This window comes from Camelina sativa, chromosome 20, assembly GCF_030686135.1.
Source record: "Camelina sativa cultivar CO46 ecotype springtype chromosome 20, ASM3068613v1".
Lineage (NCBI taxonomy): Eukaryota > Viridiplantae > Streptophyta > Magnoliopsida > Brassicales > Brassicaceae > Camelina > Camelina sativa.
In genome coordinates this window covers 15,014,700-15,151,203 of record NC_141899.1, presented here as the reverse complement: position 1 = coordinate 15,151,203, position 136,504 = coordinate 15,014,700, and the positions used below count along the sequence as shown (strand labels likewise).

Below are 136,504 nucleotides of genomic sequence, written 5' to 3'. Positions count from 1 at the left end.
TCAATATGTAGAAAATACTCGAGCCGTATCTAGGAATCTCGGCTGCAAGAAGACAAATGATGAAGTTAGAAGTGACAATCGGGTTGATGTCTTAATTCCAGATATAATTCAGGTTCTCATCTGTCCTAATCTAGAGCATAGATACATACAAAATTTCATGTCCAGTTTTTAAGTCTAGGATGGAACCATCAATGCCCTTAGTGAAAATCACAAAAGACATCCAAATACTAAAAGAATATGTATATCGATGATAATTCTGTATCATGGTATTTCTGATGCTGCATGTTGTCTATATTTGGTATTGCTTAGAAACTGCTCTAGGATAAGTAGTGGACCAATGTAACTAATGTGTAACACAGATTGTCCCTGGTATTCAGCGTAGACTTAAACTGAGCATTGAAAGCCGTTCATTCCTTTTCCGAATTCCTGCTACTTATGCCTTACACCTCCTCTGTTGCTCTAAATGACAGTCTTCTGAGAGTGTACTCATTCTTGAGTACATGGATGGAATTCGTTTGAACGATGTGGAAGCTCTGGATGCTTTTGGTGTTGATAAACAAAAGATCGTTGAAGAGATCACTCGTGCATATGCCCATCAGATATATGTTGATGGGTTTTTCAATGGCGACCCACATCCAGGTATGGTCCTCATGATTTTTTGGAGTTCGCCCATTGTTTTCTGTCTTGTAACCACCGAGTTTGCTTAGAGATAAGGTCTTCATCTGATAGAAGTATGTCTATACTCTGTTTCGCAGGAAATTTTCTTGTTAGTAAAGAACCACCACACCGTCCTATATTACTTGATTTTGGGCTTACAAAGAAAATCTCACACTCCTTGAAACAAGCCTTAGCCAAAATGTTTCTAGCATCAGCAGAGGTTTGTGAAAGATTATGCAATACATCTTTCTTTTCTACCTGTCTGTCTTACCCAACCCATTAGTTGATCATTTTGTAGGATGTTAGAGTGATGAGTTTGTTCGTTAACAGAACTTAAATGTTCGACAATTTAAACAATTGAACAAACATTAAAAAAAAAAGTAAAAGAAAAAAAAAAACTGAGCCAACTGCACTCTGGTCATGTGAATATTTTTTGTCACAGGGAGATCAAGTGGCGCTTTTGTCTGCCTTTTCAGAAATGGGACTGAAGCTGCGGTTAGACCTGCCAGATCAGGCAATGAGCGTGGCAGGTCTCTTCTTCCGATCTTCAACTCCTTCAAACGAAGCTCTGGTGAGTAAATTTACTTCTTTCTTCCATAACCTTGCTTTCTCTACTGGGGTAACTTTAGCGAATCCGCTCTTACAGATTCCTCTCTTAATAGAAAACGCTAAAAACCCTGAACGATCAAAGAACGCAAAATATGAAAGTCATACAGGAGAAGATGCAGCTTAGCCAGAAAGAAGTTAAACGCTTCAATCCGGTAAGCATTAATTTTTGTCAAGTGTATGCCTTAATGACCATCGATATCTAAATGAAAACATTTGATACAGATAGATGCATTTCCGGGTGATATTGTTATTTTTGCAAGGGTCATTAATTTACTCAGAGGTATGATGTGTGAATCATACTACTTTACCTCATTACATCAAAGGGTGGATTAGTTATATTACTTTGCTATGTATTTACTTATTACTTTTGTCGGCTGTTTAGGACTTTCATCCACTATGAATGTTCGAATCGTTTATCTGGACATCATGAGACCATTTGCCGAATCTGTTCTGTTGGGGTAAGCCCCCTTGGAATATTGCAGTTCATTTCATCATTTCTTTGGAAGATATCTCGTACGATGATAATGTGACTTTGCAGAAGTATCAGTCGAGGACCAACTGTAGATGCTCACTGGATACATGACTCGCCAATCCATTCTGATGTAGAGGTCAAACTGAGGAGGTTGCTCACTGAACTTGGGAGTATCCAGAAAATTCTTGGAATTCAGGTGAACTACGCTCTTTTACTGTCGGTTTGTAAGAGGCTTCCTTTTCATTATACTTTTGGTTTAACTCAGCCATGATTGTTTAGGTATGTGCATATAAAGATGGGAAAGTCATTATTGACACTGCTGCTGGAGTGCTTGGAAGATATGACCCACGCCCAGTTCAACCCGATAGTTTATTTCCTGTTTTCTCTGTGACAAAGGGTGTCACTGCCGGAATGATACATTGGCTTGTCGACAAAAGGTGAGTTACACATTATAAGGTTGCAAACTTTTTCATGTATTCATTTCACACACCCTGACATTCTGAATCGACTTCAAGCATTACATATTGGTCTCATTGTTAATTCCATGATCTCGTTTGCAGAACTCATGCTTAGTCATACTTTAGTAATGTTAAGTATTTAATGATACAGAAAACTCCAGCTCGACCAGACTGTGGCAAATATATGGCCAGGATTCGGATCAAATGGAAAAGATACCATTAAGGTATAATGAGCTACACTGTCACATAACCATTTTGCAGTCTGTTGTCAGATATTGCTTTTCATTTTAATACCTCGGTTTTATGTTTCAGGTCCATCATGTGCTTAACCATACATCTGGGATGCACAGTGCCTTTGACCCTGTAGGAGAAAATCCTTTGCTTATTTGTGACTGGGATGAATGTTTGAAACGTATTGCTAATTCATCACCTGAAACAGAGCCTGGCACTCAGCAGTTTTATCACTATCTCACGTTTGGATGGCTATGTGGTGGAATCCTCGAGGTAAACTAATCAGATCATTCATTGTTTAATCATAAAACTTATGCAACTCTCAGTTTGTATCTCTTACCTCTACTATGCTGATTTCAATCTTGCTTTCACCAATCTTGAACAGTATGCTTCTGGAAAGAAATTCCAGGAGATCCTGGAAGAGGCCATTATTAAACCTCTAAAGATTGATGGAGAACTGTACATTGGAATCCCCCCAGGTAAATAGTAACAGAGATTGAATTAGGCTACGAGCTTTACTAAGAATCATCTAACATCTTGATCTTATCATAGGTGTTGAATCAAGGCTTGCCACTTTGACGTTGGACACCGAGGAACTGAGCAAGCTTTCGTCCCTTGCCAGTCAGCCTGAGCTTCCTTCCACATTTCAGCCTGACAAGATCTTACAACTGGCAACCAGCTTGCCAGTCTTATTTAACACATTGAATGTGCGCAGAGCCATAATTCCTGCGGCTAATGGACATTTATCTGCTCGAGCACTTGCACGGTACTATGCAACCCTAGCAGATGGTGGCCTAGTGCCACCTCCACATTCCTCTTTATCCCAGCCACCACTAGGTAGCCACACCAATGTTCCGAAATTCACATCGTTGAAAGACACAATAAAAAAGAGAAAGGGTAAGGAGATGGCAGCTACAGAAAAGCTTAAACCAAAAGATCATCAAGAGAGGAGGCTGTATGATGAGAAGCAGTTTATGAGTGCTAGTAGCAGCAGAGAGTCAAATACAGAAAGTTTAGCCAGGCTAGTTGATACTAATAGTTCTGCTGGCGAAACTGAGATCAGTAAAGATGATCATCAAGATGATATTCACAATATGTTTAGCAACCCGAGGATCCATGATGCTTTCATGGGTAGTGGTGATTACAGTAACTTAGTGGTACCGGATGGGAAGTTTGGGCTTGGTTTTAAGCGCGTCATTTCACAAGATGGGTCTCTGGCTGGCTTTGGACATTCGGGGATGGGAGGATCAACAGGCTTCTGTGACATTAAAAACAGATTTTCCATTGCAGTTACACTAAACAAGATGTCTATGGGAGGTGTCACGGCTAATATTATGCAGCTGGTTTGTTCAGAGTTAAATATTCCCTTGCCTAAGGACTTCTCCCTTTCAAGTGCTATCGGTCCAGATTCAGAGATGGCTACGCCTCTAATCAACTAAGGTTGGATTTTTACATAAGTTTTGCCTGCTTACGTTTCAACATACATAGCGGTCTCCTTAAATAGCTAAATAGACATTGCTGGAAAGTAAAGTGTAATGATCAGTTTTTTTTTTGTTTCTTTGTCTGTATACTCAAGGAACTAATTCGAGCAATTCCCTTGTGAGAATGTAATGTATCGCCTATACCATTTGCAGTATTTCGAGCAATAAAGTATATGTTAGACACAAACTTGAAATAGTTTTTGTTTTTATTTTCCATTCTTCGAAGTTAAGGTTCCTGGAACTGTGAGTTTAGTTAACGAAACTAGAGATCATTTAACGAACACGTCGGCTTTCATTATGTTTCTCGTTCTATAGTGAAACACATACAGGACATTAGCTGAGTGATCATTACATGTTGTGAAGAAAGAGAGTCATGGCCAGATGTCTGAGACACAGCTAACAGCTTCACTGGATACATTACCAAGTCCAGGGCTTGAGGTCTGTCCAGAAAGTGTCATTCCAGGGAACAAAGATTGGTCACTGTGGACTGTCATGGCAGGTGAGGTATGTCCTGTGTAGTGCAGGCTGTTAATGGAGTGTGGTGGTGGACTTAGATGAGTTTGTAAAAGTTGATTCAAGCTGCTAGTGAGGGAACCTCTAGCTACCAAATCTTCTGCTAGTTTCACCTGTAAGTTACTTAAATTAGCACAATCCAATTTTTACTTTTCACAAATTGAGAGAGCAAGTGATCGATGACACCTTGACTCTCAGAGTTTCAACATCTGATTTAAGAACTCTGTTATTTGTTCCAGCGCTACGAAACTGTTGCGTTGCGTCTATGAGCTGCTTGTACAGTGTCGAGTTCTCTCCTTTCAAAGAATCAACCTTGACAAAAACACAACGTCACCATCAAAACATTACTCCTGAATCAAATCATCAAACCAGCTATTTGTGTTAACCTTACCTGAGATTCAAGATCTACCAAGTACTCTTGCTTCCTTCTCCTTGACCGCCTTGCTGATTCCCTGTTTGAATACATCCTGAGTTTACATCACAAAAAAAAAAAAAAAGTGTGATCACCTTCTATGTGTCTTTCTCTCTCTCTCTCTCTCTCTCTCTCTGTTTTTTACATCTAACTTATTAACAGTATCCAACACACCTTCTGATACGTTTTAGATCATTAGGATCATTAGTCATTTCAGATTGACCAGCTTCTGTCTCTGCATCTTCTTCATCAGAGTGATCATGAGAAGATGCACTCGTGGTTCTCCGAGCTCCTCCTCTTGCCTCAGGTTTATTGGCTGACACTGGACTATCAGCTGACAGATTCTCTTTCCAGATAAGAGCAATACATGTGAACATTAATACCAACTAAAACAACACCTTATTACATGGAGTGAAATCAAAGAGACCTGCACATACCGCAGATTGAGGATTGTGCATCGCGAAAACGTCCAGTTGGAATCAAGCCCTCAGACCACAAAAGACTATCTCTTAACTCACTGGTGTAATCCTGCAACCAAAGAACCAAGAATCTTACTACAATCTCTGGATCTTGATCTAGACACAAGCAACAACCATACGAACAGGAGAGGCAACAGAAGGAAGAAACCAAAGACTAACCCGGCTGATGAGATCGAAAGAAGGGTCTAGAGGGCTTGTGTCAAGAATAGATTCTTGTCTGGATAAAGCAGAAGAAGACAAGACCTTAGTGAGATACTCTTGTAGAGCCAACTCAGAAGCACTTCTCTCCATACCCATGTCTTTGGCTGTGTGACCATTCATTTTTTTTTTTTTGGTATGCGAACACACAAGAAGAGAATTGGTGGGAAAAGAGGGGAGGGGGGGGGGGGGGGGGGGGGAGAGTAAGTTATGACAGACATCTTCTTTATATAACCGTCTCTTCTTTACTAAAGTTGTAAAAAGCTTCTTAATGGCTAAGCAAAATTGAATTTGCTTTGTCAATGCAACGTCTTCATTTCCAACTTTTTTTTCTTTAATGACAACAAATAACAAAGAGAACTGAAAAGCAAAGCCAGAGAGAGAGAGAGAGAGAGATCTTAGGCTCTGTATTTTTCTCCCTTAGCCTCTTTATATATGTCAAATAGTTTTATAGAAGAGTATATGCCACCAATTAGATGATAATGATAACCTTTAACCAGCTAGAGGAGACTATCTAAGGTTAGTCAGAGACTCTTACAATATATCGAACCTTGTGTTTTTATAATTTTATAGGCATATAAAGAGATTATATTCATAAAAAGGATCCTAAAATATTTAGGAAAAAATGGTTAATAATATGAAGAAATCGAAATTTTAAAAGTTAAGTAAATAATTTAGCAAAAAATAAACTTAATAATTTTTCTGGTCACACTAAGAACACAATATGCTTCTCCCTTCTTTGTTTTCTCTTACTTTTATCGTCGTCATATGCTTTTGGAAAGCAGATCTAAAGACGTTTCTTTTCTCCAGCACCAGAAATGCTTTTTTTTCTTCTTCTTTTTTTTTTCTCTAATGTTATTCTAGCTTTTGTGCGTAAAACCAACTTTTCTTTCTTTTGATCTGCACTACTTCCTTTAAAAAGTTATAATATTTCACAACAAAAGAAACAAACTAGGAAATGATGTGTCTTTATAAAATCAAAAGTTATTTAGATCCGAATTTAGAATCCAAAAGCATTTTAGAAAAGCTTTTTCTATATATATATATTTTCATCAACTAGAACATTCGAACTTAGTGGACTACAAAGTTTACGATCTACCGACTACACTACAGGTTAACCCTTTGCATGAGGAATAATAATAACTAAATAAGCAGTGATGTTTTTAAACAACCACTGGAGATTGGGGACCTTAAGTTCTCATTTGATTCGAATCCATTATACAATTCACAATTGATTATGCTTTGACTCATTCAAATCCAAAAAAAAAAAAAAAAAAAAAAGGGCCACAAAAGTATAGGCTAAACGCCTAAACCCATGAGAGAACAACATCACTACTTATTTATGATCACTATATTTAGTAGATATATTGTTATTCTAGTGAAAGGTTTAGGTAATATGAATATTTTTCACTTCAGTTCTATCAAGTAGCTCTTCAAGATTTTTTTAAGAAAAATATTGTATCAGTTCCTAGATATTATGGCATTTGTACTACTCAAATTCTTGGGACATCAGTAAGAAAATAAATAAATTTATGAACATACTTAACTTTAAGACGTTGTTCTCTCACGGGTAAATGATCTGCAAGCTTATTCTACATACCACAATTTATGAACTTTGGAAGAAAGGAAGTTTATGCTCCATATGGAACACCCTCTCGACCGTATAGTGAAAAGGATACTTCAACTAATTCACAGAAGGCTTGCAAGCCTTACATGTCCTTCTCCATCAAGAGCAGCAACAGCTTCATCTTCTCACTTCGGTGTCACCTTCCTTCCGATATGGTTTGGCTTTATTCATTTCTCTACTTCTCCTTCAAATCAATAATTATATGTTGGTGTTCTTCCAATGTATGATTTATAATTTCTCTCATTCGAGTATGTATATAAAGCTCTTATTACCTCTCGTTATAATTTCTCTCTTTCTAAAACCTTTCAGTACTTTAATCTCCATACGATGTTTCGTTGTTCTGTAAATTAAAGCCAATTAAAGAAAAGAAAAGGAAATAGTATATAAAAAGAAGAAAAAAAGAAGACGTTGTTCTATGTTTAGCCACTAGAGTATATAGTATTAGTACGTAGGAGTGATTTAAGTTTTCCGAAAATTTACTTATTCCAAATCATAGAGCCTGTGTTTCACATATTTGTCTCTTTTGTGGTCATAGGTGCATAAATATAACTATAGGAAAAAACGATCATTTGAAATTCAAGACAATAACAAGATTTCTCGTGACCTATGAAACTGACGAAATAACAAATAAACAACACAAGTATCTTTAGTTCTAGTTTTAAGGGACCAAATGAATGTTCTTTGAAGGAAAAAAAATCAATTATTTTCAATATTATAATATTTTGTGTAATAATTTGTGTTTAGAATTTTCTTTCTGTTTACAAAACGGATATATAATATTTTTACAACCAAAAGAACTCATGACGTCTATTTGGTAACGCGACTAATGAGAGACTGAAACTAGAGGTTATAGAGAAACTCTCCAAGTGCATTTATCTAACAATCCGGAGGATATAACGTACCGTCTTTTACTACTTCATGCATCATCCTTAAAATCATCTAGCATCAAGGCATCATCATCAGTTATCACCATCATTCAGAAGATCAGAGCCGCGGCGGCAATCAACTACACGTTGTTTCTCTTTCTTGTCGTTGGGTGACACGAAATCGAGGTTATAAAGAACAAGAACCATCCCCAAAACGCTCAAGAACACGAGGATGGGACCAAAGACCCACAGCATCAGTGAAAACCCGGCGTAGAACAACCTGTTCCCTACCGTGTTGAGAAAGATACCCTTCTCGAACATCTCGCTGACGTGCTCAGACGTGAGGAATAAGCAACCGGAAAGATTAGGGTCTAAATTAGGGATGTTAACGAGAATGGCGACTTGGTTTAAGAAACGGATGGAGAGGGAGTGGAAGAAGAAGGAGAAGATGAAAATGGTGAGAATAGTTAGGTATTTAATAGATATGACAAAATCTCCATGAGCTCCAAGAAAAACGGCGTCGTTTAGTGGCTTCTTGATGCTGTAGGTGCTGCTTAACACCGCGGCTAGACCGGCGCAGAGGAGCACGCATGTCGTGGCCATCAGTGTAGCTCCCATTATTATGTTACGCAGTGTTTGTACGGCCAATATGTTCATCTTTTGATTCTCCTGAAACGTTAGAAAATAAACAATAATAAAATCCTTATATATTTCTCCAATTATAAATATTTTTCTAACTTCATTTGTAGATATATCTATGAGAGGATTTCAGACCAGAACCAAGACTAATTTACATACCATCTAAATTAATTAATCCTCATACCAAAGCTCTTATCAATACGATGACAATGACTAAATTATACCATAATTTTATATTTTGGGTATGATGAAAATGGAGATGTATATATAAACCTTGATCATAGAACAAATCCAGATCCGGCGGCCGCGAGAGTTAATGCCGAGGAGGGTGGAGAAGGGATGGGTTCGAACCATGAAGCACAAGTAGATGTGGTAACAAAGCATAATCACAAGAGCTAAGGGCACAAGAATAGCATCCAAGTACCATTTCTTCCACTCCATTTGCGCCTCTATCTCTCTTCCTAGCTCTTTTTTCTTTTCTTTTTCTTTCCAACCTCTTCGATATTAACGATTTCTTTTGTCTTCATTTATATATATGAAAAAGTTAGATGAAAAAAATAATATTGATTTTCAGTATAAATTCTAAATATAATCAATTAAATTGTCCCATATCAATTAATATATACATATTTCCCATTAAATTTAAATAGAAGCTTAATTTTATAATTAATATTATTTCATATACATATGTAATCAAAATGTATTAATTTAAATGTTGTGTACATAGATGTAGATTTGTTGACAAAAAAAAATGATAGAGTAAAAAAAAAAGACATGTAGATTTGTTGTGAGATATATTCCTTGTTTACATCTATACTATTAAAGGAGAAATACTCATACGTTTTTATATTTGTTTATGTAATTAGTATTTACATCAAAATGCCTCTCAAAATCTTTTAAAAAAAATTCTCATTAAGAGTAAAAATATTATGATTTCGTTTAAAAGAATATATACTTTTAAAAGAATAGTAATCTAAAGAAAGTAAATGACTAAAATTCTTTAAAAGAATATATACTTTTAAAGTCACAAATTTATATTTGTCTTGTAGACAAAATATAAATATTATGATTTTGTTATTTGTGTCTGTGTAAATTATGAGATGTTGATGTGAATCACATCCTATTGACTTGGTTTACTCTTTGAAGAGAATATAACTTTATGTTATAAAATAAAAAAGCCACACCATTGATGAGAAAGTTGCTATATAAAAGTGACCATAAATATGGATAAGATATATAAAGTTATCAACTAGTTTCTCCACTAGAAGTAAATATTAAGTACTAGATGTACTTATCTCATATATCTATATATATAAAGTTACATTTTTCTCTCTTCTGGTGCAGCCACGTCAGCACTCCTTATTTAATATTTTGGGTTTTTTGGATTAAACTTAGCCCAAAGTTTTTGCAGAGAAAATTCAGGCCCACATGTTTTTCTATCCTATGGATTTAACCTATTTTTGCCTCTTTTCCGCGCCGTCGACGATGCTCCATCTCCACTGGTTGCTCTTCTTCTTAACTCACGATCCATGGCGTTTCACCATTTGATGCGAATTCAAGGCTTCCAGTCCTCTACACTATCACTTATTCTTCCATGTCTTTCATCACAATTGCTACGGTTTCGTTCCTAACTGTTAATTATGATCTTCCATCTTCTCTGAGTTAATGGACAGTCCACTACTTCTTCCTTAAATTGTCGTAAGTCCTTCTCTTATATAAAACAATTTCCCTGCCTCCTATATATCTTCGCTGTGTTTTCTTCATTTTTATGAGTGAAATTCAGGCGTAGCAGATTTCATATTAAGCTGCTACATCTCCGGGATTAAGTAACCATCTGTTCTCAGTTGATTACAAGAGGCAACAATCTTAATATTTGACAGCGACGTGGGTTTTCGTCTCTTGGTCGGCCACATAACACAAGGTTCGCTCTGTTCTACTCCTTTTAGCGATTTATTTGTTGTTATAAGTTAATTTCGATACTATTAAACAGAGGAGAATGCAAGAGATTATGGCTCGACAAGGCATGTTAAAATTTCTTAATATACCTTTACTGATATCTGATTTCTTCTCAGATAACTTGTTTCCCTTGTGAGATCTTCACTAAACTGCATTATTTTGCAGGGTAAACAGGGTGGTAATCAACAAAATCCAGAGCAAGAGAAACAACAGGATGATGCTAGAAGGTGTGTATCCTTGTGTTTTAGTTGGCATTCATATATGATTTTTGTTCGGTTTGGAATTCTGTTTTTGAAGTAATGTATTGTCTGATTGGAACATTTTCGTGTAGTGAAGCTGATGAACGTAGACAAATGATGCTTAGTCAAATATTGTCTTCCCAAGCCAGAGAGAAGTAAGTCCCATCTAATATGTCTTGGGAGTTCAATTAGTTACTCTCCCTTCTTCCTTCATTAAGTCGCCAATATGATGATCTTCCAAAGCTCGAGGGAGACACAATATTGTGTTTATATATCTTTGATGCTTCTCTTTCTTCTTCTTTGTGCTCTATAGTTGCTCAAATTGCCCTGGTAAACCTGAGAAAGCTAGAGGTGTAGAGGATGTTATTTTGAGGGCTGCTCAAATGGGACAGATAGTTGAAAAGGTAATGATCCAGACGCTTTTCCATTTCGTAATTCTTACGTATCATATTATCCATCTAATAGTTATTGAAATACTCTGTTTGCTTTACAGGTTTCTGAGGAGCGGCTTATTACACTGTTGGAACAAATAAACAGCCAAACTGCAAAACAAACAAAAGTCACGGTACAGTTTACACAATCCTCTGAAAAAACAAGTTATTAAAACATGTCTTGCCTTAACCATCAATATCATTGAGTTTAAGTTTATCTCTCGGATGTGTTTACAGATCCATAGGCGCTGCGGGGTGGATGACGATTAGGAAGAAGGATATTATGCTGTACTTTGAACATCTATGGGGCATCTCACTACTGAATATTATTGTGAAACTAAAGGTATCACACGACATACATAGATGATTGAATGTGAAAATGTATTTAATTTATGGTAAAGGAATTGATCATTCAACCTATCAGAACCTTGGGGATATCTTTAATAGATTAATTAGTTATTTATGTAACTAAAATACATATGTTTGTCTAGAACTATAGTATGATTTTATATAAAGAAAATTCGATTAAGTCCTTTATGATAACAGTATAGATTTTAAATTTAAGAGAAATTTAAAGGGTGATCTAAGCAATAATTTGTAGGTGAAATTTTTTAAGAGAAAGCGACAACCGTGCACCCTTTTTACTTGTATAAGTGTCTCAGTTAACCTATCAATTAATCTTATACTATTTTAATTTTTTATATGATAATAATCTAAGATGAGTTTTTACAATCCAAAGCTTTCTAGAAATAATTTTTGTTTATTTTATAGTAATAACTAAAAAGCTCAAACGTCTAATTGACTAATCAGACACCTAGACCTTAGGTGTATCACTATAAAAAATTTCTTGGTTTCGTGATAATCAAGTATAATCGACAAAAAAAATAGTGCTACAGAAAACTTTGATTAGTGCTTCAGCATGTTCTAACTCCAATAACAAAAACGAAAAGCGAGTGAATGAAGCTTTTTGGCTCCTTAACATCCAAGAAGTTGAACCTGTTCCCACCTTAACACGTTTGGTAAAGTTGTACTGCAAAATATAATACACACGAATATGAATAGTAGGTGCGAACGGTGATTATAGAATTTCAAACGGTGATTATAGAATTTTAAAGTAACTAATATCACTTTAATTAAACGAACACAAATTCGTGACAGAAATAGTATCAAATCAACTGATCAAACATGGACCAAATATATAAAATAACATATAGGGTTTCGCTCATCATTATCAAAAAAGAGGAAGGAAGAACACATGACATGCACGGACGACTTTGTTGACCCTAATGGTCAAAGACTGCCATTTGCCTCCACGTCTCTTCTTTAATTTTTATGTTTCTAAGGTTAAAAATGTATAATCATATAGTATCTTTATGGTCTCAGAATTCCAAAATACTATTTTTTAAGATCCAATCATTTGAGTATATAAGAATATTAGTTGCTAAAATTATTATCTAATATATTTCGTTTCTCTATGTTTTTCTTTCAATATGCTATACATCAATTATGATCAGTTTCTTTTCTACTACATCAGGATAAGACTAATGTTTTAAGATTTATTTGTTCTTATAAGTTAATTTTGATACTAGAATAAAGAGTCTTTTGATATCTTCGATTATTATTTGGGTTTGGATTGGTAGCTAATTCTCCATTAGAAATTCTTTATTATTTTACAAATATATTCTTAACCTAAAACTACATTCGTAGATAGATATGTCAGTCTTCGCCTATATAGTGTTTTTACGCACATGGTTTGAGGAAATGGTTCTGCGACTCCACAAAGATCAAAGACGATAAAATAAAAGCGGTTGCCAAGTTATATTCACTCGAGACAAAGTCAATAGTAAGCATAGTAGGTCGATCCATGCCCACCGGTTCAACTCTGATGAAGAAGAGATCTCTCTCAAGTATTCTAGATCAGCTGTTTCGGTTAGTCTTTCATATATCCTTCCTCTGAAATTTTATAGAACCAAGTATAGGTGTACGAAGACATAGTTTCATATATTTTTGGAACCTGCGTTCCACCTTGCAAACAACCATGTAGGGTGTTTATATTAAACTCCTTGCGTTTTCTATATTCCTAAATGTTTTCTATATATTTCTTGCTATAGTCATTTCTTCAACTTACACTTGGCCTTACGCTTCTCTTCTAACAAATATGAAGTTCGTACCAACAAATCCTAGGAAGGATTCTCCGTTTCTGGCCTGCTCGAAAAGTTAAAAAATGTGGGACAACTCATGGGTGTTGATTTCCTTCTCATTGACGAAAAGGTTCCTCAATCTCCATTCTCCTCTTGATTCATTCTTAATTATGTACTTACCCTTTTGTTAATATTTCCCTCTTTTCCAATCTACTTTGATGCAAGGCTCCATTTACGTCACCCACCTTCCTAAATTCGAACATGCTCTGCGTGATCGAGCTATGTATATAATATCCGCCTTTGACGTCACTAGAAGCAACACCCATGTCAAATTGTCGGATTTCCACTTTTATATACGGTTCACACCAGCCACTTTTTTTGAAGAGGTAGAAGAGTCTTTCTGTGTTATTCCAAAAGAGTTTTTCCGCTTAAGGACTCATGAAGAGTTAGTGTCACTGGCGAACACCAATACGGAGCTCCCAGGTTTGTCTAAGTTTTGTAGTTCCAAATATGTAGATAATCATTGAAAAGTTTCTCAACTTCGTTGCATCTATAGTATATTTTCCTGGAAATTAAATGTTAAACTATATGGTTTTGCTCTTATTAGATGTCATGGGCGAAGTAGTTTCCACCAAAACTAATGGGATGTCACAAACTTTGGAGAGGATGTTAGTCCATCTGCGTCTTGAAAGGTTTTCCCTCATTGTCTTTCATCAAATTCTCATCAAATTCTCACGATATAGAACTTCTCCTCTCCATTTATGCATTTTACTACCTTCACCACATGTTGCCTTTTGTTATAGTGGTCAGAATGTCCGTCTAAGTGCATTTGACGACCAAGCAACCTCATTGGAGAAGGTCTTTAGCAAGAATGATGAGGGGACTTATATACTCTTAGCGACCAATATAAACCCAAAGATTATTGCAGGTGAAGCAGTTCATGTTCATAATTATTTGACGTCAATAAAATGTGCACTTTGTTTTCAAATATTATGTCATTTCTAACCCAATCATACTCTCCAGATGAACTTTTTCTTAATGCTACGTCTGGGACCAAGTTTTATTCTGATGGAGACTTGACAACGACACAAGAGTTCGCTGAAAGGTATTGGAAGAGTTGTTTGAAATCCTGTGTATTTGACTCACACATTCAATCTTAATATTCGACCTACACCAACGCCTAGCAACACCACCAAACAGGTTGAAGGGGAGAGCCATTTACACAACCATCACCAAACACAAACAAGGTAAAAGATGCAGACACTGTTAGAACACGAAACAAATACTCAACTAAGAGTTCCACATTTAGTTCCCCACATAACATCAATGTTTGTAAATAAAATCGCCCCCAACAAAAGCTCCCCAAAACTATTAAAAAAGAGCAAAAACAGAACTATTTCAAAATTAATACAAACGCAAACAAAAACTAACAAAAAAAGAAAAGAAAACAAAAATCACAATTAATGAAGACAAAAACAGAAACGGCCCTAATGAATCAAAAAGACAAAACAAAACCGACCTCCAAAAAATAACAATTAATTAATTAGAAAATCAAAGGTAAGAAGACACTTAAATAATTTAAAAACACAACTCGAATTAACAGTTCCGTTCAACGAAGAAACCAGGGAAGAACCAATTACCCACAAGCGATGGGAAGCCAAGGCAAAATCAACCAAACAAACGAGAAAATAATACTGTTCAGCATCGATACAATGGATGGTTTAAAATTTGAGCTCCAATCCTTCTACTGTCCTCTAGATCAGAAAATGAATTAACTCCTTCGCGTTCAAATGGAGATAATATTATTAGGCCTAAAGAGATAATTAACTCCTTCCCGTTCAAATAGAGATAATATAACATCCTCAAATAAATAATTGAAACAATGATTTTGGAGAATTCTATAGGATTTAGTAAATTTGGAATTTTGATAGATTTTAGGGAAGTTAATATGATTTATTGTAAAAATATTTCAAATCCCACCTAAAACCATGAGATTTGGATTTCAGTATTTTTAACTAAAAAAATTCTCTCAAATACTCTAGAATCCCTAAAACTTATTAAAATTCAAATCCACAAACTGTTTTGAATAACAGTAGATTTTTAAATCATCAGTTTAAAAACAGTGGATTTCAGGAGACTTTTTAAAATCCATGATTGAATAACATAGGATTTAGGATTTGTAACTTTTATACAAATCACCTAAAATGTAAGTTGAATACACCCTCTGAGTTAAATACAATAAACAATCAATCTAACCAAACACACAAAAAAAAAGGAAAAAAAAAACCAAAAAAACAATTACAACCACAAATCAACATATACAATAAAACCATATACTTAGGAAATTTAAAAACATGAAATACAAAACCAAATTTCAAAATAAACACAACTACTTACTAACAAATTTGTAAAACTTCTCACTATAATCTACTTAATGCAAAAAAAACACCAAATAAAAAACAAAACCACAATATAAAAAACAACAGAAACAAAGAAAAGAAAGTGAGTACCTGATACAAACGAAAATTTAAAATACTAAAAAATTGTTTAAAAAAGAAACCAAACAAACCATAATCTAACTACGAGAGAAAAAATTAGACTAAATTAGCTGAAAAATCATAGAGGGACAAATAAACCAACAAAAGAGTAAAACAAATTAACAAAAGACCAAAAGAAAACATACTAACAACATAACCTGACGAAAAGAGGAAAATACATAACTAAAAAAACAAATTAACAAACAACCGAAAAAACACTCTCTTCTAACTCCCGCGCGTAGCGCGGATCAATTGCTAGTATATATATATGATGAAAGAAACTAGTGTGAGATAATTTCCACTATTCTACTAATATTAAGAAGTAGTAGAAAAAGTATTGAAAGCTCTTGAAGAGTATATATACTATTGTCTATGGGAACATAATTTGATATTAAATGTGTTACAGTCTCCCAATTAGTCTCAAAGTTAAAAAGGTGTAAGATATAATAGACGACCCAATTTGAGAATGCTATTAATTACATAGTGGGATTCAAATCGAGATTGATAGACATGAAGTGTCATCATCTCGAGGGGGAGAATTGATGAATCCCACATACAGAGGTGATGGAACATATAGAAGAGTTCACACCCAAAATGAGTTTAATCACTCATATGATAGAACAAATCTTGAGGATTTGAAAAATAATCATGTTGAGACAATAAGCGAAGAAAATACTTTGAAATCATAAGTATTATTACCCAAGGCAAGAAAAGTACTTTAGAGATTACGTGCATTATCTAGAAGATAAAATGCTTATAATAATTCAGAAGGTTTAATAAAAAATCTCACTGTTTGGCATGACCGGTTAAGGCATTCCGGTTCAGTTGTGATGTGAAAGAATAATCAAAAATTTCTGAAAAGATTTATTAGAGAACCTAAAGAGTTTTCCTGGTGTTATGTGTGCTGCTTTACAAAGCAAGCCGAGATTATATGGCTTTCACCGACCCCATGAATTTGGATAATGTCAATTTTCTTGTATGTATTTAAAAGAGATATTGTGGACTGATCATCCGCTATATATTCTTGTTATCAACTTGCAACCTTGAGTTTGTGAGAATATTTGGTTAATTGAAAATGGTGGTGATACCATGCTAAATAACTGACATAAATGACTCTATATGTCAATAAGTTCGCATCGTGCCAATGAATTATTATGAGTACTCCCCAGTACAATTGGTTTGGGTCAGAAACCAGAGATATTCCATCTAAATGTGTTATACATGTTGAGTCGCTCCACCAAGGTGATTAAGATGGAATTTGAAAAATGTTGGAAATATGTTGGATATGAATCTCTTTTAAAGATTGAATATCTCGAGAATTTGAGGCTCAGGCTTCAGAGACTGTTGTTTCGGTGAGTTAGTCTTTCCAACATGAGAGGGAGAAAATAAACAGCTGGTAAATAATTATATTGAGAGAAATTATCTTGATCCTCGTACTTTTGAAATGTGCGCTAGAAATTGAAAAAGATAATTTATTTGCAAAGTTTAGCAAATATGCTAGAAGGCATTTTCTGACCTTTAGTGATAAAGTCACATATACCAGTTGTGCTCCAATTGAAATTAATGTCCTAGAAGGATAAGATCAACTGCTAGTAAGTCTAACGATCGCATGAAGTGTGATAGACTTATGGTTCCAAATATAAGCATCCTCGGAAACGAAAAAGGAGCATAAATTAATATGGCACCGAGAAAGCAAAGAGTTATGAAAAATCTCTAAAAGAGATGTAGACATGAGTAAGAAAGAGATTCAGGTACCTGAGAATCATAATGAAAGGAAATCTCAACAAGTTGAGTCATGTCTATAATGAAAAAGGAACCAATAAGCAAATCGACGTTGTAATATGTTTGCATGCAGTATTGCAGTTGATGATGTTATTGATGAAAATCGAGGATCATAAACCGCGGTTAATATAAAAGTTTTATTGAAAAGTGTAAACAAAGAATGATTAGTTAATCATTGAAAGAAGTAACTATGAAATAGTTCAAGTCTCTTAAAGAGATAAAATTTGGACTTGTAGTCCTTACACTTGAAAGTGTTAAATGAGTGGAACATAAGTGGATATGTATGAGAAAAAGTACATGTAGTAGTACAATGATTCTCATAAAATACTTATGAGAGATCTGGTGGAAGCAACTAATTTAGATCCCTTATGATTTTGACAGTAAAAGCAAGATTTGATTCAGTCTATCTCTTAAAATGATTATATTGCTAGAAGCAATAATTTATAGTTCTCGAGAACATTGTAAAAGGGAGAAAAAGTTTTGATGCCTTTTGACACCTTTTTAGGAGAAAATGGTGAGAGTTTATTTCTATGAGAGAATCCTGAGTGTAGATTATTGTTGTTGATCTTAGGGATCTCATAGTGGGTTGAAAATAAATCGGGAACAAGCTAAGTGAATATCTTAGGGTTGTGTAAATCCGAGATCAAACACTAATTGTAATTGTGTTCAATAAGTATTTTCAAGAAAGTTTGAGAACATAGGCCTTTGCTGAACCTCGTTAAAAGAAAATATTATATGTGTCTCTTATCTCTTCAGCACTTACAAGTGATTCTTATTAAAAGAAAGCTATAAGAACAAGTGCAAAATATGTTGATGATGAAAATATCATCTTATCTCTGGTAGAGATTTTACATACCAAGAAATATATGGAGAAATAATCAATGATGAAATATTACTCCTGAGAGATGGAGAAATCGGATTGTATAAGATCAGTTATTTCATGACATTTTTTGAGGTTACAGATTTGACATCTGATGAAAGAGATTTATCTCAAAATGCTTACATCATCTTACATAGAAAAATGGTCTTGTAGTACCATACCAAGAAGAAGAGTTAAAAGAGAAAGTTTTACAAGGAGATTATGAATAACTCCTATGTATAAGATGATTGTTTGGAAGATTGTATGTTTGGAATATTTGGGCTTAAAGTTCAAATAGATCTTCTATATGAAAGGGGTTCATATGACTTGAAGTTCAATGACCCAGTAGAATATATGATGATCATATGAGTTTGTACCTGAAAGTGTTGTTTATAACAGTTTAAGAAAAGATGATATATATGATCATAATACATAACCAAAAGATGATGCTTTCAGGGGGAGAAATATGATCATAAGTGTGGTTGTACTCTTTTTCTCTTATCATGGTTTTTATCCCATTGGGTTTTTCCATGAAAGGTTTTTAACGAGACATCAAAAGAAAACGCAAAAGATAAATGTCGTGAGAGGAATATTATGATTCCAATGGTGAAAGACTATCATCTTCAAAGTTTTTGACATACATTGATGAGATCATAAGAGACCAATAGCCTGCAGAAGAATGGTGATGTACGGTGATATACATGTCCTATAAATTTGTTCAAGTGAAGATTTGGCGAACCATTTACCAAGGCGTTTCCAACCACTACTTTCAAGAAGTTACTTCATCATATTGGATCGGTCATCTCGAAGATTTCAAGTGATGTACTCAAGAGGGGGAGTAAAAGCGCGCTGCACTCTTTTTCCCTTAACTATGGTTTTTCCCATTGGGTTTTCCTAGTAAGGTTTTTAACGAGGCAACATCTCACATGCGCATTTGGGACTACATTTTTATAATGGTCATCCAAGGGGGAGTGTTATGAATGTATATTGTATTATGTGGATGCCCATTACCGACCCATTAGTAAACTTGATATACAACCTAAAACTCTAATGTTGTATCACTATATATATGTTATATCCTATAGTAGAGATTAATAATAAAGAGAATAATTTCTTAAACCTCTTGTTATAACAAAATTAAGATTTTGAATTAATACATTTTTCTGAAAAAAAACTAACTCTCCTTCTCTCTCATTAATTATAGACCAAAAATAGTAATTAATTTTTAAAAATTGTTAACTTATCATTATACCAATTATATCTTATTATCTATTTTTAGTTATTGTATTTGGAATTTTTTGTTAAGATTTGTAGAATGAGATCGTTATATGATTATTCAGGTATAGTTCGACAGAAATATGAACTAATAGGTGCATAAGTATAGACATACAATTGTTTCCCTATATCCAAAATTAAACTCTATTAATATGGTTTAAAAATCAAATTTACACTAATAAGTAATAACCGTTTAATGTGATAAGATATACTATATCTTCTATCCATTCTTGGCATTTCTATACTACTTAGGGGGTGGTATTGGTTTGAGATTTATGAAGATTTTTGAAGAGTTCAACAAAATTATTAAAAATGAATAAGTGAAAGATTGTTAAAGATTGCTAAAGAGTTTTGTTGATTAGTTTTCTAAAATCTTGTAAAGTCCTCCAAACAATCCCTGTATTTTTATGATACTTTCCATGACTTTATTTTGTAAAGAAAGTGTCTAAAATCATGAACCAATAACATAATAATTGAACTCATTAACAATCCTAGATTCTTTTGTTTTAATTGAATAACACACAATTTTTAATAATTTTATAAAAGTCTGAATCCAATAACTCAGATTTGTTAAGATTTTAAATGACTTTTTACAAATCATAAACTAATAACACTAAATTTTAACAGAGTTTAACAAAATCTTGATCTAATAACAACAGATTCTACATAACATTTAAAGTCTTTAAAACTTTTTTCAAATCTTAAACCAATAACCCCCACTTAATGCGTATTTCTTGTTTTATACATTTGTTCTTAGGAGTTTATTTATGCAAAAGCAAATACATACTTAAATGTGGATCAGACATCCAAGCATGTCAAATTCAAAAGATGTACAGTAAAAATTCTATAAATTAATACTAAACTAATATTCGATATATTAATAATCGGTATAAATTAATAAATTTTGTCTGGTTCCAAGTTCGGACGGTGTAAAAATGACATAATTCGATACAATAATAAGATACTAATTTTTTGGAAAATTTTATGGATACATATGGTCCTATGAATATCATAAATTAATAACTGTATAATATAAATATAAATATGTGTATATATCTAAGAAAATTTAGTTAAATATAATTTTAGTGGTGTTGTTTGTTTACTCTTTATTCTTGATGAAACTTATCTCAACATATGTAAAGAACTATAAACAAAATTCTGTAAAAGCATGAAACTATAAATAATTAAAGAAAATTCTAAAAATATATATGAATAAGAACAAAAACTTATATTTAAAATATATATTTTTTGAAAATATGAATAGACAAAAGAAATTATTATTTAATATTTTGTTAATTTTATCGATAAATTAAAAGCTCTTTAAAATTAATAAAATTTAGAAGTCCCAAAATTATTAATTTATAGAGGTTTACTGTATATAGATTTACCAAATAACAGCAATATTGAATTTAAACACGGTCTGAAACAAAATAAATATTAAAATATATACAACTATAATATATATATTTTTTTTTTGCATTTTATCTAAAGATAATCCTAAGATTGGTTGCCCCAACCGGAAGGTAAGAGTTTACAAAAAAATTTCAGAAACTCTCAAAGAACGAACAAGACAATCTGTTGCTCTCACATTTAACGCAGGCAAAATCCTGGTAAAAGTGAAGTAGTGGAAAGATGAATTGAGCAAACTATAATTTCATTATTATATTATAATTTTCTGATGGAATACTCCCTAGTTTATTTCCAATATCATATAAAAATTTTAAATTTATGTGTACGTTTTCGTATCTTAAGCAATACAATAAACCTTTCAACATTTCAACCTTTTACATGGTCATATGGTATCATATCCATCATATATTCTTCATCGTCCATTGATTCGACCACCGTTTGTCATGCAACACCTCAAAGTCAAGCAACCCTCTTGCCATGAGCAATAAGGTTAATGTGACAAATGTATCATCTATGAACGACGTTACATTAAGTATACATATTAAATCTCTTCGAAAGGGTCATATGCAATCAAATACATCGAAGAATCTGCGTCTCCATTCTCCACCTCTGCCAACAAGCACAGTCGATACTAGCTAGGGAACAATAATAAACGTTGACTAATAGATTTTTTAGATCAAGAAAACGGAGTTTAATGCTTAGGCGGTTAGCCCGTACGTAACCTCTTAGTAAAAAATAAAATCACTAGAGGTAATCTATAAAATTAGTACAATAGATAACAACCATTAAATTATTCCTATCGAGTACATATAGGAACCTAACAAAAGTAATTAGTAAGGTATTAATAGGGAGGGCGCACTAATAAGTAAGCTAAACCTCTTTTTCTTCGTTTAGCAAGCTATAATTAGTTACAGAAAAAAATAATGAAGAAAAAGAGGTTTATTCTTCGTTTAGCAAGCTATAAATCGTGTGTGATGAAGCAATGTGTGTTATTATGGAAATCAACATTAACTTTGGAAGGCGACATGCAATATGCATGCATTTTTCTTTCGAGTCACTTGAATTGTGTGTATGTGTGTATAAGTAGCTGTATATTTAATAATTGAGTACTTACGCAACTCAATATTACTTCGCTTAGGTCTTTTAGTGTTAATTGATAAATACGCAACTCATTAAAAAGTCATTTACCACTCTTTCACGTCTGCAAGTATTTATAACGTGATTTCATTAATTTTTCTTTTTACTGTTTAGAGAATTCATAATTTTTTCAGGTTTATGCAACTAAAAGAAACAAAATATTGATAAATAAAAACAACTTTTTAATGCTTTATGATAAGTTTACGAAAACTTATGCATTTAAATGACTCCGCCATGAGTTCACTAATTCAACTATCCAATCTGACATAGTATCAATGAACATTTGTCCTGCGTTAATTATACAGACAATACAGTATATACGTTTCAAATGGTCTCCCAACAATCTCTGTGTCACAATCTTCATCTTCTTTTGAAGATTGTCTGTTATCTATACATTGTTCGCTGTTTAACTCATTTAATATTAATTAGCTAGCTAGAGGTGACGATTTCTTTAGAAAAAAGTTATCTGCAAGTCTAGCATGAGGAATTATGGGACTAGTTAAGTCCTAAGACTAAATAGTTCGGTAAAAATTTGTTGTGGTGTGGTACATATAGTAGCTAGTGTAGATATTAGCACGTGTGATGTGTCTTGCATAAAACAAGTCATGTGTACATTAATTGAGTGATACCATTGAGAACGCAAGAAACTGGCTTTATGAAAATCGAACCAAAAAAAAAAAAAAAAAAAAAAAGAACCAAAAAAAAAAGTTATAATAGAAAAGGAGAATTATAATCGATTATTAAGTTTTGCAAAACTGTGCATGCATTCAAAAAAAAAAAAAAAAACTTCTTTTCGAAATATATATATATATATATATTTTTGGAACAAATTAAAACTCTAAAACCAAATAAAAAATCGAGTTCCAAATTGAACCGAACAAATTTTTATTCGGTTGAATTCAGCAATATTTTCAAAACCAAAAAATGAATAAAAACCAAATCAAATAAGCCGATTAAACCGGGAAGCTAATGATTATTCTTATCATGTTCACGTATGAAGTTGTAAATCGAAGTTATCAATTAAAATTCTTGTGAAAATTCAATATTCCTCAATAGTGGTTGGTTAGCATGGATTTATCAATTGAATAATCCATTTCTAAATCAACCTTAACATGAAGTCAGTACCATAATTCCATAAAGTACATATTAAAACAACATAACACTCGGTTATTGCAGCAGCAAGATTGAAGATTTAATGATTTCTAACAAATCTAAAGAAAGAATGTGCTCAAGACTACTAGACCAGCTTCAAAGACATAAAAATCTCAGCAAATCTGAAGAGCATAAGGAAGACTTCATTGTAGGAGTAATTAAACACCTCTTACATGTCATTGTTATAAACTTTGACAAGGAGGCTGCCTGAATCACTACTCCCGTACGTAATCAGTTAAAAAAAATACGCAAAACTAACTTGAAGGAAACAAGACTATGAGATTGATCTCAACACACGATTTCAGGCAAGTTAATATTGAACAAAAAGAAACCCTGAATCTAAACCTAAGTGGCGATCTCGCTGTTTACGACTGAGACGGCGGATCTATACCTAGTAAACATTCTTATTTATAGAGGAAAAATGAGGGTAAAATCGTGGGTCCAAACTCAAAAGTAGATATCATTCTTAGTCTGAAATTTAATATTTAAGCCTTTAAGCTTATTAGTGGGCTAAATCTGGGCTTAATTTCTTATTAATCCATGTGATTTCTGAAACGTGCAGCCAAATCCTAATATTCTATGAACTAAGCCACTTAGCCACACTTTGCAACGTGGAAAGTTTGTGGTGGCTCAAAATCTAATCATCAGTCGATCCAGTTTTTTTGCTTTCTTTATTGTTAGGTTTTGTTTTTTTTATAAATTATTTGTCAGAGTCGGAGATGAACGTGTCATTAACGTTTTTTTTTTTTTTTTGTTATTGGTGATCGTGGTCTATCTATCCTATTCAAAATGAATGACACCACCTTTGAGTCTTTGACCTTTGTTTTGTGAATACAGTTTTCATGACAACTTTTTCAATGGATCATTTTGGCCTGAAAACATATACGTGAAGAAAATCGTCTTCACAAGTGTATACATCACCACCGATTGTTTTATCTTCACCTTTGGTATTATCTATGGTATGGCTCTTATATCATTGCAAAAACACATGAATTTTTTTGTAGTTTTAAATTTTTAGTATAGTCGGTCGACACATGACATATATACAAAAAATACGTATTTTCTACTCTGAGTGACATATGGATTCATGTATGTTCGTTGTATCAGCATAGTCTAAGACATAATCAACTATTTTAGTCTCACACATAATCAATATTCTACAAGATAATCTGAGTTCCTCCCCCGGTGTTGCTGTGGAATTTGTTTATCAACACACGGCGTGTAATAATCAAAACTTATAAATGTAAAATAAAGATTAAAAAAGGTGATGTAACCGTGTAAGCATTCACTTAAACAAAGATTAGGCATTGATTAGGTGTTGTAAGCTTTGGATCACCGTAGCCTAACGATCCAAACACAAAGTGAGTTTCTGTAAATAACAAGTCCCTTGGATTACAACTTCACAACCAGGCAAGATTGTAAAGCTAATAATTAGTAATAAATTAGCGGTCGTTTCCCCAAAAAAAAAAAAAAGATTAGCGGTCACGTGCTCCAAAATCGAGTGGTGCAAGTGAAAAAAATCTCATTTTTTCTCTTAATAGTGATGGGATAAGCAATCATTTGCATCACACGAAGCTAGACACGTAAACTTATCTCCCCATTGCACATCGTATCATCATAAGTAATAACCATAACGCAAAACAAACCTCACGCTATTATAAATACCAACCTTTCTATATGCCACATATAAACATTATAAATTTAAAAAATAATCATACAAAAAAACAAAATGAAAATTATCTTACTCTCACTTCTCTTGTTCTTGGCCGCTACGGTCTCCCACAGCCGGCCTTCAGAACCCGTTCCGAGGCTTATCGAGCTCCTCACATCAATAAACATCGTTGAGAATGAACCCGAGTTCTTAGACAAACAACGACTCTCCATCAGCTACCCCAACTGTTGAAGCTGGCACCTTGGTGTTGAGACCTCTAACATCATAAACTTCAAGACGGTGCCCGCAAATTGCAAAGACTATGTTGAAGACTACTTGACAACTTCCCAACAGTACCGTTACGACTCTAAAACGGTGTGCAAAGAAGCTTATTTCTACGCTAAAGGCCTTGCCCTAAGGAATGACACCTACAATGTTTGGATCTTTGACTTAGACGAGACCCTCCTCTCTAATGTTCCCTTATACGCCAAATATGGATACGGGTATATACATATTATACTATTATTAGTCCTACCACCACCATAGACTATTTTAGTTAAACTTCTTGTAGTTGTACTCATCATGTCCATATATTCTATTAGTTCTTAGATGTCAACATATAGTAAAGAGATATAATTTTTTTCGTTTGGTTTCTTAGAACAGAGAAGCATGAACCGGAGACGTTCAGGAAGTGGTTGGAGGCCGGAGAAGCTCCCGTCCTCCCAGAGACATTGCATCTTTACCAAAACATCCTTGAACTCGGGATTAGCCCTGTCTTACTCACTGAACGATTCCAAGATTTGGAGGAAGTCACTCTAAAGAATCTCAAAGCTGCTGGCTTCCCCTACTGGAGGCATGTCTTTTTCAAGTAAGAATAGTTAAAGTAACTTTAACCATATATATAGTACTTAAATATATATAATATAAGATTACATTAATATATGTGGGGAAACGTAGCCCAACAGGCTCGAGCAAGAAGATAGCGAACTTCAAGTCAAAGGAGAGGAAGAATCTGGAGAGGAATGGCCACACTATCATTGGGAATATTGGAGACCAATGGGCTGATTTGGCTAAGGACAGCCCTGGGAGAAGGACTTTTAAGCTCCCTAATCCACTCTACTACAAGATCTAATAAAGATCATGCATCAACCTTGTATGTTTTTTTGTTTATCTATGTATCCCCGTGGCTGCTACTTGCTAGTGCAACTTCTAAAATAAAACTTTAATATTATAAAAACTCAATAAGTAAAGAACTTCCTATTATTTAAAGTGTAGTGGGCATGAGAATTACGAGCGGACTAATTTAAATTTTATGAATAAATTTTTTTCTTTGGGTTTGGTTTTAGAAAAAAAAAATATTACATTGAAACTATATTAAATTATTAATATTAGCTCAGTTGAGTTATATTGTATGGTTTCGATTTATCCGGATTGAATAATCCTTTTCAAAAACAATAAAACCATGTTAAATTAATGTTTGGACCTAGGCTGCGCTTACCTGAATCAATAACTTGGGCCCAAATACTTTATTATAATCAAAGTGAAAAACATAGGCCTGGGCATTCGGTTTAAACGGGTTAAACGGTTCGGTTTAATCGGTTTTTTGAAATTTCGGTTATCTAAAAATCTTACCGAAATAACCCGAATTAAATTTCGGTTCGGGTTATTCGGTAATCGGGTTATTCGGGTCGGTTTTCGAGTTTTAAATCAATTCCAAATTGAACCGATATATTTTCTATTTCGGTTAATATTAACCGAAATACACCAAAATAAAGTTAATGGGCTCAAAAAAAACAAATCTAAATACAAACTGGTTAGAAACCCAATTAACAAAATTTTACAATAAACAAAATGACAGGCCCAGCACATTAACAATTAGGGTTTTCGATACATTGCTCATGGTGAGCCAGCGGCAGGAACGGCGACGGCGATGCGAACCACGATGACAGCAAAGGCGACGGTAAACTTCCCTTTCTATCTTCGAGATGAGATCCAATTGTTGGACTGGAAGGACAAGGTCATGCTATAGTCCACAGGCGCAAACTACAGATCTACGAAAGAAAAAGAGAAGTAAATCACAAACTGAATCAATAAATCACTAACTGAATCAATAAATGACACAATAAGAGAGGTTCGAGACCATGTGAGATGCATACCTTGGGTGCCAATTCTTCGGCTATGTAATCGGGTTGGACGTGAGTCTGCTCAATATCCATTTGTGGTACAAGAAGAACAAAGAAGAAGGATTGAAACGATGGCTTCAAGTGGTAAGAAGAACAAAGAAGAAGAAGTAAAAGGAGGAAGAAGAAGAGGGTTTCTTTGTGAAGAGAGGCGGAAGAGATTAGAAAACATAGATGCGTTAAAAAATATAGGGTTTTGTCTTTTATATGGTGTTTCCTTTAACCGAGAAAACCGATCGGTTATCGTCTGCCGAACCAAACCGAACCGATAACCGAACTCTAATTATAAATCCGCCGATCGGTTTATAACAGTAAATCGGTTTGGTACCGAAAACCGAAATCGTCGGTTTATTCGGTTCGGTTTAAACGGTTTTGGCCGATTGCCCAGGCCTGGAAAAACATAACAGCAAATTCACTAGTTTTTATAAATTGCAACCTTCTGTTTTGGCCAATCTGTTATTCTATGTTCTTTGTTATAAGATTGTAGAAAAAAAGAGTTGACTGATATACTGTATAAGGGACATGTGCACTAATCTATTCATTATCAATTAATTTTTGAAATCAATATAAACTTAACATAGTATCATGTTATAAATACATGATATTTTGCTAATTTGATTAGAATGTAGTCTCCTAAGCTGTAAATCATAAACCATCACTCTACTAATAAATATGTAGTTGCTAATTGATGGTCGAAAGAAATATTCAATTTCGTCGAGATATAGCTGAAAAATCATTATTTCAAAAAAAAAAATGTGATGAATTATATAGAGATTAATGTTTAAATAATCATAACCTCTAAGATGAGAAGTGACTTAGTGGAGGTATTGGTTTGAGATTTGAATAGAGTTTTAAAGATTTTAAATGTTATGTAGAATCTGTTGTTATTATATCAAAATTTTGTTAAACTCTGTTAAAGTTAATTGTTATTAGTTTATGATTTATAAAAAGTCATTTAAAATCTTAACAAATTTGAGTTATTGGATTCAGACTTTTATAAAATCATTACAAGTTGTGTTATTCAATTAAAATAAAAAAATCTAGGATTGTAATTGAGTTCAATTATTATGTTATTGGTTCATGATTTTAGAAATTTCTTTACAAAATAAAGTCATGGAAAGTATCACAAAAATACAAGGATTGTTTGGAAGACTTTAACAAGATTTTAGAAAACTAATCAACAAAACTCTCTAGCAATCTTTAACAATCTTTCACTTATTCACTTTTAATGATTTTATTGAACTAATATAAAAGAAACATGAATATTACTCAAAACCCCATGAATATATAACATATATATCGTTTGAACATAATAAGTGGATTGACTCAGATTTATTTATATCGAAGACGAAAGATATTGATGAATCATAGTTTAGAAGAAAAAACACAACCTATTATCGTTATACTACTTTGGTTTAATATAACTGATATAGAAAAACTTATACTCCATCCGTTTCATAATATAGGATGTTTTAGAGGTTTTTCATTGTTTTATAATATAGGAAGTTTTCAACTTTTTAGATTACTTTTATATTTTTTATTATTATTTATTTTATGTAGTAATGTTTATGATTGGTTGAACATTTTAAAAGTGGTTATTTTTTAATCTGCGTACTTCTCAAACATCTTATATTTTGAAACGGAGTGAGTATTAAACTAACTTAAACGTTTCATCACCAGATGAAATGTATTTACAGAGAATAATTGCATTGTTCGAAGACGGTAGAATCAGCAATGAAACCGTAGCTATCATCAGGATATAACTTTTTGTGGAAAATCTTTATGACAAAGATATCGTTCCTGATGTCGGGCCCGATGTTAATTGTTACTATTCAACGTATCGATAAATAAATGGGAAAATGTCATAAAAATCCCCAACTTTCAAATTTGGGACGTTTTAATCACCAACTTTTAATATGTCATTTTAATCACAAACTTTTCGTTGACTTAACCATAAAATAGCAAAATTTTATTGACCATGCCGTTTTAGGCACGTCGTTTATTCTCTGTTAAAGATTTCAAAAACAGAGTAAAATTATACTTATCTGCTACTGTTTTGCATAAACGACCATGTTTTTAACGCTAAAAACAACATCTTTTACCAAATTGAAGAAACTAAATCCCCAAATCAATCCCAATTTCACAAATCAATAACCCTAGAAAAAACCCCAAATGCTCTCTACACATCGATGGCACACCACACTCAATGACGCAACCAGATGTGTCAAAGCTTAAACTTGAACTCATCGGAACTGAGAGATTGCATAAGAAATTTTGGTATTATAGAGAGAATTTGGGATTTTTTCTAGGGTTAGGGATTTAATAAACGTCGTGTCTAAAACAGTGTAGTCAACAAAACTTTACTATTTTATTGTCAAGTTAACATAAAGTTTGTGATTAAAATGGCATCCTGAAAATTGGTGATTAAAACATCCCAAATTTGAAAGTTGGGGATTTTTATGACATTTTTCCCATAAATAAATAGTGATAGTAGCTATTTTCAATTATTATTAAATTATTTACTATTACGATTTTATTTATTATTTAGTTAACGTGCATTTTCGGACCTCTTATTCTTTTTCATCTTATCAACTTGTTATATCTCTTATAGTTCAGCTTATATCCATCTCGCTTCCCTCATTGCAGATCATGGTATGAAGTTAAAAAAAAAAAAAAAAAAAAGGGAAGGTGACTGTATCTATTGGTTCTGTTGCAAAGTTGTTTCTTGCCTGCAGTATATATAAAGCTTAGTTGACAACAAAGGTATTGAACTTTCTTTAGTATGTATATATAATACTATAATTGGTGGATAATTTGCAAAGGATTTAGTACGATGTTTGAAACTCCACTAAAGCTTCTTTACGATGAAGGGGATAGGTGAGTTAGTATTTTATTTGCCATGGGAATTTTGTTGTGGAAAAAATGTATAAATTTAATTTTGGTTCTAGAGTACTCATAATGGTGATCATATATTTTAATTTAATTTAAATTCGGATGCGATCATACCATTACAAATGCACCGGATCCCATCAGAACTACGCAGTTAAGCGTGCTTGGACGAGATTAGTACTAGGATGGGTGACCTCCCGGGAAGTCTTCGTGTTGCATCCCTCCTCCATTTTCGGGGAATCGCCGTGATCGATGATTGTTTACATTTTGAAGGCGATAAGGATGGCGACGGCGCGATTAGGGTTTTGATTTTGTGCTTGATCTCCGAATGATCTCTGGGTTACTGTCGGATCTTTTATGGATTTCGTTGGTGTCGTTGGCTGTCGGACTGGATGCGATTGTGTGTCTTCAATCACGGGATCAGGTGAATCTCGTAAATCGGACTGGGTTACGGGTGATACGAAGGTCGGTATCGGATTTAGAGCTTAGATTTGGGGATCTTCGGGGATATCTGGTTTCTAAATTGGACGATGGGCTAAAGGAGACAATCGATCACATCTATGGTATTGATTATACTTCTGGTCCTTTCGAGTGGATTTTTGTGCTTAATTCCTGCATGATCTTAGGGTTATTATCGGATCTTTTATGGATTTAGTTGGGGACTTGTGTTTTTGGGCTTGATGGGATTGCGCACTACAAGAAAACAGTCGTTTTGCGACGGAACTTTGCGACGCTAGACGGTCCTCACAATTTTGCGACGGATTTGCGAGTAACTTGCGCGAAAGACGACGAAAGTTGCAAATCCCTCGCAAAATTTGCAAGGGAGAATCCGTCCCAAATTTGCGAGGGATTTACTATAGTTTTGCGAGTCTGTGAATCTTCCTCGCAAAACACACGCAATTCCCTCACAAAATTTGCGACGGATTAGCGTTGAACTGTATTTGCAAGGGAGTTGCAAGGGATGAAGATGTCGGCAACCACGTTTTTCCCGGGTGTAACTGTTTAGTCGGTAAAACAGTGAATGCCTCGCAAGTCTCTTGCAAAAAAATAAATCTTTTTTATTTCCCTCGCAAATCCCTTGCAAATTTCCCTAGCAAATCCATAGCATATATTTTTAGTATGCCTATAAATAGCAAGTCCATCATCTATGGAAACCACAACACAAAACACTTACAACAAAAGCAATTCTATTACCAAAAAAAAAAAATTTGAAAGAAAAAAAAAAAACAAGAAAAAAGAAAAAAAAAAAGAAAGGCTACAAAAAAAAAAACCTACAAATTTTTAAATTCTACAATAATGCTTGGAGGGGGGCAGCATGAGATATACACATGGCGACAGTGGATGTACAATCACAGAGATCCGGAGACCGGTGATGTGACGAAAGAGTTTTGTGACGGGTTGCGCGGTTTCATGTACCAGGCGACAAACCAAGACTTTGCTCGTGAAAACGGTACAATATTTTGTCCATGTCCTAAGTGTTTCAACATTAAATATTTGGAATTTAATCTAGTGAAGAAGCATCTTTACAATAGAGGATTTATGCCAAATTACTATGTATGGTTACGTCATGGAGAGAGTTGTGGCAGTAACGTTGGAAGTAGTAGTATGAATTATGCTATTGATCAACCTAGTAATTATGGGCATCAAGAATCTGATCAATTTGGTTTTTATGGGTATAATGAGGAAAATAGATTTCATGATATGGTTAATGATGCATTTCATGAAACTACTGCTGCATTTCCTGAGAATAATACGGAAGAACCCAATGTAGATGCACAACGTTTTTATGATATGTTAGATGCTGCAAATCAACCTATCTACGATGGATGTAGAGAAGGTCATTCTAAGTTATCATTGGCATCTAGGATGATGACAATTAAAGCTGATAATAACTTAAGTGAGATTTGCATGGATTCTTGGGCTGAACTCATTAAAGAGTATTTGCCAGCTGATAATGTATCGGCTGAGAACTACTACGAAATACAGAAGTTGGTTGCGAGTCTTGGATTACCATCTGAAATGATTGATGTGTGCGTTGACTATTGCATGATTTTTTGGAAAGACGATGCTAAGCTGCAGGAATGTCGGTTTTGCGGGAAGCCGAGATATCAGCCTACTCAAGGAAGGACGCGAGTGCCATATAAACGTATGTGGTACTTGCCTGTTGCTGATAGATTGAAACGCCTATACCAATCAAAACGGACTGCAGCGGCAATGAGATGGCATGCAGAACATTCTACTGAAGAAGGAGAAATTACACACCCATCTGATGCAAAGGCGTGGAAACATTTTCAATCGGTATATCCTGACTTTGCTCAAGAGTGTAGGAATGTTTATCTTGGGTTGTGTACAGATGGTTTTAGTCCATTTGGTATGTCAGGGAGGCAGTATTCTTTATGGCCTGTTATATTGACGCCATACAATCTTCCTCCAGATATGTGTATGCAAAGCGAATTTCTGTTCTTGAGTATTTTGGTACCAGGTCCAAAGCATCCAAAGCGAGCTCTAGATGTCTTCTTACAACCTCTGATTCATGAGCTGAAGCAATTGTGGTATGAAGGTGTGCAGACGTTCGATTCGTCGAGAAAACAGAATTTCAATATGTGGGCAGTGCTAATGTGGACGATTAGTGACTTCCCTGCGTACGGAATGTTATCTGGGTGGACAACACACGGAAGATTATCATGTCCTTATTGTATGGAACGTACGGAGGCATTTCAGTTAAAGCATGGGCGAAAACCTTGTTGGTTTGATTGTCATCGTCGGTTTCTTCCCTTGCATCATCCGTACCGGAAGAACAAGAAGTTGTTCAGAAAGAATAAAGTTGTTCGTGTTCCTCCACCAACTTATGTCTCTGGAAATGATTTATTTGAACAGATTGATTACTATGGCGCTCAAGAAACCTGTAAACGTGGGGGTAACTATCACACACCAGCAAACATGCCAGATGGATATGGAAGCGCTCACAATTGGCACAAGCAGAGTATTTTTTGGGAGCTTCCATATTGGAAAGATCTTCTATTGCGGCACAACCTTGACGTGATGCACATCGAGAAAAACTTTTTCGAGAATTTTATCGTTACGCTTCTGAATGTGCAGGGTAAAACAAAAGATAGCAGGAGATCTAGGTTGGATTTGGCGGAAATATGCGCAAGGATCGAGTTACATCTTACTAGAGATGGGAAACTACCAGTACCCCAATTTCGATTGTCAACAGAGGCTAAGAAGGTGTTGTTCGAGTGGGTTAAATCTGAAATGAAGTTTCCAGATGGATTTGTATCTAAATTTTCGAGATGTGTAGAGCAAGGCCAAAAATTTTCTGGTATGAAGAGCCACGATTGTCATGTCTTCATGCAACGGCTACTACCGTTTGTATTTCTTGAGCTCTTGCCAAAACACGTTCATGAAGCTATTGCAGGTATATAAGTATATAAAGATATATATATATATATATATATATATTTATATATTGATATATATACCTATATAATTAATTCACCCATGAATTTGTTATTCATTGGTTGTAGGTATTGGAGTTTTTTTCCGGGACTTATGCACTAGAACATTGACCAGTGATGGCATAGAGCAGTTACGAGCTAATATTCCAGTGTTAATTTGTAACTTGGAGAAAATCTTTCCCCCTGCTTCTTTTGATGTGATGGAACATCTTCCAATCCATCTACCACATGAAGCTGATCTTGGTGGGCCAGTGCAATTTCGCTGGATGTATCCTTTTGAGCGGTTTATGAAAGGCCAAAAATCTTGCCAGAGTTGAGGGGTCGATAGTCGCCGGGAGTTTAACAGAAGAAACATCTCACTTCACATCATACTACTTTAGCCCCACCGTGAGAACCAAAAAAATACGTACTCGACGATATGATGACGGAGGCGTTGCAGCTACATATAACGTTCCTGATGTTCCAGATATCTTTGCTCAGATAGGAAGACTTGCTGGAAAGTTAAAGGAAGTTTGGTGGGAAGATCATAGCTATTGTCGAGCAGCTCACAATTACATCTTGAGGAATCTAGATTATGTTCAACCTTTTGAGAGGTATTCTTGTTTAAAAACTAAAATTAATTTTATTTTATAAGATAATGAACTAACAAATCTCTATTTTTTTAGACTTTTTGAAATGCAGATTCGTGAAGCATATCCTAATTTAGAAGAATCTGACTATGAGGCTTACAAAGAGCGGGATTTTGCTAATTGGTTAAAATACTATGTAAGTATATGTATGAAATAAATTTAAATTAACTATATGTATTATAATTTTTAATTTAAATAAACTAATAGTCTAAATATCTTATTCATTTATATAGGTTCAGAATGGATGTGGAAATGAACCCTTGCCTCTTTGGTTGCATGAGCTTGTTCAAGAACCAAGAGCGAAGATCACTACTGTTCCGATGTACTTTACTCGCGGTTATACTTTTCATACGTACGCACACGGAAGTCGCAAAGCTACAGCAAATTATGGAATCTATGTACAAGCTGGTGATAGCGATTTCTATGGCGTTTTGCAACAAATATTAGAAGTTGATTATCCAAGGCTTCTGAATCTGAGATGCGTACTTTTCAAGTGTAACTGGTTCGATCCATCGGCCCGAGGTGTGCGAGTAAATAATTGGGGAGTTGTCGATGTGAATGCGAACAGATCGTACGCCAAATTTGATCCTTTCATCCTAGCATCACAAGCACAACAAGTGAGCTTTCTGCCCTATCCTCGTTTAAGACCAAGACGTGAAATGTGGTTATCAGTCATTAAAGTTCTCAAGGCCGTATAATCGGGTTAGTTGATGATCAAGTCGTGTTGCAACAAGAAAGAGTCGGTGAAGTTACCATTCCAAACATGTCAACGGAAGATATTATCCACACTGATCCACAAAACAGACAATTTGAAGATGTTGATGATGTTTCTGAAGAAGAGGGTGAATTAGACGAATTTGAAGAGTCCGATGACAGAGAAGATTCTGATGATGATGATGTTAATTCTAGTAGTTCAGAAAATGAATCTGATTGAGTAATTGTATTTTTTGTTGTTTTTGTTTTTCTTTTTGTTGTTTTTAAAAAAAAAAAATTTATTATATTGCGAGGGATTGGCTTTGGAATTGCGAGGGACCTATACCCTAAACGTTATTTGCGAGGGACTTGCGAGGAAGTGGTAAACGTTCTTGCAGATCCCTCGCAATTTGCGAGGGATGTGCGATATTTTCTAGCTAATCCCTCGCTAATCCCTCGCGGATCCCTTGCATTTAAATAAACTTGCCAATATTGTTTACTAATGATCATTAACCTTTTCAAACTAAAGGAATGCAATCCCAAACCAATATCAAGAGACGAGAAGCTTTTGATTGTTTATTGATATATGTTGTTTAATTAGGGTATAGGGTTGGTAAATGTTGTTTAGGGTATAGGGTTGATAAATGTTGTTTAGGGTATAGGGTTTATAAGATATATATAGTAAGGGATTTATTTAGAGCTTTTGATTGAGTAAATTTGAATGAGGATATGTGATTCCTTTTTCAAAATGTATGATATTAGTGAACATTCTAATGATGAAAATGTAAGTGTTTAGGGTATAGATTTGCGAGGGATTTACGAGGAATTTGCGACGATCACTAGCTAATCCCTCGCAAAATTGTAAAATATAGCCTCAAATATTGCGAGGGCTTTGCGACCAGCCCTAGCTAATCCCTCGCAAATTTGTAAAACCTAGATATACCCTCGCAAAGTTTGCCAGGGATTTGCGACTGCCCCTAGCTATTCCCTCGCAATATCGTAAACCCTAGACATTAAGGTTTTGCGAGTGCTTTGCGAGGGACCCTAGCTATTCCCTCGCAATGTTTATTATTTGCGACTGATTTGCGAGGCGCCTCGGTAATCCCTCGCAATATTTGCTAGGGCTTTGCGAGGCTTTAAAAAGTTTATATATACAAGATCAATCGCGGTTTGAGCTTGCTCAAACCCAAAACACTCGCCGTCAAACCCTAATTTTCTCTCCGATCTTCAGTCAAACCCTAGTTCTATTCCAATCTTCTTCTGGTGTTCCAGTGTTCTTCTTCCGACAAGGTAAAACACAAATCTCATATGATTTCTTCTTCTATGCTTTTCATTTGTTTTTATTTCGATTTTGTTTTTATCTCGTTTTGTTTTCTTTTGTTTTGTTTTGTTTTAAGATCTTGCATTTTGCTTTCGATCTTTCCTTTCGTTTTCGCTTTGGTTTTGATTTCGATCTTATTTGTAGATGTTTGGAGGCAACGATTACACAAGATTCCTGTCGGATCGAGGTTTAGCCTCTCCCACTGCTACTAATCCCTCTCCCACTGCTTCTAATCGTCGCGGTGCCTCCGGTTCTCACAACCCTTCGGGTTCTCACAATAGCCGCCGTCAATCCGTGCCTGCGATGCCTGCTTATAATACGCCTTCACCAATTCCTGCGGCGGATCCTGACATTTCAGCGTCTCAACCCGCGACTTCCTCGTCTACAGTCATGTCCCAACGTCTCAACAATCTGACTTTGGAGCAGTTACTCGATAGTCCTGGTCGAGCTGGTTTGACTAAACTAGATCCGCGACGACCTCCAGGAACTCTGTGGTAAGAATTTTTTTTTTAAGTTTTTAATTAATAATATAATTACGAATTGTATTTGCATGGATTCTGAAAGTTTTATTTGTTTTCAAGGTTTGAGCAAGACCCCTGTGTTGCTTCTACTGTTCGAAGCATCTTTGAAAGAGATTTCAAAGAGCCCCATGCCAATTGGACACAGACGCCAACTAGCGTGGTAGACCGTTGGTATGAAACATTTGCGGTAAGTGAATCTCTTTGTTCGCTATTTTACCATATGTTTTCTTTGCCTTAATTAAATATAGACTAATCCTTTCTTTTTTTGGAAGCAAATATACAATTGGGACCGTTGCATAAACGATAGAGTGAGGAAAGAGTTTGAAGACAAGTTGAAGGAAAGGATGTGTGATCAAGTGTCGAGGTGGAAGTTGAAGTGGAAGCTGAAAGGTGATGAGGCAAAGCCACGGTGGATTGATCCTCAAGTATGGGAGGGTCTTGTTCGGTATTGGCTTGATCCAAAATCAGAAACCAAGAGCATCAACAGTCGGAATGCTCGCTATCATGATCCGGATGGCACCGGAATATACAAGCACCGTTCAGGCCAAACTTCGTTTAAAGGCCGTGCTCGAAAGCATGTAAGTTCCTTAAGTTTTTTTCTTTTTCTTAAGATTATGCCTTCTGAACTCTTTTATTTGTTAACTAATCTATCTCTTTTTTTTTTTTTAGTCTGAGATCACTGGGGAGTTAACTCCGGATTTCCTACGAATCTTAGATGAAACTCATCGAAAACCGGATGGCTCATTTACGGATGGCAAGTCCGAGTCCCTGTTCAATGAGGTGTCGTCCAAGATTCAAGAGTTAGAATCTGAGCTTTGTACGGGGGAGAATGGAGAGAGTTCTGCTTCTGGTGGGGTGCCCATTCATATCAAAAACAAAATTTACACTGAGGTAAGTTACAAGTTTGTAGTTCTTTTTAAAAAAAAAAACTCAATGGTTAATGATTTTGTGATATCTTAGTATTGTTTTGTATGTGATAACTTAGGATTGTTTTTGTATGTGATAACTTAGGATTGTTTTTGTATGTGATACTTTAGAATTGTTTAGTATGTGATAACTTAGGATTGTTTAGTTGGTGATAACTTGCAATTGTTTAGAATGTCTATTGTTTTCTTTTGTATGTGATGATTGTTTAGTATGTGATCCATTGTTTTCTTTTGTATGTTTGTAACTTGTCGTTTGTTGTTTTGTCTTCAGGTTGCTCCGAGGAAGAAAAACAGAATTTTTGGGGTTGGTTCTCTGCAGTTTGAAGCGTCCTCTACCAGTAGCTGTCCACAACCTCTGTCACCAGCTAATGATCCGGTTCTCTTGGCTCAGAAGCTTGCTGCCGCTGAGGAGTGCATTCAAACCCAGGCGAGTCAAATCGAAGAAAGTAATCAAAGAATGCATAGCTATGATGCATACTTTGACTACCTCGCGGAAAAAGATCCTGAGTTTGCTGCCAAGTTTCGAAACCCGACCAACCAACAAGGGAGCAACCCAGAAGGCACCAACCAAGAAGGCACCAACGCAGAGGGCAGCACAGGTGAAACGGGAGCAGCTGGTAGCCAAACTGGGACCAGAAACGTGACCTCTCTCTCTCAATCCTTTTAAAAACTCTGTTCTGATAACTTTGTTCTAATATCCCCATGAGGGAGAAAACTTAAACACAACTTTTGTACTTGCATGGATTATGTTTTATTTTAATTTTAATTTTCAATTCTGTTCTGTTTATTATTCTTCTTTTTGTAACATATAAAACAAAAAAAAAAATCAAACATAAAAATGTAAAATTGGCAAAAGAAAATATAATTAAATATGAAGAATTGCTATAAATTTGCGAGTACCAACAGTACTAGGCAGATTCATATAATCGTGGCAAAGCTGTCGCAAAATTTGCGAGGGCTACATTGCGATGGAGTTGCTACGATTTTTGGTCCTCGCAAATTGCGTGACAGTTGCGACTTAAATGGTCTCTCGCAATTTGCGTGTGAGTTGCGAGGAATATGTCCCTCGCAAATTGCGAGGGATTTGCGAGGGAATTCGTTCCTCGCAAAATTTGCGAGGGAATTGCGATGTCCACTAATTTGCGAGACGCGTTTTGCGAGGAATAGTGGTCCCTCGCAAATCCCTTGCAATTGTTGATTTGCGAGGGACTTGCGATGGATTCTTCCATCGCAAAACGACTGTTTTCTTGTAGTGGTGTGTCTTCAATCGCTGGATTTGGCGAATCTCGTAATTTGGTTTTTGTTCTGGGTGTTAAGAAGGACAATATCGATTTTGGAATCCAGTTTTGGGGATCTTTGGGGACATCCTGTTTCCAAGTTGGAGAATGGGCTGCAAAATGTACTCATTCACATCTTTGGTATTGATTTTCTTCGGGGCTATCCTGTTTTCAGAGATACGGTTTTGTTGCTGGACGAGGATATTTGCGATCTGATTGGGATATCTAAGGCTGTTTTTGGAAGGTTGTGCTCCGGGTTTCCTTGTCGAGGTTGTGATTCTTTATTGAATGGTTTGATCTTTCGGATTCGATTTGATTCTGGGGTCTGGAAAGTTCTTATAGCAGTGTTGATAGAGACGAGAGAACCACGTTTCTCAGTTATCTCTTTGTTTCCTCGATTTTCCTCTGATTCACTGGTGTGTTTAGTTATTCTCGACATGTCGCAGAGTGTTCTTTTGGGTAATGGCTTGGCTGATCAAACGGTGGAGGTGGTGATGCCTAGGCGAAAGATCAAGATATCATACTTTGATAACTCTGATCTTATTGCCGGGTATTCGAAGACAGTGGTGGGGCGATGCTTCAATCCTAAGCTACAGGATATGACTGCTTATCATGATGCCAAGAATCTGGCAGGTCGAGGGTAGGATTGTGGGAGCTGATCTGGGTTCAGGGAAGTTCCAGTTTGACTTTGACGAAGAGTCTGATCTTGTAAACGTTTTGAAGATGGGTCCTTATCATTTCGACTCTTGGATGGTCTCTTTGGTCCGTTGGACACCGGTGGTGGATCCGGCCTATCCCTCTGCGCTCACGTTTTGGGTTTGAGTGTCGGATGTGCCTATCCAATTTTGGGCGGAACCTACGTTTCGTGACATAGGATCTGGTCTGGGGGTTGTTGAGCGAGTTGACACTGATCGAGGGAGAGTGCAAGTAACCATTGATGGACTCAAACCACTATCTTTCGAGGTGGATATTGAGTTCTTCAATGGTGAGATTACAATTGTCAAGTTGGATTATGAGTGGTTGTATGGCTGGTGTGATCATTGCCTCAGTCTGTGCCATGATGTCTCTGTGTGTCCATTACTGAAGAAGGTGCAAGTTCATGGTGGTCGCTTGGATTCAGGGGTGGGACATTCTCATGGGACAGCTCTAAGTTACAAGGGAGCGGTTTAGGCTGAGCCTAAGCGGGGAGGAGGTCACGGTAAAGGGGGCCATCGAGTCCAAACAATGGTGGTGCGAAGGCTCGTACAGAGCAGGTCACGGGTCCTAACTCGCGTGGTAAGGGTCCTTCTGGCTCCGCCTTGCAGCAGGAGGTGCAGGGTAAGCAACGAGGATTAAGGGGATAGGGGCAACAGCGTGCTGATACTGATGCCGTTGCGGTTCCGGTGGGGGTGAGTTCTTCTGGAGAGCCAAGTCAACCGCAGAAGGCTGTTAAGAAAGCCTTGTTCCAGGACGAGGGTGATGTGGTGGTTGTGATGGAATTCTCTGCGGGTAAGGATGCGGGTGTTGAGGAGGGACAAATCTTGTCTTCCCCGATCACTGTTAGTGGGGAGGATTGGGAGACAGTGTCCCGCAATTCCGTGGTACAGGCTCCCGAGGAGGCGGCTGTTCTTACCACTATAGGGTCTCAGGGTTCACAAAAGGTGATTTTGCAGGACAAGTGTCACGGGTCTACCATGGTGCAGCCGGGTGCGGTTCCTACTCTGGGCGCTGGAGTTGCTACTTTGTGTAGTGCCCTTGTTGGAACTACTGCCCATGTTTCAGAGGGACATTTGGATCCACCTAGTGGTTTGGCAGTGGCAGGGGAGTCTATGGTTTCAGAAGGTGCGGACGAGCAAGAGGGGGATGCGGATCAGGCCGTAGAGGATACTGGTGGAGAGGTTGATCTCGATCAGGAAATGGAAGAGTCTGTGGAGGAGGATTTGGGTAACGAGGGTGCAGAGGACCTCCGAGTAGTCCTGTTAAGACTACCGTGTGTGACAAGGGAAAGAAGGGGAAACCCTTAATGTTGAGGGGCGTTTCTGCAAAGAAGCGTAATGCGGTGATGCTGCTGTCTCCGAGGACTCGTCCTCCACAGGGTGCAGCTTCTGGTACCGGGGATAATGCTCCTAAGGCCCGGGAAGGGATCAAAGGAGGTCCAAGTGGGGGAAAGCCACCAAAGCCAAAGCCTGTTAAATGAATGTACTGAGTTGGAACTGCCAAGGTCTGAGGAATAAGGCTACTATAGGGAACCTTAGAGATTTATGGTTTCAGCATAGACTAGACTTTTTATTTCTTATGGAAACCAAGCAATTTTTTTCTTTTTTGGAGCAATTTGTAGGCCATTTTGGCTATAATAATTTAAAAACTGTGGAACCTGTTGGTTGTAGTGAAGTGTTGTACCCACGATCTGCCATCTCGGGTAATAGGCAAGAGGGCCTAGGCTGGGCTTGTCTAATGGGCCGAAAGCATGTTACTGATCGGCCCTTCAGGCCCGGGGAAAGAAAGAGAGCGCGGAGACGCTTCATGCTGGTCAGCTCGCAGCTCGGGCCCGGTCAAAGATTCCTGCATTCAAGAGGATTAATTAGTCCGCGCAAATCGTGTCTTATTAATTGTGCATTAATTGGGTAATTAATTGGTCGGTATAAATATGTAAGAGGGGTGTCACTTGTAAGGATCAAATACTTTTTCCAGCAACAGCAATACAAATTCAAACTCTCAAACTCTCTCTCAATTCAGTTCGGAACTTTTTTACGGCGATAAGCTCCTCCACATTTAAATCACTTCGGAAGGAGAAGCTCATTCTCAGTTCTCACATTTGGCGCTAGAAGGAGGGGAGTTATCGCCTGACTCTCGTTAGTTCCGACTTCATACACAAGTACACTCCACACAACCACCGCTATGGCAACCGGCTCTCCCAATCAGGCATCCTTGGAGGTGATCCAGATGCTCCTGCAGGACTTGTCCGAGAAGTCCGACCGTCAGCAAGCCGCCTCCGCCGCTCTTACTGAACGCTTCGACAGCTTGGAGGGCCAGATTTCCACTCGTCTAGAGGAAATCACGACGTCCGTAGCCGATCTCTCGGCCTCCCACCGCGCGTACGCCGACCGGGTCGACCTCCTGTCCTCCGACCAAAACCCGCGTCGACGTGCTTTGGATTTCTCCGGTGTGACTCCACCTTCCACCTCGAACACTCCGGGAGATTCGTTCCTGCCCCAAACCAACACACAAACAGCGCCACCGCTGACTGGCGATGGCCATACTCCGGTTCAGCCTGGTGTCCTCCGATCTTCTGAGGTCCCAGTCCGTCCTCCTCTCCCTGTAGAAGGAAACACTTCGACTCCAGGGTATGTCACCAATCCCGAGATCTTCCGTATGCAGAGCGAAATCCAGGATATGCGGTCTGTGATGCATAGTGCAACCACTTCGGCTCCGGATATTTTTCGGGTGATCGAGGAATCGAGGCGAACTCCTTTTTCCGATCAAATAGCTCGAGTCCGCATCAAAGATACCGGCAAAATTAAGTTCTCGAGCTACGAAGGAAAAGAAGACCCTACCAATCATCTCAAGTCTTTCTTGCTAACAGCTAGCCGGGTGGACCTCGAGTCCCACGAAGCAGACGCTGGGTACTGCAAGCTGTTCGCAGAAACGTTTAGTGGACCGGTACTGCTTTGGTTCGCATCTTTAGCAGCTGGCTCCATAATAAACTTTACCGAGCTGTCGACCTCGTTCGTCAAGCAGTATTCTAGCCTAATCGAAACTGCGGTGACGGACGCTCAGCTTTGGAACTTAAGCCAAAAGGCTGGAGAGTCCCTGCGGTCTTACATAACAAAGTTCAAGGAGATCCAGGTCAAGATTCCCGGACTCTCGGACTCTACTGCCTTGGCCGTGCTTAAGAACGGCCTCTGGCATGAATCTCGCTTCCGCGAAGAGCTGTCCGTGAATCGTTTCCCAACTATTCAGGTCGCATTACACCGGGCTTCGAACTGGATAGTCGCAGAGGAGGACAAACTCGCTGCTGCGCAAAAACAAAACGCTCTGCCTGCAGGGAAACCACGGTTCGAAGCACCTGCCAAAAAGACTCCGCCTACGACTCCGAAGTCCGGGCCGAGCACTTTCGCAGTCACTCAATCTCCCAAAAAGAATTCTCCAAAGAATTCACCGTCCAAACCTCCATTTTCACCGCGCTCCAAGAGTGGTGTACTCCCAAGTAACAAATGGGTCCGAGATGAGGACACGTACTGCGAGCTCCATAAAACCAACAGTCATTCTACTCGTGACTGTAAGAAGCTGATGCATCTCCTCGCAGAAAAATATGTGGCGGGAGAAATGCCGAATGTCACAATTGAGGAATTGGAGCAAAAAGCGATTCCCGAATTGGACGAGGACGCTCCACCTTCAAAGAAACCGAAGCAGTCCGATGGAAGTGAAGCTCCCAAGAAAAGAATCGACGTGATAATGGGAGGATCGCGTATATTTCGGAACTCCATCACTGCGATCAAAGACCATCAGCGGAAGCTCACTAGCCCCCAGCCGAAGCGAGCTAAGTTGGTAGCAAGTGATCTACCTGAAATTTCTTTCTCCGAGAAGGAAACTGAGGGGCTGGACACTCCGCACGACGACGCGCTCGTCATCTCGCTCGACGTAGCAAACCATGAAGTCTGCCGAATCCTAATTGACACTGGGAGTTCGGTAGACTTGATTTTCCTTGAGACGCTCCCCAGAATGGGTATCGGGAAAGAGCACATCTCAGGACCGCCCTCACCTTTGGTCTCGTTCACTAGCGAGACATCAATGTCTTTGGGCACGATCACATTACCGGTGTCCACTCAAGGAGTGGTCAAAATGGTGGAGTTCACGGTCTTCGACCGACCTGCGGCCTATAATGTTATTTTGGGAACTCCCTGGCTCTATCAGATGAAGGCGGTGGCCTCGACGTACCATCAGTGCGTCAAATTTCCGACCCCACAAGGAGTCCGGGAGGTTTTAGGAAGCCAAAGGACGGCCAGGAGCTGTTACCTCGCAAGTCACAAGCTCCTGATCCAATAGCAACCACAGCTCGAGGTCCCGAAGAATCCAGTTCGGAAGCAGCTAAAAGGTGACCTCACTGAGTCCATTTTCATCAATGACAAGTTTCCGGATCAGGAAATCAAGATCGGAATGGGATTGGATAGCGAGCTCCACGCCAGTCTGATAACCTTCCTGAAAGAAAGAATGGTCACCTTCGCGTGGTCCGTAGACGAGATGCCCGGCATCAGTCCGGAAGTTATCTCGCACGAGCTGAATGTGGACCCTACGTTCCGACCTGTAAAGTAGAAGCGAAGGAAGCTGGATCATGAGCGAGCTGAAATCGTTAACAAAGAGGTTGAACGTTTGCTGAAGGCAGGACAGATACGCGAAGTAAAATACCCTGAGTGGCTCGCAAACACAGTGGTAGTCAAAAAGAAGAACGGAAAGTCGCGAGTCTGCGTTGATTTCACCGACCTGAATAAGGCGTGCCCCAAAGACAGCTTTCCACTTCCGCATATCGACCGGTTAGTTGAGTCCACGTCGGGTCACGAGCTGATGTCTTTCATGGATGCATTCTCTGGCTACAACCAAATCCTAATGAACCCGGACGACCAGGAGAAGACTGCATTCATTACGGACCGCGGGATCTATTGCTATAAGGTGATGCCTTTTGGGTTAAAAAATGCGGGAGCAACTTACCAAAGACTGGTGAATCGAATGTTCGAGCATCAACTCAGAAAAACCATGGAAGTCTACATCGATGACATGCTGGTGAAATCAATGGAAGCCAGCTCGCATCTCGCCGATCTGAAAGTCTGCTTCGACATCCTGGATCAGTTCGGGATGAAACTCAACCCCACGAAGTGCACCTTTGCAGTCCCATCAGGAGAATTTCTGGGGTATATCGTCACAGAAAGAGGAATTGAAGCAAACCCGAGGCAAATTAATGCTTTCCTGTCTATGAGTTCTCCTAGAACCTTGCGCGAGGTGCAACGTCTTAACGGACGGATCGCAGCTCTCAACCGCTTCATTTCTCGATCTACGGACAAATGCCTCCCTTTCTACCAGCTGTTACGGAAAGGGGGAAAAAATTTCTTGTGGGATGCGAAGTGTGAGGAGGCGTTCGCCCAACTCAAAGCTTATCTATATGAACCGCCGGTCTTGGCGAAGCCTGAGTTTGGAGAGCCGCTCTTTCTTTACGTAGCCGTTTCGGATAGTGCGGTCAGCGGAGTTTTGGTTCGTGAAGAAAGGGGGGAGCAGCGACCAATTTTCTATGTCAGCAAGTCATTTACTGGGGCGGAATCCAGGTACCCTATGATGGAAAAATTGGCCCTAGCAGTGGTCACTTCGGCAAGAAAGCTGCGGCCTTACTTCCAGTCCCATACAATCATAATCCTGACGACGCAGCCACTTCGGACGGTATTACATAGTCCGAGCCAATCCGGACGGCTGGCTAAATGGTCTGTCGAGCTGAGCGAATACGACATCGAGTTCCGGACTCGAACCTGTGCTAAGGCGCAGGTGCTGGCGGATTTCTTGATCGAACTCCCACTAGCCTCTTCGGTTAGCGACAATGTCGAAGCCCCGTGGACGTTGTATGTTGATGGTGCTTCTTCCAAATCGGGAGCAGGAATTAGGGTCCACCTCACTTCTCCTACAGGCGAAGTGATCGAGCAGTCATTTCGCTTGGCTTTCAGTGTGTCCAACAATGAAGCCGAGTACGAATCCTTCCTTGCTGGCTTACGCCTCGCAGTGGGGATTGGTGTCTGAAAACTTCGAGCTTTTTGCGATTTGCAGCTGGTCACCAACCAGTTTTTGGGGGAGTACGAGACAAAGGATGGTCGTATGGAGGCTTATTTGTCCACAGCTCGGGAGTTAGTCGCTAGGTTCGAGGAGTTCGAAATCACTAAGATCCCACGAAGTGAGAACTCCGCTGCGGACGCTTTAGCATCTTTGGCATCCTCTTCGGATCCCCCAATGACAAGAATTATCCCCGTTGAAGTTATTCAGTTTCCAAGTATTCGACTAGAGAGCTCCAACATTGTCACGCGGGCGATGAAAAAACAGTTGGCTGCTGAGAAAGCAGCTCGTAAAGCGGCTGCGGACTCTTTACCCTCGGAGGATCCGGCTCCCGTTATACCTACTCCAATGGAAGTTCACCCACCTCCAGCTGAGCTAGACACGAGTTCGACTCCGGAATCATCAAACTCACCAGTTGACAGTCAAGCTGTTATCCCACATGCTGCTTCGAGCGGCACGAATTCTAACAGCTGGGGGGCAGATGACTGGCGGAGCCCGATCTGGGCTTACCTGGAAAAAGGGGAACTCCCAGCCGACAAATGGGCAGCTAGGAAGCTTAAGATCGTCAGTGCGCGGTACTGCGTTCACAAGGGAATACTTCTACGCCGAAGTGTAGCTGGTCCTTATCTAACTTGCGTGGCTGGTAGAGAGCCCGCGATGCTAATGCGAGCTGTTCACGACGGTCCCAATGGGAATCATTCCGGAGGTCGGACTCTGGCTTTCAAAATTAAACGGCAAGGTTACTTCTGGCCTACCATGATCACGGACTGCGAAAAATATTCTCGAACTTGTGAGAAGTGTCAGAAGCACGCCCCGTCAATTCATCAACCTACCGAGCTCCTGTCTTCGGTGTCTGCACCTTACCCATTCATGAGGTGGTCTATGGATATCATCGGTCCATTACATCGAGGACCAGGAGGAGTTCAGTACGTGCTCACTCTTACCGACTATTTCTCCAAGTGGGTAGAAGCGGCAGCCTACGCGAAAGTAACAAGTGACGAAGTGGAGCAGTTCGTACTAAAAAGTATAATCTATCGCTACGGGGTCCCCCACGAAATCGTCACAGACAATGGTCCGCAGTTCATCTCCTCGAAGTTCGAAGAGTTCTGCGCGAAGTGGAAGATTCGACTCAATAAGTCAACTCCGTGTTACCCGCAAGGTAATGGGTAGGCCGAGGCGATGAATAAGGTTATTTTGGCTAACTTAAAGAAACGGCTCGACTCTCGCAAAGGGCGCTGGCCAGACGAGCTGCAAGGCGTTCTTTGGGCAATTCGAACAACACCTCGCCGGGCCACTAGTGAAACACCTTTCTCCCTGGTCTATGGAGTCGATGCCGTAGTCCCAGCTGACATAGAGGTCCCTGGAGTCCGTACCTCGCTGAACCCACTCCGAGCTGAGGAAAATGAGGAGTTCTTACAGGATACTCTTGATACAATCAACGAGCGTCGGGACCAGGCGTTAGTCCGGATCCAGAACTACCAGAACGCGGTAGCTCGATACTATAACTCCAAAATCCGAGGCAGACCCTTGGCAGTGGGCGACCTCGTCCTCCGGAAAGTCTATGAAAATACCGAGGAGCTCAATGCAGGAAAGCTGGGAATTAATTGGGAAGGACCATACAGAATTACTCGCGAAGTCCGAAATGGAGTTTATCAGCTCGAGGATTCAGAGGGAAAACCAGTCCCGAGGTCTTGGAATTCTCTACACCTTAAACTTTTTTACAGCTAATTTCTTTGTATCGAACTACGATTCAGCTTGATCCCGATAAGGATACGTAGGCAGCCCACTTCGGGTCCAGCTATCCATATTAATAAAATTTAAAGTTTTCTTAAACTTTTTTATTGATAATGGTTCCTCAAAAAAAAAAAAAAAAAAAAAAAAAAAAAAAAAAAAGCCGAAGTCTGACTTCGCATCTATCATATAAAGCCGAGGTCTAAGTTCGCAAGCCTAAACCGAAGTTCTCACTTCGTATTCAGCTTTACTTTAAAGCTCAATATTGCGAAAACTCTAAACCGAAGTCCTCACTTCGTCCTCCGCTTAACTTAAAGTCAAAGCTTAGTTTCGCAAAACTCTAAGCCGAAGTCCTCACTTCGTACTCAGCTTTACTTATGAAAGTTGGGATGTCATTTTTTCGAACTATTTAACCGAAGTACTCACTTCGCGTTCATTTCTGCTCGTACCATCTTTTCAAACAACAGGTTTTGGAAATTTAGTTCGTATTGTGGAAATTAAACAAAAGATGGCACAAAAAGAGTAGTTAATACGGAGTGGTCACCACGACCAAAACACTCCAAAGTACGTCTAAAAATAAATACGACAAAACAGGGGGGCAACCCGTGCCAAAACAACCCCGATATAGAAACTACTGAGTATGGGGAGCGGGGTCCGATGCCGCTTCGGAAAGGGCCAGTCCCATCTCTTCAAGCTCCTCTACCGACTTGGTGTTCGCTAGAAAGTCGTCCATCCCCTGATTCGACATTTGCCCGAGATTAGTGCCGGACTCGTCGATTGTAATGCTCAAAGGGTGTTCGCTGCATAAAAGATCGGGCGTATCCGCCAAAAGGTCTGAAAATCCAGAGAGGTCGAGGTCACGGAGAGTTACCTTCGAAACCTTTTTGTCGGCCTCCTCCTCCTCGGCTTTCAGGAGCCCGAGCTCAGCTTCCATGTCTTGGATTTCTCCCCTCGAGATCTCCTTGATCAGCATCCGGTTAGCCCTGATCTCGGCGGCTCGGATCTTGGCTGGGGCCAGTTTCTCCCTCTCTTCGAAAGTGACTTTCACCTCCTCGACTAATGGACGGAGAGTTCGTCTCATTGCCTGCCTTTCGTCTCTCCGCACCCTTTCAATCTCGCAGCTATTTCCAGCTTCGAGCAACTGGTTGCGGAGCTCGACCTCGTGCAACGTACTCCTTGCCGCCTTTGCATCCTCCGCGGCCTCGTAGTAGAGGTCTCTCGCCTTCTTTAGCTTGTCTCGGAGGTCTTCGTTGGCAATTCCGAGGTCGAGCACCTATACCTCGGCTCTCTTCATCCGAGCCCGGATTTGTTCGGCTTTCTCCACGGTAGCAGCGTTCTCGGCCTCTAATCTGGCGTACTCCTTCACCTGGGCTTCCAGATCAGCAATCTTTTCCCGGAGATGGCTCACTTCGGAAGAGGAAGGAGAGGCAAACAGCTCATCTTCGTAAGACGCTACCGAGGAGTTGAACTCGATCATTAGCTGGGAAAGCGCAGCTCGTTAAAAAAACGGCGAAGGTGGTAAAGAAAAACAAAAGCTAAGAAAGCATGTGTCACTAACCTCGCCAATCATGTCCGCGAAGCGGAAGAAGTTCGCACGGTTGAGTTCGGACATGTCTGCAAACGCCGGAACCCGAACTCCTGGCCGAGTGTAACTCCTCATCAGATCAGCTGGGGATACAGGGGGAACTGAAATGAACAAACGATGTAATTCTACTTGGTCCCCGAGACCCAACAAACAAAAAAAAAACACCTCGAGTTGTTATTACCTCGGGGGGAGGAACGACGTTCCTTTGAAAGCGGCCTGCCAGAGGAATCCCCGGACTCCTTAGACCTCCTCTCTGAGGAAGGACCCCTATCTTTCGAACTGGACTTACCTCGCTCGTCTCCTGACGAACCAGTCCGAGCTCGGCTCTTCTCGCGAAGAGGCGAGGAAGTCTCAGGTTCCTTCCTCTTTTTGGACGAGTCCGCCCGCTGGGAGCTGACCTCCACGGAGGGAGTAATAACCTCTCGCGGCTCATCACTAGAGTCCGCTACGACAATTACGGTAGGCCTGGGCGAACTAGGCAGGAGCCCGGAAGCCCCCGTAAGAGGCTCGGAAGGGCCAGCAGGGGGTGCTGAAGTCCCGTCTACCTCAGAGGAAGAGGGACCACACTTCTTAGGGAGGCGAGCTTTGCCCTCGGCAAGCGCTGCCGCCATGTTCAACTTCGCATCCTTCTCGGCGAGTTGGGAGGCCCTTTCCTCTCTATAATTCATCTCCGAAGTGCTTATGGGGTCGGAGCAAACGAGAGAACGTCCCCTGAGCCGCGTTGTGGATTCTCTAATCCTTTCACACGAAAATGAGTCCCAGGCGATCTGACCTTGGCTGCAGAACCGCGAGAAAAACTCCACTAAAGTAGGGCAAAGCAACCCGCGCTCGAAGTGGTCTGAGACAGGAACGACAAGGAGTAAGTAACAGAAAGAATAGTAATGTATTAAGGACACCAAACTAAGAGCACCGTTCTACCAATTTTCGAAGTCCACTTCGATATGTGTGAATTTGCGAGGTGGCCAAAAGTGAGCTCGTTGACCAGGAAGAAAAAGTAAGACTTCCGCCACTTCTCATCTTTCTCAGGAAGGTCGTCGAAGACCTTCAGTCCGGAAAGCGGACTTACGTAGAGCGTGCCCTTGGTGCGACCTGTCTTCACCGTGTACACTTGAAGAAAGTCAGCCAGGGATAGTTTGTAGTCAAACTCTTCCCCCAGAGTTTGAAGACACATAACGGTTTGGACAAAGTTCGGGCACATCTGGAGGAGAGCAAAGCCCAGTTCGAACATCATCTTGACGATGAGTTCGGGAAGGGGAAACGACAGACCACACGCGGAGAAAAATATCTCGAACGCGCAACAGTACCCCGGGGGAGGATTCTCCGGAGACTCGTGAACCTCCGGGAACCTAACCTCGATCTCCGAGGGAATCCCAGTGGATCCCCTAATCTTGGCTATATTCTCCGCCGAGAGAATTGACGGCGGATGAGGGCCAAAAACGCCTGGAATCAGGGGTTTTGTGGGTTTACCCGACGAGGATTTCGGAGGAGACATTCTTTTCCGGGAAGTTAGTGAAGAACGAAGGAAGAGTAAAGGTTTTTTTTTTCCGGTGAAAGTAGAGAGGATTACGGGAGAAAAGAGAGAAAATCTAAGAGCACAAAAACATAAACACGATTGAAGATTAAGGGTGAGAGAGAAGTCGAGGATTACCTTTATACACGGCACCAGAAAGCAATGATTGCTTGGGGAAGTGAAAGGTCTCGCACTGTTTCTTTTCTCTCTTATAACCAACACGCCACCTAGTGGGCCCCGAGGCTTGTTCGGGAAGGCAAATCCCATCATTACCTCAATCAAATCGTGGAGATATGGGGGAGTATTCAGTTTCCCGAAATTGATCGCTCGAAGGTTAAAAGTCCCCCGAACTGTTCAGCTCGGGAGACTTGGGGGGCAACTGTTGTACCCACGATCTGCCATCTCGGGTAATAGGCAAGAGGGCCTAGGCTGGGCTTGTCTAATGGGCCGAAAGCATGTTACCGATCGGCCCATCAGGCCCGGGGAAAGAAAGAGAGCGCGGAGACGCTTCATGCTGGTCAGCTCGCAGCTCGGGCCCGGTCAAAGATTCTTGCATTCAAGAGGATTAATTAGTCCGCGCAAATCGTGTCTTATTAATTGTGCATTAATTGGGTAATTAATTGGTCGGTATAAATATGTAAGGGGGGTATCACTTGTAAGGATCGAATACTTTTTCCAGCAACAGCAATACAAATTCAAACTCTCAAACTCTCTCTCAATTCAGTTCGGAACTTTTTTACGGCGATAAGCTCCTCCACATTTAAATCACTTCGGAAGGAGAAGCTCATTCTCAGTTCTCACATGGAGGTTTGGCTCTTTTTTATAATAAAGATATTTTTAATGTTGAGATTTTAATGGAGTCTAATCGGATGATTGATATTGAAGCAGTTTTTAAAGGACAGACTATTAATCTAACATTTGTGTATGGGGATCCGGTTCCTAAAAACCGGGATTTGGTGTGGGAGAGATTATTACGTATTAGTTCTTCTCAGACTACTCCCTGGTTTATTATTGGTGATCTTAATGAAATTACTGGTAATCATGAGAAAAGAGGGGGGAAACTCCGTCATGCTTCCTCTTTTCTCTCTTTTAATAGGATATTCCGGGATTGTGGTTTTTTGGAGTTTTCCTATTTGGGGGATTGCCTATCTTGGCGTGGGTGGCGGGATAAAAAACCGATAAGATGTCATTTGGATAGAGCCCTGGGAAATGAGAATTGGCATGATTTATTTTCCGATACTATTACGGAATATTTGCCCAGGATTGCTTCTGATCACATGCCTCTTTTGGGCTATATCGGGGCCAAATGGCCAAGGGGGCGCCGGAATTTTATGTTCAACCGCCGTTGGGTGGGTAAGGAGGGGCTTATGGACGCGATCTCCTCAGGGTGGAGTGGACCATCGGTTCGGGGGTCGACCGGTTTTGTGGGCAGGGTGGTTAGTTGTAGGAAAGCGATTTCTCGCTGGAGAAAGGAACAAGCTCCATATGGTAGGGTGTTAATAGAGGATATTAAAAAGGAATTGGAGGAGGCCCAAGCTAATGATGCAACGCTTCCTGAGGTTATTTTCGAGTTAACTGGTCGCCTGAGGGAGGCGTATAAGGATGAGGAGGTGCATTGGTATTTGAAGAGTAGGAACCGGTGGATGCGGGTGGGTGACAAGAATACTAAGTATTTTCATGCCCGAACCAAGCAACGCCGGGCATGTAATAGGATTGTCGGCCTCTACGACAAGCATGATGTTTGGTCCACGGATGATGTGATGGTCCAGGAAATAGCAGTATCATATTTTGTGGATTTATTTTCGTCTATCAATCCGTCTAGTTTTGACGAAGTTTTGAAGGAGGTCAAGTCGGTTATTAGTGCAGTAGATAACCAACGGTTAATGGCCCCGGCCATGGAGCTGGAAGTCAAAACTGCGCTATTTATGATGCATCCGGATAAAGCTCCGGGTCCGGACGGGATGACAGCTTTGTTTTTCCAGAAGGCATGGGATATTGTAAAGGGTGATTTGGTGTCTTTGGTAAATAATTTTTTTGAGGAAAGCTTGTTTGAGCCAGGGTTGAACCAGACACACATTTTTCTGATTCCTAAGGTGACAAAATCGACCCGAATGGCAGAGTTACGTCCGATTAGTCTACGCAATGTGGGATACAAGGTTCTCTCTAAAGTTTTGTGTAATCGTCTAAAGAAGATCCTACCTGAGTTAATCTCAGAAACTCAGTCCGCTTTTGTTCCCGGTCGTTTGATCTCGGACAATATCCTGATCGCTCAAGAAATGTTTCATGGTTTGCGGACCAATAAGTCCTGTAAAGGGAAGTTTATGGCAATTAAGACAGACATGAGTAAGGCTTATGATACGGTGGAGTGGGGTTTGCTCGCGGCTTTGTTTCGCAGGATGGGTTTTGCGGAAAATGGATTTCATGGATAATGTTCTGTGTTTATTCGGTCCAGTATCAAGTTCTTATTAATGGTCAGCCACATGGTCATATCGTACCTGAGAGAGGCTTAAGGCAGGGGGATCCCCTATCCCCTTATCTGTTTATTCTATGCACGGAGGTTTTGATTGCAAATATTCGTAAGGCGGAAGCGGATAAACGGATTACGGGGATCAAGGTGGCTAATAAGTGCCCCCTATTACTCATTTGCTGTTTGCGGATGATAGTCTTTTCTTCTGCAAGGTGGATAAGGATCAGTGTGGGGCAGTTTTGGATATTTTAACGTAGTATGAGGCTGCGTCTGGCCAACAGATTAACTTTGCCAAATCCTCTATCCAATTTGTTCACACGGTTGATGAGCCGACTCGTCTGGAGATGCAGGGGGTCCTGGGAATCTCCACTCTGGGTGGAATGGGATCATAGCTAGGAATCCTAGAAAGTTTGGGGGGGTCAAAGACGAAGGTTTTCTCATTTGTTAGGGATTGGCTTCAGAGCCGTACAACTGGTTGGATGGCAAGATTGTTGTCCAAAGGGGGCAAAGAGGTAATGGTTAAGTCTGTCGCGACGGCAGTTCCGAGTTTTGTGATGTCTTGTTATCGTTTACCAAAAACAATAACATCTAAACTAACGAATGCAGTTGCAAACTTTTGGTGGTGTTCTTCGGGTCAGGGTGGGGGTCTGCATTGGTTAGCTTGGGACAAGCTCTGTAGTAGTAAACAGATGGGTGGATTGGGTTTTAGGAATGTTGATGATTTTAACACAGCGTTATTGGCTAAACAGTTATGGCGTTTGATTGAGTTCCCGGACTCTCTGTTTGCCAGGGTTTTCAAAAGTCGGTATTACCGGAATTCTAATCCGTTGGAACCACTTCCCTCATACTCTCCTTCCTATGGATGGAGGAGTATGGTCTCTGCTCACTCTTTGGTGAATATAGGACTTATTAAACGGGTTGGCTTGGGCAATACCATAGATCTATGGTCTGACCCCTGGGTTCCAGCTCAATCCCCAAGACCAGCATTATCGAACGGATCTGTTACAGATCCTAATCTTACTTTATCCTTTTTTATTGACCCTGCCACGCGCACTTGGCGTCGGGATCGGCTCCTAGAGCATTTTGATCCTCTGAATGTTCCTTTGATTCAGGCTATTCCGTTGAGTAATTGTCCGCAACCGGATTCCTTAGGATGGCACTTTACAAAGTCGGGTAAATACACGGTTAAATCAGGGTATGACACAGCGCGGTTGGGTGTACCCAGCAACTTTAAGGCTATTGGGTCGGGGCCGGATATCACCCCTCTCCTTGCTGGGGTTTGGCGAGTCCGGTGTCCTCCTAAAATCAAACATTTCATGTGGCAAGTTCTTACTGGGTGTATTTCTGTTTCGGCGAACCTGAAACGACGTGGATTTTCTTGTGATGTGGGTTGTTCAAGGTGTGGGGAGGAGGAAGAGACCATTAATCATGCTCTCTTCCTTGTCCGCCAGCCCGTCAGGTCTGGGCTCTTGCCCATGTACCAGTGGGCCCGCATAATTTTCCAACATAGTCGATCTATGCTAATGTTGACCATTTCCTAGGGCCGAGTAACCCAGTTTCACAGGTTTAATTTTTCCCATGGCTAATGTAGTACATTTGGAAAGCACGAAATGCTAAGCTGTTTGAAAATCGGGTGGAACATCCTGATGAAGTGGTGAAACTGGCAGAAGGGGAGGCGACCTCTTGGTTTCAGGCTCAGACGGAAATCGAGGATTTGGGGGGTACCGTCCCCTCTCCTTTCTCTCCTCTGACGCCTCGGGGGCGTAGTATTTCTCTTCCTCTGGTATTTTTGGGTTACCGCTGTTTTGTTGATGGCTCTTGGAAAGAGTCTGACCCTTTTTCAGGTGCAGGATGGTGTTGTACTTCTGTACAGAGAGAGTCCTCTTTGCTCGGCGCTACCAATTACAGATGCAGTCTTTCCCCGCTACATGCTGAAGTTGAAGTTTTTATGTGGGCCATGCGATGTATGATTGGTCATGACTTCCGGGATGTGACTTTCGTTACGGACAGTTCCGACTTGGTGAAGATGGTGTCTTCTCCTCACGACTGGCCGGCCTTCGCACCGTATTTAGACGACATAAAAATGGACAGGGAGGAGTTTTCTTCTTTTTCTTTAATTTATGTTTCTGGAAACGCTAATGTTAGGGCAGACTCTTTGGCACGCCAACCGCGTGTTAGTCCGCACCATATTCGGTTTGTAAACAATTTTCCTCTGAATTGGCTCGTTTGAGTTAATTCTTTTGTTCGACAAAAAAAAAAAAGGTTTTAAATCAAAATATTTTTATACCCAAATTAAAGACTATTAGCATTACAAATATCAGTACATGATTGAGAGTAATTTAGAATAAATGATCGAGCTAAACTGATTACCTGAATTGCTATATTGGATTATTATTGATGTACCAACTAATTACGTTTTAGCTTTGAGACGTTACAAACTAATTAACATGTGATATACTACACTTTCTCATTAGAAATCAACATTACGTACGAAATAAACTAACGTCAGTTATCCGGAAAAATTGGTATGTCCACAGTAACAGTATAATGAAAAGTAAAATCATTCCCTCAACGTAGGTCACCCTAATAATGAAAAGTAAAATCATTCCCACAGTAACAGTAGAATATCATGTTTTTTCATTATTGCTTTCGCCACTTACTCTATAACTTATTCCCGCAAACACAAGTTCTAGTGTTCTACTCAAGCCATCATCACATATATATATATATATATATATATATATATATATTTTCTAGTAATGTGGAACAATTCACAATAATTATATTAGTACTTTATAAAGTGTAAGAGCAAAGTCCATTGGTGTATTTTGCACGGTTTTTAGCAAGACTCTTGTTTTAATTTGGATTAAAAATAAATCAAAAATGCTAAAACAATAAGAATTGCCTCTTATTTAGTATTCTCTCCGTTTCAAAATATAGGATGTTTTAATAGAAACACAAAAAAGTTACTTTTAAAAAGTTTAACCAATCATACTAAAGACTGCATAATAGAAAATATAAATTAATCTAAAAGTTGCATAGAAAGTTGGAAACATCCTATATTATGAAACAAAAATAATCCTCTAAACATCCTATATTATGAAACGGAAGGAATATGTTTTAACATCGATTCTTGTTGGGTAGAGTTGATTAGGTGTGTTTATGTAAGTGGTCTAATTTATTATATCAAAAACAATATTTTTTTCCCTTGTTCTCTTTCTTCTCTCCATCTCTTCCCGAAACTAGTGTAGAGAAATTTTGCCTCACCCTGCCAAAACAAAATTTCCCAGTAGAGTGAGCGATGGAGAAAAATGCGATGAAGATACTCGAAGAAATAAAATCTTCTGATGTAAGATTGTCTTTGTTTCCACCTTTGATTTGATTTTTCTAGGTTTCTCTCTATATCTCTATAAGAACCATTGTTTCTGGATAAGCTTCGAACGGATTCTCTTTGTTCAATCGTGAAATCTTCTTCTGATTGATTTGGGTTTCATGATGTTTCTCATTAATTTGCCGTCCGATTAAGTTCCTTCGAACCAATTTCTCTTCAATTTGATTGGTCTGGATTGAGGTATTTTTTTTTTTTTTTTTTGCGGCTTAATGTATATATTTCATCTGAGGTGTATGAAGGAGTAAGAAGAACATTAGGAATTTCTTAACTTATTCAGAATGGATTCAAGCTGTAGGAGACTTGCTATATGTTGTTTATATTGTTTTTTGTATAGCTAACGAGCTTCACTTTTTTCTCTGTTGTTTGTTTGTGCAACAACTTATTGAGAATCGTGTTCAAATACTCACACGGCTCACTCAGTTAGATATACAAGAGGATTCTGATTTCCCCTCTTTTGTGGAGACCTTAACAGTATCCTCACTCACATACCGTTTCTTTTTTATGTTTCGACTTCCTTCTATTAAACCATGTTTATAATTGAGATGTGGGTATATCGAATCTTTGTGTGTGTGATTGTTGGTTTCAATATAATGAAGTGAGCACTTTAGAGATGAAGTTATATCTCTGCTTTATGTTTGAGATGTTCATTTGCATGTTTCACTAGGGTTCTGATAGTTATATACATGCTTTAAGTGGTCTGTTATGGCATGTTTCAAGTATTCATTCTTTGACAGCTGTATAGAGACTCTGGGAAGACTTCACTTGTCTTGACGTTAGCCAATGTTTGCTGAATAAGGCAATTCTTCCTGTGACTTCAAAAATACCTTGCTTTGCATCGGCCTGATTGCTCACACTACTTTCTTGCTTTTGGTATTAAGGTACACTGTTTTTTTTTTTCATTTTTGCTGCTTATTGTTGAACCTCAACTTTTAGAGTGTTGTTGTATTTATCTTTTCTCACCTCCTGTAGGTAAGTCAATGGTGTGCAAAACATTTAAATATGTCTGTAATGTCGATGGAGGAGTCTCAAGAGGAAGGGACTTGGTCTTTCAAATTCTCGATGCAGGTTATTGTTTATATTCATCCCACACTTTGGTTTGGTCTTTCACATTCTCGATGCAGGTCTTTCAATTTAGTTTTCCGTATCCTTGCAGGGGCGATGCAGGTCTTTCACATTCTCGATGCAGGTCTTTCATATAAAATTGTTTATATGAGTAAAAGTAATCCAAAGATCATCATCACTGAGATTTTTAAATACATAAACTTTGCTTGTTATTGCTTCAGATGGCATTGACTCAGGGACTATGTTGATTGATTTCTTCTTGATGGCATTGACTCAGGGACTATGTTGGTACTCAATGCGGGTTAAGAGTGATGAAGACGGAGATGTTGCAGATGAGTTCTTCGAAGATCAAAACTGCAAGACTTTGCCAAGAAAGAGAAATGACAGCTCTCTATTTTTCTGTTTTTGTTTAAAACGAATGATAGTCTGCTCAATTTGTTTATTTGTGACATTTACCAAACAATTTTAGCAAGGACAGCTCTCTATTTTTCTTTCTTTGTTTTTTTGTACCCTATACCACAAAAATAACTTTTTTTCAAAAATAAGAATCCTAATAAGAGTCTACCATTGGAGGACTATAATTTTATTCAACAACAAAAACTTCTTATTTTGTAAAAGTACACTTTTTAATCAAAAAAAAAATATAAGAGCTTCAAAATAAGAGTCAACCAATGGAGATGCCCTAAACCGACACTCTAATTCAAATTTTACAATAATCATATATTAAAGCCTAATTATTAAAAAACAACAACAACAACAAAGCGTCAAATTCTAACTTAGCACACTTACAAAACGTGCTCTAAAAACGAGTGGTGTGGGCGAAAAACCTCGTCGATAAAAAATCATTGAAGGGGCCTGTAGCATTTGTTGCACCAGTCAAAACTGTACACGTACACTACTTATCTCCTGATTCCCCATCCTTCGTCATAAGTAACCATACCGTGAACTACCCCTACCTCATTATAAATACCACCCTTTGTATCACACAAAAAACATCACAAACCAAACACTAAACCATACAAAAGAAAACATGAAGATCCTCTCGCTTTCACTTCTCTTTCTCTTCGCCGCTATGGTCTCCCAGGGCCGGTCTTCGGCATCCGTTCCAGGGATCATCGAGCTCCTCAAATCGGAAACCATCTTTGCGAACGAAGCCGAGATCTTAGAGAAAGAGCAGCTTTCCATCAACTACCACAACTGCAGAAGCTGGCACCTTGGTGTTGAGACCTCTAACATCATAAACTTCGACACGGTGCCCAAAAATTGCAAAGAATACGTTAAAGACTACTTGATCACTTCCAAACAGTACCAATACGACTCCAAAACTGTGTGCAAAGAGGCTTACTTCTACGCCAAAGGACTTGCCCTAAAGAACGACACCGTCAATGTTTGGATCTTTGACCTAGACGACACCCTCCTCTCTAGTATCCCCTACTACGCCCAACATGGATACGGGTATACATATTATTATTATTAGTTCTACGTACCTACACCACCTCCATTGCATTTAATTTCACCTCTCTAGTTTGCATTTCGTATCGATTTTTGTGGTTTCATATTGAAGTAAATTTTTTAAACATTCTTAGGACTGAGAAGGTAAATGGGGGGGACTACTGGTTGTGGTTAGGCACCGGAGCATCAACTCCCGTACTCCCTGAGACCTTGCATCTTTACCAAAACATCTTAGAACTCGGTATTGAACCCATCATCCTCAGTGACCGATGGAAGTTGTGGTCAAACGTCACTCTCGCGAATCTCAAGGCTGCTGGCGTGAGCAACTGGAAGCATCTCATATTGAAGTAAGAATCAATATATTAGCTTAATTATATACAGAAACTGTAAGTATCATATGTGACTGAATCGAGGAGTATATGTTGAAACGTAGGCCAAACAACTCGAAGTTGAGGCAAGCGGTGTACAAGTCAAAGGTGAGGAATAGCCTTGTGAAAAAAGGATACAACATTGTTGGCAATATTGGAGACCAATGGGCTGATTTGGTTGAGGATACCCCTGGGAGGACTTTCAAGCTCCCTAACCCACTCTACTACGTGCCATCTTAAGCATCTCCGAACATGTCTTTCAGTATTTGTCCCCATGCACTTAGCTACTTCGTATCTATGTCTTTTCGTTTATGTTTGTAGCCGTTTGCCGCTGCTAAAATAAAATGTCTCCATCCTATCTTAATTATCACAACTCAATAAATAGTACTAGTTCTTTATAAGTACGATTATGAAATGATTTCACTTTTTTTTTTAATGAATGTTAAATATATTTAACCCAAAACACCTGTTTTTTTTTTTTTTTTTACATATATGCAACTTAGCGTAGTATCTAAAGCTGTGATTTCACAGTTTAAATTTAACATGATGAAAATATCAATATGAATCAGACACTAACTTAGCTTAATATGTAAAAAAACAAACTTAGCTTAGTAAGTTTAATAAAAGTAAAAATAAATACTGGAAACCCTGGACTTAATATATCAACCTATATATAGCTTTGCTATGTGTCAATGCTGACTGCTGAGAGCCTGAGACACATGTAATTCTATATATAATAAGATTCTCACTCATAGTATTGTAGAAACATTTGGTTATCAGCACAGGAGAAATAATTAATATGATAAAAATGTAAATAAAGTTTAGAAATTAAAGTGATTGAGGAAATTAAAAAACGTACCAAAACAAGATGTAATTGAGAAAATATCAATGTTGTAATTTATTGTCATTAAATAGTGGATTTTTAACCCAACTTTGATTATTATTCAATTTTCGGAATACATAATTATTTTGTAGAACATGTTATTCATTTGGTCACATACTATTTTTTTTTAATACGTAAATGCATAACAAAAAATAATATAACTCTCTCTAGTCTATTTTTTATTTTCTAAAGTTCACATAAAAGATACCATGGTACGAGGAAAAATCATCGATCTAACGACAATTAACTAATTAAGTAAAAGGTAAACTCACTTAAAAATATATAAAACTACTACTTATTTCAGTTTTTCCTTGTTATGTTTGCTGTTGGTGCGGGAATTAGCACCCCTAACATACCGATCTAAACCCGTTAAAGGAACCGGTTATCTAGATCGGGAGCTCGTCTTAAGCTTAGACTTCATCTCTGAAGGCCCAATAACACCAAGAAGCCCATTACCAAGGTGACGAACCGACGTCTCAACTCGCCCTGCGGCTGACATAGCAGAAAAGGAAGGACATTCCTAATCAGTTCGCCTGTAATTAGGAAAGTCAATATATTCAGTATATCTTCTAATATATTCAGTAGATCTTCGAAAACCTATAAAAAGAGGGCAATCCTCTCATTGTAAGATCATCCAACATTTAATACAAAAACCCTAATTCCTCTTTGTTGTTGAGCAAAACCTAACTTGTTTCTCAAGAGATTTCATTTCTTCTTTACTTGTTTACTTTGATCCGAATTCTTCAAGAGATTGTTACTGAATTTGTTTCTCCTCTAAACAAATTCATTGTGTGAAACACCAGTTTCTACAATTGGCGCTAGAAGGAGGGGACCTAAGTTCTGCAAAACACTTCTCTTTTAGATCTCATCACAAACAAGCAAGAGGCAATACCATGTCTTCAATCTCCAACAACGGTGCCACTAACGCAACCGCCCCACAGCAAGATGACCCAACCATCCGGGCAACCAACTCGCAGGATGTCACCGCGGATCCACCTGTTGCCGCACCTACCACGCGCGTCTATGCGCGGACGGTATTCGCTGCACTTCGGACAACCCAGCAGATGACTCCGCAGCACCTTCCGACGGAGTGGAGGAAGTTGAGATACCCCACCGCGGGGCCCAGGAACCTGACGAAGTGCCACCAGTCGATGGAACTGTCGATAGACAAACTTCGTCTGCGCAAGTCGCCCAACCTTCCCAGTTCGTTACCATGGACGACCTCTGTCACATGTTCGGAACGATCTCTAAGGATCTCTTCCAGGCGATCTCCGCAACAAATCAACGGTTGGACACAATGGGGCACAACGCACCCCCGCCACTTCAACAGAACGAGGCCCCATCACAGGAGGTTCGGAGGAACGATCCTCTAAACCGCCGCCTGTTCAGCGACCCGCCGTCTTCGGCTTTCCGGTTCCCGAACCAGCACGTACCATCGGTACTCGCATCGGGGGCACAACCTCAGCTGGGGCAACCCTCACAGAGAGATTCGGCCGCACCTTCCTGCCCCAAGCTGGAGGAAATGCACCTCAAGATCAAAGCTATAGGATCCCTCCTCCACCGAGCTGTAAGCTCGGCACCTGAGATCGATAGAATGTTCGAGGCCACGCAGCAAACTCCATTCACCCAGCGCGTCTTGGAAACATACGTTCCAAACGTGAAGATAAGAGTTCAAACTTACGATGGAATGAAGGATCCAGTGCAGCACCTGACCTCGTTCATGGCTACCGTCGCCAAGGCTAGGTTCACCGAGAAGCAGCAGGACACCGGCCAGTGCCAACTGTTCGTTGACAGCCTGATAGGAAACGCACTAACATGGTTTTCCCATATCCCCCCGAACACAATCGACTGTTTCGAACAGCTGTCGACAGCCTTCCTACAGAATTACCGGGTGTTCATACAACGCAGCGCTTCCAGTGCCGAGCTATGGGAGATAGTCCAAGACCCCGACGAACCCCTGCGGAAGTACCTCACCCGATTCAAGGAAAAGTACGCCACCGTAATAGTCGCTGAGGACGTCGCCATTGCTGCCTTCAAGAAAGGCCTCATTCCCGGCTCCCGACTATACGTGGACCTCAATATCAGGGAAGCCACTGACCTGGACAAAGCCCTTCATCGAGGGTCTCGCGTCGCTTATGTCGAGGAAGACGAGGAGAAACGAGCCAACAAGATCCCTCCTCCTCGCCCAGCCGCGGCTAAAGAAAAGAGTCGGGAAACCTATCAGGAGCCCCGGAAGCATCACGACCCGAGGGACCCCAAGCGCGGAGTGGTCAACGCGATATCCGAGGATGAAGGACAGAATACTGCCTCTTCCGACACACAAGAGGAGCTCTACTGCGATTTCCATATGTTCGGTGGCCATTCAACAGCCGAGTGCAAGAACTTGTCCAATTACTTTTTTGAGAAGTACCTATCCGGCAAAATCAAAGCCGTTTATCAACCTAAAGCTTCTCGCGGCGGCCGCGGAGGAAGAGGTCGAGGAGGAAGGTTCGGGCGATCCAACCCGGGTCGAGGTCAGAAGGGCGCCAACCAATCCAATAGTGCACCAGATACTCCAGAGCAGCCACCTCCTGCCGAGCAGCAGAATCCGGCGCCAGCGGAATTCCTCCCAACACCATCCAAGCGTCATAAAGGACAGCAGAGCGATCAAGCGGCACCTCGGGGTCGTATCTCTATGATCATCGGTCAGACCGATGAATGCTCGGACTCTGTCCGAGCTCTAAAAAAGCCAGTGCGCCAGATCTGTAACGTTCAGGCGATTTCCGAAGAAGATACGCTAAGCGCTGACCCCATCGCGTTCACAGCAGAAGACGCCAAGGGGATCTATCACCCTCACAACGACCCTCTAGTCGTGGAAGTCAGGATGGGCGAGTTCGACGTAGAACGAGTCTTAGTGGATACCGGCAGCACGGTTAACGTCCTGTTCTCACAGACGTTGGAGAAAATGGGTGTCACACCGGAGCAAATCAAACCAGGAGGCAGAACGTTGATTGGCTACGATGGCGTAGCTAAAACATCGATGGGCGACGTGAAGCTACAAGTCCAAGCTGGTGGCGTAACACGCAAAACCAAGTTTGTGGTCATCGACGCCCCACCAATCTACAATGCCATCTTAGGCTCACCTTGGATCTACTCCATACAGGCAGTCCCTTCCACCTATCATCTCTGCTTGAAGTTCCCAACGGTTGCAGGAATTTATACGTTGTAAGGCGATTAGAAGATGACTAGGACCTGTTCCGTTCTCGAGAAAAAACAAAGGCGGAAGGACGACGCATAGCAATTACAGGATGAGGATCACTCCGGAGATCCTCACAAGCCGGAGCGAGATCGGCTGAAGGCCACAGGATGCCGAATCATACAAGTCAATATCGACAGAGCAGACCCCTCCCGATTAGTCGGAATTGGGGCCGAACTCAATGAAGGACTGAAGACCGAGCTGGTAGCATTCCTGAAATCGCGATCCTCGACGTTTGCCTGGTCCACTAAAGATATGGTCGGTATTGATCCGTCAATCACCTGCATAAGCTAAATGTTGACCCTACTTTTAAACCAGTTCGGCAGAAACGACGGCGTCTCGGCACCGATCGAGCAAAGGCGGTGCAAGACGAAGTCGAGCGACTTCTGAAAGCTGATCAGATAATGAAAGTACAATACCCCGACTGGCTGGCCAATCCGGTGGTGGTCAAGAAAAATAACGGCAAATGGCGAGCCTGCGTTGACTTCACCGACCTCAATAAGGCATGCCCTAAAGACTGCTTCCCGTTACCTCACATCGACCGACTCGTGGAGGCTACAGCAGGTAACCAACTTTTCTCGTTCATGGATGCGTTCTCCGGATACAACCAGATCGCGATGAGCCCAGCCGATCGCAAAAAAACCGCGTTCATCACGGATAGAGGGACCTACTACTACAAGGTGATGCCATTCGGCCTGAAAAACGCAGGGGCGACCTACCAACGCCTGGTCAACACGATGTTCGCCGACCTGTTAGGGCAAACAATGGAAGTCTACATTGACGATATGTTGGTCAAATCTCTTATAGCAGAACAACACATCCAGCACCTCACCGAATGCTTCGACATCCTAGATCGATTCCAGATGAAGTTAAATCCCACCAAGTGCACTTTCGGGGTGACCGCGGGGGAATTCTTGGGATATATCGTCATAGAACGCGGAATCGAGGCAAACCCAAAGCAGATCGAAGCAGTGCTGGGACTCCCATCGCCATCCAACAAACGAGAAGTACAGCGCTTAACAGGTCGGGTAGCCGCGCTGAACCGTTTCATCGCCCGATCGACGGACAAGTGTCTCCCATTTAATCAGCTTCTTCGGGGCAATAAAGATTTTCATTGGGACGAAGCCTGTGCTCGTGATGCCCGAAGAAGGAGAGACGTTATATCTCTACGTCTCCATTTCCAGCTAGGCAGTAAGCGGGGTGCTAGTCCGAGATGATCAGCGACCAATATTTTATACAAGCAAGGCCCTCAATGATGTGGAGACACGCTACCCAACCTTGGAAAAACTCGCTCTCGCCTTGATTGTTGCCGCTTGGAAACTACGACCTTACTTCCAGTCACACTCCATTGTTGTGCTAACCGACCAACCGCTCCGGACGGTCCTTCACAGCCCCCATCAGTCCGGGCAAATTGCAAAGTGAGCAATCGAGTTAAGCGAATACGATATTGAATATCGTTCCTGCCCGAGCTTAAAGTCACAGGTCCTTGCGGATTTCATCACGGAACTATCCCCCGACCTCGAAGAAACCATACCTAAGGAGGAACCCTGGACGTTGTTCACCGATGGCTCCTCTTCCAACCAAGGATCTGGTGTCGGGATTATACTCCGATCTCTAACGGGCGAAGTCCTCGAGCAAGCATTAAAACTCGGCTTCAAAGCATTAAACAATGAGACCGAGTACGAAGCTGTCCTAGCTGGACTACGGTTAGCCCAGGGTCTGGGGGTAACTAGTATCCAAGTTTTCTGCGACTCCCAGCTAGTGGTTAGCCAGTTCAGCGGGGAGTACGGTGCTAAGAACGTGCGCATGGAGACATATCGCCAGTTACTCCGAACTCTCTCTGCACAGTTCGCCTTGTTCAAACTAATCAAAGTTCCGAGAAGCGAGAACGCATCAGCAGACGCTCTCGCCGCCCTGGCGAATTGTTCCGACCCGGAGTTGCGGCGAACGATCCCAATCGAGTGTATCGAAATTCCTAGCATCGATCATACCGATTTAACGCACGCCATCAGCAACGCTGCAGAACCAATGGATATCGACCTACCCGTCCAGGATCCCGCGGAGATAACACAACCCCCAGATGACTGGCAGCTCGAAATAAAAGAGTAAATCGAGGATGGCAAGGTCCAGATGACTACCCGTTTGAAATCATGATGCGCGCACTACGCCATGATGAGAGGCAGCCTCTTCTGACGTAGTTCATCCAGAGTCATTCTCACCTGTGTCGATCGAGAGGAAGCAGAACAAATAATGATGGAGGTCCATGAAGGTGACGGCGGAAACCACTACGGAGGACATGCACTCGCGTTGAAAATAATGAAGGATGGTCATTACTGGCCGACCATGGTCGCCGACTGTGAGGCATTTTCGGCGAAGTGCGAAGCATGCCAACGCCACAGACAGAAGAAACACGTACCTCCCGAGCTGCTAAACACCGTCACCGTGCCATATCCCTTCATGCGTTGGGCGATGGATCTTGTCGGCCCGCTATCCCCGTCGAGGTCAAAGAAGTTCCTTCTAGTCTTGACTAATTACTTTACCAAGTGGGTGGAGGCAGAATTGTTCAACAAGATACAGTCACTAGACGTCACCAACTTCATCTGGAAGAACATCATCTGCCGCCATGGGCTCCCTTATGAGATCGTCACTGATAATGGAACGCAGTTCACCTCTCTCATCACCAGACGCTTCTTAGGCAAATGGGGAATACGCTTGAGCACCTCGACCCCCCGCTACCCCCAGGAAAACAGCCAAGCCGAGGCAACCAACAAGACCATCATAGACGGATTGTAAAAACGTCTCGGGCTCAAAAAGGGAGCATGGGCAGACCAACTCGACGGTGTGCTTTGGTCCAACCGCTCCATCCCACGGAGAGCTACCGGGCAATCTCCGTTCTTGTTAGCATACGGCATCGAGGCTCTGGCCCCAGCCGAAGCTTGAAACATTGCGCCGCGCTATGCTGGTCGACGATTCCGAGCTCAATGACAGCATGATGCTCGACAACATTGACTTCTCCGAGGAGCTGCGCGCTCAAGCTCTCGTCCGAATTCAAAATTACCAGAATGCCGCGTCCAAGTACTACAACAAAGCTGTCCGCCAACGCAGATTCAACGAGGGCGACCTGGTATTGCGCGAGGTGTACGAGAATAAAAAGGAGATCAACGCTGGAAAGCTTGGCGCCCGTTGGGAAGGTCGAGCTTTTAACCATGCAAGGCAAGCAGATCAAAAACTCGTGGAACGCGGCTCATCTTAACGGTATTACTACTAGGTCATTCGATTGACCCAAAAAAAACAAGAAAAAAAAAAAGAAAACGTGTGTACTATGAACTACGACTGGCTTAATCCCAATCCTGGGGACGTAGGCAGTCCTTAATCTCTTTCATTAAATTTTTCATTCAAAGAATTTCATTTCATACAAGAGGTTTCCCACTTTGGCATATCGCCCACATAAAGAAAAACGACAAATACATAAAAAGAGGGAAAAGTACTTCGGAGGAACGTCTTATGCCGATCCTGTTAAAATGCAAGCCGTCCAATCTCAGGGAGTCGGCGCGTGGCACGACCTCCCTTCCGTGATCTCAACCTCCTCGGCGATTCACAGGCGCAGAGCTTGAGAGGTCGGACTCCAATGGCTCTTCAATGGCTATGCCTTCGAGGTAGGTCCGCCAGCTTTGATGCTCCTGTCTTAGCTCTTCTAGTCGACCCAATGGCACTTCGGCACCCCTAGCTTCCATTTCTTCAAGGAACGCACATGGACCTACCACGGTTTGGCTTTCGCGGAAATGGTGATCCTTGGATTCCAGGTGTAGAATGTACCGCCGCAACCTTTCTATGCGATTCCTGTAGATCGGGACCTCCGCTATGTGCAGATTCGTCGACTCGCCTAGGGGTTCGTAATCGCTCTTCGGCAGGTCGGGTAGCAAAGTCCTGGCGACCTCCTCCTCACACCGGTATCGGTCAGCAAGCAGCCGAGTCATACGCCAGTTCGCCAGATAGAGGCCATTAGCAATGAGCTCATCGAGAACCGAGATGGTTCCTTCAAGACGGTAGAGCTGGAAGATGAGGTCGTATTTCAGATGAAAGGCCTTGATATACGAACTCATCCGTTGACAGCGAGCTCGGTAGATGCGGATCTCTCTTTGCAGTGGATCCCCCTCGATCGGCACTGTAAGTTCATGCGGTGGGGACGGGGCCATCTCTTCTAAGGGGAGGGCGATGTTCGACGCCTCTGGATTGAATCCGCTGACGCCAGCGGCAGTCAACTCTCGAGCTCGCCTCAACCACGCAGACCGAGTTGTGATAGGCTTGCTTTGCAATTTAATCTTTCTGAAGTTTGGATGAGAGATGCTCAGCAAACCACCTTTTCCTCTATTTATAAGGGGAAAAGGGGGAGATAAATGCTGTGTCCCGTAAATCTCGCACCAATCAGATCATGGGAAGATACGCGCTGCGTCCCGAGACTCTTCCACCAATTAAATTGCATCGTAAAAACGCGTCTATATTTAATGACGCGGTTACGCCTTAGGAATGAGCACAAAAAAAAAAAAAATCGCTCGACATCTCGGCCAGATGATCGACCTACTCTCCAGCGTGAGATAAATCGAACCAAAGAATTCCGTTGGAATTGTTTTGATTATAAGTCTCCAATGCAAGGCACATCGAGCCCAGAGAATTCTACTAGAATTCTCTCGATAACTCCTTGACGAGAGATAAACTGAACTCTGAGAATTCTTTTGAATTGTTTCGTAAGTTCCAGCTCGGACGAATGTAAGCCAAACCCATCGTTGTAAATTTCGCTTTTCGCTTTCTGAACTGGGGCAAAGAGGGTAAGCTGAGGCATCATACCTCGCCCTTTGCTTAAAAGCACACTTATGCTTGGGCTAAACTGTTCTCATAAAGGATTATTCTGTGTAAGCCGGGAGACGTCTTGCCTCAGGTGAATTTCCAATTAAAATAAAAACTTTATTGCAAGGATAAATTGTCTGAACAAGACAAATTCGACGGAGAATTAAAAATATTAAAGCATAATGAAAGGACCAGATCGCCAAAGCATATGAACCATCCAGATCAAGTCAGCCGGCGATCTTCCGGGTATCCGCTTTAAGTCGCTTTGGCATAGGCTATAGGAGCTGAAGTCATGTTCTCTCCCAATCAGCAAGATGCGACTCCAATGCCCTGGTCTTCTGTTAGGCCTCGTCCAAACGAGCGATGGCTCTTCCTCTCTTCGCCCGTAAAGTGGAGATCTCGGCATCCAATACTGCCAGACGGTCATCGATTTCGTTCCTTTTCATGCGGTTATAGTACAGCTTGTGGCATTATTCGCGGTGCACGGATTCGATCTACGCACAAGGTCATCGATCAATGAAGATTTTTCATAAAAAATTCGCATAGACGAAGTTAGGAGACCTGGCGAACGAAGGCATGAGCAGCAGCAGCTTCAATGTTGTTGGCACGTTTGCTCATATAAAACGTATTCACCTCGGAAGGCATGAACTCGCCGGAGAAAAACTCGGTTCGCTCGGAATCGAGTTCGCCGAATGATAGCACTCATTGCAGTAGTCGATCAAGCACCGCGGCATGTCTGCCACCCTGTCCAGACCGTTTTCGATCCAGAACCTTGGGTGGGATTCAAGCAGTTTAAGTTTGAAAAGCAGTTCACTTCACGACTGCTCTATTGCGGCTAATCGACCACGGTACTCGGAATGGCGTTCTTCGATGCGAGAGAGGAAGGTCTCTAATTCCAATCTCTTCTCCGGACTAACACGAAACATTAGCATCCAGGGAGCTCGGGTATTCGGGTAAAAGGGCATCCCTCACTCAATGGCTCCTGAGTTTGAAAACGTTGGGACATCGTTCCCAACCTAGACTAAAGAATCAGTACTACCAACGGAACTTGGCATCTTAAATTGTTTCGTAAAAGTTACGGTGAAATCAAGTGTGGAGCAACCATATTTATACTAATCCTAGAAGAAAAATTTCCAATTTCAAAATTGCGAGATTACCATTTTCACTGTCTAACAAAAAGGAGATATTCCATGAAAGCGTAAAAGGGAAATTTCCAAAAAAAGGAGTCGGCCGCAAAATAGGTAGCAATATCACAAAGTCTGAAACAGGAAAATAAAAAGGAAAACAGCAAACATTCCTAGGAGACGCAGTCAAGAGGCTACAATCAAAGTTCTGGAGGATCAGTCAGATTGGCTTTGAAAAGCGCGGCATTGGAACCGTACGTATGTCGAACGGAGTCTAGAGCCGCAGTCCTGGACTGAAGTAATCCAAAGCCGAGCTAGTATGGAGACATGTTGAGATCGCCTTCTCCGAGCTCTAAGAGATCCAGCGCCTCCACCTCATTCTTAGCGACCTCTCGCGTTTCCTTGATCTCGGCAATCAGGTTGTCTGGAATGGATGCTCCGTTCTTTAGAAGATAATCCATAATCTCCTCGTACCCGCTTGCCTGGTTGAGAACATCTTCTTTCGGACGGGCCATCTCCTGCTCACGCAGGTAATCCTTTACCTTGTTAAGATGGCGCTGCGCTTTCCTCGTGGTACCTTCGACCTTGGCTTGGCGATCTAGGCGAAGTCGTCTCGTCTCTGACTCGAGCTTTGCCCCAAGATCATCGAACTGCCTCGTCAGTTCGGCCTTCTCTTCCCCCATAACTTTTTCTTGCGATTCCAGCTCGGCAACCCTTTCCTCCAGGTTTTTGCAGTCTTGTTCCTTATTCCCAAGAAGATCCTTCAGCTCCTTGATCCTCTCATTCTTCGACCTATCCGCCTCCCGGAGATTCTTCAAGCACTCCTTCATGTTTTCGAATTCGGCCTCTCCAGGTGCCATCGATTTCACACGCCTATCGTACATAAGAGTAAGCGAAGACATATAGGCGGCGGTCTGCACTTCGAAACAAAGTAAAATGAGAATCAAGGTTTGCAATAAAAAAATGAGGAGGACGATGCGATTCGAACCTGAAGGGCGGACTGGGCGGCCTGGACGTATTGGTCTTTGAATTCAAGCTTATCGAGCGGCGGCAGCATGACTGAAGACACCGTAAGTTGCCTGCACAACTCCCCGACGGCTTCCTTGTTGCACACGAGAGGCGTTTCCCCGAAGTAGTCGAAGCGAAATTGATTGGATCGACTAGTAGCCCGTTCAACTCGGAAGCGGTCATAGGATTCGAGGCCGGCCTCTTCCGCAGAGCGTTTCCGACTGGGCGGAGCCTTTTCCTTTGCCCTTTTCTTTGCTTTTGTCCTTGCCGTTATCCTTCTTGGACCTTTTCTTTTTAGAACCGCTACTTGGCTCCGGGGCGAGCTGTACTGAGATGGTCGGCTCAGTCGGTGGAGGAGGGGATGAGTCATTGGGAGCTACGTTTTCGTCCTCAAAACCAAGAGCCGGGAGCTCGTCACCATCCTCAATATCGATGAATTCATTCCTCGCTTGCTCTGATTTGGGATCGGCGATCCGTTCCTCGTGTGGATTCACAGATCGGAGCATCTCGGCGTTGACAATTGTGGTCGGTGGGACCTCGGAAGTTCGACCCAACGAACTTGCGAAACTGGCAAACTTCGTCCTCGCCTTAACCATTGCTGCTTCCACACGACGTCGAGAGACTTGATCCCAGCTACGCTCAGCTACACCGAATAGAGAGTCCTTGACGTGCTGAAATCTAGGAGGTAGTTTCTGAGCTGAAGAAGGGCGAGCTGTAAAACACATCAAAATACAAAATCAGGTCAGAACAAGATTGTCCGATTTGACAAAATAAGGAATCAGACGATACCAGGCGAATCGTTCCACACTCTTCGGCGACTGCATTTCGGATTCTTGAAAGAGCGATCATCGACTCGGACAAAGAAATAGCGAGCTCTCAACTTCTTGAAGTTACTAACTTTTTCCCCAGGAAGGAAGTTATGAGCTGGCTTCGTGTTAACCATCCACAACTCACTACCTTGGCTATTCTTAAAATTTGTTAACTTCTCAAAGCATTCAATTCCAAGAAAAACTTCAGCCTCAGCTGTGAAAGTGAGAGCGGCGACGAAGTTGCAGATACTTCCTGGGGAGAGTTGGCATATCGGAATTTTACGGCGATGAGCATATTGGCTGAGCAGATTAGGAAGAGGGAACCACAACCGGCATTGAGAGAAGAATCCCTCGTATAAGCAAATATACCCGAGAGGCGGATTCCATGGACGTTGGTGATCTCCGGGAATAATAACATGGACACCAGAATTGGATAGGCCGCACGAATTCAACAGTGTGTGTACCGTTTTAATGGTGTTGGTCGTCTTCTCGCCCCCAATCTCACCTCGGTGATCTCGGAGAGGAAGGAGGTCATTGATCATGACGCCATCAGGAGCAAGTCGGACTGTTTCACCATTAGAGTTGTCAGGTGGGAGATCAGAGATTTGTGCAGCGTTTCCATGATCTTCGCGATCCGCTTCATCGATTAAAGAGGGGATCGGAATCTCGGTGGATCAGAGCCTTGAGGAACATTCGGCTTCTTTTGGCCTATTCGGCATCTCGCCTTGGACCGATCTGATGGTGTTCAGAGGTTCCCTGTTGGAATTCTTGCGGATCAATGGTTCGCTTGTGGTAGCCGACGAGGAAACCATGGTCAAGGTGAAGAACAGTGCAGATCGCCGAAGAGTGTAGAAAAGTTGACAAACAACAAAGTAATTAAGGACGAAGAGAGAGAGAGAGAGCAAAGTAATTACCTTTGACGATACAGCGAAAAGTGAAAACAATCGGTGGATATCGAGTATTTATAGAAGGAAGTGGGCGGCAACCCTACGCGGAGTCATAATTGCCTATCTAACCTACGCGACGCTTCAGCTTCCGAACTGACAGATGCGACGCATCGGACACGTGTCACCCGACTAGAGGATGGCGAAGCGGCGCGGTCATGATTCGTAAACTGTCCAATTCTTCAATTAATTGACCCTAAACATAATGGGGCCAGCTAGCATTTTCATCACTCGAAGCCATACGTATACTTATCTCTTCATTGCTCATAGTGTCAATTTCAACTCATGAACCCTACTAAAACAAAAGAAATTGACACAGTAACTGAGTCACAACGTGTTCCAAAAACGAATGGTGTAAAGTGAAATATCTCGTTTGATAATAAAAAGAATGGGACCATCAGGCATTCGCATCACACGTACACTGGTCTCCTTGTTGCTCATCGTATCATCATAAAACATATATGCATTTGTTTTTCGAAACTTTTCTTCTTTTCTCCATTTTTGAGGTTAAAAAGAGCAACATATTTATTTGCATTCTTGGCTATTGGTTTCTCGTTTTTAAAGTAGTAATCAGGTTATAGAAAACTTGAATGGTAATTTTTATTTTTATTTTTTTTTTACAAACGAATGGTAATTTGTTTAATTTATATAAATTGTAAGTAAAGTTCCAACTTCAATTATAAAGGGAATTTTCATTTCCAAATGTTTTGTTTATTTTTTAGCATTGCTATTCAATATATTAAAATTGTTACTAATAAAAATTAATATTAAATAAAAATTTTTTTTTAAGAAAATAATTATAAGCAATACAGAAAAATTTACCAACAAAAATGAAAATGTGATTATGTTAGGAATAATTTTACACCTATACATGAAAACACAACATGTAGCGACACCAAATGTAAAATGTCATAAAATTACTAAATTGTTCACAAAATTATGCTATATGTATATGATAAAATATTAAGTAGAAATATGTATTTCAGTGAGTGAATATATATATATACTAAAATATGATCCGTGCTAGAGCACGAGTTGAAATTCCTTCCTTTTGTTTATTTAAAAATTTTTGTTTAAAAAATTGTATATGTGATTATTTTATTCGTTTGAATTTTTTTTTTTTGGATGAAACACTATGCCATGAAATCATATACTGAATATGACTTATGAAAATAATATTTATTTTGTAAGATATATTATAGTATATCTAGATTTTGACCCGCCGTATAACGCGGATTAAGTTGTATGATAAAAAAATTAATTTTTGTTTGTTAATTTTATTTGATTTGTTTAGTGTTTAAAATTATATATTGTATTTTGATTGCTAGTTCTATGACTTAACCTATAGTATAGCGCATATTAATTTGAGGATCATATATGTAACATATGTTTGTCAAAATCTTCGTGACCGAGAAAGCCTACCAAACAATATTATTCAAAACTTAAATTTAATCCGAGAAATCATATTTTTGAAATTTTAACCCGTGCTCTAGCAAGAAATCATATTTCTTAATTTTTGTCATATTATTGATCCGTGCTATAACAAATCAAATTAGAGTTCTTCTAATTTTTAACTTTTTGATCTATCATATATTTATGATATTCTTGAAAATCTTTGTTTGAAAACACGATGAAAACTCCGTTTTCGTTTTGGAAACACGACAAAAACTCTTTTTTTTAGCTTAGAAACTTAATAAATAAAATAATTTAAAATATATATTCACAATAATATAAACATATAATATTATTAGTGTTTTAATTCAAATATTTAATATTTATATTTTGAATTTGTGTTGTTTCAATTTTTTGTTTTGATATAGGTTTTAATGTTTGGTGGTTTATTATATATATATATATATATATATACATACGTTTCCAAAACGTTTCAATTAATTAATTTTTTTTAAAATGAATTTCTCATTTTTGAAAACATTTCGCTTCCGCGTATTCGTTTCCGTTTCTATGCAACCTAGTATAAAACTATACAATTCAATAAAAGAAATATATGAAATGAATTTAAATATTCAAATTTTGACCCGTTACTCAGTCAAAATTTTCTGATAAAGTTAGGTAAGATTTTATTTTAAAGTATAATCGGAAATCACTTGTAATCTGCAGAAGAGTGATTAATTTCTATTAGTTTCTGAGATTTTTTTACCTATATATGGTTAGTTAAATATTATTTGGAGATTTTATTATATTATTTGGAATATCCATTTTAAGAGATCCTAATCCTAAGTCTATACAACCTATCAAATAATTAATCCATATAACCTATCAAATAATTAATCTTAGTTATAATCTATATTAATATTATATGGTCTACCAATTTGAAGTCGTGTACTTCCGTTTTATTAAAAAAGTATATATATATATATATACATAATTAACATAACATTTTATTATTATGCTATTTTGATAAAGATTAGATATATGATTTAATTTTTCAGTGGAATTCTATAAGCAAACTGAGTTCTATATATAAAATCAGGCTAAACAGTCCTTCTACAAATCAAATTCTACTTTATATACCTACTAGATTTTCACCCGCAGTACACCGTGGGACTAAATTATAAATTAATATATTTTAAATAATAACTTTTAATTTATTTAGTTTTAAAATTCCCACTTAATTAATTCTTATCTAATTAATTTATAATTTTGTTTACAATGTTTTTTCTTCTTCTTACGTTTTATACTATTTATAACCTAATTAAATTAAATTTGTTATTAGATAGAATATAAATTTTGAAACACTTACTTTTGTTTTCTATAATTAAACAGAGGTATATGCATATATGGTATGTTAGTGTATATTTTTATGTTTATACATTTTATTGGAATATTAAGAATATGTTGTAGTATATTTAATATTTTATAATTTATATACTAAATAATTTATAAGTTAATTTTCCAAACTATGACTATAAATCTATAGTATATGAAATAAACTAATAGTTTTTGTGTTGGTTTTATAGTCCAAACCCGCCATGCTAGACGGATTATGCAAAATGTTCAAAGATTTTTAATCCGCAAAAACTCATCATACGACACCCGTGAAATTAAAATATAGTATGTGAAGCAAAAAGTCACTTTTTATCAAATCAGTTTTTCAAATTTTTAAAGAAAAATATCTCTTCACTCATCTCCTTATAAAATAAAGAAATAAAATCTGTATACATTTACAATTATGTTTGTTACCTTTTAAAACACTTAATTTCTATAAAAAATCAAATATAAGTAGAATTAATTTGTTTATTAAATTAATTATTTAATGCCAATGCCATGTCTGTAAATAAATGCCAACTTTAGAATTTATTTTATAATTGTCTCCAAAAACGTATTTATAAATTAAGTGAAAATTTGACGTGCTATCATATGAATAATATAATTATTCTACAAATTTCAAATCAGGATCAAAAGCGAAAGGGTGAAAATAAGAGCCATGGACCATTACAAATTTTATATTGTATGAGTTATCATTTGTAAATTACTAATTGACAGTTCTGCAGCTATATCTAACTGCTAAGCGACATTTTATCCGTTTTACACCATATATATAGCTTTAACTTAAGAGGGTAATTTAATTGATTTAAAATATTCAATCCAAGTCATATATATTATGAAACCTTGACTAGTTAGTATTATTTTTTTAGTTTAATGATTTATTTTTACTGCTAGTTAAAATATTATGTTATCTAATATTTGATCATTCCTAATTTTTAGGGAAAATATACTGATTTACAAACCAATTAAAATATATAAGACTTTTACCAAAAAATAAAATAAAATATATAAGATCATTTTGCAAATTAGTAGTATTATTTATTTATTTTTGGTGGTATTACTTATTAGTATCAAATTATGGTGGCCATATACGTTGAACCTAGACACGAACAAAAACAAACACGTGCCTATACGATAGTGTTAGGTGTAATTTATTTATAATCCAGGACTAGCCTCTGTGCATGGTACGATAAAGAGTGCATGTCTCTCTATTTCTATTGATTGATCGGTGTCCATTCTCTGCGTAATAAAACGTGAGATGCCTTCCCATCATATCATTATCGTCCGATGTGCTAGCAATGCGATAGGCCAATGACTCAAATCATGGCCATGAGTCATGACAATTAGTGATACAACAATTTGTTCAAGCCTCTAGAAGCCTAGCTAGGAGAGAAAACAAATCTTGTGGTTTGGAAGATCTAACAATTAAAATTATATATCTCTAATGCCTAGTCCTTTATTTTAAGGGACAACATAAAGAAAATGAGACAATTTATTTTAAAAAAATAAATTCAAATTATAAAATTCACATCATTATCGTTCGATGTACTAGCAATGCGATGGGCCAATGACTATTGAACGCTTTCTTAAACCTAGAAGAAAGCTTAGAGAAGAAGATGAATATTTTACTCTTATTCAACTTAACTTGTCAATACAATGCTTTTAGATATATATAAGACAATCAGAATAATGAATTGTGTCTAACGCCTATTGATTGAGGAGCGTGGAGTCCAGGTCTAGCTGCACCTAATTCCTGTTGATTGAGGAGCGTGAAGTCCGTTCGTACAGTCTTCGTGACAGCTACGTGGTACTCTGCTTTTGACTGCAGTGACTGCAACGCTATTTGCAGGTTTTTGGTTATGATGAAACTCATTCGTATGACAGCTACGTTTCTGGACTTGGTAGGCTTTCTGGTGGGCTTCCTTAGGCCCATGTTCTACATTAGATGGCTTAGAGGGACCTTACTGTTATTACCTTCCCGCAAACTTGGCGTCGGTGGCAAGCAGAGGCCAAGTTTGAAACGAAGATCACAGAAAGCTGCTGGAGGGAGTGACTTAGTGAAGATGTCAGCAAGCTGGTCTTGTGCAGGAATATGTTCCACTATGAGAGCACCAAGAGCAACTTGTTCTCGGACATGATGAAAGTCACGAGCAAAGTGTTTCATTTTTGAGTGAAGAGCTGGATTGACGGTGAGATGAACTACAGATAAGTTGTCACAGTACATCTTAGGAGTAACAGGCTGAGCAACTCCTGTTTCTCTGAGAAGATTATTCAACCACATGATTTCACGAGAGGCAAGAGACAGAGTTCGGTACTCTGATTCAGTAGATGAATGAGAGACAGTGGGGTGTCGTTTTGATGACCATGAGATTATGTTAGCCCCAAGAAATGTGCAGAAACCGCCAGTGCTGCGACTGGTGTCTTTACAACCAGACCACCCACTGTCACTATAGACTCGAAGAGTAGAATCAGTGGTGTTTGAGAGATTTATACCCAACCGGACTGTGCCTTTCACATACCGTAGGATTCTCTTGAGTAAGAAAAAGTCATCCTCAGATGGAGAATGCATTTTTTGACACACAAAGTTAACTGCAAATTGGATGTCAGGCCTCGTCAAAGTGAGATATTGAAGTTTACCTGCCAAACTTCGGAAATAAGTAGGATTTGAAAAGAGTTTGGACTGGCCAGCGATCTTTCCAGGCTGCAAAGGAAGTGGAGTAGGCATGGGAGCACAATCAGCCATTCCTGCAGTGACTAAGAGATCTGTAGCATATTTTTCTTGGTTTAGGAAGAGACCACCATCATGAAAAAGAGCTTGAATTCCGAGAAAGTAGTGTAGAGGGCCTAAGTCCTTCATCCGAAAAATACTGCTTAAGCTCACCAGAAGCTGATCCATGAGTTTAGAGTTGTTTCCGGTTAACAACATATCATCAACGTAGAGAAGTAATAGCATAGTGTCGTTTCCTCTGAGATAGACAAACAGGGAAGGATCTGGATAACTGCAAATGAAGCCAAATTCTAGCAGAAAAGAGCTAAATTTGTCAAACCATGCTCTTGGAAACAACTCTTTTGAAAAAAGCATGGATAGTAATCCGTGAGCTTGGAAACAGATAACAATGACTTGGCTATATTTGGACAGACAAGAACATCTTTTAACGGTAAGGAAGTACCTTGGAGAGTGGGAATAGCAATGGACCCGATATGTGTTATAGGGAGAAAATCTCCATTACCAACCATTACAGCATCATCACCCTTGTAGACTTGAGAGTTCTGAAGTTGAGCAGGGGAGTTGGTAATGTGAGCTGTAGCGCCAGTGTCAGGATACCATTCTTGTCCCGAAGGCATGGAGTGATCAGTCACTTTCATTGCAGCCATAGCACTGTGAACACCCTCCATTTGGTACGAATGATCAAATCTTTTGTAACATTTTGCTGCAGAGTGGCCATATTTGCCACAGATTTGACATGTAGGACGTTCTGAACTTGACTGAGAAGACTGCGTGTTGATCTGTTGATGGAATCCTCTGCCTCGAGTGGAGTAACCACGACCTCTTCCTCGTGAACCAGACCGACCATATCCTTGACCTCGACCTGAGCTGTAGTAGTCTCTTTCAGCAGAGAACGTAAGGTGTGGAGTAACAGCAGAAGCAGAGTTGGTATATCCTTGGAGTTTGTCATCAAAGTTGGTAAGACGATAACCAACATCTTCAAAAGTAGGACCAGGAAATGAATCCATAGAGTTCTCAATGTATGTTGTTATAGACTCATATTCCTGACCTAAGTTATGTAACAGACCATAAATTTTCTCTTGATCTGTAAGAGAACAGCCAATCGAGTCTAATTGATCACATATAGCTTTTGCATCAGACAAATATTGAGCCATTGATTTCCCATGTTTCATGAGACCATACAAACGCCTTTGTAAATCTAGCTTCCTAGTTGCAGACACTCGATTAAATTTCTTAGCAAGAGTCATCCATACCTCTTTGGATGTGTGAAGACCATAAACAGAGCGCAGAGCTTCTTTAGACAAAGATCCAAACAACCAGGCGAGAACAATCTGGTCATTTCGAATCCATTTGACGAAATCCGGATTTGGAGACTCAGTCACCAGATCTCCAGTCTTCACAGAAGTAGTTGGTGAGGGACGAGGAGTGTCACCATTAACGTAGCCCAAAAGTATTTGACTTGAGAGGAAAGACTCAAACTGTGTCTTCCATAGTAAATAGTTGGTTTCTGTGAGTTTAAGAGTAACACACTGAGAGATACTCAGAGTGGAAGGAGAAAAAATTTCTGATGGACTATCCATGGCTCTGATACCATGAACGCTTTCTTAAACCTAGAAGAAAGCTTAGAGAAGAAGATGAATATTTTACTCTTATTCAACTTAACTTGTCAATACAATGCTTTTAGATATATATAAGACAATCAGAATAATGAATTGTGTCTAACGCCTATTGATTGAGGAGCGTGGAGTCCGGGTCTAGCTGCACCTAATTCCTGTTGATTGAGGAGCGTGAAGTCCGTTCGTACAGTCTTCGTGACAGCTACGTGGTACTCTGCTTTTGACTGCAGCGACTGCAACGCTATTTGCAGGTTTTTGGTTCTGATGAAACTCGTTCGTATGACAGCTACGTTTCTGGACTTGGTAGGCTTTCTGGTGGGCTTCCTTAGGCCCATGTTCTACATTAGATGGCTTAGACAAAGTAAGAGGGACCTTACTGTTATTAACTATGAGCCATGAGTCATGAAAATTAATGATACCACAATCTGTTGAAGTAGCTAGGAATAGGAGCCTAGGAGATAATAAAATCTGTGGTTTGGAAGATCTAACAACTATTAAAACCATCTCTAGTGGTTCTTTATTTTAAGGGAAAAATAAGAAAATGAGATAAAGCCAATTCCATTATTTAGGAAAAAATAAAATCATAAATAATAATGTACCATATTCGAAGAATACTGTTCATCACCGTGTTTCTTCAAAATAATGTACAGCTAAAATATAATTTTCTTCTTCATTTTTACTATTTTTCCTCACCATGGGAAATTTGTCATACTTGTCCAAATTTTTTAAAACAGCTTGTAAACTCTGATGTAAACTCTTTCAGCAATAAAATTATTGGAAGGAAAAAAAAGTGGAGGCACTAAAAATAAAGAATTAAAAAATAATAATAGATAATAAACAATGAATAAAATAAACTTACAATATTTTTTATGAACTAAAAGATTAGGGAAAACCTATTAGAAAAAAAATTCATACTTGATTCAGTGTAATTTCATTTCAAAGAAAAAAAAATTAAGATAACCATTTACTATCATGCAAGTTATTTGAGTCATTTAAAATATAAATAATAAAATGTAATATTGCTAAGCTTTTTTTTTGTTTAAGTAAAATTTTTTAATAATCGGTTAGCGAGTAAAATTAATTAGAAAATATTATGAAATTCACTTCTTACATACTATATATATATATGTATATATTTGGTATATGCTTGTGTTATAATATCTTTTCCAAAAATTTTGTATATCTACTTTGTTTTATATATTTTTCTTACTTTGTAAACTAATGAACTTTAGATGTTCGTATTTTTTACATCGTGAGAACTGAGAACCATTCATAATTCACAATATGGCTTTTATGATTTTTATCATGAACATATAAGATAAGCCCAATCGAGCCACTATAAGCCCAATAATATTCTTCTACCTGTCTCTGCTTTAACAAACTCCACTGGAGCGCAGAAGAAAACACAAGACAAGTACATCTGATTGACTGATTCTGAGACGGAGACTCGGAACATTACTCGATTCGACACTGTGTTTCGATATTAAAATTATATGAATCGGACCATTGCAAGATTTAAAAAATATGAAATTTCGGATTAGTTGACGAAGAAAAGGGTTGGTAGCGGGAATCACTTGCATTGCATCTAACCGTGGGGACCTCTAAAGCTGTAAAGTCATCATTTTTAAATGTCGTTGGATCGCTTAAGCTTAATGGTGGTTGGTGACTTCGGTGTTAGGTGAATGAAGAAGCTCTGTTTCTTGCTCTTCTACTTCTTCAGGGTTGTTTAGTCCATTTTGTGCTTGAAGCAATCAAATTAGGGATAACAATGTCGTCTTCTTCTACTTCCTCCTTCGAACAACCTCGAGTCATAACCTGTAAAGGTAAACAAAAAAAGGGTTTTTGTTTTTTGCCCTCGTTTATGAAAGATTAGATTTTTTGATTGAGTAATTCTTGTAGCGGCGGTGACATGGCGTGCTGGTGAGCCATTGGTTATGGAGGAAGTTGAAGTGAGTCCACCTCAACCTCTTGAGATCAGAATCAAAGTTGTTTGTACATCTCTCTGTCGTAGTGATCTCTCTGCTTGGGAATCTCAGGTTTACAGTTTCTCTCTTTTTACAATAAACTTTGTGTTGAATTTGGCTTACGAGTCTCTGATGCAGTCCATTGGAACAGGCCCTTTTGCCACGAATATTTGGCCATGAAGCTGCAGGGTAAGTTACTTCTGTCTATGACCACATTTTTTCAGATTATGCAAGCATAGGAACAAGTTAAGAAAACTAACTTTAGTTTCGAATATGTAGAATTTGATGTGGTATTGAGTGTTCTATTGTCGTTCTTAGTGTGATTTAGCAACATTTTTCCGGTGTTTAGCAATTACCATAGGACCACTATAACTAGCTTTGCCAGCTCAGAAACAGCCTTGCATTGGTTAGTTGAGAGGTGAAGGTTTAAAGGAGGGTGAGGAGAATGCGTTGGGGGCATTTTGGATTTGTCTAGGGTCTTGGTATAGGCATTGGTCGAGTGTTCGAGACTTTGCTCATTGGTCAAGTGTCTTCAATGGTGTAGTTATTTGTGAATTGAGTTAAGAAATAGACAACTGGTTTGAAAACACTGGTATTGTGTCCATGAATGTTTCTGCAGTATAGTGGAGAGCATAGGGGAAGGCGTAACTGAGTTTGAGAAAGGAGATCATGTGCTCGCTGTATTCACTGGTGAATGTGGTTCATGTCGGCATTGCATATCTGGGAAAAGTAACATGTGTCAGGTTCTTGGAATGGAGAGGAAAGGTTTGATGCATACTGATCAGAAGTCACGGTTCTCTATCAAAGGCAAACCTGTTTATCACTACTGTGCGGTTTCAAGTTTCAGCGAGTACACTGTGGTTCACTCTGGTTGTGCTGTCAAAGTCGATCCTGTGGCACCTCTTGACAAAATTTGTCTTCTTAGCTGTGGAGTAGCTGCAGGTAGACAAAAGTAGTTTTTTTTTTTTAAATTATGAAATTCAAACAGTTATTTACGATCAGAGCTGAGAATCTAGGGGGTAATTTCAGGTCTTGGCGCAGCATGGAATGTTGCTGATGTACAAAAAGGTTCAAGTGTTGTGATATTTGGTCTTGGAACTGTCGGTCTTTCAGTAAGTATAGATACAGATATGTTGATGCTTCTGTGTTAATGGCGTTTGATGTGGGATTGATTTCTCTTTTGAGCAGGTTGCTCAAGGTGCCAAACTCAGAGGAGCAGCTCAGATCATTGGGGTTGATATAAATCCAGCTAAGGCGGAACAAGGTATACCATCATGGCTTTACGATATATGTAAGACTTAGCGTTTCTGGACTGGTTCTTGAATGTTTTCTTATTTGTTACAGCAAAGACATTTGGCGTCACGGATTTCATCAATTCAAATGACCACTCTGAACCTATATTTCAGGTAATTGATTTAGATAAAACTTTGTTCCCATGTTGGTGTAAAAATTAGAACCATTGTGTTGGGGAATTCAGGTAATCAAAAGAATGACAGGAGGAGGTGCGGATTTCTCATTTGAATGTGTTGGTGATACGGGAATAGCTACAACTGCTTTACAATCATGCTCGGATGTAAGTTTTGTTTTCTATTTGCTCTCACCTTGTTTCAATTTGGCTCACTATATTGTATATTAAAATTTGAATGTGGATATCTCAGGGATGGGGCATGACTGTTACTCTAGGTGTACCAAAGGTGAAGCCTGAAGTTTCAGCTCATTACGGACTTTTCCTTGCTGGGAAATCTTTGAAAGGCACTCTTTTTGGTGGTTGGAAGCCTAAATCTGATATTCCTTCACTCATTGAAAAGTACATGAACAAGGTAAAATATATTTCATTAGCAAAATCACTTTTAGTTTATGAACAATTTGTTTTACGTGTGCTCACTCGTTTTTTTGTGGCGCAGGAGATTATGATCGATGAATTGGTAACACATAACCTGGCATTTGATGATATCAACAAAGCTTTTGAGCTTATGAGAGAAGGAAAGTGTCTGCGTTGTGTTCTTCACATGCCAAAGTAATGCCTTCTTGAGAACACATGTGCAGTTTCAAGAAAGATCAACAAGGGATCTATACATACAATTCTCTGGTTGTATTAAACAAAAGTGATGCTTTTTTTTTTTTTGGTAAAGCAGTGAGACTCTTTTTTGATTTGGTTTTGTTGTGAAGTGATCATTCATTGTGCTTTACCACATTGCGCTTTACCACATGATTCTTAAAGCAATTGAGTGATTAGAATCAAGGACATCGATCTTAAAGATGCAGACTTTATCTACTCAAATTGATAGTAGTGTTTCAAGTATACACATTCACAAAAAAAAAAAAAAAAACGAAACTTTTTGCAGATCAAAGTAGTCAAAACTTAAAAAGTTTCATCTGAATGTCTCTAAAACGCGATTTGAAGGTTTCAAACGCAATTCGCTGGTGAAGGGTATTTAGGCTGCTGCGGTGAACAGTTCATCGAAGCATGAGTACCATGGAGGAGGAAGCGGAGAGTAGGAAAGCCATCGCTCTCTTCATAGCTTTCGGTACCAAAGGCGATGTCTACCCTCTCGCTGTAATCTCTCTCTCGATTCGGATTTTGTGGTTCTCTTGGGAAACGAAACCAAAAAGGTGTTTCTTTTTTTTTTTGCAGGCCATTGCCGCAGCTTTCGCTCGTAATCAGCAACATTACTCTGTCGTTTTGATGTCACATTTGGCTCATGAGGTTGAGTTTTTTTTATTTTTCTCATAAAGTTCTCGAATTGCAAAAACTACGTTCTCGAATCAAAGTTTAAAGAGGTTGGACTTGTTGCAGAACTTAAGCTCCCACCTTATCAAAGCGAAAGTTTCATTCTTTCCTATCACTTCTCCTCCTGCTCTGTCTAGTGAAGCTCAGGGTAGTCAAAACGACACAGGTCAAATACTCATGATGTTAATTTCTTCTTTAATTCTGGTTTTCGTCTTACTTGGCTTTGACCATTCATTAATTCTGGTTTCAAACAGACTCGGTGAGGAGAACCTTTTTGGAGGAGAAAGAAAGGATAAAAAGGGATCATAGACAAGAGTGTCTCTCTGCATTCGGAAGCATTTTTGGGAAGGGTCCTTGTATGGAGGGTGATTTCGTTGTCATAAATTTCTTTGCATTGGTACATATGCTTCATACTCTCCTTTGTACTGGGATTGATTGTGATCTGCTTTTTATCTGTATCAATGAAAATAGATTTTGAAACATGTAGCTTGACTTTCAGCAACGAAAACTAAAATTCTGAATGATGGTTACAATCATGTGATAAGAATGACTAACTGTGGTTCTTCTGATTGTACATTTAGGAAGGATGGAGCCTAGCAGAACTTTTTCAGATCCGTTGTGTGGTGGCTGCTCCTTATGTTGTTCCGTATAGGTAAAAATATATAGCATATAAGTATGAGTGTGACATCCTGGAAATGGAAGATGATCTCACTTGCAATTCTTCTTTTGTACAGTCCACCATCAGGCTTTGAAAGACAGTTTAGAAAGGAACTCCCAGATTTGTATAAGTACTTGAAAGAAGCCCCCATTGGCAAGGTAATTCATATGATTGTGGTACAAAACATGTTGATGGTGTTATTTTCTCCTGAACTTTTCTAATTTACATGCTTTTCTAGGTTAGCTGGAGTGATGTAACTCATTGGATGTGGCCTCTTTTTACTGAAGAATGGGGATCATGGCGATACGAGGAACTCAACCTAAGTTGTTATCCTTTTGCAGTAGGTATTTTTTAGACATAGATACCTAGATGTATACATTGAATTTGTAAAATAATATCGTGAACTGTCACTCGATTTACTCATCGGTGCAGGATCCAGTAACAGACCTTCCAATTTGGCATAGCCGGCCTCCATCTCCCTTGGTCTTGTGAGTTGTGAATTCTCTTGGTGGTAACATCTGATCACTGTGCAATCTATCTTGCCATCACGGTTTTATCTTCATATACTAAGTATTTTCTGCTTAATTGGCATATTTCATGTACTTTTCTCATTTTATAGATCCAATATTGGCTGATCTCTAATTAAATTTTTAGAACTTCAACACTATTAGTAATTTAGTTGTAATATTATACTGATATTAAATTAAAACCAGATGCGATTGCTTAAGCCTGCCTGTGACTTGTTACTTATTTTCCTTGTGACAGGTATGGTTTCAGCAAAGAAATCGTCGAATGGCCTGGTATGTAGGATGTTTGTTGCTGTTAACTAAAATTTTCCTGCGTATTGCTAGCATCTTCTTTATAAGAAATTTATTGGGTAGTAGTTTCAGTCTTATTTCTTGTTGGTACGTCCTGCAGCTATACTCTTGCCATTTATGAATTCTTGAGAAAGGCCAGGATGGTAACTTTATATCAGAGAAGAAAAAGGTTAAAAAAATTGACCCAGATTTAAGAGGACGACTATTTTCCATCTACAAAACGGGTAGAAACTAGAAACTAATTGAATGTAACAGATCCTTGAAAGAATTGAGTTGAGTGACTTCTGACCGTAGTTAAAGAAGACTCTGCTTTAACATGTAGTTGTATTTCTGCGCTGAGAACACATTAGAAAATCTCAGAGCAATCGTCCTTGATCTGGCAAAGCTTTTTCCTTTGGATTCACTGCAATCATTTTATCCTATGACAGATTACTGGCCGTTGAGCGTTCGAGTCTGTGGTTTTTGGTTTCTGCCCAATGAATGGCAGTTTTCATGCGATAAATGTGGAGACAATCCTTCTGCAGGGCTCCTGGGTACAGGCGATTCCCATACATGCTCAAACCACACTGAGTTGTATACTTTTATATCGTCTTTTGAGCCAGCACTACCCATCTTTGTAGGGCTGAGTTCTGTTGGAAGGTCTAAATTAAATTTGACCCCTCTGATCATATCTGAGTTCAAGATATTTATGTTTTCAATACTTTTGTGTCAGATTAACACTGAGACTCATTCTGTTAAGATATTTAACCCATGCTAAATTAGTGTACGGCAGTAATTGTTGTCTTTGCTTTTGCAGCATGGGTTTTGTGAGGGATCCCCTAGCCTTTCTTCGAGTTCTTCAATCTGTTATCCAGATAACAGGTTACAGATTTATCATTTTCACAGCGGGTTATGGACCTTTAGATGCAGCAATTTGGACCATTGCTAATGGATCAGATACAAGTGAGAAACAGTCTCTACATGCGGGAATCTCTATTTTCGACGGCAAGCTTTTCTGCTTCTCTGGGTGAGCACAAAATTTCCCAATATTTAACTGGACATAGCAAAACCTATATTACCCTGTGGCCCTTTAACCTACTTATTTCTTTGTCTTCCTGAATTAGTATGGTGCCATACAATTGGCTGTTTCGAAGATGCGCTGCTGCTATTCATCATGGTGGCAGGTGAAAATGTCAGCTAGATGCCCTTTCCTGGTGAATATGGACACATAAATAGACGTGAACTGATTTTTTTGTGTGTCTTTTTATATGAATAATGTGGACTGTGGAAAGCAGTGGTTCTGTTGCCGCGGCATTACATGCTGGTCTCCCGCAGGTTTGTTTTTGCTTCACAATCTTACATAAACTTTGAACGTGTTTGAATATGAATTTAGATATTTGAGATAAATGGTAAACTAATTACTTATCTACAAGGATCAGTTGGAAACTTAGATTTACAGTTGATGAATTCTGTGTTGGTCAGAAGAACATGTGATGATCGTTCAATCACTTCTCTATGGTTACGCTGCTGTACTCGTTACTAGTACTTGGCCATAAACCAAAGTCTTGTGCCTACTTGGTTACAAAAAATGGTTAACGTTCTTAAAGCTTTACCTTGTATCGCATAAGTTGACAGATTAGTATTGGTGTCTCTTTGAATTAGTCTGAAGTTGTAATGTCAAAAAGTGACCACATAATTGTCTGTATATGTGTTTCTACAGATCATATGCCCATTTATGCTAGATCAGTTCTATTGGGCAGAAAAAATGTCTTGGCTTGGGGTTGCTCCTCAACCATTAAAAAGAAACCACCTGCTTCTGGAGGAAACAAATGATGAGAACATCAAGGAAGCTGCACAAGTGGTAGCAAAAGCCATATACGATGCATTGTCTGCAAAAACTAGGGCTCGTGCCATGGAAATCGCGGAAATATTATCTCTTGAGGTAATATAGTTACGATAAAATTATTTTCTCCTACTGATTCATGGCTCAAAATTTTAAGAACCCTTTCGCGTAGTCTTCTTTTGTGTTTTGAGTAATTTTGGCAACTGATAGTTTTAGGGTATCCAAAAAATAAAAATTTCAGGATGGAGTCACAGAAGCTGTGAGGGTGCTTAGAGAAGAGGTGTGTGAAGAAGTCTCTGGTAGCAACTGAATATATATTATATTTGGATGAGCATAGTCATTGAACAACGTAAAAGCTTTATGTCAAGTGATGCATACTGATTCTTTCTTCGCCACCAACCTTAAAATAACGTCTTATCTTTCTCTTTTCTACTATTTGTGCTTCATTTGAAGTACTATATTGGATCAAAAATTGTAAGACGTTAACTTTCTCTAACGAAACATTTTGTGCTTCATAATTTCTACATGATAAACACAAAAACACTTCATATCTCTTCAATTAGAGCCAAATTAACTTGACAAAAAAGTTGAAAATAAACCAAATCAGATATTAGCCGGTTAGCGTAATCGAAATGTATAAACATTTGGTCTGGTCCGGTTCGGTACGAAAAGCACGAAACCGAAAAAAAAAAAACTCGTTTGTTTGGGGACTTGGAGAAGACAAGTCTCTCATTCTCTCTCTCTCTCTCTTTCGACGAAAAACCCTACGATTTCATCGACTCCTTTACTCTTCTCCGACCACCGTCTCTTTTCTCTTCTTCTTCTTCTCCCGGCGGAGAACAATAAAATCCGTTATCGCTTTTCGAATCATTCGATAATGAAATAGCGATTTGAAAGATGTTTGAAGGACTTGTGCAAAAGCTTTTGTTAGGTTACTTAGGTCGCTACATCAAAGACATTCAGAAAGACCAGCTCAAGATCACACTATGGAATGGTATTCTTCTTCACTCTTTCCATCGTTTTTCTAAGTTTCCGTATCAACGAACAACCACAATCTCACTGTATTGGTTACAATTTTCGTGGTTTTTAACTGCAGAGGAAGTTCTATTGGAGAACGTGGAACTGATTCTTGAGGCGTTTGAGTATTTGCAGCTTCCAATTGCTCTCAAGCAAGGTGATTATATAGTTAGTTAGTTGATTGAAGTTACAATTTCGTTTTCTTCGGATCAAATATATTTTATTGTTTAATTTAGGTCGTGTTGGGAAATTGAGCATTAAAATTCCATGGAAGAAGCTTGGTTGGGAACCTATCATTATTATGCTTGAAGATGTCTTTGTATGTGCATCACAACGTAATGATCAGGAGGTGATTTCCTTATTCTAGCTGCCCTTTTCTTTATATACAGAACAACTTTTTTGCCTCTAAACCCATATATATATATATCTATATATGTATTGCAGTGGAGCTCAGATGTTGTTGAGAAAAGAGAGTTTGCTGGTAAGAAAGCTAAGCTTGCTGCTGCAGAACTGGCAAAGTTGTCCAGGCGCGTCTTCGGTGAGCGAATATACTTCATGTCCTACATAGTTTATCTTTAAGATTGTTCCTATACAACATTTGTTCAATCCTTAATTTTTTTCTTTTCCAGACAGTCCAGCAGGGAATCCTTATATGTCGTACATTGCTGCCAAGGTGAAATTATGTTCCGCAGGCCTCCTTTTCTTACCTTTAGTTTTAGTATCTTACATTTTTTTCTTCATATTATGTTTGTTCTGATGCTGTATTTTAAGTTTTGAGGATGTTGGTTGTGGTTGTGGATGAGTTATCAATATTGTCCTTGTTTTCTTCTACTATGTTAACTTTCCGTCTTTAATGGCTTAGATTCTTGATAGCATTCAAGTGTCCATCAGGAACTTTCACATCTTATACTCCGATGCACAACCGGAATCAGTAAGTTTCCTGCTTGTTTTGTTTAATTAATTTTCTAGAATATAGGCTTGTATTTTATTATTCTCCCATTGCAATTGTGAGAACTTATATACATCGTTAATCTTACTATATTATTTGTTTATTCGTGAGAGCATAGCATTTATCATGAAGGATATGTACTTATTTAGATTAATTCAAGTATTTGAGCATGGTGATGCTAAATTACTATCTGTCTTTCTGGCGATTCGTTAAAGAGTATAATATGAATGATCATTTGGTGTTGTCTACTTTCCCACTTTCATATGTTTTAATACTAAACTGCTGTCGCAGGTTCAAGTTGTATTAGGATTGCGGTTTTCAAGCTTGACAGTTACGAATCAAAACTCAGTTGGGTAATCTCTTTATGCACCTTTTCTGGCATTTTAAAAATCTGTTCTACGTTGTGTTTGATTCTTAGCTTCGCTTTATTCTATGTTAAGGATATGTGTTTTGAATTACATTATTAGACAGCAGAAAGCATACCCACTTTAAATTCTTTCCAGTTGCCTTGTTTCTTCTATGTCACTTGAAACGTGTATTCTACTTTCGTATTTGATTCCTTGTAGCTATGCTTCACTCTATGGTAAGGTCATGTGTTTTAAATTACATTGTGAGACAGCAAAGAGTATACCCACTCTAACTTTCTCCCAACTTCGTCTCTTCTTACTGCAAAATTTCCTTAATACCTATTTCTTTCATAAGCTAAACTATTGTTGCTAAGACAAGACCTGTGGTGGATATATGTGCATCCTGAAATATCTTGACATGATGTCTGTGTTGAATACCAGGCCATCTGTTGGTAGGGTGAGAGGGGGGCAAGTGAATAAACTTGTGGAGATTGAAGGTTTGGAAATATATTGCGACATGTATGAGGGAAACATGGACTTTCCAAGTGTTGATGAGAAAAGAGTTTTTGACAACTGGTGCCAGTCGAGATTGCAAAGTAATAGATTTGGTTATTTACTGAAGCCAGTCCGTGTTCGCTCAACGCTATTGGTAATGAATCTAAAACAGTGTCATTGTTTTGCTGTCTTTTAACATCTTTCGTTATCATCTAATCTTTGTTGCTGCTTCAAGGCACTGCATACTTGCTTTAGCTTTAGGGTAGTGTTAAAAATGAGATGTTCAAATTGGTATGGTATATCTCATATACCAAGTCTCTTTCTCGATTTACCCACATGGCCGATGGAATTTTGGTGACATTTTTATCAGTCAATGTTACAAGAAATAATTTTGCATTGCATTTTTGCGAATTCGTTTATTTGTCACCATCAGCTCCATATAGACGTTGTATTTGGTAAAAGATTTTTACAGCTAGCTGATCATTGATACACTATATATACAGAAAGCACCTCGTTGTTGTATACATCAGCTATTGTTTGGGTGCATTTTTTTGTGCTGTATGTAAATTGGCATTCTCCATTTTTCCTGATACACTTCTTTGCATAGGTCAATCGATCTGGAGAGCTTTATGACGATCTACCTCAGTATTCTATCAGCTGTGAGTTGACTGATGTGGTTAGTTGTCAGAAATGCTAAACTGAATTCAGAGCTAATATTTATTTACTATTTCATGACTCAGTCTAACTTCCACTTGGGCGTTTCAGGTCATGACTCTGAATGAATTTCAGTTGAAGCAGATTCTTATTCTGTTAGATTACTTGCAAACTAGCCAATTGCGGGAGAGGTAAGCCTTTCTTTCATTAGGGTAGCAATAATTTTTCCTCCATTCAAACTTTTTTTTCTCTCCTGAGATTTAGCTCCATTAGTTTTTCACTACAGAACGTTTCGAAGAACTAATGATTTTAAGAATATATGAAATGGTTTAGGTATGGGCGGTATCGTCCTTGCTCCACTTCCTTGTTTAGAAAACCACCAGGATGGCAGAAACTTTGGTGGCACTACGCCCAAAAATCAGTTTTATCTGATGTACGGAAGAAACTGTGGAAAACTTCATGGAGATTTCTTGAACAACGAATGTAAGTTTACGTTTTCCACATCATTTCTTTAATTTATTTAGATGATACTGAATCACATAGCTATTACACTATTCGTTCTCTTAAAATTTCTGCTTACTTTATTTCCACGCAAATAACTTGCTGTTTCATGGCATAAGTAGACAAAAATTCCGGAATATATTCAACCAGTCTGCTTACTTTTTTTTTTTGTTTTGGGAAAAATACAGGAGAATGCGCAGGAGGTATATTAACTTTTACAAGATAAAGCTAGATTTTCTTCGCAGAGAGCAGGCAAGGATTTTGTTTTCCTCCTTATCTGATTAGAAGTGTCAGGGTTTGTTCATTATGTTGCTTTGTCCTCCTATTTGTTTAACTTCATGAAATTGCCTAACACAGCCTGTTGGATTCAATGTGACATAGAAAGCCTCATTATCTGTTAGGTGATTTTACATTATTAGGGAGGTGGTTTTTTCATTTCGATGTGTTTTGTCCTCTAATTACCGTAACATGTATATAAAAGGGTAGTGGTAAAGTGATTTTTAGCAGCACATTTCACATCATATAAGTCCATCAGGGAGCATATTATATGGTGATTCATCATCTGGTTGTGTTCTAAGAACGCGTAGTGGTAAAGAAAAGGTGATTTAGAAGCATATTTTAATAATGTCTGACATTTTTTGAAAATCTTATATCTTGACACGTGCCTCCTTACGAATGGTTATTCTGGTTATTGCATAGGTAGCTGTAGCAATGTAGGCAACTTTTAAACTTGTTTGAATTAGAGGTAAAAATTTGCAGAATATTTGGTCTAAGCCTCATCATACATTTCAAAGAAAAGAAATTGAAGAAACATTTTATTTTCTTCTAACATCAATGAAATACTCTATACGAGCTTATCATCCTAACAATGTAGTTGTTCTGAAATTGCTGATTGAAAGAAATACATTTGTTCTTTTCCCTAAACTTCTCGTTGCCTTGCCTTAATCTGCATCATATGTTGCTAAGATGCTTTACGCTGGACATATTTTTCCAACTAACGCATAACCTTCGTAACTTGAAGATGAGTTGCTGTAATATGCCTGTTTCTTCTGTAGCATTTTCAAACCAGAATTTTTTCTTGTCAAGTTGCTCCTCTACTAATATGGCTGTGCTTTATGCCTCTGGATACAGTCAATCGATGAGTCTACCCTTTTGGGTTTGGAAGAAGTGGAGAAGAAGTCTGATATTGATGATATCTTAAGTTATAGGTCCGCAGCGGAAGGTGAGATGCAGGTATGGTATATTAGGTTGCTGATGTAGCATTTTTAATTTTGGCTGAGATACCAAGTGCTTTTTAGATATCTATCATAAGTTGATGTCCTAGCAATGGTAATTTTTTTATCTGTCCTTTTACCTTCGATCTTATTATACAGGAAGCTTGTTCAGAATTGATAGTAAACATGGGAGCAACTGCTGCCACTGGCTCCGAAAAGGAACAGAGTGCCTCTGAAAAGGAACAGAGTGATGATTCTATTTCAAATAAGTCGCGTGGATGGTTGAACTGGTTGTCACGGGGAATGCTTGGTGCCGGAGGCACAGAGGATTCTAGTCAGTTTTCTGGTGTTGTTTCTGATGAAGTTGTCAAGGTAGTTATAAGTACCATTTAATGGCAGTGCAAGGTCAAAATTCGTCAAAACATTCTAATAACTGTTCATTAACTGCAGGATATACACAAGGCAACAAAGTTTCACCCTCTTTCTTTGTCTTCTAAAAATACAAGTGCAACTGGTAAGATCTGTACATGCTCCGTTCGACTTGACGTACGCAAAATTTCTGCTACGTTGCAACATATAAGTGGGTAAGTAAAAAAAATTCAGTTACTTCACTTATATGTTGCAGTTGTAAAAAATTTCAGTTACTTCACTTGTAAAAAAATTTCAGTAAACTAGTTTGTCTTTTCATTCCTTATTACCTTAATTATTCCACAGGAGTTCTTCTCAAGTTATTACAGAGTTGGTCATCTTGGGGGCAATTGTTGAATGCAAGTCTTGGAAAGATTCTACAGCCATGATTGTATCTGTTATTTCTGGAAGGCTGGTCTATCCTCACAATGGGAAAGAAATTCTAACCATGAAAGGGGTTTGTGTCCCAATATGCTGTTACACCTTTGCTATATTGTTAATATATCTGAAATCATGAACATTATCAGACTACTCTTGTTTAATAAGTTGATATGAACCATCTAGGTGTAGCTTATGCTCCATAGTCTCTTTTATAAAAATCAATTTGTGTGCGCCTCCATTTGTTTCAGGAAAAAAATAATTTAATTATTTCATGCAGGTCTCTTCTCAGAGTGATACACTAGAAAAACCTTCATGTGGAGCACGGTTGGAGTTGTTTAAGGATCATGATGTTGCATTGTCATTAAAGGTGAACTGACTGCACCTTGCATCAGCATTTTTTGGACAAACTCAACGTTTGCTCCTCTCAGGAGTCTTGGTCTTTTGTTCGTAGCTGACTATTAGGATTGACTTTGTTATAGATTTTTGCATCTTGTTTCTGTAGGTCACCCTTCAACCACTTAAAGCTGCTTATGATGTAGACTTCTTTCTAGCTGTCAGCAATTTTTTCTCGGGTTCAAGATACTTCAAACTCCAACACGAAAGGGTGAGCTCTTATTTCACTACACTGCTAACTTTATTATATTCTGGTAGCTCTCGAGTAGAATACCTGAATCTGAAAATGTTCAATTTTTTTTGCGTATACTTGTTGGTGTCTCATACTTGTCTATCAGATTCTGCTATCCATTGCTGGGAACTAGATTCCTCTAAAGCACTGCAATCATTGTTTATTTGCCTGTACAATGATCACATATTTGATTTTGTGGCATTTTCCATATAAATGGTTTCAAGAGATATTTCCTGAAAGAAGGTTCAAGATTTTTTTTTCTTTCACCTCACACGGGAAAACATGTACCAATTCGCTTTTGTGGCTCAGGTTTTATCGTCACTCAATGGCCTTGAAAGTGAAACGCGATTGGCGGCGAAAGCTGAGTAAGTGTTTCCTCTATCATAATGTTCGGCATAGATTTATATCCTAATTAATTGTGATGCTTATGTGTGTCTTGGTTTGATTCGTAGATACCTTTTATCTAGCCGAAATAAAGTTAAGTGGGACCTGGACATAAAAGATCTTACTTTAAGTTTCCCTGGACTATTGGGTGAATCAGAAAGCTATAATCTGGTATTTTGCTTATATAAATATTTGGTTGTCTGTGTTTTCTTATTCTGTTATTTGTATCTCTCGCGGTATTTATTTTATCTTCCTATGCATTCCCTTGTACAGGTTTTGGTGTTGGAATCTCTTTCTATCACATCTAGTAGCACAGATTCTCTTAGCCCAAGTCCAAAATTGCAGTCTGATGTGATGGATGCTTTACAAAGTTCCATTGCAGCCTTAGATGCTTTCCAAGTCAACGATCTCTATGACCGTATTGATATCAATATCTCCGACAGTGAGGTAAGATATGTTTATATGTTTTTTTGTTTTGGATTGAAGTTGTTTAAGCGATCATATATGTTCTTACATGTGCATCTCGTGCAGATGAAGCTCATGAAGATTCATCCTTTCCAAGAACTTCCTCTTGTGGAGATATCATCTTTACTTATCAAGTTTGCGTCTTGTATAATTCCGGAGGAGTCAACTTTGAAGCAGTTGGAGGTATTAGAATTTAATCTCAGGTTCCGAAATAGCTGTGTAGCTGAATGAATGAATAACTCCCTTGTTCAGTGGTACCAATGCTTGTACTTTTATATAGGCATTGACCACATATTGCAATTGATTGTTTGCCATTCCATATCTTTTCAGGTTGAAGCTACTCTGCCTATGTTCAATGTCCATTTCTCTCCGTCGATATTTAAAGGAGTCATGTCTGTGATTGAATATCTTGATATTCAGGATCATGGAGCTCGAAAAGCCCCACCTCCCCCTGCTCCCATCTTTCGCTTCTCCACAAAAACCAACTTGGCACTTTTCAGGTTACACGTCAATCTTGAAAATGAAGGAGAAAATAGCACAGTGCTTGTTCTTTCTATACAGCAGCTGGATCTCTGGTAAGTAATTGTTGCTACGGTAAAAAGAGCTCATTTTGTGTTTTCTTTTACAGTATCAGTGGAAAGTTAACCTTCAACTATTAAACAAGCATGAATGCAGCGTTTTTGTTGTTGTATATTTCGATCTACCACGTTGATGTCTGCTTGTTTTACCAAGCAGTTGATATGTTCACATGCTTCTTATAATACATATTTGGTTTTACCATCACTGCCTATCACTCATCTCCTAATGCCATTTTCAAAACCACGCCCATCCAATTATTTTTTTTCTCTTGGTTCTTAATTGTTAAATATTGTAGCACGGGGGGTTCCTGACAAGTTCCCTTGTACAACCGTCATTTTTCAGGTATTCACGTACCAAATTTGAAGAGTGGTCAGTCTGTGCGAAAAAATTGGAAATGACAGCTTGCTCCTCTAAAGATGCAGCTGACAGTCATATTTTATGTTCATCAGGTAATCTACTCAAACCGTACGCTTCCCATAGACATGGGATGGATGCTCATAGTAGCGATCAAACCAACATTATTGACAACGGAACAACTCCTGAGGCTGCTGTCAGCTTAAATTGCAAGGTTTCTCAAAGTAAAAATTTTGTTTTTAAGAAGTATACAATCTATTGGAGGGGCGCTGAACTCCATTGCTACCCATACATATTTGGTTTGCTGACAAATTTTTTGGATAAGATAGCCTCCTATAAGATCTCGTCTGCTGATACAAATCCACCTAGCCTTGCTACAAATCCACCTAGCCTTGCTACAGATACCAGTGCTCCAACAGAAGGCCCTCAGTTTGATTTTCAAAGGTTTGGGTTCTCAAACTTCATTGAAAGTAGATCTTGTGGCTGCATTCCTCTGGACACATATCCATTTGTAACCATTAAGAATTCGGGTTCTCTTGGTAGTCTAGAAAGTTCTCTTTGTTATTCGACTTCTGACTGGAGGAAGTTATTTATTGTAAGGAATAGAAATGATGGGGCTGAAATAGGTTTGAAATGCGAATGTAACAGCTGTACTTTTCAACCTAAACATGATTGTCCTCTGGATGAGCTTACGTCCTCCAGGGGTCTTGGTCAGACCAATCACTTTACAGTTGATTTGCATGTCTTCGACGCCAATGTGCATTTTCATGATACTTCAAGTGTTTTTGGAACTATTATACTACCGGTATCCAGATACTTGCTTACCATTTCAGATGATCATTTCGATTTGGTTGCCTCTGCTGAAGACTTGATGCTGGAGTCATCTTTGTTCACCAACTATTCTGGCGGGTTCCTTTGGAAACATTCATTAACAGATGTCTCACCAGTCTTGAACCTACGCGTAAGGAAGAGGGATTTGGAGCCTTCTATTTCTGAACTTGAAGTGAGCATAGGTATTCAACACACATGCTGCATTTTACTTCCGGAATATCTGGCCATTATAATTGGTTACTTCTCTCTTCCTGACTGGACTTCAAAGTCTGGCCTGCAGTCGTTGCCACAAGCTACTGAGTTAACCAAGGTTCATTCTGAGTTGGCCATTACCTATAAAATTGAGATACTGGACTCCTGTTTGATTCTTCCTGTGGAGAATGATGACCACCAGCAACTGAAAGCTGAAATTGGGCAGTTATATATTAGCTTTATTCTAGAGTGTTCTTTGAGCAATGTGGTGCAGCACATACCACAGGAATGTGTTATTCCGCTTAATCAAGTAGAAGGGCGAGCCGACTGTTTAAACATATTTGGGCGGGGCTTATCACTATCATTGCTGCTTTCTGAAAATGGCATATCAACATTCAAGAAGGAAGCCGTGTGCAGAAGTATCACGCTAGCTGCTAGTATTATTGCTGATGCTTGGATTAGATTACCTTGTGATCTTAATCCGTCAAGTGATTTGGCATGTGTTATGTCAAGAGTTGAAGTTTGTGAAATTGTTGTGGATGGTAGGTGGTGTTACCCTTCATGTTAACTTTTGCTCCTCAGCGCTCATCTTTTTGTATAGTGATTATTTATTTCAAGTGATGCTTATATGTGTTATTTTTTTTCTATTTTCTTTGCAGATTCAGATGCTTTGGATGGGTTCAAGGCATTTCTTGTTGTGGTTGATCAGCTTTCTTTAGTTGCTGAGGAATCAAAACTTTTCGTGTCTGATGTTCCTCAGTTCCTTCATACGAAGATGCGTCTAAAGCAAGATCTTTTAGTTGCACCCCTTGAACCTTCCACAAGCTTAATACAATTCAGATTTTTTGTCAATCTTTTGACGACAAAACTGCATCGATTAAGGATAGATCCTGGAACACTGCTATCCGAACCAGTGCTCCAAGCTGATATGAAATTTATTTGCTCTGGAGAAGTTAAAAATAATTTCCCCATGAGCTTGGATGTTCAATTTTTCGAAATTGGGCTTTATTCATTGCTGAGCTCAGTCATGTTAGCTAGATGCATCAATGCATATGGGGATCCTTCTGCACTGAAAGTTAGATTTACGGAACAAGCTGAAAATGAATATAGTCTCTGTTTTTCTCTTCCATCCCTGGACATCTGGTTACACTCTTTTGATTGGATTGAAGTTACTGAACTTCTGAAATCTTATTCCCAGAAACTGGAAGACAGTAGTCAAGACCCTATCTTGTCAAAAGGTTCAGACTTGGATATTGATGAACCTATTGAAGTGGTAAGGAATATTTGTGACAATACTGATCGGGCTTTGAATGTTCTTCAAAATGAGGTTTCAGAGAACTCTAGTGATGTTATGGCATTTACCGCAAGATCAGAGATTATTGGTGTCACAATCCATTTTCCTCTTTGCACAAGCGACACAGAATTTCCAGGGTTCATGGCAACTGATATTCATGAGATATCTGAGGAAGAGCACCCAAATTATTTTAAAGGGAGATACTGTAAATATGTTACGCTTACAGCATGTAGTAGGAGCGGCGAACTCTCTATTCGTGGGAGAGACATCAAACTCAGCAATAAGGTTGAAAAGCTCAGTGGGATTCTTGCAATATCTGGGGTTAATACTGTACGGTCTTGCTCTCTGTTTGGGGCGTCACAGCTACTTGTAGAAACAAATATTCAGATGGATCAAAACAAGATCATGAACATAGATGTAGGGATACTGTCTGAAAATGTGGAGATGCATGCATCTCATCAAGTATTATCTTTCTGGCATGGAATTACGTTTGATTCACCTGGGACACCATCTTCACGAAATTCGCAAGGAAACATGAATATAAAAGTCCAGATAAGAGATGTGTCTCTTCTTATTTCAGATGGAAAGGTATGCTTGTGCTTTATATACTGATATAATCTCTGTCAATGTTATTTCACACAGAAGTGACCTCACAAGTATTTATTTTTGCTGTGTATGTGTGTATTACTGTTATTGTGCTGCCACTTCTGTTGTGCCGTGAACAGTTCATGTCTACCTATAAATCTAATGGCACTTCTTTGTAGTTAGTGCTTGAGATGGCGAGTTTAATTTTTCTTCACTGACAAGCTTAGTTTGATGAGTGAGTTTTGGGTGGTTTAAATATTGGTCTGCGTTCTGTTGTCTAGAACATGTTTTGGTTCATAATTGTCTGTGAGCTCGTTACCTATCATTAGCTTTTGCACTGTATATGCCACAGGTCAGCTTGAAAATTTTGAGCTACTTTGCCGATGACTTCTCTTGTCTCTTTAATCTCATGCAGTGGGGATGTAGCGGTCTGCTTCTTGAAGTTCTTATGAGAAACTTTCTCCTGCAAGCTAATCTGACCGAAAAGAATATGGAGAGTTTGGTATCATGCGATCTTGAAGTGAATTATAATAATATGCACAAGGTACGAGGCAGAAACATAATCCTGCTGTCATTTTTTCTTTGTTTTGGTAGTATGCTTATAACCACCCGTGGATATATGTTGAAGGTCTTGTGGGAGCCTTTTATTGAGCCCTGGAATTTTGATCTCAAATTATCCCGAAAATTTGAGGCAAATTCTTTGCTGAACAATGCTGGTCTCACTGAAGTAATTGTTGCATCATCAAATCAGCTCAATGTGAACTTAACAGAATCTCTTTTTGAGGTACGCTGAGATATAATTATTCAGTTATTATTAATATTGGCAGGGACTGGTTAGTTTTACTCAGCTTATGGATGTGGTTTTGGTGCTAAATCCTATAATCAAATTTCTTGCTAGTTTTTAGATAGGATGAGTAGCTTCCAACTTTCTGTCTAGTTGTATTATTGATAAATCTCTGGGTATTCAAATAGTCCACATTGGATGGGAGGGAACTAGATCAAAATTTTAAAAATCCTCAGGGCAACAAAACCCTAAAACTAGCTTTTGTTTTGAGTTCTACCCAAGGGTCTTTGTGGGCTTGGTTTGGCTCACTCCTTATCAATCATCATCCGAAAATGCTTTGTAAACTCATTATCTGTAAACCCTCAGTTCCACATATGTTCATTTTGTCCTTTCCCTGTTGAAGTGTATTCTCAGGATAATTGAGATGTCGAACACTTTGGAATTGATGGAAACAGATGCGATTCCTGACGATAAGGGATTGTCAGTTAACTGCACCAAAAGTACCAAGACAGAACGATATTCCCCATATGTACTTCAAAATTTAACTTCTCTTCCTTTGGGGTACCTAGTTTTCCAAGGACATGATTCAAATGTACTAAATATGTCAGCTCCAGTGGCTCAGGACTTTGTGCAACCTGGTTCCTCTGTTCCCATCTATGTTGATAATAATGACACACTACTTATTCCTGATAGACGCCGAAGTCAGTTTAGTTGTTTCAGCAGCGAATCTGGTGATGCCACACAACATTATATGAAGATTCAACTTGATGGAACATCTTTTGCTTCTCCTCCTCATTCAATGGATCGAATTGGCCTTTCCTGTTTTGAGGTTGATTTTTCCAAAACATCAAACTCCAGTGATAATGTTGAGAAAGGAAGTAAATCTGGTTCTGGAAGCAGCTTTGTTGTTCCTGTTGTGTACGAGGTTTCATTGCAGCAGCAGAGCAAGTTAATACGAGTATACTCAACTGTATGTATCATGTCATTACTATATATATATATATATATATGTGTTAATGTGTTAATTCTTATAACTGTTGAGTCTGCATATACCTTTTCCTTTTCAGGTTATAATTTTGAACTCCACATCCATGCCACTGGAACTTCGCTTTGATATTCCGTTTGGCATCTCCCCAAAGGTTATTGAATTCTAATATGCCAGTTCGTTCTATCCGTACCAGACACTGTTTCTGTGCTACTTAAGGAAACTAAGATTTTTCTTTTCTTTTCTAGTTTCCTTACCTGGTGGCTCTTAACACCATCTTTTTTTTATTCTTATTGCGTTCTATTTCAGATCCTAGATCCTATTTTTCCTGGTCAAGAATTTCCACTGCCTCTACACTTGGCTAAGTCTGGCCGGCTACGGTGGCGTCCCCTCGGAGATTCTTATTTATGGAGTGAAGCTCATAGCATCTCCAAAGTTCTTTCTCAAGATAGCAGGATAGGATTTCGCCGATCTTTTGCTTGTTATCCATGTCACCCTAGCCATGAACCATTTCGTTGTTGCATATCTGTTCAGAGCACTAGCTTGCCGGCATCATTTTATCTTAATGATTCGCCAGATGGAAATTTTGGTCAGCAGTTGCACGATCTTGACCAATCAAGAGAGCGGTTCATTCATCAAGTGACTTTAAGTACTCCATTTGTTGTGAGCAATTGTCTTCCAGAACCAATATCACTTTCAATCGAAAGTGGTGGCATCACTCAGACTGCATCCCTTTATGAGGTTTGAGAGATATTTCCATACAATTTCCTTCTGGAAGATAGAGTTGAATCATGTTATAATATGGTGTTATTTATATGGCATAAAAATGTATTGTTTTAGGGGGAGACGCCATTCCAGCATATTGATCCTTCACATGATCTGGTCCTTGAGTTCAAACTAGATGGCTATAGATCATCATCGTTAAAGTTCCCACGCTCAGAAAGTTTTAGCACAGTGGCCAAGTTCAGTGGAGGGAAATTCTCTCAGATAGAAACTATTTCCTTTGATTCACACCTCGGTGGTGGTAAGGTTTATTTTTTTATGTTTAAAATTTGCTATTCATTAAAAAAAACAATTTTAATATTGATTATCTTATAGGTTCCGTTCATGTATCGTGTGAGAAAACGATGGATGTAACTTGTGGGGCTCGGGAAGTATTCATCTTTGTCCCATTTCTATTGTATAACTGCACTGGAACTCCTCTGATTGTTTCGGACTGCACCAATGAACCTAAAGGGACTTACAGCACAATTCCATCCTGCTACAACCTGATTGAGCAGCATTTTGTTCAAACTCGAAAAGTTGGTCTTGGCATTTTGACCTCGGAGAAAGATTTGCTAGATAAAGTTCCAATGGCGGATACCCCTTCCAGTCCTTCCTCATCGGAGTGCAGCATTACTGCTTCCGGTACTGAGAGATTTTTTGATAAGCATGCTACTCAATCAACTTGGCAAGTCCCATTTGCAGCGCATCCAAAAGACTCAGCAATTATTCGCAAGAGGAGTCTTTCATCAAAAAGTTTAAGAGAGGTGTGCTTCCAAGGTAATGAATCTTGCAAAGTAAAGGCATGCATTTATTCACCTTGCCCTGTTTCCAGGGCCAGTGACACCATGATCCGAGTCAAAAGGGACCTGCCAGGGTCAGATAATTCAAGTAGCCTATACCCTCTGTGGTCTGCTCCATTTCCTCTTGTTCCACCCAGTGGTTCAACAAATTTAGTTGTCCCACAACCATCGCCTGGTGAATCATCTTTATTATCTGTTACATGTTCCATTCTTGGTGGTGCATTAGCAGGGAGAACGCAAGCAATTACTTTCCAACCTAGGTGATATATAGTTTCACTAAATGCTCTATATTCTCCTAAACCACTATCCCTATGTATCCACTTAACAAATTCCTATGTTGCAGATATATCATCTGTAATTCATGCAGCCATAACCTGTGTTACAAGCAGAAGGGAACTAATTTAGTTTCCCATCTTGCTGTTGGGCAGCACTCTCAGCTACAATGGACAGATACGACGAGGTTCGTTCATTACTATATACGTCATATACAACACATTCTTTGTATTAATAAGTGGTTTTCTTTTTATGATCCTATACAACCCATTTTTTGTATTAAGTAGCTGATTACGCTTGAATTTGTTGGTTTCCCACAGTTATCTGTTTTGTTTTGGTCCACCTTCCCCGTTAAGTTGTCTGAAGATAAAACTGGTTCCCCTTGTTCCTGTGATTGATCCTATTGAATAATTCACTTTCTATTTGGAAACCAACGCTGTCGCTATATTTATCTTACTTATTGAGAAAGTTGCATTTAAAAAACTTATAAAAGTATGCCACTTACTATTCCATATAAACAGGGAGTTGCTAGTTTCAATCCGTTTAAATGAGCCTGGATGGCAATGGTCAGGCAGCTTCTTGCCAGATCAGTTAGGTGATACTCAACTGAAGATTTGGAACTATGTTAATAAAGCATTTAACATGGTGCGGGTGGAAGTTCAGAATGCCAATATGTCAAGCGGAGATGAAAAGATTGTAGGGAGTGTTCATGGAAATGTCGGGACAAACTTTATTCTATTATCAGATGACGACATGGGCTATATGCCTTACAGGATTGATAATTTCTCGAATGAGGTCAGTAATGTTATAATTGATGGTTCTGTAAATCCAGCTAAAGACTTTTAGTTATACTTCCAGTCAGTTTGTAGGTCGTTCAACTCTACAATTTAGTAGCAGATTCTGAACACTTCAAAGCATTCAGAAAATTAAATTGAGTAATACGAATATCTGTCAGAGTAAATTGTACTTAATTTTCTTTGGCATCCATTGTGTGAGTTATGCTGGCTGTGTCTTTACTGTAGCATATAATTTTGGGACCCAAGGAAAAAAAGAAAGATATTCAGGGAAGGGGTACCATGGCTAAATGTCAGAGTTATCCCTTGAGGAATTTGCTTTCTAAAACCCTTAGTTACTCTCCTACAAGGAACTGAATATGGGTTTTTTTTTATTTTTTTAATTTTTTTTTCTGTGGATGATAGAGACTGAGGGTTTATCAACAAAAATGTGAAACTTTTGATACCATTGTTCATCCTTACACATCCTGCCCATATGCTTGGGATGAACCCTGTTATCCACATCGTTTGACCATTGAGGTATGGTGATTTTTCTGCTTAAAACAAATCATCCCATTGTATCTCTGTTGGCGTTTCTCTTTGCTGCTGTTCTCTTCTTTTCCCTTTCTTACGGTTTTATTTCTTATTGAGGAATGTAGGTTCCTGGAGATCGTGTTATAGGCTCTTATGCATTTGAGATAACAAAACAACCAATTGCAGTGCACTTGCGCTCCACCTCTGAGGTATATATCACAAACAACTTTGTTATGTATTTATTTTTGGTTATTATGGCTTTTGTTGAGTGGTTCCTGCATGCTAGACGCATATATACTATGCATCATCTTGGAATTTTTCACCAGCATGCTTTTTTGAGCATTAGTTATGAACAAAAGATATACTAGCCAATTTCACATTAGACTAAATTGGGAAAGATATTCGCATGAATTTGAGTGAGTCAGATCGTCATCTTTTTTAGCCTAAGGTAGAGTATCCCCAAAATTTCCTTTGCAAGTTAAGTCTGGACTCGATCAGCATAGACTTTCTGGGAATGATGAGGTGGAGTGGATTGATCTTTATAATATCTAGTTGCATGCATCTCTGGATGATATGAATGGATGCTTTTTCAATTTGTACATATGAAAAAATTCAAGTCAGTGTCATTGTCCTGGGTCCTGGGTCCTGGCTAAGTAAATATCTTCTGTTGCTAGACCTTGTAAAATTGGATCAGGCAATGAACGAGTGGTGAGACTGAAAGTTACACTATACTGAACTAATGACTCACAAAATAAAATAAAACAGCTGTGAGCTAATCACATGAAATAAAGCATATCATTGATAAGACCAACCAATTTCATTCACTTCTCCCTTCTTTTTACACTTTCTTATGAGTTCAACATAATAAATGCTAAGTGCGCTTGGAGGAAGAGATTTATCCTTATATCAGTTGTCTGTAGCCACTGTATCAGTGAGTCTCAGGTATTCCTATCTTCTTAATTGTTTTAATTGACCTGCTTCAGAAACCTGAAAGGACACTGTTGCTATCAATCTGTGCTGAAGGAGCTACAAAGGTATAATTTCTCCAATTCCAATTTCTTTAACTTAGCTAACTTTCTGGTACACAACTACTTTTCTCTATGTTGCGGATGTGACTTGTTCATTTTTTTCTTTCCCCTTTCCAGGTTTTCAGTGTTGTAGATTCAGGTTTTCACACCATGAAAGATATAAAGGAAACGTTTGACTCCAGATTCTATGAGAAGGGAAAGCAAAAGCTTCAGACTGAAAATATCATCCGTTACACAGAAAAGTTCTTGCTTGTCCTGCCAAGCATTGGTATATCTTTGGTTAATTCTCATCCACAGGTAACCATCTGAAAATATTAGGTATGTCTATATTACATCACAATATTTTTATAACGCTTTAATCTTCCTCACAGGAATTGGTTTATGCTAGTGCGTCAAATGTTGTGTTAGATTTAAGCCAGAGTGTAGATCAGCAGAAGCTTTCCTTTCAGATCTCTTCATTACAGATAGACAACCCACTTCACAATTCTTCGTATCCTGTCATATTGTCATTCAATCATGACCACAGAGGCATTCCTCCTGATTGGGCCATTAAGAATAACAAAGCAATACTTTTAAGTGAAATTCTCCAGCAGGATAGGGGTAACACCCGTGATGCTGTCTACGTTGGCCTATCAAAGTGGCGGAAGAAAGATGTTTCATTAGTTTCTTTTGAATACATAAACATCAGGTATAATGAATGGTCAACATTCTCCTTAGTATTTTACACAGCATTATATTATAGTTATATACATTCTGTTCCCAACTCTCGGTATTCTTTAAACAAATGCAGGATTTGTGAATTTGTACTTGAGCTCGAGCTACAAACACTATTATCCTTGTTGGAGTTCGTAAAAGCAGTGCTTCCTAATTCTCAGGCTAGACTCTTACCGCTCTCAGATCCCACACTACGTCCTCTGATTTATGACACTGGTTTGAAGGATATAAGTTTGGAAGATACTCCACATGCAAGAAACATCCCTGTATTTAACAAAATCCAGAGAAGCATTGTAGCTCTACCTATAGTGGTTCCAATAGGAGCTCCTTGGCAGCATATTCACTTGTTGGCTAGAAGACACAGAAAAATTTATGTTGAAACATTCGACTTGGCCCCTATTCAGTTTACGTTAAGGTGAGCTAGAACTTTTCTTTTCAGGATAAGTATACTTTTGGTAACCTATCTACATGTAGATTCACATGGGTCCTTTGTGTCACAATATTGACAGCTTCTGCAGTGCTCCCTGGATGCTTAGGAATGGCATTCTTACTTCAGGAGAGTCCCTTATCCATGTATGTACCTTCACTTTCCTTGCAACTATCCTTAGATATATTGCATAATTTTATAGTAGTTTAAATTCAAGGCATAAATGATTTGTGACGCAAGGTTTTGAGTAGTCTTCCTTCCTTTTCTAGGTCAAATACCCATTTTAGCATATTTTTGCCATATTTTCTTTCAACACTGGGATTACCTGACAGGAGAACAGATTATGACTTTGACCAATGCTTTAGTTAGGAGCTTTTATGAATTTAGGGGTGATTAGAGACTCCAAAGCAAACCGTTTTCTGGTTTTGCTTTGGTTATTGATACTCGCGTACTATTTTTCGTGTTCATCTTTTCTTCAGAAATGAAGAGAGTTTTGATCTTACTTCTCATTTTTACTTTGTACTTTCTTCTCTCCTTGGACCCGGTTGTAAGGATTATCATATATAATTTATTCATTATTGCATCTTAGAGCGCCGTATTAATCCTAAATTGAAGGATGTTGTATATATTATAACTAACTAAATCATTATGATTTGATCTCAGAGAGGTCTTATGGCTCTTGCCGATGTTGAGGGTGCTCGAATACATCTCAAGCAATTGACAATTGCTCATCAGATTACTAGTTGGGAATCATTTCAGGAGATCCTTGTTGGGCACTATACCCGTCAAATTCTTCATGAGATTTACAAGGTAAGAACTAAGAAAATATTGTTTTCATTTCCCGTAGCAGTCATACTATTCACAAGAGCATCATCCTACTCAAATAGAATCCTATATATACCCGCTGGACGTATTTCTGCAATCTAACACCAGTTTCCCTTGATTATAACACACAGGTGTTCGGCTCTGCTGGTGTTATTGGAAATCCCATGGGATTTGCGAGGAATGTTGCATTTGGAATTAAAGATTTCCTGTCAGCTCCCGGCAGGAGTATCTCAAAGGTTATGATTAAAATAATTTCTTGTTGCTTAATGTTTTTCCTGTAATGTGTCTGGTTTCGTTACTTTATGCATATATGTAAAACTGCATTACTTGAACAGAGCCCCGCAGGAATTATTCAAGGAATGGCTCACGGAACCACAAGTCTCTTGAGTAGCACTGTTTATGCTTTAAGTGATGCTGCCACTCAATTTAGTAAAGCTGCACACAAGGTACGATGCCTCTCTTTGCTTAAAACTCTATGGTGCAGATGCCAAATATTCACAGAATTTCCATTATGTTGCAGGGTATTGTTGCATTTACATTCAATGACCATGATGTTGCAAGGATGGAGAAGCAGCAATTGGGTGAAGGGTCGCGTAGCAAAGGAGTTATAGGCGAAGTGTTTGAGGTATTTTTTGCACTTTCATTGGAAGCATGATTCATATTCTAATTTGGTGTTCACTTAGTCTTGAAAGTAACTTCTGTCAGATTTCTCGCCATGTCTTTGAAGTTTGAACTTGCAAGAAGAATTAAGTTTGCTTGTGCTGAAAAAAAAAAACAACAGCTGAAAAGTGAACACTGCATTGTTTCTTGCAAATTTTCTTTAATTGGTTATAGATGAGATGAAAATTTCTGCCATCATTGCTTAAAAGTAGTCCGTCGCCATGTTAATCACAGGGACTTACTGGTCTCCTTCAATCACCAATACGAGGAGCTGAGAAACATGGTCTTCCAGGCGTCATCTCAGGTAATTAGGCGGGAACCATCACTCAAGTCATTTATAGATATTCAAGACATTTGATGTTAGTGTACACGCTGTCATTTGTTTCTGGCTTTGTAATTTTACGCATCTGTTAACTGGGAGCCTCTATATGGTTCAGGCGTGGCCATGGGGATTACTGGACTTGTGGCCAGGCCAACGGCTAGTATTCTTGAGGTAACCGGAAAAACCGCACAAAGTATCAGAAACCGAAGCAGGATTCATAACATAAGATCCCAAAGACATAGGCTTCGCCTTCCCAGGCCTCTGAGCAGGGAACAACCTCTCAGGCCTTACTCATGGGAAGAAGCGGTGGGGACAGCAGTACTTATGGAGGTTGGAGATTCCCTGAAGTTCAAAGGAGAGAAATTAGTGAAGTGCAAGGCCCTGAAGCAAGAAGGAGCGTTCATTGTAATCACAGGGAGACTGGTATTGGTTCTAAGCAGCCCAAGCTTAGTAGGTTTCAGAAAACCGGGATTTCTCGGAGTTCCAATTGATTTGGTATGGAATATCGAAAGGGAAATCGGTTTGGAGAGTGTAATACATACAGATTGCAGCGGTGGAGTTGTCCGCGTCATAGGAAGCAATTCAGATGGTGTATGGAACTGGAGACAGGACCAGCAAAAGAAGAGCAGCCCGGCACGAAAACGATGGAACAATCCTTCAGCTCAGCCGCTTCTACAGACCAACGTAGAGCTTCCATCGGAGGAAGAAGCAGAGGACTTGTTGACTGTGTTGCTATCGACTATTGAAACAGGGAAAAACCGAAGCTGGCACAGTCGATTTGTTTTAAGTCGAAGTAACATTAGTTGAACACATAGAGTTGTGTATAGGATACAAGATTCAAAATTCTTTACCTTTCTTAGGCAGTGTACTAATGAGGGGTTTTTTGAAAGTAGTTTTTAGAATATGTGGTCGGATATGTTATTTATTATAATAATTAGATAAATTATAAATGTGGGTACATTTCTTGGTGTATGAAAAAAAACAAAAAACATATCGTTTACCATTGAGCAATTGTTTACAGCATCTTGTATCATGCATCTTGGCGTTGACATCCGGAATTGCACATGATGTATATATATCCATGGTCTCTCACTGGGCCTTCTCGAGCTCTCTGAGCTCCAATCTGCTCCCACCTCAACTCTATTTTCTTTGAGGTGTAACCGTATAAACGCCTTCCAAAGCTAGAACATCAAAAGATCCACAAGTACTTGTATTGTGTCTTATTTGGAGTAGTTGTGTATTTAGCCTTTAACCTTTAATGCAATCTTGAAATGCTTTTGACTACTCGTAAAACTAAGATTAAAAGTTACTCCATTTTTATGAGTTCTTTAAGAATACAGTTTATACATATTTTAATCGTTAACACCGTCACTTGACAAAAGAAGATACTAATCGTTAACACATATTTTATATAATTAACATACGGACATACAGTACATGGTTAGCTCTCTTATAAACTTGATCAACTAATAAGGACGGTAAGAATTAATAGCGTCTTGAAGGGATGTTACAATGAATTTTCACATGTGGAATATATAATTTAAGTAAAGACAGCAAAAAAAAAAATATCAGAAAAAATAACAAAACAAAAGGTACGTAGAAGATTTGAAGTCCTACCATTAATTCATCGTATATATATTGTCCAACCTTCGGTTGTGGTTTTCTGCTTTTTTCCATCCCGTAAAACCATTGAAACTTTATAATAGTTACGTATTACGTTTTACACATTCATCTCTGTCTATTTAGGACTGGACAAAATATCTGAACCTGAAAATCTAACCCGAACCCGATTTAAAATATCCGATCCGAATCCGAACCCAAACTTTAAAAATATCCGATCGGATATTTTTAATTAATGAATTAGGTACCTGAACCCGATTGGGTATATCCGAACACCCGAACAAATATCTGAAACCATCCAAAGTTATATATATCTCTAACAATATATTGAATCAATTTACAAGTTTTATAAGTAATTTTATAATCACTATTACAAGATAAATTAGTTGTAATTTTTATATGTTAGTTTAGATAGATTATATGATTCTAACTTTAAAATTTGATGTCATTTAATGTTTTAGGAAGTTAAGAACTATTGACTTGTGCATTTTGGTGTTTTGGTATTTAGAATTGTCTTTTTCTTTTCATGAATTCAATTTGATTTTATAACTTTGGTTATTTTTCTTGATGATTATAGTTATTTTGATAAATTTGAATTGTTTTTTTCTTAATTGATTTCTAATTTTTGTTTACCCCTTAAAACCATATATAGAAATTACAAAACTTATTGAGATTTTCAAACTCTTCTTGGAATCGCAATGATGGCAATGCATGAACCATGAGGTCAACTTTCTTGTTAAAGTAGTGAATTTTGCTAAATGGAAATGGCAATGCATGAACGATGCATGGCAAGGCAACCCATTTACATGTCTGAGTTTTTTGTTTGTTTGTTAATTTTATTTATTTATTTATAATATTTTGTTTGTTTGTTAAAGAGTCTTCACTAATGAGAAAAACAAGCAGATTGGGCACGGACTTGGCAGCAGGATATATAGGGGGGAAGCGTTGGTTTGGCCGCCAATATATAGTTGGCGGCTGCGAGAGAGATTTGTGCCGTATCACCACCAAAGATCAAAACCGACTAGCCAGAACAGCCGTCTCCGGTACGCAAGCTAAAGGTTGGCAGCAAGCCCGACCATGCAGCAATATCTGACTGTAGAAAAAGGCAGACCAAATCTCAGCTCAACCTGTGAACCCACTCACACAAATCAACATTCCGAACAAGACAAATAAGGACAGTGAGTGATAGATGAAAATTAAAGTTTGTTACATATCAAATTAGAAAATATCTTCTTCTGTATTATTCAATGTAACAGTACAATACACTTTGACTCTGTATTTATACTAAAGATAGATCATGTATCTGGTTTATATTGAACCGAACCATTATATTTACAGACTCAATCATTGCTTAGATAACCAATTCACTCTATTATTCCCCCTCAAGATGGCATGTAGATAGACTTAAGAGCCATCTTGCCAATGAGAGATCTAAACTGAGCTGCATAAAGAGGTTTAGTAAATACATCTGCCCATTGTTGATCTGTAGTGATGTGGAAAGTTTTAATCAAAGCACTCTCAATCCTGTCACACACAATGTGACAATCCACCTCAATGTGTTTTCTCCTCTCGTGAAACATAGAGTTATTCACAATATGTATTGTTGCAGTCGAGTCAAAGTAAAAAGCAACAGGTTTATACTGAATTACCTGAAACTCTTTTAGCAAGTTCAGCAACCAGGAAATCTCTCTTACAGTATACTGCATAGCACGATACTCAGACTCAGCCGAGGAATGAGAGGCCACTTGCTGCTTCTTAGATTTCTAGGAGATTGAGGACGAGCCAAGAAACATACAATAGCCAGAAGTAGACCTCCTAGTATCCTTGCATGCTCCCCAATCTGCATCAGTGAATCTCTAAAGAACAAAGTCTGAATCTGCAGAGTAGAAAAGACCTTCTCCAACAGTGCCTTTATTGTAATGCAAAACAGTATAAGCTGCTTTCATGTGAGAATCCTTTGGTGCAGATGTAAATTGACATAACTTGTTGACAACATAAGTCATGTCAGGCCGAGTAATAGTCAAATGCATCAGTTTTCCCACCAAACGACGATAAGAAGCATGATCATCCATAACAGGTTCATCTCCATCCTGAACCAACTTAGCAGTAGGATCCATTGGGATAGAAGAAAGATTACATGCCAACAAACCCGTTTCTTCCAAGATGTCCAAAGCATATTTAAGGTGAAAAATAGAGATTCTAGAGGCTGATTGTAACATCCGCGAACCGGAATCCTGGTTTAGGGGATGCATCGGTCGAGGCACTATGTGCATCGGTTGATGCAAGGTTGGTTCTGTGCGGTTCGACTTAAGTTACGCTGCGTTTTGGGGTTAGGGAAAACCCTTGAGTCTATTATAAAAGGAGAGTTCTTGCTGTTCTTGAGGATTTTGGGAGATTTGAGGCTGCTCCTGTAGAGATCTGTAGCTGGGATCGTTGTAGGAGCTTCTTAGGAGTGTAGATCTTCTTGTTTGAGGTTCAGAATCTTCTTAGCAAAGGTGAGTGCATGACCATGGCTTATTTAAGCTTGAGATTTCTCTGATCTGCTTGTTTATATGTTGTTTGGCTTATTGGAATGATATTTGGGACTTTGTGAAGCTTTCTTGTGGCTTGGGATCGAGTTTTTTGATGGTTTAGGAACAGTGATCCGGCGACAAGCTTCGGGGAAAATGATGCTCGGCAGATGCGTTGATCGATGCACTTGGTGTGTCAGTCAATGCAATTGCGAGGATGGCGCAAATTGACCTTGGAGCGTTGGCGACTAGGATTTTTTGTGAAATGTCGAGCATGCGTCGGTCGATCCAGTGTTAGTGTCGGTCGATGCAGGCTAGTCTTGCATCGGCCGATGCAACCCCTGTTGGTGTCGGTTGATGCATGGTTGGTGTCGGTCGATGCAGTTTCTTGTTTGTTTGTTGATTGTTGCTTGATGGTTAGAGTTATATCAACTGCTTGTGTGTATAGCCCAGTAGATGGGAGGATTGCCTCACTGAGTGTTTATCAAATACTCATGCATCTCAATGTGTGTTTGTGGTGCAAGTAAAGTCAAAGTGTGAACGTGGAATCAAGGCGATGAAGAGGAGGATGTTCTAGTGACTCGATTAGTTGTTGTCTGGCTTTTCTAGGTTGCTAGAATTGAGTCATTAGAATGTGTTTAGGTTGCTGGTTTCTTGATTCATGTTGTTTGGATTATTGGTTATTTGTTATGGATTAATAATGGTTATTGGTTTATTGGTTTATTGGTTTTGTTATCCGCTGTTGTGTGTTTATGGTTAGGTGGCTAGTGGATATGGGACCACTAGTTTAGATTATTATTATTATTATTATTATTATTATTATTTATTTTATTAAAAAAAACGGGCGGATCGTTTCACTGATCTTGCAATTTCAAGCCCAAGAAATATTGCAATGAACCCAGATCTCTAAACCTGAAAGCTTTTTGTAGTTCTTCTTTTAAAACAATGACCTCTGCATCATCAGTACTGGTGACAATGTCATCTACATAAACCAGAACAGCAAGATACTTACCATTGACAGTCCTTGTGAACAATGTATGGTCACATCATGAGACTTTTTGAGCCCCAAAGACATTAATGTGGAACTAAATTTTAGAAACCACTGTCTTGAGGCCCGTTTTAGTCCATAAAGGGACTTCTTCAATTTACAAACTGCATTGGGAGGTAACACTTCCCCTTCTTTTGGTGTATACCCTAGAGGCAATGTCATGTAGATCTTCTCATCGAGATCTCCATTTAGAAAAGCATTGGAGATATCTAGTTGATGCAGACTCCATTTCTTTGCAGCAGCAACAACACGTAATGTCTTGACTGTTGTCATCTTCGCCACAGGAGAAAAAGTGTCCACAAAATCAATGCCTTCCTGTTATGTGTAACCTTTAGCGACCAGTCGAGCTTTATAACGCACTAGGCTTCCATCAGCATTAAGCTTAGTTTATAAACCCATTTGCAGCAAATAGAATGCTTATCAGGAGGCAAGGAAACAACATCCCATGTAGTTGTACCTTATAAAGCTTGTAATTCTGCATTCATAGCTTTAAGCAAATCATATGATTTCTTTGCTTGAGAAAAAGAGCTTGGTTCAGCATATTTTGTTTCAGAGCAGATATAAGATCTGTAGGGTTCAGAGAGCTTGTCATAGCTCATATAGTCTGATAGGGGATACTCCACTCCAGAGCATTCATGTTACAATAGTAATCTTGCATGTAGGAGGGTGCTTTAGTTGGTCGCTTAGGAATTTTAGAGATAATTGGAGCCGAATCTATAGGAGCAACATCTGAAGCAGTGTTGATATCTGTGGGATTCATCAGTCAAAACCACAGCCTCAACACGTGTAGGATTTACTGTAGGAGATTCACCACTCAAGACTACAAGATCTACACTATGACGCAGTGTAGGAGATTCACCACTCAAAACTACAGGGTCAATACTATCATAGTTGCTAGCTGTAGAATCATTTATGCTTCCAAAAATGTTAGAAGGAGAACTAAAACTACCTATAGTAAATGGGAAAATAGTCTCATTGAAGACCACATTCCTTGAGATATGAATAGAATGTGATTCCAAATCCAAGAGCTTATATCCCTTATATCTTGCAGGATAGCCAAGAAATACACAAGCTTTGCTCTTGGTTGAAACTTCGTTCGTCCTTTTGTTGATGTAGAACTGTAACAAAGACATCCAAAAACATGCAAACCACTGTAATCAGGCTTCTTTGAGTTTAAAACCTCATACGGAGACAAATCTGTGAGAAGAGTTGTAGGCAATTTGTTGATTAGAAATACTACAGTGAGAACACAATCTCCCCAATATTCATCGAGAATCTGAGATTGAAACATGAGTGACCTAGCCACATTTAAAATATGTTGATGTATGCGTTCAACAACCGAGTTTTGCTATGGAGTCTCTGGAAAAGAATGATACGAAACAATGCCTTTCTGTTTGATCAGCTCCACAAACTTCAGTTCTTGTGCATTGTCAGATCTTACACCTTTTAGAACAGCCCCATATTGAACTTCAACCATTTTCAGGAAGCTAGGAAAAACCTGCAACACATCTGATTTACTTCTCAACAAATAAACCCAAGTGACTTTAGTGTGATCATCAACAATAGTCAGAAAATGTTTATATCCTTCCACTGTTGGTGTAGCAAATGGTTCCCATATATCAATATGCAGAAGATCAAAAGTTGACACACAAACATATTTTTGGAGGGAAATGAAAGACGTTTTTGCTTTGCAATAAGACAAATATCACAATGAAAACCTCGTTTATTATTTTGTTTTAAACCAAGTACATCTGTGACCATATCAGTTTTGTGTTCAAATGAATGGCCTAGTCTATTGTGCCACAAACTAGAGTGTACGACAACATTAGTATAACCTTCTGTTTGCTGAGAAGACTTCTGTGAAATGGTTTGAACATCCAAAACATATAGATTCAAAATCTTTTCACCCTCTCCAATCATCAACCCCTTGGTAGAATCATGTATGATGCAAGAAGTCTCATCAAATGTCACTCTGCGTCCCAGATCTCTTGTTAAATGACTTATAATGAGAAGATTCAGTCTGAAATCTGGAATATCCAAAACATTATTCAGCAGCAGAAACTCATTCAGTTTTACTGTACATACACCTGTAATCTTTACTCCAAAACCAGTTGGTAAGGTCATTGAATTATTTAGAGTTTCTGACAAACTTGAGAACAAATTTTTATCATGAAAAAACATGGTGTGTAGCACCACTGTCAATGATCCATGATTCAGATGATAAAACATTACTAGTAGCTCTTAACATTCCAACAAATTCCAATGTAGAGTTAGAAAAGGCCATACCAGGTAATGCGGTAATGGTTGCATTTGATGATGAAGCATTGTGATTTGTTACTATAAACAAATACAGCCTTGTGATGTGATGTTATCGATATACAGCCTTTGGAGTAGTTTGACATTGAGAGTAGAAGAAATCAATGACCCCTTGAATATGATCTTTGGTGAGAGTCTTAACCATGCATGTAAGCAAGTCAGTAAAAGTAGAGTCTGTCAAAGCAAGTTGAGCAATGATTGGTTTGCTAGGAGCTAACTGCTTATCAGAGGAAGTAGACTTGTCAGATTGATTCTTGTTCTTGTGCTTGAAGCTTATCGGATTACCATGAATTCTGTAGCACTTATAAACTGTATGTCCTGTATAACCACAATGAGAGCAAATCACCTTCTGTCCTTGAGCTTTAAAATTATTGTAGTTAGCATTAACATAAGCCTGCACTGAATCTGGAACAATAACATTAAAAGCAACTGCATTCTGAACATGAGTGATGATTTGCTGACTGTAACCTTGATCAACCAAATTGTAGATTCCTGATAGAGTTGGAACATGTTTCTTCATGATTATTTGACTACTGACGACTAAGTAAGTTTCATTCAAGCCAGACAAGAACTTAATCACTCTAGCATGATCTTTTTTCTGTTATGTTGCCTTACAACATTCACATTTTCTACAAGTTTTCATACAATTAGCTCCATCAAACTCATTCCATAGTTTTCAAGGCTGTGTAATATGTACAAAGATTCATAGATCCTTGTTGATGAGACCAAATCTGCTGAGACAGTTGATAGGATCTTAGAAAATTTGTGATATGGAATCATGTCAACAAATCTGGCCAAATCTCCGAAGCATCATCAAAACGAATAATACTTTTATAGATCTGTTTTGCTACGGAGTGAAGAAGCCAAGATTTCACGAGACTGTTACATTGTGACCAAATCCTAAACATAGAATCAGATTCAGCAGATTTAGCAAAGGATTCACCAATAAACGCAAGTTTGTTCTTCGCATCCAAGGCAGTTTTCATCGCGATACTCCAGTCATCATAATTTGTACCATCTAAAACATCAGAGATGATAGAAATACCACGATTTTTGCTATTTGTGAGGTAACACTGAGAATGAATACTATCCGGAGACTCGATCGAAGATGCGAAGCTTCGAGGAGCTATCAGAGCTGGTTGAGCTAACGAAGCTGCTTGAACAGCTTGCGGTATCCTCTCTGGAGAAGAATCATCGTGATTAACCGGTTGACAAGCTTGCTTTGACCGTGTCACACCCCAATTTGCGAGTGGTAACCATCATTAAGCTTGATTTAGCAAGAAATCGGAGATGAAGAGCCCAGATGAGAAGAGACATTGAAGATTTGAGCTTAGATTCGCCGGAAACATCGGTTGAGTTTTGGATTTAACGTTCTGATACCATAATAAATGAAAAGTTTGTTACATATCAAATTAGAAAATATCTTCTTCTGTATTATTCAATGTAACCGTACAATACACTTTGACTCTGTATTTATACTAAAAATAGATCATGTATCCGGTTTATATTGAACCGAACCATTTACATACTCAATCATTAGTTTAGATAACCAATTCACTCTATTAGTGAGAATATACAGTAGTTTCTCGTAGGATTATATAATGATTTTCACGTGTGGAATATTTAAACCAATAAAGACAGCAAACCATCGTACCTATATATGGTCCTAACTCCTAACTAATTTAGTTTAGTTTTTGGTTTTCTTTGTTTCTCCATCCCGTTAAAGTTATAAAAACTTTATAATAGTTATTTATGATATATTCATCGGTATATCAGTAAATCTCTAGGTTTTCGAGAGGTTCGTAATTTTAATCTCTAGGCCCTTCTATTTCTATAGCTAGCTAGCTAGCATGAAATGAGAACTGGATTTTTGATGAAGCTAATCAAACAAATAGGTACAGATATACTTAAAGCTAAGGTTTGAGGCATGAAATCTATTCCAAATATATATTTTTTTAAAACAGTACGGTAAAGTTTATCCGGTGCTTTAGCTAGCAGTCTCGGTCCTCTAGGAATATTTACAAGCTAATGATTTAAATCCAGTTCAAAGATGCTCCCTGTATCAGCCATATGTATATCTTCAGCTAAATTAGAACAGATTTACTAGAGAAATTCAGTTGGAGACTTTAGTAAATAAAAATTATAAGGAAAATCTCAAGTCTTCTACGTTTTTTTCTGATATATTCCAGGCGTGAAACTCATTATAACAATTTTCTTCGACTCCACATCCTCTCACTTACAACGTCTTTTAGGTTTTTTTTCTTTTTCTTTTTTCTGATAATATATATTTCACGTACACGTGATGTTCATTATAACAACTTTCTTCGTACATATGGACCTCCATTGCGGACCTACGTACATGAAAGGGGGGTCACTTGACCTCCCCAAATTTCAAAACTTTCTTTACTGTTACAAGTAAAAATACATTTGGTGGCCACCTAAAATTTTTTTTTTTACTTATGTAAAACAGTACTAGGTCCGCTATTCCAACCAATTTAATTAGTTTCGGAGTTAGTATTTCTCTATTTATTACATTCATCTGTATTTCATCAGTAGATCTCTAGGTTTTCGAGAGGTTACTGATTTTAATTTTTAATCAAGCCCTTCTAGCTAGCTAGTATGAATTGAGAGCTGGAGTTTTGATGAAGCTACTTGACGATCTTTAAACAAACAAATACAGATATACTAATTAAACTTAACGGTTTCAAAATTTTGTTACCTCTCAAGCCTCTTGAAACCAGAGTTCAATTATATGATTTGTTTTCACCGGATAGATATATCTAGGCTTATAATCGAGACGGGTGCAACACGTGAAAAGTGGAAGCTAGTTATTATCTTGCTTAAAGCTAAAGAGTAAATAGTGCAATTTTAACATCACAAGAACAAGACTCTCAGTCGCTTAAAGCAAAAGTTTGGGACATGAAAACTATTCCAAAGATCAAAAAGACATTACTATGGAAATATTTATCCCGTACTCTAGCAATCTCGGAATGTTTACAAGCTAATGATTTAATTAAATCCAGTTCAAAGATGCTCCCAATATAAGAATGTAATGGATTCGATTAGCCATATATGCTTTCTTAATTTAAATTAGAACAAAATTACCTGAGAAATTCAGTTGGAGAAATTTAGTTGGAGAAATTCAGTTGGAGACTTTAAATTATAAGAAAATCTTTTTGTCTGATACATTCCACGTGTGAAATTCATTATAACAACTTTCTTCGACGTTTTCACATCCCCACTTACAAATCTTCTAGGTTTTGGTCGATAGACATTAGTGAGTAACTTAGCAAGAAGGTTAAAAGTGTGAAAAGTGTAAATAGTAAAAAGTAAAAAAGAGTATCAATAAATAGGTAGTAGCATTACTCCACATCCCATAGCTCTTCTCCAATCTAAGGGTAGCACAAGCGTGAGGAGTGAGGATTCTCTCTCTCTCTCTCTCTCTCTTCACTTTTGTTGTCGACATTTTCTATTCACACATTATAATATAGTATCCGATATGACTTCATCCTTCCTTTCGTGTTTTACTTACTTAGTTTTGCCATGCATCCATTGTTGTTTCAACTTATTGTAGTTATAGAGTTATACGTTATCACCGACACCAATACCAATATGTTCACGTAATTTTCAATTATACTGAGGCAATTAGAAGTACGTTAAAAAAAAAGTTTCAGTGTAGCCGTGTAGGATACTATAATATCAATTATCCCATAGTATAAGTAGAGATGGATATAAACGATATGTCAACTCATTTTCTCATTAATAATAAGTTCACAATAGAGTCTTTGTTACTTCTTTTTCCACAGTTTACCAATAACCATTATTTTTCGTTTATTCCTTCTTTCTTAGTGTGTTTATGACATAGGAATTTAAATCTTTCAGGTTTTCTATTGAAGTTAAGATATCGAAGCAATGTCTGAGAAGATAGGACCCGTTGGTGGTAACATGGGAGGTGTATTCGACAACGGCGTTTTCGATGGTGTGAAGAAAATAACTATTGGAAAAGATATTGATTGTGTGTCTTATATCAAAATCGAATACGAAAAGGAAAGAAAAATTGTAACTCATGAGCACGGGACGATTCGTGGGGAGCTGCAAGAGGTAGTATAAACATCCTGACATTGTTTTTATACGGTTGGTTCTTATATATCTACCCTTTAAAAGTTATAATATTTTTTTTTGGTTTCTAATGGCAAATGAAATCCAGTTTGCTGTTGATTACCCGAAAGAATCTATCACATCCGTTGGTGGAAGCTACGATAATGTTAGCCGCTATAACACAGTGCTGATCACATCCCTAATCTTCAAAACTTCTTATGGAAGAACTTCTCCAACGTTCGGTTACTCATATGGGGAAGAATTCATGCTCGAGGGTGAAAATGGAGGAAAACTTATTGGATTCTATGGACGCTCTGGTCAGGCTATTGATGCTATTGGTGCATACTTTCCGCTAGTTCCTGAACCCGAAAAGACAGTTGTAGTGGGTGGTAACATGGGAAGTGTATTTGATGATGGTGTTTTCGATGGTGTGAAGAAAATAATTGTGGGAAAAGACATTGATTGTGTGTCTTATATCAAGATCGAATACGAAAAGGATAGTAAAGTTGAAATCCGTGAGCACGGGATGATTCGCGGGGAACTAAAAGAGGTAATAAAAATATTTTCACTTTGTTTACTTTCGGTCTGTTCCTTTAAAAGGTTATAATATTTTGGTTTCTAACGGCAAATAAAATCCAGTTTGTTGTGGATTATCCGAAAGAATGTATCACATCCGTTGGTGGAGGCTACGATCATGTTCACCGATATAACACAGTGTTGATAATATCACTAGTCTTCAAAACTTCATATGGAAGAACTTCTCCAATTCTTATCCACCGTTTTAATTTTTATAAATCGTTTGTTTCTAATGGCAAATGAAATCCAGTTTGATGTGGATTATCCGAATGAATTTATCACATCTGTTGGTGGAAGCTATGATCATGTTAGCCGCTATAACACAGTGTTGATCAAATCGCTAGTCTTTGAAACCTCTACTGGAAGAACCTCGCCAATATTTGGGGAGACAGATTCGTCTGGAAAGCCAGTTGGAAAAGAATTCATCTTTGAGGGTAAATATGGAAAAAACCTTCTTGGGTTCCACGGACGCTCTGGTCAGGCTATTGATGCCATCAGAGTTTACTTTGGAGCTGGAGGAACTTAAGGAGGAAGGTTACAAGACTGTTTATTGAGTTCATCAGATCCATGTCTTGTCTATCTATTATCACCAATAAAAGACTTACTCTCTAGTTTTATTTTTCTCTAAAGGTTTATCCTTTTGGATCAATATGTGTGACTCGAGTAAGCATTTCCACTTTTGTTGTGTTTATGTGTAAAATAAGGTCCATGCTTTGGGATCATGTAATTTTCTCTACTTTGAAGGTGTGTTTTTTAATTTTAATAAATGATGTTTCTTTCCAATATCGTTTTTGATCTTGGTTGTTCAAAAAAAATTTTGTTGTTATTTCTGATTGTTTTCTATACGAAAACAAATTAAAAACAAAAATCCAACAACAAAGTAGTTTGTTTCTAATGGGAAATGAAATTCAGTTTACTGTGGATTATCCAAATGAATTTTTCATGTTAACCTCTGTGACGCAGTGCTGATAATATCTAATCGCTAATCTTCAAAACCTCACCAATACTCGGTTCATCTGGAAAGGCAAATGGAAAAGAATTCATGTTCGAGGGTTAAAATAGAGGAAAGCTTCTTGGGTTCCACCAATGTGTTGGACAGGCTATTGATGCCATCGTAGTTTACTAGAGAACCGGAGGAACTTAAGGAGGAAGGTTAATTATAAGACTGGTGATTGGGTTCATCAGATCAAAGTCAATGCAGTGTCTATCTATTCTCACCAATAAAAAGACTTACTCTTTTTTTTTTGGACAAACACTTTCTTTCATTAATCAAACGAAACAAAGTTCATACAAATCATAAGAAGATCGATAATGGAGTTTTAACACAAAGTAAAAACAACATCGAGAGAAAGATAGGAGCTACACGGATATAGCTAAGGTAGTTCGACGAGAAGGCCATGAGAGCTTGGAGACCAACACTAGGAAGCAAATTGGTGCAAGTGATAACATGGTTTGTCGAGCATTCATCCAGGAGCAAAGCGTTGAATGAAATAATGGTCACAGTCTACAAACTAACTGACTTTGAAGAGGGTTCCAAGGCCGAGATTCTCCTCGGTGCGAGAAGAGAAAGGTTGACCTGCTCATCGGTAAGGAGGAGGTTGAATTTGGTTCTATCTTCGGGTGGAGGTTGCTTGACGAGGTTTTGGTAACTATTACTTCTTGGAGTTGGGGTCATAATTTTGTTATTCTCAAGCTTTTGGGTGTGGAAACAAACTCCCTGAAATTGACGATTTGAGCTTGAGAGCGCTGGGTGAACAGGGGAGATGGGAAGAAAAATATGAGGAATCTTCGTTAATCGCCTCTCTTTGGAGAGGGGATCATAATACCGATCATCCTCAAGCTTCAGGTTTTGTGAATAATAGCCTTAATGTTTTTGTTCAGCACTAGCTTGGAAGCAAAATTCAGAGGGAGCAAGGAGAAAAGATTGGAAAAGAAACAGTAATCACCGCTCTTTGAAGACGGGATCAAAAGACTTAATCTTTAGTTTTAATTTTTGGTATTTTCAAGAACACCTTTTTTTTGGCAAACAAATACTTTTTCATGTTGTCAATTTTCAAAAATAATCATTTTCTATGAAAAAATAATTAAATTATAATTCCTAAACTTCAAATACTAATCTCTGCTCCCTAATATATTATACACTAAATATAAAATAGAGAAGCCAAGCCTCAAAATAAATCTAAAAGTTAATTTATCATATTGTAATTGTATAAAAGTGAGCAAAAATGAAAATGTTTAAAAAAATGTTACATTTGAGAAGTGGTATCTCAAAAGAAATATTTCTAACACATTCTCAAACTCTTAATTTCGTAAAAAAGGTCCATCCGTTTGGATCATGTGTCATTCTAAGTCTTAAGTAAGCTTTTCAGCTTTTGCTGTCTTTATGTCTAAAATAAGGTCCATGTTTTGGGATCATGTGCTATTATCTGCTTTGAAGGTGTGTATGTCGATTTAAATAAATGATGTTTCTTTTCAGTATTAGTTTTTGATCTTGGTTCGTTTTTGTATCTTGATACCGAACACCCAAAATTGTGTTCATGTTGAAAAGTTACTAAGAATTGATGATTTGAAAACTCATCAGCATAAACACACACAAGTTACACAACAAAGTATAGTACCAAAACCAATATGGTACAACCACAAACCCGTAGTTTGCCAATCCTGTTGGTCGAAGCCTTATAAACGCAAGATTTGACTGAGGGAAGAGAGAATAATCTCTATTAAAATTATCGCTTGATGACATGTTTTGTCATTATATATTAAAAAATATCTTCAATTACGAAAGTACTTTTCTATACATACATCTCTCACTAGGTATATTTTACTAGATTTTAATCTGCGGTATACAGCGTAATTATTTTTTACTAAAATTATTAAATACCAAATTGTAATTGTTAAATAATTTTATACCACTACAAGAAATATCTATATTGTTAGCATTAGAAAAAACGCTATAATATATCATTAATAATGATTTCATAAACGCTATGTTTGCCCCAGTAATCTTAGGGCATCTCCAACCCACCTCTATATTTGCTTTTTTAATTCTATTTTAGAGTAAAGTCTACTCCAACCCATCTCCATTTCCACCTCTATAATAGAGATCTCTATTTTTTCCTCTATATATAGAGGAACTCTATTTTTTCCTCTATATTAGAGTTGAACTTTTTTATTTATAAAATGGTCCTTGTACTTTTAACATTTTTATATTTATGATCAATATAAATAAATTATATATTTAATGGTCCTTAAACTTTTAACATTTTTATTATTTTATATGATGCAATGTATTTCTTTTAATAAATGTGATATTTAAATAATATTTATGAATGTTAATAATTTAAATAATATCATAATTTTATGAAAGTTTCAGAAATACGAAAATAAATAGGTTAGTTTGCAACTTTTATAAATAAAATGAATTAATAATAAAATAAATAAGAAATCTCTACAGAATATTCTTTTTTAGAGGAAAAAAATAGAAGTATTCATTGGAGCAAAAGTCACCTCTATTATAGAGTTCCTCTATTTTAACGGTAAAAATAGGGAAAACCATTGGAAATGGTCAACAATAGCGTTTTTCTCGGTTGACTTGTGTAATTGGATGTCACGTGTAGTAATGGTGGTTCGTGAGAATAATTTGGTTTGGCTTTGGAATTGTTTATTGAAGCGAGCATTGGGACTGATTATTTAAGTGGTTATGATATTGTGAAAAGAGATTTGCTTTTGGACCCTAATTCTTATGATCGTGAGGATTAAGTTATGCTGTATTGAATTATTAGATTTTAGTCTAATAAATTTAATTGGAAAATTATTAAACTAAATCGAGGATTTTAGACTTTGGTTTGGGTTAGTTTAATAGTTTATTGTCATCTAAACCATTGCAGATTGAGAATTGTTATCAGACGCGGGTTTTTGTTGATGCTAGTTCTAAACTAAGAATTTAATCCAATGGTTAAGGTGAGGGTGGTATTTGCGGATAACAGTAACCTCTTTCCTTATGTACTCTTCGATAGTTGCTGAGTACAGACTCAATAATTGTTTATTAACTGAATGTGTTTGCATGGATTTGTGTGTATGGTAAGTAGGTTGTTAGTAACATGATATATGCGAAGCTTATTAGTTACATGATTTGATGTTATGAGTTAACATATATATTATATTATAAATATAATTATGAACATATATGAGAATAAGAAAGGAAAAGATACTTGAGGATGTTGGACTGTAATGGACCGATGGATTCATTGCAGGTCATAAACCGCTGACGAGCAGTACAGGAATAATCGAGCTATGGGCCTTGGTCTTCCAGGAATGGGGTTTGTGAGCCAGAAAAAATCGATAATGGCCAAACCTATAAGGAAAGTAAAACTTCTCAAGTAATATAAAAAAAATAAATGTTTTAATGTGGTAGTTGCCACGAAAGTGCATAAAATAATATGGAAGTTATTGATGAAAAGTAAGATGTTTGTTTGATTGATAGACATTCTGAGACAAAACGCGGATGTTACATTAACATTCCTTTTCCTTTACTTTTTACTATATACACTTTGTACATTTTTAACCTACTTGCTAAGTTACTCACCAAAGCCTATCGACCATAACCTAGAATATTTGTATGTGGGGATGTGAAGACGTCGACGGAAGTTGTTATATCAATAAATTTCACATGTGGAATATTATCAGAAAAAAAACAAAACCGAAGTTAAGATGGTTGGACCATATGTACAATGGTTTAATGGCAGGACTTCAAATTTTGTACGTACCTTTTGTTTTATTTTATTTTTCTGAAAATGTTTGCTGTCAAATTGATTGTAATATCGATCCCTTCCAATGTGAAATTCATTGTAATATCCCTTCGAGACTCACCGTAATAAATTAGTTAAACATAATTGATCTGTTTATAAGACACACGTGAAATTCATTGCAACACTAACATCTCTTCGACTCGAAGGCTTCGAGACACACTTTTATTCACTAAAGTCTCCAACTGAATTTATCGTATAAAATTGAGCTAAAATCTCTAGTATTTGAAAATAATATTAATATCAAAACAAGTTTGATGTTTAGGAAATTTGTATAATTTAAATTAAGGAATGCATGAGCATGACTAACTTTAGAACTGGGTTTAAATCATTTGCTTGTAATATTTCCTAGATAGCTAGATTCCATAATGTTCCATAAAGTTCTTTTTTTTTTGTCTTTGGGATAGTTTTCATGTCCCAAACCTTAGCTTTAAGCCACCGAGGTGAGAGTCTTGTTTTACTGATATTAAAGTTGCACTCTGTAATTCTAAGCAAGGTAATAACCAGCTTCAACATTACACTGTGTTGCACCGTTAATTGCAACAATCTATTTTGTATCCATTCATGATTTTTTTAAAAGATAAGTTTCTCTAAGACATTGGGAATCATCCATCCTAGTACTACTCTCATGTTTTCCCTGATCAAAATTTATCGATTTTTTTCTTTTTATTACAAAGAAAAATATAATTCATCAACATAAAACCAAAAAATAAATTACAAACTACCATTCAAGTTTTTTTTATGAAACTAAAGTCTATACCAAATATCAAAAAAAAAAAAAAAACCATTTTGAAAACTACAAACATTCATGGATTTATGTATATTTGTATATGTTTGTGGTTAAAGATCGTCGAAGGGGTTTGATTAAAATTACCAACCTCTCGAAAACCTAGAAATGTACTATGTCTGTTGGTGCGGGATTTAGTACCCCCAACATACTGAACTAAACCAGAAAGATAATTCGATTATCTTAACCAGGAATCCGATTAAAACCCCAATTGAATATTACTTGAGGCCTGCATGCCATAATGTTGGCTCCTCATCGGGCCTAAACCCGCATGCCATAATATATAAGGAAAATCCAATACTCATCTCTCGGGTTGCCACTTTATAGCACCTCCCGGATCGTCATCCGAAATCGATATACCAACCATACTCCCAAGCCACAAAGTTTCTGAATATGGCAGTACTAGGAGAACCTAAGTCCCCAAAAGTCACGAGCAAACAATTCTGAACACGTCTGAGCCCTATCCCTATCCAGGTTTCCTTCCCGTGGCTCGCGTAACACATATCCCTTCACTGAAATACCTCATGACCATGCAAGGATCATATACATACCACCAGAACCAAACAAATGTCCTAAACAGGACAGTCAAATGTCCTAAACAAATGTCCTAAACAGGACCGTCAACGCTTTTTCTACGGTAGAGATATTTCTGCATGGTCGGGCTTGCTGCCAATCTTCAGCTAGCTTATCGGAGACGGCTGTTCTGGCTAGCACAAATCTTTCTTGCAGCCGCCAACTATATATTGCCGTCCAAATCAACGCTTTCCCTATCCTGCTGCGAAGTCCGTGCCTAATCTGCTTCCTTTTCTCATTAGTGAAGAGTGAAGACTCTTTAAAAAAACAAATAAAAAATTATCCAAAAAAAATTACAAAAAAAAAAAAAAAAACATGTAAATGGGTTGCCTTGCCATGCTTCGTTCATGCATTGCATTTCATCTAGCGAAATTCACTTTAACAAAAGTTAACCTGATGCAATTCCAGAGTTTTGAAAATCTCAATAAGTTTTGTACTTTCTATATATGTTTTACGGGGTAAACAAAAATTCGAAATCAGTTAGCAAATCTATGTATGGTAAACGTTTTGGTACGATCAGATGACAAAAATTAATAAAATAAAGATAGTGGTTGTGTTGCGTTCCTATATATATATATATATTAGGATTTAACCCGCGGTACACCGTCGGACAATATTTTAAATTTTAAATTTTAATTATATTGTATTTATTTGTTATTTCATTATTGTTTTTATTAATTAAGAAAAAATTACAGGTATTTGATATAAGTATTCAAAGTTTATGATTTGTGTAATGTTTTCAAGGTTTTAACCCGTATGGTATATGTATAGTTCAGTAATACATTTATTTCCTGGTACACATCTACAAGTGTTAAAAAAAACAATTCCACTTAACTCCCTATATGGGACTAATGCCAACCCGTCTCACCAAAACCAAAATAACTTTTTGCGTAAAAAAAAATCAAAATAAGTTTTTTTATCAAGTTTAATTATGTTAATTGTTTTACCAAAATAACATATTTTTATAGTTTATAATTTTCTATGTCAATATATATAGTTTATGATAATTAATCGAATTTTAATTTTTTTTGGTAATTCCTCAAAAATAAAAACTAAACCAAATTATATGGGGGTTTTCAACATATTTAATGTGACATTTTATAATTGAATTTTTGGTTTAGGAAATTTTTTTAATGTTAATATAATTATGGATATTGTAAACTTTTGTTATAGAAAATCTGTTGTATATCATTTAAATTTGAGAGATTCTAGTATTCATAAAAATACTTTTGGAGATTTAATGGGTTAAAACTTTAATGGGTTAAAACTTTATTGGGTAGAGTTGTTTTTGGTAAAATCGGAAAAAATAGATGTTGTTAAGACTTTATGGCAATAAATGTAACAAATGTTGGTTAATTTAAGAAAGTTTAGTATTTGAGTTTCTGTGCAATGTTATTTATGGAATTGTTTAAGAGGTTAATGTTGTAAAAAAAAAAAAAAATTAAAACTTAAAGGACATAAACCAAAATGTATTTCAAAAATGTTAATATAGATTTTTAATTTATCTATATTTTAAAATTAACAAGTACTACTAATAGACAGAGATGAATGTGTAAAACGTAATACATAACTGTTATAAAGTTTCAATGGTTTTACGGTATGGAGAAAGGCACAAAACCAAAACTTAAGGTTGGACCATATGTACGATGATTTATTGGTAGAACTACAAATCTTCTACATACTTTTTTTTTTTTTTTGCTGTCTTTACTTAAATAATATTCTACACTAGTTTAAAGTCCATACTACGTACCGGCCCGAAATGTATCCTACTATATTAATTGGGAAGTACAAATATAAAACTAACCTTAAAATGTGTAAAAAATTACATTCAATTGCCATTAGAAATTTTTAATTAAGATTAAATAATTAATTAAATAAATATTTCTAATTAAAGAAACGAAAATAGAGAAAACATCAAATAAAATAAATTGTAGAAAAGTAAAAAAAAAAATCTGTTAGAATCAAAACTAATTTGTACTTAAAAAACTAACAAATAAGATTTTTTTTTACATGTTAGTTATATATTTTTACTTATTTCACAACTATAGCAAATATTTTACAAAGGTTTAAATAATTTTATTCATTACATGCAAATGTTTTATTGACAGGTTTTCAATAAACATTTTTAAAATACAAAAATTATAATATAAGCAACAAATTTTTAATCACAAACCATTATAAATAACATAATAACAAAATAAATTATTATAAATTTTTATCAAAAAAGAGTTCAGCCCGCGGTTTCCCGCGGGATAGTACCTAGTTATATGTATTTCTATAATAAATTTAAGACTAATTGTAATTGAAAATCAAGTTTGAGCTTGTACGATTTAACAAAGCTAAAAAATGTTTAGATGTTTTAAACGATCATTAACTTCTTCACAAAAGTGTTGTAATTTTATATGATTAATTTTCCAAAGTATATAAGTACCAAAAACAATCACAATCTTGACGTTCTTGCTTGGGAAGGTAGAAATCAACTCTGACTATTCCTCATCTCGTCGGCCTTCTTTTTTTTATCATGTGTGAATAATCTTTAATCCTTCCTGTATTGAGCAATCAAAGTATTCATTAGTAATTATTTAAAATATTTCCTACGATTTTTGTAAATTTAAAGTATACAATTTTACAATAATAATTAAGAATTAAAGATTAATACTTCCGAATGCAATTTCATCACAATGAATCTAGGTTCATCGTAGGAAAAGAAAAAACTGTTAAAATTTATTCCTAAAACCAACTTTGGAGACTTGGACATGCGTTTAGTTGTAGAATTTGCTACAATATGTAAAAATGATTGATCAATGAGAGCTAGATAAAACGTTATTAGAAAACAGTTTTTCCCAAAAAAGTTCAAAAGAATAATTTTCCGGTCTTATAACAGAATATAATCCACAAACATTTTTGCCCAAAAAAATAAAATAAACCAATAACATTCTAGCTACAACTTTCTCCGGAGATGCAACATACCTGCAAATTAAAATTGATACTATAAAATGTGTTTACCATTGATTGTAAGAGTAGTTAATATACTAAGGAGCATCCAGTTTTCATACTTTGGGATTGATTGACGATATAATTTTAGTAAACATGGTTATATTGAGTATCACCAAAGAAAGAAAAAGTGACAAATTTACCTTTAAATTTGCTTTACTCCTAAGATGTTTTGTGCTGAAACAAAGGATCTGCATGTCTTGTTGTTGTGTTGGAGTGAGTCTTTAAGAAAATTCATCTCCATGGACCCATGGTAATGCTGTGTAGTTACTTTTGACATGAAGAAACTTTCACCTATTGAACTGTGCAGGAAAGAGGAAACAAATGTAATAATCCAGCGACATGACTGGCGAATGAAATTTGGAATACGAACCTGCAAATCCAAACATAAATTTCATAATTATGAGACTGAGAAATGTGAAATACAAAATTTGATGAGCATGAAAGACGACGATGAAGAAACAAAACCAAAATTGAGAAAGGCAAAACGAAAAACTATAAACTGTAAGAGAATTTGATGAGATATGCAACTGATGAAACGATGATACACAAATTCAACCATCACTGAGAAATCCAAAATCAGAATGTAAATTGCAAACAGAAGAAGAGACATGTGATTGATGATGAAACCCTATAATCAGAACATCATATCTGGATCATAATTTGTGTTCCTTCATAATCATACCTTTCTCCCAACAGTTCTTTTCCTTTGTTTTCTGTAGATCTTGTCTCTTTCGTTTTCTCCGTTCTCGTAGATCTCGGTTGTTTAAATTTTTGGGGTTTTAGTGGAGGACGAAGTAAATAGAGAGTTAGTGAGTTTGTTGAATCCCATCAGTATATCGTGGAGGAAGAGGAGAGATCGTGGGCAAAATGGTTGAAGAAGATGAATTTCTTTTTTGTCGTAAATATTGTTTTCAGTGGAAAAGTTAAAAGTTTAATTGTTTTTTTTTCGATCAAGTTTAATTGTTTTAAGAATCTGAAAGCGAAAGTGTAAAATTTGGGACTTAAAACACGTGGCAGATGGAGAAGGTTGCAGTTTTCTGTAAACTTACTTGTGATTTATAGAATAAAGATGTGACATAGACACTATTAATTCTTAGTTCTTACCGTCCTTATTGGTTGATCAAGTTTATTAGACAGCTATATACTGCATGTATGTTAATTATTCATTTAAACGTAAAAGTATGTGTTAACGATTAGTATCTTCTTTTTCAAGTGACAGTGTTAACGATTACAATATGTGTTATCTCGATATAATCTGTTTTAACTCGTAAAAATGGAGTAACTTTTAATCTTAGTTTTATGAGTAGTCAATAGCATTTCAAGATTGCATTAAAGGTTAAAGGCTAAACAGTGAGCCACAAGAAAATACACAACTCCTTCAAATAAGACAAACAAGTATTTGTGGATCTTTTGATGTTCTAACTTTAGGAGGTGTTTATACGGTTATACCTTAAAGAAAATAGAGTTGAGGTGGGAGCAGATTGGAGCTCGGAGAGCTCGAGAAGGCCCAGTGAGAGACCATGGATATATACATCATGTGCAATTCCCAGTTTGCCAGAAGCCCGTGTCACCAAGATGCATGATACAATTGCTCAATGCAAAACGATATTTTTTTTTTTTTTCATACACCAAGAAATGTACCCACATCATGTATAAGAGCATGATTACTGGGCGTAACTCAGTGGGTTCCCTATGTATTTGGGCCCCAAAAAAATATTAAAAAACCCATAAATGGGTCCATTTTGAGAGTATCGTTACCGTCGGAAGAATTTCCAGAAACGCCTTAAGAATGAGGCGTGGCGTTACATGATTGGTTGGTAGGTAAATATAAAATCGGTTTTTTTTTTCTCATTTCTTTTTCTCCTTCCTCCCGACTCTCTCTCTCCCTTCTCTCTCGTTTCTGAAGGCGACAGAAACGGCGATTGTTGATGAAATCGGAGAAATCAATGGATTCACGGCGAATCCATTGAATATTCCGGCGTAAAGTGGCTGTTTGTTGGTTACCCAAAGGCGAAGGCTTCCAGATCGGCATAACCGTCAAATACGACGGTTCAGTTCTCACGGCAATCGACGGCGGAGGCTTATTTTGGTGAGACAACGATGGCGGAGGTTTTCTGGTGGTCTACAGCGAACGGCGAGGTCCACTGGCTAACGAATTAGAGACGAGATGGTTTGTCTTCTCAATTCCGATCTATTGCATGTATGTTGATTCAATTCCGATCTGTTGCATGTATGAGATTATTCTGTTTTTAATTTAATTATGAGATTATTTTGATGTCCAATTGATTATTAGACTAGTTTAATCAACCAGTTATTTGCTTGATTGGGAAATTAGTGTTGTCTCATTACGATTTATTGTCTGATTGGTTTGGAGGGTTTACGATTTATTGTCTGATAGTTTTGGAGATGTTTGAGATTAGAGATGTTTGATAGTTTTGTTATATGGGTTTGTGGTTGTAATCGAAACTTTCTTTTTTTTATGAGATTAGTCTGTTGTTCTTATTAAGAGTAGAATGTTATTGTTGTTTGTTTTCAGTGATTTATATTGACTCTTTTTACATGTTTGTGCGAGGTCAAATGGATTTGATTTGAAGTGGTTCATGAAGCGGATACAGCTATTCGATACTCTTATTTGAAAAGGTATGTTACAACAGCTTTCATATGTTGTTAATAGTTATTGTTTGCGGTTGTGTGTTGGGATGAATTAGTAGTTTTTTCATGAAACACAAGTGTTATGTTTGCTTTGTGTTTATGTATAAATAATTGTGTGAAAAGGTAGGCTCTTATAAGTGTAATAAGTGATGAGTTTGAGTATGAGTTTGATCAAGTGTTTGAGTATGAGTTTGTAATTTATTTAGTGATAGATTAGGTAATAGTCGAGTCAGTCATTGATGGGTTTGAGTATGAGTTTGCTTTTTCTTTCTTGGTTGTGATAAATGCGGATAGTACTTGATTAGAGAGATACTTGTCGAGTGGTTGGGTTTGATGAATGCTTCAACTTATTGTTTGATGGTGTAGGCTTTGTAGGTTGTTTAATGTAATAAATTTGTGGTTGTTGTAGTTTAGGTAAAAACTTAAATTTGAAAACCCAAACCCACTTGTTTACCATCTAACATTGAGCTCAATATAAACCCTCCATGTTAAGCACTATAACGTAAACCATTAACTTTTTCTATACAAACCCTTATCGTTTTACATCACCTTTCACTAAAAGAAGCAATGGATCCTAGAAACCTTAATCATAATCCTCAAACATATTTTGTTGATCTTATGAATTCTCAAAAAGACTCCAACTCCCTAGATAATTCGATTCTTCCCAATACATTCTCTTCTCAGCCTGTCCTCTTTACACAAACCCTCTCTTCTCAGCCTTTCCACTTTACACAAACCCTCTCTTCTCAGCCTGTAAACTTTGGGCCTGGAATCTCTTCTCAACCGCTTCAGTTTAGCCCAACATCTGAAACTGAAGACTGTATCGAAGTAGCGCTTGATGAGGATGAAGAAGACGAAGGAAGGGGAATAAGAAAGAGGTGGACTGCAGAGGAGGATGTTAACCTCATAAGCGCTTGGTTAAACACAAGCAAGGATCCAGTTGTAAGTAATGAGCAGCGGCTTAAAAGTTTCTGGAAGAGGGTTGCTGCCTACTACAAAGCTAACGATGGGTCATCTGCTCAAATGCAAGAGGGCCTACACAATGTAAGGCTAGGTGGAACAAGATAAACCATGGAGTCAATAAGTTTGTGGGCTGTTACGCACAAGCGAGTTCAAGAAGAAAGAGTGGAGAATCAGAAGATGATGTATTGAGCATGGCGTATGAGCTTTACAAGAACGACATGGACAAGCCATTTCTGCTAGGACATTGCTGGAGGGAACTGAAAAATGATCAGAAATGGATCACGGAGGAGTGTAGCCATAAGCGGACTAAACTCGCTTCAGATGGAGCAGGAGCATCCTCACCCGGAGAGTGCAAGGATGGATCCGAGATGAGACCTCCGGGAGTTAAAGCTGCTAAGAAAAAAGGGAAGCAACCGGTTGTTAGTATTGATGTAGAGGATGGGTCTGTGGTTAAGTTGGATAAGATAATCGCAATGAAGGATCAAGAACAAGCGGCTAAAGAGAGGAACAGCAAAATGAGACTGCTAGATAGCCTCCTTAACAAGTCTGAACTAACACCCACTGAAGCTCTACTTAGAGACAAACTGGTTGACCAAATGTTGACAAACATTTAGGTTTCAATTTTATATCTCTTGTTTGTCTTGTTTGTTTATCTTGTTTATCTTGTTTATCTTGTTTATCTTGTTTGTTTATCTCAGGTTTAATTAATATTCGTTTCAAGTTTTGGGACAAATGTGTTAAGGAGTCTCGTGAAGGGAAACATGTTGTGTTGTGTCGTGTGTTGAAGCAAGATGGAAGCTAGATGGAAGCGAGTTGTAACCAGTGAATTAGGGATGTTTTTTAGTGTCATTCACGGGTCTGTCTTTTGTTGTGTTGTTGTGTACTTCGGTTGTAACCCGTGAATGGGTGTTGGTTTTTTGTATCATTCACGTGTTTGTCTTTTGTTGTCCTGTTGCGTATCACGGTTGTTGTAACCCGTGAATGAGAGCATCTATCATCCTGCATAACATGATAGTGGAAGACGAACGACATGACTACAATTTCTACGATCCAGCGGAATTCCATCACGGAGAAGGAAGCGGAAGTTCTCATGTCGATTTATCATATTCTACAGATATCCCAACAAATCTACATAATATAATGGCATTCGAAATGATGTTCATGATACACAAATGCATGATCTTTTGCAAAAAGACTTGATCGAGCATATCTGGCAAAATTTGGTGCAACCGCACAATAAATCTTACTCCAAATTCTGTTTAATATGTATAATATTTTGAATTTTATAAAATATGTTTACTATTCCGTATTTTGTAAAATATGTTTAAGTTTGTAAAATATTGTTTTCTATTTTATGTAATATAAAAATTTTAAATAATTGTTTTATCATTTTACATAATTAAAGTTTGATAATTAATAAATCAAATTAAAAAAATTATTATTTAAATGTTTGAGTAACCTCTTTGGGGTTCTCTAGTAATAGGGTAATTTTGCTTAGGTTCTCTTAGAGTTACTTAACTTAATTTATGATTATTTATATAATTAATTAATGTGAGAGTAACCATGGTGGGTTACTCCACTAATGATGGTTTAACTCATCTAATTATTATAATCAATAACATATCAGACCACATATTCTAAAAACTAGTTTCAAAAAACCCCTGTCTTTAGTATACTGCCTAAGAAAGGTAAAGAATTTTGAATCTTATATCCTATACACAACTCTATGTGTTCAACTAATGTTACTTCGACTTAAAACAAATCGACTGTGCCAGCTTCGGTTTTTCCCTGTTTCAATAGTCGATAGCAACACAGTCAACAAGTCCTCTGCTTCTTCCTCCGATGGAAGCTCTACGTTGGTCTGTAGAAGCGGCTGAGCTGAAGGATTGTTCCATCGTTTTCGTGCCGGGCTGCTCTTCTTTTGCTGGTCCTGTCTCCAGTTCCATACACCATCTGAATTGCTTCCTATGACGCGGACAACTCCACCGCTGCAATCTGTATGTATTACACTCTCCAAACCGATTTCCCTTTCGATATTCCATACCAAATCAATTGGAACTCCGAGAGATCCCGGTTTTCTGAAACCTACTAAGCTTGGGCTGCTTAGAACCAATACCAGTCTCCCTGTGATTACAATGAACGCTCCTTCTTGCTTCAGGGCCTTGCACTTCACTAATTTCTCTCCTTTGAACTTCAGGGAATCTCCAACCTCCATAAGTACTGCTGTCCCCACCGCTTCTTCCCATGAGTAAGGCCTGAGAGGTTGTTCCCTGCTCAGAGGCCTGGGAAGGCGAAGCCTATGTCTTTGGGATCTTATGTTATGAATTCTGCTTCGGTTTGTGATACTTTGTGCGGTTTTTCCAGTTACCTCAAGGATACTAGCCGTTGGTCTGGCCACCAGTCCAGTAATCCCCATGGCCACTCCTGAACCATATAGTCACCCAGTTAATACATGCATTAAATTACAAAGCCAGAAACAAATGACAGCGTGAGCAATGGTTCTCGCCTAATTACCTGAGATGACGCCTGGAAGACCATGTTTCTCAGCTCCTCGTATTGGTGATTGAAGGAGACCAGTAAGTCCCTGTGATTAACATGGCGACGGACTACTTTTAAGCAAAGTATAAATCAACAATGATGGCAGAAATTTTCATCTCATCTATAACCAATTAAAGAAAATTTGCAAGAAACAATTCAGTGTTCACTTTTCAGCTGTTGTTTTTTTTTTTTTTCAGCACAAGCAAACTTAATTCTTCTTCCAAGTTCAAACTTCAAAGACATAGTGAACACCAAATTAGAATATAAATCGTACTTCCAATGAAAGTGCAAAAAATATACCTCAAACACTTCGCCTATAACTCCTTTGCTACGCGACCCTTCACCCAATTGCTGCTTCTCCATCCTTGCAACATCATGCTCATTGAATGTAAATGCAACAATACCCTGCAACAAATTGGAAATTCTGTGAATATTTTCTTGAAGGTAGCATCTGCACCATAGAGTTTTAAGCAAAGAGAGACATCGTACCTTGTGTGCAGCTTTACTAAATTGAATGGCAGCATCACTTAAAGCATAAACTGTGCTACTCAAGAGACTTGTGGTTCCATAAGCCATTCCTTGAATAATTCTTGCGTGGCTCTGTTCAAATAATCCAGTTTTACGTATATGGATATAGTAACAAGAAATTATTTTAATCATAACCTCTGAGGTACTCCTGCCGGGAGGGAATCCCATGGGATTTCCAAATGCAAATGCAAATCCAAATGAGTTTCATAACCAAATGCAAAGGTACTCCTGACAGAAAATCTTTAATTCCAAATGCAAATCCCAGAGGGAATCCCATGGGATTTCCAATAACACCAGCAGGCTGTACACCTTTAATAATCAGAGGTAAACTGGTATAGCGATTGTTTTAATTATCACGTTTCTTTCTTTCTCCTTCCCCTTTTTGTTTTGATTTTGTTTTTTCAAAAGTTATAAACACAAAAACAAACCAAGAACAAAAACGATATTGGAAAGAAACATCATTTATTAAAATCAACAAACACACCTTCAAAGTAGAGAACATTACATGATCCCAAAGCATGGACCTTATTTTACACATATATAAACACAACAAAAGTTGAAATGCTTACTCGAGCCACACATGATCCAAAAAGATAAACCTTTAGAGAAAAATAAAACTAGAGAGTAAGTCTTTTATTGGAGATAGACACGACATGGACTTCGATCTGATGAACCCAATAAACAGTCTTGTAACCTTCCTCCTTAAGTTCCTCCAGCTCCAAAGTAAACTCCGATGGCATCAATAGCCTGACCGGAGCATCCGTGGAACCCAAGAAGGTTTTTTCCATATTTACCCTCAAAGATGAATTCTTTTCCAACTGGCTTTCCTGACGAATCGGTCACCCCGAATATTGGCGAGGTTCTTCCAGTAGAGGTTTTGAAGACTAGTGATTTGATC

General features: G+C 38.2%; 18 protein-coding genes, 3 long non-coding RNA genes, 1 other non-coding gene and 4 pseudogenes across 50 annotated transcripts in view; 15 read left to right on the top strand and 11 right to left on the bottom strand.

Moving 5' to 3' along the window:
- Positions 1-4,095, top strand: part of LOC104750728 (uncharacterized) — a 6,153-nt gene extending 2,058 nt beyond the window's left edge. Inside the window, exons 7-19 of one of the 2 annotated variants that reach the window (XM_010472567.2) lie at positions 12-112; positions 471-639; positions 756-877; positions 1,100-1,228; positions 1,320-1,418; positions 1,489-1,546; positions 1,649-1,724; positions 1,805-1,934; positions 2,018-2,175; positions 2,348-2,420; positions 2,509-2,700; positions 2,813-2,906; positions 2,980-4,095. In XM_010472567.2, the coding sequence (XP_010470869.2) occupies positions 12-112; positions 471-639; positions 756-877; positions 1,100-1,228; positions 1,320-1,418; positions 1,489-1,546; positions 1,649-1,724; positions 1,805-1,934; positions 2,018-2,175; positions 2,348-2,420; positions 2,509-2,700; positions 2,813-2,906; positions 2,980-3,866 (2,288 nt within the window). In that variant the 3' untranslated portion in view covers positions 3,867-4,095. Of the gene's footprint in view, positions 1-11; positions 113-470; positions 640-755; positions 878-1,099; positions 1,229-1,303; positions 1,419-1,488; positions 1,547-1,648; positions 1,725-1,804; positions 1,935-2,017; positions 2,176-2,347; positions 2,421-2,508; positions 2,701-2,812; positions 2,907-2,979 lie in introns of both variants that reach the window. The other variant, XM_087504502.1, reaches the window with a different exon arrangement.
- Positions 4,096-4,180: 85 nt separating this feature from the next.
- On the bottom strand, positions 4,181-6,367 carry LOC104750727 (basic leucine zipper 9). Of its 2 annotated transcripts, none has more exons than XM_087504504.1 (6): positions 5,472-6,367; positions 5,271-5,361; positions 5,008-5,179; positions 4,813-4,888; positions 4,608-4,733; positions 4,181-4,534 (listed from the first exon to the last, which is right to left on the bottom strand). In XM_087504504.1, exons 1-6 carry the CDS (start codon positions 5,631-5,633, stop codon positions 4,280-4,282), a joined length of 882 nt encoding a protein of 293 aa, XP_087360630.1. In that variant the 5' UTR covers positions 5,634-6,367; the 3' UTR covers positions 4,181-4,279. The 2 variants fall into 2 exon arrangements, with proteins under 2 accessions (XP_087360630.1, XP_087360629.1); XM_087504503.1 differs by having other exon boundaries at positions 5,008-5,167; positions 5,472-5,910.
- Positions 6,368-7,817: 1,450 nt separating this feature from the next.
- Positions 7,818-9,192, bottom strand: LOC104750726 (uncharacterized). Its single transcript, XM_010472565.3, has 2 exons — positions 8,916-9,192; positions 7,818-8,672 (listed from the first exon to the last, which is right to left on the bottom strand). Exons 1-2 carry the CDS (start codon positions 9,081-9,083, stop codon positions 8,097-8,099), a joined length of 744 nt encoding a protein of 247 aa, XP_010470867.3. The 5' UTR covers positions 9,084-9,192; the 3' UTR covers positions 7,818-8,096.
- An 857-nt stretch (positions 9,193-10,049) lies between these two features.
- On the top strand, positions 10,050-11,797 carry LOC104753705 (uncharacterized). 4 transcript variants are annotated; one of them, XM_087503367.1, is made up of 7 exons: positions 10,050-10,340; positions 10,426-10,563; positions 10,764-10,825; positions 10,935-10,992; positions 11,151-11,241; positions 11,331-11,402; positions 11,506-11,797. In XM_087503367.1, exons 3-7 carry the CDS (start codon positions 10,813-10,815, stop codon positions 11,536-11,538), a joined length of 267 nt encoding a protein of 88 aa, XP_087359493.1. In that variant the 5' UTR covers positions 10,050-10,340; positions 10,426-10,563; positions 10,764-10,812; the 3' UTR covers positions 11,539-11,797. The 4 variants fall into 4 exon arrangements, with proteins under 4 accessions (XP_087359493.1, XP_087359495.1, XP_019093653.2 ...); XM_087503369.1 differs by having other exon boundaries at positions 10,930-10,992; XM_019238108.2 differs by having other exon boundaries at positions 10,063-10,563; positions 10,930-10,992.
- An 11,833-nt stretch (positions 11,798-23,630) lies between these two features.
- Positions 23,631-23,770, bottom strand: LOC147918903 (small nucleolar RNA snoR77). The gene has a single exon (XR_015594342.1). It is a non-coding gene; the product is annotated as a small nucleolar RNA snoR77 (small nucleolar RNA).
- A 1,462-nt stretch (positions 23,771-25,232) lies between these two features.
- LOC104750725 (vegetative storage protein 1-like) lies at positions 25,233-26,222 on the top strand (annotated as a pseudogene). The gene is made up of 2 exons (XR_015593713.1): positions 25,233-25,715; positions 25,871-26,222. The product of XR_015593713.1 is annotated as a vegetative storage protein 1-like (transcript).
- Positions 26,223-26,923: 701 nt separating this feature from the next.
- On the bottom strand, positions 26,924-27,570 carry LOC147918902 (uncharacterized). Its single transcript, XR_015592233.1, has 2 exons — positions 27,369-27,570; positions 26,924-27,263 (listed from the first exon to the last, which is right to left on the bottom strand). It is a non-coding gene; the product is annotated as an uncharacterized LOC147918902 (long non-coding RNA).
- A 2,814-nt stretch (positions 27,571-30,384) lies between these two features.
- LOC147918901 (5S ribosomal RNA) lies at positions 30,385-30,503 on the top strand (annotated as a pseudogene).
- A 1,022-nt stretch (positions 30,504-31,525) lies between these two features.
- LOC147918900 (uncharacterized) lies at positions 31,526-33,822 on the top strand. Its single transcript, XM_087504337.1, has one exon. The coding sequence runs from the start codon at positions 31,578-31,580 to the stop codon at positions 33,705-33,707; it is 2,130 nt and encodes a 709-aa protein (XP_087360463.1). The 5' UTR covers positions 31,526-31,577; the 3' UTR covers positions 33,708-33,822.
- Positions 33,823-41,983: 8,161 nt separating this feature from the next.
- On the top strand, positions 41,984-44,131 carry LOC147918899 (uncharacterized). Its single transcript, XM_087503769.1, has one exon. It carries the CDS (start codon positions 41,984-41,986, stop codon positions 44,129-44,131), a length of 2,148 nt encoding a protein of 715 aa, XP_087359895.1.
- Positions 44,132-47,071: 2,940 nt separating this feature from the next.
- LOC147918898 (uncharacterized) lies at positions 47,072-47,620 on the top strand. Its single transcript, XM_087503768.1, has one exon. The coding sequence runs from the start codon at positions 47,072-47,074 to the stop codon at positions 47,618-47,620; it is 549 nt and encodes a 182-aa protein (XP_087359894.1).
- A 634-nt stretch (positions 47,621-48,254) lies between these two features.
- Positions 48,255-50,700, bottom strand: LOC109131200 (uncharacterized). Its single transcript, XM_087503767.1, has 5 exons — positions 50,127-50,700; positions 49,390-50,046; positions 49,182-49,309; positions 48,903-49,103; positions 48,255-48,854 (listed from the first exon to the last, which is right to left on the bottom strand). Exons 1-5 carry the CDS (start codon positions 50,698-50,700, stop codon positions 48,255-48,257), a joined length of 2,160 nt encoding a protein of 719 aa, XP_087359893.1.
- Positions 50,701-51,572: 872 nt separating this feature from the next.
- LOC147918897 (uncharacterized) lies at positions 51,573-53,577 on the top strand. Its single transcript, XM_087503766.1, has 3 exons — positions 51,573-53,078; positions 53,171-53,332; positions 53,443-53,577. Exons 1-3 carry the CDS (start codon positions 51,573-51,575, stop codon positions 53,575-53,577), a joined length of 1,803 nt encoding a protein of 600 aa, XP_087359892.1.
- Positions 53,578-56,310: 2,733 nt separating this feature from the next.
- On the top strand, positions 56,311-58,180 carry LOC147918896 (uncharacterized). 11 transcript variants are annotated; one of them, XR_015593838.1, is made up of 5 exons: positions 56,311-57,047; positions 57,319-57,454; positions 57,546-57,641; positions 57,730-57,762; positions 57,916-58,180. It is a non-coding gene; the product is annotated as an uncharacterized LOC147918896 (long non-coding RNA). The 11 variants fall into 11 exon arrangements; XR_015593837.1 differs by having other exon boundaries at positions 57,860-58,180; XR_015593833.1 differs by having other exon boundaries at positions 57,730-57,795.
- Positions 58,181-58,576: 396 nt separating this feature from the next.
- On the top strand, positions 58,577-59,859 carry LOC104770947 (vegetative storage protein 2). Its single transcript, XM_010495422.3, has 3 exons — positions 58,577-59,093; positions 59,225-59,437; positions 59,524-59,859. The coding sequence occupies exons 1-3, from the start codon at positions 58,669-58,671 to the stop codon at positions 59,696-59,698; spliced, it is 813 nt and encodes a 270-aa protein (XP_010493724.1). The 5' UTR covers positions 58,577-58,668; the 3' UTR covers positions 59,699-59,859.
- A 10,000-nt stretch (positions 59,860-69,859) lies between these two features.
- On the bottom strand, positions 69,860-72,174 carry LOC109131199 (meiosis-specific protein ASY2-like). Its single transcript, XM_019241887.2, has 5 exons — positions 72,054-72,174; positions 71,343-71,999; positions 70,776-71,265; positions 70,534-70,705; positions 69,860-70,459 (listed from the first exon to the last, which is right to left on the bottom strand). The coding sequence occupies exons 1-5, from the start codon at positions 72,172-72,174 to the stop codon at positions 69,860-69,862; spliced, it is 2,040 nt and encodes a 679-aa protein (XP_019097432.2).
- A 4,532-nt stretch (positions 72,175-76,706) lies between these two features.
- On the bottom strand, positions 76,707-79,492 carry LOC104774223 (uncharacterized). Its single transcript, XM_010498880.2, has 2 exons — positions 78,264-79,492; positions 76,707-78,111 (listed from the first exon to the last, which is right to left on the bottom strand). The coding sequence occupies exons 1-2, from the start codon at positions 79,399-79,401 to the stop codon at positions 77,030-77,032; spliced, it is 2,220 nt and encodes a 739-aa protein (XP_010497182.1). The 5' UTR covers positions 79,402-79,492; the 3' UTR covers positions 76,707-77,029.
- Positions 79,493-80,777: 1,285 nt separating this feature from the next.
- On the top strand, positions 80,778-83,643 carry LOC104770943 (alcohol dehydrogenase-like 6). 2 transcript variants are annotated; one of them, XM_010495419.3, is made up of 10 exons: positions 80,778-81,260; positions 81,337-81,473; positions 81,553-81,590; positions 82,021-82,343; positions 82,431-82,513; positions 82,590-82,665; positions 82,746-82,807; positions 82,879-82,974; positions 83,060-83,221; positions 83,306-83,643. In XM_010495419.3, the coding sequence occupies exons 1-10, from the start codon at positions 81,206-81,208 to the stop codon at positions 83,420-83,422; spliced, it is 1,149 nt and encodes a 382-aa protein (XP_010493721.1). In that variant the 5' UTR covers positions 80,778-81,205; the 3' UTR covers positions 83,423-83,643. The 2 variants fall into 2 exon arrangements, 1 of the variants encoding a protein (XP_010493721.1); XR_015592728.1 differs by having other exon boundaries at positions 80,836-81,260; positions 82,856-82,974.
- A 59-nt stretch (positions 83,644-83,702) lies between these two features.
- LOC104770944 (uncharacterized) lies at positions 83,703-87,945 on the top strand. 6 transcript variants are annotated; one of them, XM_087504797.1, is made up of 15 exons: positions 83,703-83,958; positions 84,037-84,108; positions 84,199-84,298; positions 84,387-84,529; positions 84,718-84,784; positions 84,867-84,948; positions 85,029-85,130; positions 85,223-85,278; positions 85,556-85,590; positions 86,037-86,247; positions 86,405-86,614; positions 86,712-86,771; positions 86,883-86,922; positions 87,308-87,529; positions 87,672-87,945. In XM_087504797.1, exons 7-15 carry the CDS (start codon positions 85,056-85,058, stop codon positions 87,738-87,740), a joined length of 978 nt encoding a protein of 325 aa, XP_087360923.1. In that variant the 5' UTR covers positions 83,703-83,958; positions 84,037-84,108; positions 84,199-84,298; positions 84,387-84,529; positions 84,718-84,784; positions 84,867-84,948; positions 85,029-85,055; the 3' UTR covers positions 87,741-87,945. The 6 variants fall into 6 exon arrangements, 5 of the variants coding, with proteins under 5 accessions (XP_087360923.1, XP_087360924.1, XP_019098085.1 ...); XR_015592727.1 differs by having other exon boundaries at positions 83,736-83,958; positions 84,714-84,784; positions 86,712-86,779; XM_087504798.1 differs by having other exon boundaries at positions 83,736-83,929.
- Positions 87,946-88,127: 182 nt separating this feature from the next.
- Positions 88,128-108,598, top strand: LOC104772562 (uncharacterized). 5 transcript variants are annotated; one of them, XM_087504791.1, is made up of 47 exons: positions 88,128-88,424; positions 88,527-88,604; positions 88,684-88,796; positions 88,892-88,985; positions 89,077-89,120; positions 89,310-89,378; positions 89,688-89,749; positions 90,185-90,392; positions 90,846-90,914; positions 91,004-91,083; positions 91,226-91,375; positions 91,582-91,645; positions 92,525-92,626; positions 92,767-92,979; positions 93,058-93,191; positions 93,322-93,472; positions 93,674-93,763; positions 93,899-94,000; positions 94,331-94,386; positions 94,474-94,576; positions 94,679-94,852; positions 94,937-95,053; positions 95,201-95,445; positions 95,792-97,368; positions 97,486-98,708; positions 99,121-99,249; positions 99,334-99,489; positions 99,893-100,459; positions 100,557-100,628; positions 100,784-101,215; positions 101,315-101,498; positions 101,573-102,299; positions 102,383-102,499; positions 102,834-103,107; positions 103,512-103,625; positions 103,745-103,828; positions 104,603-104,653; positions 104,765-104,944; positions 105,019-105,335; positions 105,438-105,776; positions 105,871-105,934; positions 106,452-106,598; positions 106,745-106,849; positions 106,949-107,059; positions 107,134-107,238; positions 107,508-107,577; positions 107,711-108,598. In XM_087504791.1, exons 1-47 carry the CDS (start codon positions 88,328-88,330, stop codon positions 108,400-108,402), a joined length of 10,452 nt encoding a protein of 3,483 aa, XP_087360917.1. In that variant the 5' UTR covers positions 88,128-88,327; the 3' UTR covers positions 108,403-108,598. The 5 variants fall into 5 exon arrangements, with proteins under 5 accessions (XP_087360917.1, XP_087360921.1, XP_087360918.1 ...); XM_087504792.1 differs by lacking the exons at positions 88,128-88,424; positions 88,527-88,604; positions 88,684-88,796; ... (1 more) ...; positions 89,077-89,120; positions 89,310-89,378 and having other exon boundaries at positions 89,701-89,744; XM_087504793.1 differs by lacking the exons at positions 88,128-88,424; positions 88,527-88,604; positions 88,684-88,796; ... (7 more) ...; positions 91,226-91,375; positions 91,582-91,645 and having other exon boundaries at positions 92,525-92,615.
- Positions 108,599-114,676: 6,078 nt separating this feature from the next.
- Positions 114,677-116,424, bottom strand: LOC147918895 (uncharacterized; annotated as a pseudogene).
- A 1,972-nt stretch (positions 116,425-118,396) lies between these two features.
- Positions 118,397-120,548, top strand: LOC147918894 (myrosinase-binding protein 2-like). Of its 2 annotated transcripts, none has more exons than XM_087504515.1 (4): positions 118,397-118,505; positions 118,972-119,190; positions 119,297-119,737; positions 120,014-120,548. In XM_087504515.1, exons 2-4 carry the CDS (start codon positions 119,002-119,004, stop codon positions 120,287-120,289), a joined length of 906 nt encoding a protein of 301 aa, XP_087360641.1. In that variant the 5' UTR covers positions 118,397-118,505; positions 118,972-119,001; the 3' UTR covers positions 120,290-120,548. The 2 variants fall into 2 exon arrangements, with proteins under 2 accessions (XP_087360641.1, XP_087360642.1); XM_087504516.1 differs by having other exon boundaries at positions 119,827-120,548.
- Positions 120,549-128,257: 7,709 nt separating this feature from the next.
- On the bottom strand, positions 128,258-129,862 carry LOC147918893 (uncharacterized). Of its 2 annotated transcripts, none has more exons than XR_015594026.1 (3): positions 129,608-129,862; positions 129,066-129,295; positions 128,258-128,474 (listed from the first exon to the last, which is right to left on the bottom strand). It is a non-coding gene; the product is annotated as an uncharacterized LOC147918893 (long non-coding RNA). The 2 variants fall into 2 exon arrangements; XR_015594027.1 differs by lacking the exon at positions 128,258-128,474 and adding an exon at positions 128,644-128,898 and having other exon boundaries at positions 129,608-129,825.
- A 2,244-nt stretch (positions 129,863-132,106) lies between these two features.
- Positions 132,107-133,786, top strand: LOC147918892 (glutathione S-transferase T2-like). The gene is made up of 2 exons (XM_087506639.1): positions 132,107-133,154; positions 133,239-133,786. Exon 1 carries the CDS (start codon positions 132,732-132,734, stop codon positions 133,152-133,154), a length of 423 nt encoding a protein of 140 aa, XP_087362765.1. The 5' UTR covers positions 132,107-132,731; the 3' UTR covers positions 133,239-133,786.
- A 445-nt stretch (positions 133,787-134,231) lies between these two features.
- LOC104772560 (uncharacterized) lies at positions 134,232-135,688 on the bottom strand. Its single transcript, XM_087506561.1, has 4 exons — positions 135,568-135,688; positions 135,379-135,483; positions 135,055-135,124; positions 134,232-134,964 (listed from the first exon to the last, which is right to left on the bottom strand). Exons 1-4 carry the CDS (start codon positions 135,652-135,654, stop codon positions 134,273-134,275), a joined length of 954 nt encoding a protein of 317 aa, XP_087362687.1. The 5' UTR covers positions 135,655-135,688; the 3' UTR covers positions 134,232-134,272.
- A 363-nt stretch (positions 135,689-136,051) lies between these two features.
- The window catches only part of LOC147918891 (myrosinase-binding protein 2-like), a 2,352-nt pseudogene continuing 1,899 nt past the window's right edge, over positions 136,052-136,504 (bottom strand).

Excerpts from the sequence above, each read along its gene's own strand:
- LOC104772562 (XM_087504791.1), top strand. The coding sequence starts at position 88,328 with ATGTTTGAAGGACTTGTGCAAAAGCTTTTGTTAGGTTACTTAGGTCGC. Across the intron at positions 88,797-88,891 it reads CACAACGTAATGATCAGGAG|TGGAGCTCAGATGTTGTTGA; the intron begins GTGATTTCCTTA and ends TATGTATTGCAG. Across the intron at positions 95,446-95,791 it reads ATACAGCAGCTGGATCTCTG|GTATTCACGTACCAAATTTG; the intron begins GTAAGTAATTGT and ends GTCATTTTTCAG.
- LOC104750726 (XM_010472565.3), bottom strand. The coding sequence starts at position 9,083 with ATGGAGTGGAAGAAATGGTACTTGGATGCTATTCTTGTGCCCTTAGCT. Across the intron at positions 8,673-8,915 it reads GGATTTGTTCTATGATCAAG|GAGAATCAAAAGATGAACAT; the intron begins GTTTATATATAC and ends CTAACGTTTCAG.
- LOC104770944 (XM_010495420.3), top strand. The coding sequence starts at position 83,869 with ATGAGTACCATGGAGGAGGAAGCGGAGAGTAGGAAAGCCATCGCTCTC. Across the intron at positions 86,615-86,711 it reads AAGCTTTTCTGCTTCTCTGG|TATGGTGCCATACAATTGGC; the intron begins GTGAGCACAAAA and ends TTCCTGAATTAG. Across the intron at positions 86,772-86,882 it reads GCTATTCATCATGGTGGCAG|TGGTTCTGTTGCCGCGGCAT; the intron begins GTGAAAATGTCA and ends TGTGGAAAGCAG.
- LOC104750727 (XM_087504504.1), bottom strand. The coding sequence starts at position 5,633 with ATGAATGGTCACACAGCCAAAGACATGGGTATGGAGAGAAGTGCTTCT. Across the intron at positions 4,734-4,812 it reads TGGTAGATCTTGAATCTCAG|GTTGATTCTTTGAAAGGAGA; the intron begins GTAAGGTTAACA and ends GTTTTTGTCAAG. Across the intron at positions 4,535-4,607 it reads TTGAAACTCTGAGAGTCAAG|GTGAAACTAGCAGAAGATTT; the intron begins GTGTCATCGATC and ends AGTAACTTACAG.
- LOC147918897 (XM_087503766.1), top strand. The coding sequence starts at position 51,573 with ATGGAGTCTAATCGGATGATTGATATTGAAGCAGTTTTTAAAGGACAG. Across the intron at positions 53,079-53,170 it reads TGAGTAAGGCTTATGATACG|TATCAAGTTCTTATTAATGG; the intron begins GTGGAGTGGGGT and ends TATTCGGTCCAG. Across the intron at positions 53,333-53,442 it reads AACGGATTACGGGGATCAAG|TATGAGGCTGCGTCTGGCCA; the intron begins GTGGCTAATAAG and ends ATTTTAACGTAG.
- LOC147918899 (XM_087503769.1), top strand. The coding sequence starts at position 41,984 with ATGGCAACCGGCTCTCCCAATCAGGCATCCTTGGAGGTGATCCAGATG.
- LOC104774223 (XM_010498880.2), bottom strand. The coding sequence starts at position 79,401 with ATGGATAGTCCATCAGAAATTTTTTCTCCTTCCACTCTGAGTATCTCT. Across the intron at positions 78,112-78,263 it reads TGCTATTCCCACTCTCCAAG|AATTTGGCTTCATTTGCAGT; the intron begins GTACTTCCTTAC and ends CTTTTCTGCTAG.
- LOC109131200 (XM_087503767.1), bottom strand. The coding sequence starts at position 50,700 with ATGTCTCCTCCGAAATCCTCGTCGGGTAAACCCACAAAACCCCTGATT. Across the intron at positions 49,310-49,389 it reads ACGTCGTTCCTCCCCCCGAG|TTCCCCCTGTATCCCCAGCT; the intron begins GTAATAACAACT and ends TGTTCATTTCAG. Across the intron at positions 49,104-49,181 it reads TCGCGGACATGATTGGCGAG|CTAATGATCGAGTTCAACTC; the intron begins GTTAGTGACACA and ends GCGCTTTCCCAG.
- LOC147918900 (XM_087504337.1), top strand. The coding sequence starts at position 31,578 with ATGCTTGGAGGGGGGCAGCATGAGATATACACATGGCGACAGTGGATG.
- LOC104753705 (XM_087503367.1), top strand. Across the intron at positions 10,993-11,150 it reads TCTTCCCAAGCCAGAGAGAA|TTGCTCAAATTGCCCTGGTA; the intron begins GTAAGTCCCATC and ends TGTGCTCTATAG. Across the intron at positions 11,403-11,505 it reads CAAAACAAACAAAAGTCACG|ATCCATAGGCGCTGCGGGGT; the intron begins GTACAGTTTACA and ends ATGTGTTTACAG.
- LOC109131199 (XM_019241887.2), bottom strand. The coding sequence starts at position 72,174 with ATGGTTTCCTCGTCGGCTACCACAAGCGAACCATTGATCCGCAAGAAT. Across the intron at positions 72,000-72,053 it reads TAGGCCAAAAGAAGCCGAAT|CGGATCGCGAAGATCATGGA; the intron begins GTTCCTCAAGGC and ends TAATCGATGAAG. Across the intron at positions 71,266-71,342 it reads AGTGTGGAACGATTCGCCTG|CTCGCCCTTCTTCAGCTCAG; the intron begins GTATCGTCTGAT and ends TGTGTTTTACAG.
- LOC147918892 (XM_087506639.1), top strand. The coding sequence starts at position 132,732 with ATGGCGTATGAGCTTTACAAGAACGACATGGACAAGCCATTTCTGCTA.
- LOC104772560 (XM_087506561.1), bottom strand. The coding sequence starts at position 135,654 with ATGGCTTATGGAACCACAAGTCTCTTGAGTAGCACAGTTTATGCTTTA. Across the intron at positions 135,125-135,378 it reads TTATAGGCGAAGTGTTTGAG|GGACTTACTGGTCTCCTTCA; the intron begins GTATATTTTTTG and ends TGTTAATCACAG. Across the intron at positions 134,965-135,054 it reads TCTTCCAGGCGTCATCTCAG|GAGTGGCCATGGGGATTACT; the intron begins GTAATTAGGCGA and ends TATATGGTTCAG.
- LOC104770943 (XM_010495419.3), top strand. The coding sequence starts at position 81,206 with ATGTCGTCTTCTTCTACTTCCTCCTTCGAACAACCTCGAGTCATAACC. Across the intron at positions 81,261-81,336 it reads TCGAGTCATAACCTGTAAAG|CGGCGGTGACATGGCGTGCT; the intron begins GTAAACAAAAAA and ends TAATTCTTGTAG. Across the intron at positions 82,514-82,589 it reads TTGGAACTGTCGGTCTTTCA|GTTGCTCAAGGTGCCAAACT; the intron begins GTAAGTATAGAT and ends TCTTTTGAGCAG.
- LOC147918898 (XM_087503768.1), top strand. The coding sequence starts at position 47,072 with ATGAATAAGGTTATTTTGGCTAACTTAAAGAAACGGCTCGACTCTCGC.
- LOC104770947 (XM_010495422.3), top strand. The coding sequence starts at position 58,669 with ATGAAGATCCTCTCGCTTTCACTTCTCTTTCTCTTCGCCGCTATGGTC. Across the intron at positions 59,094-59,224 it reads TACGCCCAACATGGATACGG|GACTGAGAAGGTAAATGGGG; the intron begins GTATACATATTA and ends AAACATTCTTAG. Across the intron at positions 59,438-59,523 it reads TGGAAGCATCTCATATTGAA|GCCAAACAACTCGAAGTTGA; the intron begins GTAAGAATCAAT and ends GTTGAAACGTAG.
- LOC147918894 (XM_087504515.1), top strand. The coding sequence starts at position 119,002 with ATGTCTGAGAAGATAGGACCCGTTGGTGGTAACATGGGAGGTGTATTC. Across the intron at positions 119,191-119,296 it reads TTCGTGGGGAGCTGCAAGAG|TTTGCTGTTGATTACCCGAA; the intron begins GTAGTATAAACA and ends AATGAAATCCAG. Across the intron at positions 119,738-120,013 it reads TTCGCGGGGAACTAAAAGAG|TTTGATGTGGATTATCCGAA; the intron begins GTAATAAAAATA and ends AATGAAATCCAG.